The sequence below is a fragment of the Sebastes umbrosus genome, chromosome 6 (assembly GCF_015220745.1).
Source record: "Sebastes umbrosus isolate fSebUmb1 chromosome 6, fSebUmb1.pri, whole genome shotgun sequence".
NCBI lineage: Eukaryota > Metazoa > Chordata > Actinopteri > Perciformes > Sebastidae > Sebastes > Sebastes umbrosus.
In genome coordinates this window covers 2,771,345-2,915,523 of record NC_051274.1, presented here as the reverse complement: position 1 = coordinate 2,915,523, position 144,179 = coordinate 2,771,345, and the positions used below count along the sequence as shown (strand labels likewise).

Genomic DNA, 144,179 nt, shown 5'->3' with positions numbered 1-144,179 from the left:
GTGTACATTTCCTGTTCAGCTGAGCAAGAGTAGGCTAAAGAGGATGGCAAGAATGTGAAAGGATAGCTTACCTTAACTGTTTACCCAAGTGGGAAATTACGAATTCACAGCAGAAACAAAGAAATGAACAAAAAGCTATATACATGAACACATCATTTCAAGGCACGCGGAGGGGGTAGGGGGCATATGCATTGAAACAGTCATAGGTCTATATTACTGATGTATAAGTATTGAGTAGTTACAGAACACTGTTTTAGTCCCACCCAGGTCAAGCGAGGGGGTAAATTTTATATAAAATAAAATGAATTGATTTAACCTTGCAATAGCCTCAAAAGGCTAAATAACAACAGCATAAGGCTACTGTTTCAAAATTGTATAACAATTTTGATATGCAACCTGAAAGTTATGTTTGCATAATAAGCGATATAAAGTTTAGTAGAATTATTGTTCATCATGTGAACATAATGTGATTTATGGAAATCTTAATGAGAAGAGTTACGAGTGGGTTGCTGTACTTATTAAAAGTCCCATACTGTAAAAGGTGAGATTTTCATGTCTTTTATATTATAAAGCAGGTTTAAGTGCTATATAAGTACTGTTAAACTATCAAAATACTCAATATACAGAGAAATACACACAGCCCGTATTCAGAAATTGTGCGTTTGAAACAAGCCGTTAGGATTTCTGTCCATTTGTGATGTCACAAATATACAATATTTACATGGTTTTAAACATAAACATTCTAAATTGTATTTCCTGTTGCAGTGTATGTGAATAACATCAGCTGAAAGGAAGTAACATGGACCCAAAACTGTTGCCTAGCAACGCAATTCCGTTTGAAATACACTAAAATGGAGCGTTTCAGACAGAGGATGAATACAGGTATATTCAGGCAGACAGTATGAGGAAAATAAAGTTGTTTTTTTTAACATTACAGCATGTAAACATGTTCTAATAGAAACACAAAATACTAGTATGAACCTGAAAATGAGCACGATATGGGACCTTTAAGTGCTAAATGTTCAAATAACAGCAGAATGCACGGCACTGTGCTAAACAACCTGCTGTTTGTACAGTTTGTGCATGAGCTGCCTGACCCAGTAACGTTTACATATTTGTGTTTCTGATTCAGATAATAAAAGGATGAAAAGCCTCATCGTTCTCTAATTCTCGGTTGCTTGAACCAGCCAGTTATAGTGAAGTTTGACTGAGCATGGTTACACTGGACTTTTGGACTTTATGAGATGGTCTTTTTGAGTAATTCACATATAGTCGCATGTGTATTATAATTAATACATAAGTAATACGTAATTGATTATTATTTTACATTAAAAAGGTTAATCTGAACTAATGTTGTGCGCAGTAATTCTTGAATATTGAGTGGTTGTGCTGAGCCCTGATGAAGTGGTGTTTGCAAGACAGGTATTCACAATACATGTCAGGATATAGAAACTGAATCATTTTTTAATAGTTGAAGACTGCACATTGAGAAGACGTCTAAGTTGCGACCTGAAGTTGTGGAGACGTTGAAGACTGCACGTGAGAGGACGTTGACGCTGCGAACTGACGTCGGTTCAACTTTAATTTTTGGCAATATTTTAAACCCCCTGATGTTTAACTTTTTTTTCAACGTCAAAATGTTTGCTGGGAGCTGTTTCCAGCACGCAGAAACCGCTGTTCTGCGGCTTTCAGTGCTGTCTCCCTCTCTCTCTTAACAACCACAAAAAGCAAGCAGGCTAAGAAACCAAACTAAGAAACCGTGTTCTGTCTTCTGTTTCAGCACTACAGACAGGACCGCACCTACACCGGGCACCCTCTACATACAACAAACAGTGTTGTCCATGGTTCCGAAACAATGTTGTTCATAAACAATGCACGTGATAGGTAAGTCAAATTGCATGCAGCAGTCAGTGGGGACTGGGTGACGGTGACCAATATCGTTTGGCTCCTTTAAAGGGGACTGTTTGTAAGAATCGGAAATTGGTTGTAACAGCGACACCTGTGGCCGCTAAGTCAACGAAATTCAGCATCCTGTTGTTCGCGCTCGCCCTTGTGCACGTGATACTTGAATGTGAGTGAGCATCTGTCAAAACAGTGAGGCGACACACGTCAGCTAAAAGCACAATATCACTCAATATTTCAACTGCTTGGCAGTAATGTTAGCTGACCAGACGAAGGTCTCTCCATGAATCAATGCTGATTCAATGCTGGAGCCCCCGTCACTTCACAAGACACAGGAAACCTCTGTTGGTCTGGAGGAGCTGCAGCAGTTATTTCTGCACAAACGTCCACTGTACATTCACTAGATATTCTCAGAGCTAATCTAACTCTCCTGCAGTGTGTAGTGTGCGCGCATGCACGTGTAGAGGTGGAGCAAGCTGAGCGAGCGGAGAACGAGCGCGGTGTGTGAGTGAAGGCAAGCAGGCAGAGGAGCAGAGCACAGCAGAGACTCTGGTCCTGGAGACCAAAGCTACGGTCTCCCCCCGCGTCCTCCGACCGCGGCCAACACTGTTTAAACAGACGGGCTTCACTAGATACAACTTTGCGGTTTTTGGTGCTTCCGTGTAGCTTGTGTTGGGGTCTGAGTCTGAACAGCGTAGCCACACAGGAGCGCGCATGGGGACACCGACCCGCAATGATTTATACGTGTAAGAAGTTACAAACAGTTCCCTTTAAGGGTACAAGTTTTGAGATAAAACAGATACAATTCAAGCATTTGTTCATAAGACCTGTCATCCTTTGACAAAAGGCTCCTGTCTGTCCAAAGATCCAGGACAAAGTGCTCTGGCAATGTTTTTCTCAATAGCTACCTCAAAACTATGGAATTCCCTTCATCCTGTAGTTGCTGTTTTCCCATTACTGTTGAGGATTTTTAGAGTCAACTTAAAACTCACTTTTGCTCGTTTACTCCTTTAACTGTGCCTATCCTATCCATTTTCAGACGTCTGGGGGGGGGTTCTGTAGTTTTCCGAAACCCACAATATGACAATCACGCCCACTTCACACAGTGATTGGTCAGGTGATCAGAGGTGAGAAAGTAAACAGGGCTTGAACTTATTTTAAAATTTTCTGTCAAATTTATGTGTACAACCAAGGTCTTCACCAGTCTTCGTATGTGGCCGTTCGGAACAGCTATAAAGCTCATATAATATAATAATAATAATAATAATAATAATTATAATAATTATAATAATAATATAAGTTATACTTTTGCCTTAAGACGTGATCAGACATTAGCTGTCTTGAGTCTCAACAGTTCCATAAACTGTGACGTCTGTAGTAACACTGTGCACACCTACGATCAGAAATCAAGGTGTGTCCCGTTTTCAGGATGTTAGCTGTTAGCTGTTAGCTGGCTCCAGCTATCTCGTAGTGAATTTAACAAAGCTCTCAGTTGCTAATAAAACCTTATTAATCATATTGTGATTCCTCAGGAGTCAACAAACTGTTAATGCTAGCTAGCTTGGGTTAATCGTTTGACCATTCGATGCTTCGGCTGAAGCATATTGACGCCTTTAAAGCTGCACCTGCATTCTGTCTGAAGCCTCTGTTTGTGGTCTCTTATCTTCATTTGTGACAATGTGATTTATATTATTTCCTATTTTATTTGTCTTCATTGTGTTTTTTGGCTGGACCGCAGAGGGCCAGCCCTACAAACACAAAGGTCTGTCAGTGAGTGACTGAGTGACTGACTGACTGACTGACTGAGTGATGAAGTTACAGGATTGGTCGGCGACCTGTTGGAGTTTCCTCATTGGCCGTTACTCTTTCAAAATGAAAAGGCGGAGAACAGTTCTGTGTTTAGGTTTTCTGGGGAGCGTGTCAGTGGTTCAATGTATCATTATATAGTGCTGTTGTTTTGCATGTGCTATTGTTTATGTTTGTTTAAGTTACGGTATGTTGTGCTTCGTATTGTGTTACCGTGCATTCACACCAAGCGCAAAGCAAATTTTCCCCTCGCTTTCCTCTTGACTGTATCTCGTAAGCCACACGTTGCTACTGTGGGATGAACCCAAAATAATAATAATAATAATAATACAATAAACGGATCAAAATGATACCGGAATAACGACACTGTAATTTGTAAAAAGACCGAATTCATGTTTTGTCAAGTCTGTCCGCAACACAAGAAGCAAACAACTTTTAAAATGCTTGTTTTCTGAATGGAGTTCGGATCGATCAGTGCCAGGCTATGCTAACATTGTAGCTACTCCATCAACACTCAACGTCATTTAGGCATAAATACGGCAGCGACGTTGTTGTAAACGGATCAAAAGTGTGCCGAAATAATTACATAATGATGCTGATTAGTAAAGTCTGAATCCATGCTTTGTCAGGTCTGTCCGCAAGACGACAAGCAAACAACTTTTAAAATGCTTGTTTTCTGAATGGAGTTCGGATCGATCAGTGCCAGGCTATGCAGCTGCTCCATTAACACTCCATCTTGGAATAAATTCAGCAGCAACAACGTCAGTGATGACAGCGGGAGAATCTCAACGCTGATAAACTTTTGCGACATGTATATATTGTTACAAACCACTTATACTGTATGATGAATGCTTTTGATACACATTCTTTAATAAAAAACTGAAATACTTTTAACCTTGCATACTGTATGTCATGCTAATACCTTTTCACCTTGTATAAAATGTATAATATACTGACTAGTAAGTGTTACCATTTACTATTACTTAATGTCATTTGCTTCATTATAAGTTGTCTTTCAATCAAACATTAAGTGGAAAAAACTGTTCACAAAACATTATAGACATGACCACTGACTATTTGTGTAACAATTTAGCCACAAATTCACATCCTGACCAGATACAGTCCAGACAGATACTCGGTTTTGACCGAGTCTTGTTTTTCTCTTACCCTTTCTCCGGTCTTTTGGTTTGTTTACTCTCTCTATTGCTGTAAAACAAACTCAAGAGGAATATCTTTTAATAGTCAATTATATGCCAAAAAAGGGTCTTTCGAGAATGGGGGAATAATAAACTATAGTAATAAAACAATATGAGTTTTTTTCTGAATGTTTCTGTGTATGTGGTTCCAATTCACAGTATCAGCTGCTGCCGGTTTCTGTGTTGTAACCTGAACCAGTTGAAACAAATACAAAAGGCATTAATCATCAACCCTATTGCGTTAAGCGATATCGGATTCATGTGTGAGTCAAACTGCTTTTAAGTGGAAACATTTTTTTGGAAATACTATTACCAGTGAAGAGTTACACACACATACATATTGCAGACCTGCCCTGCAGGTTTAGAGACCTCAACTAGACTAACAGGTGGAGAAAATTAGAGGAAGAAATGCTGCCATAGGCAAGAGACAGAGTGTGTGTGCGTGTGCGTGCGTGTGTGTGTGTGTGTGTGTTTGTGGTGGTTCACACAATGGTAGTTAAACTGTCAAGTTGGGTAATGGCCGTCAGAAAGTCTTTGTACCCAAAATACGTACTTGCATGCACGCTGAGAACATAATAGACGTTCTTGGCATGCACGGCATAAATTATATGTCCTTGACTGACACGCTCTCAGTGTGTGTGAGTGAACTTTTCAGTAAACAGGACACACTTGGACGACTGCGTCTGAAGAGTCATTGCATTCAGCCAAAATGAATCTCATCACATACTGTATGTGCACCGTCTATAAGGGTAAAGGTAGTGTACATACTGTATGTGCACTGTCTATAAAGGTACACTCTAAGAAAAAAATCCGTAGAAAAACAGATAATGTTCCTGGCAGAAATTACCAGGACATTTTTCGTTAAGTTTACGGACATTTTTCGTCAACGCTAAAACGGATATTTCTGTTAATTTACAGGATGTCCTCCGTACCGAGCCAAATAGCAGGCCCAACCTTTACATTCTGGAGGGAAAACAGACGCTAACGCTAGCATCTGTACATTACCTATCGGTCTCTGTGGACGCCTGAGGCTAAAACCGGGGCTAACTCTACCTGACGTCCACTGAAGTCTAAATATAAACATTAGTAAAACGTAAATTACAATATCAAACTTGTGTTAGTCTCAAAATGAGTCAGCAAAATATTCCTGCGTATCTGGTAACGTTAACGGTCGACAACAGCTGAACTAAACAACAAAACAGCTTTCCAACTAAGACGACACTGAGCTAACGTTTAGTCCTTAACATAAATCATTTTGGTTAGATATTATATAATTGCTGATTTTTTACCACAGAAGTGAGAGAAAGGTTTCTTCGTGTGGCGTGTGTGATGGTCTCTGCCTCTTCCAACTTTCGCGCTAGCGGAGGTTCTGGTTCCCATAATGCAATGCATATTTAAAAATATCGGAAAAACTCCTGTCGATACAGAAAATTCCTTCATATTAATGCACTACATTGGCCTGTATTTTTACGGACTTTTCTTAGAGTGTAAAGGTAGTGTACATACTGTATGTACACTGTCTATAAAGGTAAAGGTGGTGTACATACTGTATGTACACTATAATGACTGAGTGTGTGGTTAATTAGTCAAAGAGGAGTTTTGTGTGACACACTAACATTCGAGTTTTGCTCGTGTTCACAACCTCACACTTTTCCTTTGTCTATTTTTGAACGTAAACACCTCTTGGCACTGCACGGTCCACACTGCAATAGTAGCCTATCCCAATCCTATTGCCAGAACATAAGAGAAGCATTTTGTCTGATTTTCAGTGTTTTCAGCAAAGGAGGCGGTGTTTGTCGATGTAGATATAAGGAAACGACAGTTTGATTGCACTGCTGTGACACAATACGCAACAAGAAGTTGTTTTCAATAAGAAATGCTGGGAGATGAGCTGTGACTATTTATAATCACATACAAAAAAAACTTTGCAAATAACCTTTCCTCTGTGAAAACACATCATCTTTTAGATGTTCCGAAAAGATGGACATGGTGTGGAACAGCAGTCCTGGACAAATGAGCCTTAAGATTTGATATTTCTTCCTAAACTTACTCTTGCTGAGAACAGTTTCTGTCTTCTAGGATAACAGTTCCAAACCTTTTCCACTTAGGACCCTTTAAATAAAGTTCATGTTTTCTATAGCGACATGGCCTGTTCAACCAAAAAGCTATTTTTTTCCTTCTCAGATAATTGAGATGAAATTGATGTTAAATCTTTTAAAATATTATGGGCTTTAAGACGTGTAATTATCCTGTAATTATCCTGCAAATCTGTTCACTCATGACACATCAGATTTATGTCGACCCCACTGGGGGCCCTAACCCACAGGTTTGGGAACCACTGAGAAACCACAAAGAATTCTCTCCCCCCTATAATTCACATAAACAAAGTTTTGAAACACATCTAAAACATGCATCGTCAGATTTAGGTTTACAACAGCATAATATGTATTATGATGTACTGTATACATTTTTTTTTATGTTTCTGGATACAATTTATATCCCAACTTGCCAAAACTGCTGGGTTAGACGGTGTTGAGATGTTGATGTCTAAGCAGAAGCACAGCTCCTCTGCTGTAGATGGCAGCCAAGAGAAACTATGGCAACAGATAAACAGCTCGAGGATAAAGCAGGATGTTTATCAGCAGGGCAAACCTCACCAGTGGTATATATCTCAGGTCAGCTGTAATGTTCTAGTAGTTTGATATAAATATCCTATTCATCTGGATTAGAAAACCCCGAAATTCAAACGGAGATGAAATGTAGCTGCAACAGAAGATGAGCCTGCTTATATGTCAACACAGTAACACAAAACATACACGCAAAGCAGAAGTTGTGTAAATAATAGGTTGGGTATCCGGTTTACCTGTCGTATACAGTCCAGACCGCAGTCCTGAGGAGTGATGGCAGCAGCTGTGACATCATCCTGAGCCCGGAGTGGCTGACCAAATACAAAGAGCTGGTACAAAACAAGAGCTGCCTTCCACATGCTGCTACAGCCAGCATGACATGGTCCAACTATGAGCAACGGACCTCAAACCCACCCACCTAAACACACACACACACACCCACCCACACACGGCTGTGAGAAACCACCAGTCGGTGTGAAAAGTGAAATCTAATGTCAGAGTGTCCTCGATGGTGCGTGAGAGTGAGTGACAGGAACCTGGGAGGAGGAGGGAGAAAGACGACGAGGGAGTGGTGTCTTTAGGCGATGGGTGGAGGTGCAGCCTGCTGTACATGTTTTAACAGTTACGCTGCCAGACTAGTTCATGTTGTGTTGTGGGACTAGGAGGCACGTAGCAGGTTTGGCTCTCAAACACATTTTACAGTTAGTAGCCAGAGCCAAGAAAACCACGCTCACATTCAGCATAAACACACGCAGGAATGATGCACATCTCTTCAACAAAGAGGCCAAAGAATCCAAGTGTTGTTCAGTCCAGAGTCATAGCCAGGTTCATTTTTATTAAGCATAGAAGCTACAACATGTTTATGAGCTATTCACATATGGATGTTGGGGTTGTTTTCACAGGAAACATTGCATTGGCAATTCAAATACATCGGGGAAAAAAATTGTATTTCAAATACCAAGTCAAATTATGAATCAATACTTTATCAAATCTTGATAAAGCATTGATGAATATGTTACAATAGAGTAAAATAGATGGAAATTAACAACAAATTTAGCTTCAAGGATTCCAGAGACTTGAGAAGGCCGCTGTTTCACCGGATCTGAAAAACAAAAAGACAATATGAAAGATATAACATATAATATCCAAACTAAATAATAAATTGATAAATATAGCTGCAAGCTTGATTCTGGGCTTCAAGCCACCACAGACCGTAAGACGTTGAAAGCTGCGAGGTGTCTAGACCTTTGACATTTTCCAACACCTTAAAGATAATTAACAGGTTTTATGACGATTGGACGGATGCTCATTCATCTACGGCCAAAAGCTGTTCCAGGAAACGCCCTTTTTTTTGCAATGCTGTCACTCCCCTACTGGTCAATTTCAAAACATTTTGGGGGCTTGTTTCAACAGCTCCAGCCCATCTCCTAAAAATGCATTCTCAATGATGTTTGAAGTGAAACATTTTGTCGTGGATTACGTTTGTCTTTGACGTATTACAAATTTGTTTGTAAAGTCCGCGGAAGGACGCAGTAAGTGACTCGGGACGCACAGAGCAGGTCACGTAGTATGTTGAGCGACCATTAATGAAAGTTACGTGGAATAATAATGTTAATGGCATAACGAGTATAACAAGCGAGAAAGTCCACTTCAGGGGTGTGGGAGCGGGGGCGGGAGCGGGTGGGTCGCAGTGGATGGGTCAAACACTGGACTTTCCCGCTGTTCGCATCCCATGTGAGACTATGTGTTGCGTTTTTGTTTGTTTTGTTTCAATGTCGTAGTAATTTTAAGCCAAACCATGATGCTTTTTTTACTAAACCTAACCAAGTAGTTTTGTTGCGGTTTTTGTTTTGTTTTGTTTCAATGTCGTAATAATTTTAAGCCAAACCATGATGCTTTTTTTACTAAACCTAACCAAGTAGTTTTGTTGCGGTTTTTGTTTTGTTTTGTTTCAATTTACAACATTAACCACATGTTTAAAAGTGTTTAAAACCAGGCCTATGCATGTGTTTGGAACTGATGGCGCATCCCTATTGGGTGATTTCAAAATAATTTTATACACATGGTTCAACAGTATTATGAAACATATCCTGTGCAATTTCTAATGATTGGATACATACATTTTCTATTTATAGTCGGATTTGCGTTATACCAAGGCCATTTTTTTTTGCATTTGTAGAGCCCCCTTGTGGTCAATTTGAATGGAACATTCAGGGTATGTTCAAAATTATTTATTTAAACTGTACATTTCTTGATGATTGGCCCAGCAGTTGTGGAGTTACAGCCCGGACACACCAGGAACGTCAGGCGCCCGTGGCGGCTGCGTTACCTGTTGTTTTTTATTTCGGCGTCCGTCTTAACAGGTTAAAGCAGCCACACTGCCCACGTGAGACGCGCGTCTCAGCTGCATCTCTTCTAGAGAATAGAGGTCTCGCCTATTTTTGACGCGTGCCGCGTGTGTTTCACAGCAGCAACAGACAGTGAAGGTGATCTATTGACTGTATATCAACATCATACCAGCAGGATTACTACAGTTTTGATGTCTATCTGTAGAATATGTTACGGAGACGAAAGAAAAGTGAAGACTTATTTTTAAATCAACACTTCCTGCTTTCACTTCAAAATAAAAGCCTTCGAGCATTTTTTCTGTGGACAGAATTCCTTCATTTGTTAACTCGAGGCTTTTATTCTGAAATAGGTGCTGGACAATGTTCTAGAACATGCAGTGACTTGAAGAGCTCCATGAATTTATATAGTACCGGGTTTTAATTGTGGATTACTACTATTATTTATAATTTACCACACGTTTCTTAACCTTTCTCGGTCTAAAATAAATATAATTTATATTTGCCATTAAAAGGCAAACTCTATGTAGAAAGAAAGGGCTGACAGCAGCAACTGCAGCAGCAGAAACGCAGCAGACACGCAGCAGACACGCAGCTGAAATGTAGCTGAAATGTAGCTGGTGTGAATGCCCGACGTGTGAATCATGCAACCACCACGCCACGCAGCCACCACGCCATGCAGCCGCCACGCGCTCCTGACATTCCTGGTGTGTCCGGGCTGTAATGTAATATTCAGTCATGACCGTGTCCTTAACATGTCCAGTACAGAAGCCCTGAGAGGCAAGTGAGAAAAAAACAGGTGGAAAAAAGTCTTGGCAGGTGAAATAATTTTTTTTGTCAGGATCATTTTGTGTTTTTAAGTGTTTGTTGTTGTAATACAATGAATGTAGAACTAAAAGCATTCATGTTTTCTTCCAGGTGAGTTTGAATTTATCCATGCACTCTAAACACAAGGTACATATACTGTATTGTGTGTTACCAAGTTATGTAACATTACTGTCATGTATTTGTCTTGGCTAGAAAGGTTTATTAATTGGCACGAAACTGCCGTTCATTTACAAATTACCACACGTTTCTTAACCCTGTCTAAAATAAATATAAATTATATTTATAATGAAATGAAATGGCCATTAAAAGGCAAACTCTATGTAGAAAGAAAGGGCTGACAGCAGCAGCTGCAGCAGCAGAAACGCAGCACGCACACAGCTGACACGCAGCTGAAATGCAACTCGTGTGAACGCCTGGCGCGTGAACCACGCAGCCGCCATGCGCTCCTGACGTTCCTGGTGTGTCCGGGCTGTTAGGTCTATTGATGTGGTAGGCCAGGCCCTATTAAAGTTCATTGGTCACTATCTTCAAAAATCAATGAGATATCAATAAGCTCCTTATAACTTTTGATAAGCTTGGTCCAATAATGATACACAGAAAATTTGGTACACATCGGACCTATGGTTTAGGAGATGTCAAAAAAAATTAAAAATGGCAGAAAGTCTAGTCAGACGGACTTTAGTGGTTTGTAGAGTGAGTATAGATGGATGACTGTAGCAAGTTTCCTGTAAATCGGTTTCATGGCAAAGAACTTGTGAGAACTATTGATAAGAAGTGCAAGCTAATTGGTTGTTCCATTGCAACATCAGTGCACAGCAGCAGCTACGCTTTCTCCACTTTGGACTGAAGGTGACTACAAGATGCCAGTAAAACATCCATCTACAGAGTGCTGTACTAAAGTCAAACAAATTATTTCTATTCTATTGTCATATTTAATGTCTCTACCAAAATAGCCTGTGTTGAAAAGTAAAAATATTATATATATATATATAGAAGAGGGTCCAATAGACCACAGACCATGGATGTAGAAGAGGGTCCAATAGACCACAGACCATGGATATAGAAGAGGGTCCAATAGACCACAAACCGTGGATATACAGACGTAGGCAAAATCGTTGGTACCCTTCCGTTAAAGAAAGAAAAACCAACAATGGTCACTGAAATAACTTGAAACTGACAAAAGTCATAATAAATAAAATTCACTGAAAATTAACTAATGAAAATCAGATATTGTTTTTGAATTATGGTTCAGCAGAATCATTTAAAAAAACAAACTAATGAAACTGGCCTAGACAAAAATGAAGGTACCCTTAACTTAATATTTTGTTGCACAACCTTTTGAGGCAATCACTGCAATCAAGTGATTTCTGTAACTCTCAATGAGACTTCTGCACCTGTCGACAGGTATGTTGGCCCACTCCTCGTGAGCAAACTGCTCCAGCTGTCTCAGGTTTGAAGGGTGCCTTCTCCAGACTGCATGTTTCAGCTCCTTCCACAGATGTTCAATAGGATTTAGATCAGGGCTCATAGAAGGCCACTTCAGAATAGTCCAATGTTTTGTTCTTAGCCATTCTTGGGTGTTTTTAGCTGTGTTTTGGGTCATTATCCTGTTTGAGGACCCATGACCTGCAACTGAGACCAAGCTTTCTGACACTGGGCAGCACATTTCGCTCCAGAATGCCTTGATAGTCTTGAGATTTCATTGCACCCTGCACAGATTCAAGACACCCTGTGCCAGATGCAGCAAAGCAGCCCCAGAACATAACCGAGCCTCCTCCATGTTTCACATTAGGTACAGTGTTCTTTTCTTTGGATGCTTCATTTTTGCGTCTGTGAACATAGAGCTGATGTGACTTGCCAAAAAGCTCCAGTTTTGTCTCATCTGTCCAAAGGACATTCTCCCAGAAGCTTTGTGGCTTGTCAATATGCATTTTGGAAAATTCCAGTCTCGCTTTTTTATGATTTGGTGTCCTCCTCGGTTGTCTTCCATTAAGTCCACTTTGGCTCAAACAGTGACGGATGGTGCTATCTGACACTGATGTACCTTGACCTTGGAGTTCACCTCTAATCTCTTTGGAAGTTGTTCTGGGCTCTTTGGTTACCATTCATATTATCCGTCTCTTCAATATGTCATCAATTTTCCTCTTGCGGCCACGTCCAGGGAGGTTGGCTACAGTCCCGTGGACCTTAAACTTCTGACTAATATGTGCAGCTGTAGTCACAGGAACATCAAGCTGCTTGGAGATGGTCTTATAGCCTTTACCTTTAACATGAAGGTCTATAATGTTCTTTCTGATCTCCTGAGACAACTCTCTCCTTAGCTTTCTGTGGTCCATGTTCAGTGTGGTACACACCATGATGCCAAACAGCACAGTGACTACTTTTCACCCTTTAAATAGGCAGACTGACTGATTACAAGTTTGAAGATACCTGTGATGCTATTTACAGGACACACCTTAGTTTAACATGTCCCTATGGTCACATTATTTTACATCTTTTCTAGGGGTACCATCATTTTTTGTCCAGGTCAGTTTCATTAGTTTGTTTTTTAAAATGATTCTGTTGAACCACAATTCAAAAACAATATCTGATTTTCATTAGTTCATTTTCAGTAAATTTTTATTTATTATTACTTTTGTCAGTTTCAAGTTATTTCAGTGACCATTGTGGGTTTTTCTCTCTTTAACGGAAGGGTACCAACAACTTAGCCTACGTCTGTATAAGAGGGTCCAATAGACCATAGACCGTGGATATAGAAGAGGTTCCAATAGAGCACAGACCATGGATGTAGAAGAGGGTCCAATAGAGCACAGACCATGGATGTAGAAGAGGGTCCAAAAGACCACAGACCATGGATGTAGAAGAGGGTCCAATAGACCATAGACCGTGGATATAGAAGAGGTTCCAATAGAGCACAGACCATGGATGTAGAAGAGGGTCCAATAGAGCACAGACCATGGATGTAGAAGAGGGTCCAAAAGACCACAGACCATGGATGTAGAAGGGGGTCCAGTAGACCACAGACCATGGATGTAGAACAGGGTCCAATAGACCACAGACCATGGATGTAGAAGAAGTTGTTTCATGGTCTTTTGTCATGCTACTAGCACTACTAGCCGATAGCCGGTTGTTTGGGAACAGAGATGTTAATCCATCCAGACGGTACAGGCTGACAGCATACAGCCCATGGGTGTATTAGAATATAATAAAAATGCATAATGGCTGGTGTACAAACAGCCGAATCACTGAGTCACTGTTCCCCTGATTTAGAGGCTCTGTCAGTGATGTGTCGACCCTTCTATCTGACGAGAGAGCCGACAGTAGTAATTATTACGGCTGTCGATATTCCACCTGTGGATCTGTTCCTTCAATGTTATGTAGCGAGAGTGCACTTTACTTGAGTGTTGTTGTTTACCTTTTGAAACCAATGTTCATTTTTGGATGGGATTTATGCAAAAGTCTAAACCAAGTCAAAATTCTTGATGAATGTTCATATTTATATTAAAATATGTTTGGCTAATGATCTGTTATTCTTTTTCCTTATGTTTTATTAGCTTATAGGGCTGGATTTTTTTTTTTTTTTTTTTAAATGGGGAAATTAGTTTGGTTGTAATGTTCAGTAACTTGCAAAATTGTCTTTAAAACCAGCATGAAAATATTGTGATAAGATCGTGGATCGTGATCCTGCCTGAAAAAAATCGTGATATGGTGTTTTTGCCACATCGCCCACCCCTACATCCTCTGTTTTGATAAAAAAATATTGATTATAGCTACCCGCTTTAACAAATGTTACAACAATAGTACATACAAAAGTATTTACTGTAGTGTTCAAAATCATGGGCTAAAAACTGCTTAACTAGAATCTTCTTTCATCCTTTTCTTTCAACAAATATATTCACTTTATTTTATTCAGTATGTTTATTATGACTATACTACATGGTGAGCTGAATGGGAGGGAATGCTGTGAGATTGTATCTCTTCATCTTCTCTAACAGAAACAACACGGAGTAGAATTTGGAAAAGAATACATGTTATGACAGGATTTTTCAGGACAGAAGAATCTGGTGTTCCTACACAGCCACTGGCTCTGTAAATGGTAAACAAAGTGGCTCGGACTGAGCCACACAACACTATTCCAGCCAGGACAGGAGGGAAGAACATGGATGCATAAAGAGAAAGGCTGTGGCAGCAGGAGGGGATGGTAAATCTGGCACATGCTATTGTTGTGAAGGAGCACTGATGGGAGGAGATATTTATTTTGAGTGTTTAGTTCAAATAACAATGTCTGTCTCCAGAATTGCAGACCACACCTTTAACTGCCGTCGTGACAAACACTTAATTTGGGTAGCCTCTTGTTCTCTAAGTTTCTCTGGCAGTTTAACCCGAACAGAGAAGCATGACGATGAGAGCACACTGAGGTCAGAAGAGATTAAATCCCAGAACACTATGAAGAACTGCTGAGGCCTGTTGGATGAGCAGGTACATACTACACATCACGCCCAGTGGCCTTGCTACTAAATATGCACACAAAATTGTCAATCTCTGAAAAAAACGGGTTATCAATTTACTGTTAAAATCTATTTTCTATGGAAAATACACATCGGCCTTTTTACGTGTTTGAAAGATCAAATTTAAGATTAGATGAAACTTGAATGATCGAGGAGGGCAAACTGTGTAAAGCATGCTGACAAAATCTCACCGTATATTTGTCCCATTTCTTCTCAGGATCGTACGGCTCCCAGCGACTAGCGGGGAAGATGTGCTTGTTCTTCTCATACCAGCTCCTCAGCACCACTTTACCTGCATGAGACTTCAGGCAAAATAACACAACTGGGTTAACTTTGACATGGCCTTTTAAAAGTTACGTGCACTGCCTGCCCAATAAAAAAAAAGGTACAGGATATTTGAATGAAGAACCAACTGAGCATCAATATAACCAAGTCCTGTACCATGAATATGGAGAGCAGAAATCGGTTTAGCAAGAAAAATAAATTGAAAGAAATATAAATGTTGCATCATGAAGAAACGGGCTGCAGCCGATCATGAAATATGAAAGAAACAGACAAATCTGTCGATTGATTCAAGAATTCCATCCAACAATAAATAAAACAGAAATATTGTTTAAGTAATGAACCAAGCCCAGTCTGTCTTCGTATTTCTTATGATTTTTTTTTATATTGTATTGACTGATTTAGAGACCATCTATTGGTCATCTCAGTTTCTTTTGGCATTAAGGTTGACACTGGTTCAGATCAACCAATTCTGTCCTCTAACAATCTCTTGTTTGTGCCGTAAAATAAAATCGTCACCTCATCTTTCTCAACGGTGGCGTCATTCACCAGTCGGATATCATCGTGGACGTCGAAGCTGAAAAGAGGACCTGTGAAAAAAAAAAAAAGATGAACTGAGTGAGAAGGCAGGAAACACTGAATTCAGTTCAATTCTATTTATTTTTATAGAGCGTCAAATCATAACAGAAGTTATCTCGAGACGCTTCTCATGTTCATGTTGTTCCATATATTGCACAGAAAAAAAATACTTATGGTTAAATGTTATTTCTATACGTAAAAACAAATGAAAGTACTGTATGTAAAAGAGCTGAGAGCTGTTAGTGTTCACTTACCAGATTTGCCTCTGGCTTTGGTAACGATGAAGTCGTAAAAGCTGTGGTGCTGAATGAGACAAACAGGTAAAGTATGATCAAATTCAAAAAAGTGAAAATGCCACAGCTGCTGGACAAATTAAAACCATTTTTTTAAACAATCTCTAGACTATAATATCCTCACATTTTTGTAGTAATAAACAACAAGTCTACACAGAGCTTTTAATGAGCTATGGAGGTATGGGACTCTCTCAGAAGCTGGTGCCGGCGACCATCAACAGATGCAGCAATCACACGCATTTTCTTCAGGAAATGCAAATATTCTTAGTTAGCATATGAATTCTTGATTTATGGCCCAAATCGTGTTTAGTGAGATCACGGTGATCTTTGACCTTTGACCACCAAAATCTAATCAGTTCGTCCTTGAGTCCAAGTGCAGACATAAAAACCACTCACAGCAGGTCAAGGACACAAAGGTAAAATGGTAAGTCTGGGAAATGTTACAACTCCAGTGGAATATAAAGTCTACCAGTGCAACCAGAGAGTGATTGTTGGAGTGTGAAGACAGACGCACATAAGAGGTGTTGAATTTGCTGTAGCATTTAAACGTTGAAAGTGAAGTGAAACAAACCAAATCGTTACAAAGTAAAGCAACTATTGAGCTGTGGACTTCATGGGGGGTGAGGGGGTGTCGGTACTTACATGTGGGATTATCAGATCCTCTTTGATGTACATCAGCTGCTCTACTCCAGCAGACCTGCACAGAGAAGAAATCCAGTTCCACTAGATTTAGCACCTCCACTAAACCTGTCAAGTAGCAGTTTACATCCATGTCTGTCCAAAAAGGACATCACTTTATTTATCCTTTATTCCATTTGTGTGGTATTGGCATAATTAGCATATGAATTCTTGAGTTACGATCACAATAACCTTTGACCACCAAAACCCAATCAATTCATCCTCGAGTCCATGTGGACCTTTGTGCCAAAGTTGAAGTAATTCCCTCCAAGCAGTCCTGAGATATCGTGTTCACAAGAAAGGGACGAACGGGACGGACAACCTGAAAACGCGATGTCCCCGGCCACGGCTGTCGCAGGTGCAGAGGCATAATAAACATTAGTTTTAACTAGGGATGCACCGATACCACTTTTTTTCAGACCGAATACGAGTACAAGTACTTACATTTGGGTACTCGCCGATACCGAGTACCGATACGAGTACTTCTCTGTGCCAAAAGACCCTCGTTAACAGCCAGCTGGAGGGTGTGAGCGACACACGGCAGGCTGGGGAGTCTCGAATACGAGGCGGTGCGCCGCGACCGGCTCTAGGTCGGCTTGGAAAGGCTCGGGCGAAGGTGGCTCGCTGCCGCAGCTTTACAGTGCTCTGTCCTCAGTGCACCCCAACCGTGTCGTGCCGCGGCCCATGTAAAAGGCCCCAGGGGTCTGTGGCAATGTCGGCATCCCACCCGACCCGTCTTGAGACACGGACCAAGGAGTCTAACGCAGGCGCGAATTCAGAGGGTGAAAGCAAAACCCCGTGGCGCAATGAAAGTGAGGGCCAGCGCGCCGGCTGAGGTGGGATCCCGGCCCAAAACATGGTGACGAGAGGTTAATGTTGCGCTGCCGTTAAGTGGTGTTGGTGCCGTTATATCTGAGCCGTTTTGCGAGTACGAGTACGAGTACATGAGCACAGTATCGGACCCGATACCTGATACTGGTATCGGTATCCGTGCATCCCTAGTTTTAACACGTAAGGAAAGTGTAAGAAGGAAAACTGATTACAGTTTTCATGTTTAAAGCCTCTGTGTGTGTGGGGGATTTAATTATTATCAGTCAGACACTGACAACAATGCTTAATGCTATCATTGCAGAGACATAAAGTGTGTGTGTGTATCTGAGCAACTTCTATTATGTGGTTCTTTCCATCTCTGTTGTATGTGGGGGTTTTTTCAAGTAAGATCAGAGATTCTGAGCTTTCAACCACGTCTCAGGGTCCAAACAAAAAGACTGTGAGATGTGATTGAAGATTTAGAAAAAAGACAGCAAGTGGACATTTTAGGTGAAATTATTTTGTCCCACTCACTGTTCCCAGAATAATGTTTCCTCTGTCTGTGCCTGGTGCAGCAGGTGATGTTTCTTCTCCTTTGTCGGACAGTTTGACAGAAAGAGGACACAGGGCAGAGACGGGGGGGGGTATGACAATGCAACAAAGGTCCCCGGCGGGAATCGAACTTCCGACGTTGCAGTTATGTGCATGCGCTGTAACCACTGAACTACCAAGGTGCTCAAAAACTTGTGTTGCTTTGACCGCAGGTGTGTTTTCAGTTCTTGATTGAAGTTCATTTTGCCATTTCAATAATTATCTGTCAGGTAATATTTTCTTCCTGCACTCTCAACCAACCTGAGGAAAGGTGGGACAGAAGAACTCATGTGAAGAGGATGATCGGTTGTTACTACGGATGTGACCGATGATGAGAGTTGTGTCTCACCTGAGCTCACTGAAGTCCTTTCTGAGGACCTCCAGGGCCCTCTGCAGAAAGTTCTGGATGGTATTTCCCTTCTTCATCTACAGGTGAAATACACACAAAGACATGATGAAAACATTGAAGAGAGGAACTAAACTAATTATCAGTACTCTTCAGACCTTCTGTGGCTTTTTAGAGTTAAGTGAAAACAGTGACTAAGCGTTGGAGCTCATTGTGCTTTACCTTGACAGTCTTACGATGTCCAGAGCCATCCCAGTAGCTGAATGTGATCTCAATCTCCTCACCTGAAGACAAAAGATACACACCGTTATTTTGGATTGACAGTGAGTGTTAGTGTATGTTTGTTCGTATAGCAGGGAAAAGACAAAAAAAAGGGAGGAATTCTCCAAAGCTGAGACATTTGTCCAAACTGGGACAGAATTTCCGCTTGTGGTTATAGTTAAAGTTACGTGGATATATATTACTGAATTCAAAGCTTCCGTAGGCAGAAATTTGTTGGCATCATTGGGCTAAAATCCCATAATAACCGTTCAGCATATTGTAATTCAAGTGTTCTGGGAGAAGACTAGACTTCTGCTCCTCCTCATGGCTCTGTTTTCAGGCTTTAGAAAATCTAGCCTGTGACAGGAGACTTTGACCAATCACAGGTCATTTCAGAGAGAGAGAGAGAGAGAGAGAGAGAGAGCGTTCCTATTGGCTGTGCTCCGGTCATGTGAGGTCATGTGAGGTCATGTGAGGTATTCCCCAAGAGATCTCAACATGGCTGCCGGGTCACAAACTTTCTCATTTTACAGCTAAACAGTACACTACAAGATGATTCTGAGAACATGTGAAGAGAGAAATAGGCATTAACGTAACAGAATATTGATTCATATTTCATCAGCGCTGCCTAGTTTGACCGTTTGGTGAGTGATTGACAGCTGCTCAGAGACGGCAGCTGGACAGCAGACTCGAGATCAGCTCTGACTGCTTGTTTTCCTCCGGTCTGTGAAATCCTGCAGATGCCGTTAGGAGCACCGGAGGACACAGAGGAGCATGATTTTTTTCAGATTACCTGTCTCATGCACTACTGTCAGGATATAGTGACTGTTTTATAAAAATAACTGTTTTTAATCACATTTACTCCGTTTCTACCCACCGCAGCTTTAAGAAGTAACGAGTCATTCTGACACTCACTCTTAATCTTCTCCTGTTTGAGCTCCCATTCCTGCCTGAGTTCCTCTCGGAGACGATTCTCCTCCTCCTGAACACAAGAGGCAGTTCAAATCAGGTTTTTTGAGGAGGGTCATATTGCATTAAAAGAACATTAGAAACTGGAATAACAAATGGGCATGTCACAGTATAAAAATGACAAATTTACCAGTGTATTAACTGGATGAACAGACTTTCTTACTGAGCCACCAGACACAAGTGTTCTGGCTTTGTCAATCTTGTGAAAAATGTGAAAGTATATCTGGTTAGCCTGGTATTTACCACTTACTTCTTGCCCTACTACTGCTTGGCTTGTGTGTTTTTTCTGCAGCTTGCCATGTAAAACTGACCTTTAAATCCTACCAGCGTTCACAGTTCAATCTGCAATGTGATGACTCGCTCATATGAATTCAAATATTCCCAGAATTGCAATCTTATGTCATCACACGGTAAAGAAATGAGAACCAATGACTCTGGCAAACAGAGTCATACCTTCACCTCACCTCTCTGTCTCGATCAGGAAGGAAACTCGTGTCCACGTCCGGATTTTTCCCCAGTTTCTTCTTCCTAACTGGAGAGTCTATGAGACAAAGTCAAACATCTGTTAGACTAACTCTCTAATTAACATGTTTTATCTTGTTTAATCCATACGAAAAAGGTGTAAAAAAAAAAAAAAAAGACCAGTTTTGTTTCCAGTCTTTATGCTATGCTAAGCTAAGCTATCTGCCTCCTGGCTGTAGCCTGACATTTAGCTTACAGACGTGAGAGTGGTATTGATGATGTCATCTAATCGAGCGTAATACCAAAAATGTCAAACTATTCCTTTAAGATATAAGTAGTGCCTTAAAATACTCATACGGAGCCACACCTGACGAGTCTCCCCTTTACAGACATGCCCACTTTATGATCATCACATGCAGTTTGGAACAAGTCATAGTCAAGTCAGCACACTGACACACTGACAGCTGTTGTTGCCTGTTGGGCTGCAGTTTGCCATGTTATGATTTGAGCATATTTATATACATATAATGTTTATACATAGTACAGTATAACAGGGTCCTTATCACTGCTTAGAACATCACACAATAAATAAGCAAAAAAAAAATGAAAACGCAAATTTTTACAAGGAAGAAGTCATCAAACCTTCTATACCTTCTATATTCATATAATAAATGCATTTATTACACAGCTGTGTTGAAGACTCGATTCCAATTGGTCAATCACGGTGTACTGCGTTCTGTAATTTCTCTATAACAGACCTCTGCTATGTATAACAGACCTTTGCATTGTATAACAGACCTCTGCTATGTATAACAGACCGTTGCTATGTATAGCAGACCGTTGCTATGTATAACAGATCGTTGATATATATAACAGACCGTTGCTATGTATAGCAGACCGTTGCTATGTATGTGTTTTTATGTCAAAATATTGATTTCTTCAATAAGTAGCCATGTAATAAGCGGGATAATGTACAGCTAGCGGGTCATTGTTGTGAAGGATTCTTTAACAACATTGACCCGCTAGCTGTACATTACCCCTTACTTGAGCGATGACTTTGATGCGGCAACAACTCATTGCCTGTGACGAACACCTGTGTTTAGTTTGACTGGACTCCTCATTTTAAACCCCTGCAAGAACCTGTTTGAATATTCATTTTTTTTATTCACTAATGAAGCTGTAGCTTGGACCAAATCAGACTGACAGATTTAGGAGAGAAATATCTTGTTAACGGGAAACTTTGCCATTTTCAACCCTTTTACCTCATGTTTTGGTGTCCTAGCAAGTGAAAACAATTTCTGAAACTGGTCCAGTTTTGAGGGAGTATGCTGCAGACGACATGCCGCTAAACGGACTGCAATGTAATCCTCCCTGGCAATTACGCACCGTCAACGTACGTTCATTGAAGTGCTTGTTGTTGCCACTGACAGGCTCAGATTGAAATTCTTAGTGTCTGACAACATGATGAAAATGACCCTAGAGAAATACAAAGTTTTTTTCTTACCATTCACTTGATGTGGTCTGTTTGTTATTATGTCTAACCAAGTCTCGCAGATAAATATTCAGCCTCATCTTCCCTTCCTATCCAACAAAGCGCTTTGAGGTGTCGGAAGACTAGAAAGGCACCATGTACCATTTTACCACTCCTCTCTACAACACTGACTCACATTTCCACCGTTGTCTTCTGGCAGCAAGTCTCTCGCGAGATTTCAGAAGGACACGTCTCCTTGATTGAGACTTGGTTGGACACAATAACAAACAGACAGAACGTTTCCCTTTAAGCCGCACAACACAGATGAAATGAAGAACGCTTGAGGAGGTACAGTATAGACTTGAAACTGATTCTCTGCATTGCGTTTCTTATTTACTTAGTGCTTTCACATGCTTACATACAATACTCACAATCCTGCTCTTCCTCTTCGTTTTCCTCCTCCTCCTCTCCTTCATCTTCCGGATTGAATGATAAACTGGCTATTTTCCTCTTCTGTTCCTCCTTTCTCTTCTTCTCTTTCTGCTTCTCAAGCTTGCTGCACACATAAAGCATAAATAATGATAAAAACATATGACAGAGAGGAATGATGGTCATACCATCATCATCACACACTGATTAATAGGTACTACATACCTATTTAGATGTGTCTTCAATATAGAGTGTGGAAAAACAAGATTTGGTTTTACTGCTGGCCTCTGGTGTATAAGCTGCCTCTGTCATATTGGCTATGTTATTATTAATGCTTGTTGTTTTCATTCCTATTTAGTGCCGATCTTCTAGAAAACAGTTCGAGAGCACGAACCCTGAAGATAAATCTGGTTTCCTTTCAGCTTGGATATGATTGTTTCCATGAGAATATTAAATAAATCGTGCAGTGGATGAAGTTTGTTTTAAGGCTCTCGCAACAGTTGAAACTTAAAACAGCTGGACATTCAACCATGTTGTGTCATGTGTTGTCAAACTAGAAGAATGGAGAGATATATTATATGTTTTTCTTTTTCATTTTGTTTTGTTTTTTTAATGTCGCTGCTAGTTCCACTCTTGGAAAAGCTTCTATCAGCATTAATATCCTTAAATGCAACTAAGGACAACTTGTATTCTGGGAAAGCACTTATTATAAATCAGGAATTGATAATACCATCTGGCTTGTGAGGTTACAGTTATGAAGTCTCTCGCAACTTTGAAACAGAAGAAGCTTTACTTACACCCACAAATCTAATTAATGGAAAGTTGTACTAATTGAATTGAACTGAATGATTTTAGAGGCCTGAAGTTGGGTGGTATTTTTTTTTTTTTCATAGTCTCAACTCTCTGGTGACCCCTCAGATATATCTCGGGACCTCATGGTGGGTGCCGACCCCTGGGTTTGGAACCACTGGTCTTAAATATCATCGTACGTTGTAGCATTAAGACGTCCCTTAAAGGGGGCCGAGCTCAAACCATGAAAAAAAGTCCCACACCAAAATTACACTAAAAGACAGCCCTGTCCACATAGTTTTGCCCAAATAATAATAATAATAATAATAATCTGTTTAAGAAATAATCTGCAAATTTTGTGTTATATATATGTTAGTTTTGGTGCTGATATATTTTGAATTGCTGGGAGCAGCAATCAATAGTTTGTCTCTGCATACATACATCAATTCATGTGCACCAAAGACTTTTTTATACAATCAGAACGGTGGGATCTGCATTTCTCACAGTCCCTGTAACATCGAACATCATAGCACTACGTGTTGTGTAATCTGAACCACTATTACATGTTAACTATTATTCAAAAACAGACAGTGTTTTTGAGAATCTGTTAGTTTGTGACACTTAAGCGTATCAATATCTAGTAATAACTCACAGCATGAGCTCCTTGGACTGCTCCTTCTTGGCCAGCTGTTTCTCTCTCTCCTTCACCAGCGCCTCCTGCTTGGCCTTCATATCATTCAGTGTCACCAGACCTAAAGACAAAAACACCAACCACATGCATATTTTCTCTGAATGATGTTGTTCTTATATTTCCATAATAAAAATAATAATGATGATAATAAATTGGACTTATATAGCGCCTTACAAGAAACCCAAGGACGCTTTGCAAAGAGGGCACACAAAATCATACTGATAAAGAAAACAGAGGGAACATTTTTAATTAAAAGAGTGATGTGTAGGAAGAGTTAGAGATCAGAGGCCTTGATGAACAGGTGGTGCTTGAGGTGTTTTTTGAAAATGCCCAGGGATGAAGCATTTCTGATCTCAGGAGGGAGAGAGTTCCAGAGGGCGGCGGCCGCGACGCTGAAGGCTCTGTCGCCGAATGTTCTCAGCCGGGTGTGGCGGGGGGAGTGGTTGAGTGTGGGGTGATGTGCTGCCAGGGCCTAGTGCGGGTGAGAACCCTGGCAGCTGAGTTCTGGACATACTGGAGCCAGTCCAGGGCTTTGCTGGGTACCCCGGACAGAACTCCATTACAGTAGTCCAGGCGGGAGGTGATGAAGTCGTGAATGAGGGTCTCTGCCACGGAGTGATGGCCGGAGTCGGGAAATATTTTTGAGGTGGTAGAAGGAAGATATTGTGACGGATTTGATGTGTGACTAAAATGAGAGGCTGGAGTCCTGGATGGACACCTTGGTTGCGGACCTCGGAGAATAGAGGCAGATGGAGCTGCCATCCACATCCAGGAGGAGATCTCCAAACTTCCTGAGCATTGCCTTACAGGGGCCACAACCATGAGCTCTGTTTTGCTGCTGTTGAGTTTGAGAAGGTTTGATGACATCCATGTTTTAATTTCATGCAGGCAGTTGAGCAGGGACTGTGGGGGGGGGGGGGGGGGGGGGGGGGGTAGTGCACCTTAATAATCCTCTGGTCCAGGCAGGTGACAGGTTGTGGTGTAAAGAGGAGGTTCATGTGCAACAACTGAACATACTCACCAACTGTGCTGGACTTGAGCTCTGCCTCCACAGCATCATAATGAGCTGAGAACTTCTTATCAATGTTGGACTTGACCATGTTGTCCTGTGAGGAGACAGAGCAGACACACAACAGCTGGATTATCTCTAGGTAAGAGACACAGGGTGCCTATAGGAGACTGTAGTGGAATAATAAACAGGCTTTAGTTAAAGATCTGTTATGATCCTCATCCTGGCTCAACATGTGACGTCCCCTTCACTGACCCGGCAGGTCGCTGGCCCTCACAGACCTCCATACTATAACGGCTGATTGTTTTTTGACAAAACACATGGGGCTAAATTATAATATATAATCAATAAACAGGTTATACTTCAGGGTGAAAGGTTACAAACCTCTGCGATCTTCTGCTTCAGCTGCTCCAGCTGCTCTCTCTCTTTCTCTCGTTTCTTCATCAGCTGCATGGCTCTCCCAGCCTCGCTGGCAGCTCCTTTGTACTGCGCCATGTTGAGTATTAATCGTAATATGAAGTTTAATCCACTAATAACACAATCACAAGTCTAATTCTCAAACTAAACCTGTTTCTGCAGAGCTGTGAGAGCAGACTCAGACCTCCCGGATCACCACAACAAGAAACATGGCGACCGCGCAGTGCATGTTGGGTAGTTAGGGGATGTATGATGCCTTCAGGTACGTCAGGAAACTGCAGAATTTTGGTACCACAAAGCAACGACCGAACGTCTTGATGTAAAATTGAGAAAGAAGAAAAATATTTGATTTATTCAAATCACCAATGCAATATGCAACGGAAAGAAAGCCATAGAATATATTAGTGTTTATGAGTACTTATCATTTCCATCATTTATTATTCGTTTTTCTCATTGGCGGCTGGTGACTCAAACACTGGGGAGGACAGGAGGGAAACCCACGGGGTCATATTATTTTACACTCGTTGGATACTTATCTCTGCTTTATCTATTTATTAAACATAAAAACATAATTCACATTCAGTATAACAATAACAAAAGAGCCAGGGGTATATCACACGAAACAAAAATATTAGAACCTATATATAGGCCTACTGAGGGTCTTAATAGTCTTTTTCTTAGTCAAATTAGGAAGTAGTTTCACATATTGCTCAACATCCATCAAGAGAAACAACAAAATAAAATATGTATTGTTACATTTATATTCATGGATAAAAGATGAAAAGAAACATATCAAATTAATTATAAGAAAATATTGTTTTTGATCTTTTGAAGAAACCAACCACATTTTCCCATAATAATATCTTTAAATATGATCAGTGACAAATCTGCAAAGTTCTTCCTGTCTTTATTAATTTCTGAATGTAGTGATTGACAGGTAATATCTGTTAAAGGGACTGTTTGTAACTTCTTACACATATAAATCATTGCGGGTCGGTGTCCCATGCACGCTCGCGTGTGGCTACGCTGTTCAGACTCAGACTCCAACACAAACTACACGGAAAAAACTAACTTTTGGCATAGTAAAATAAATTAGATTTACTGTTATAATTTGTATGGTAATATTAAGATTCAGTGAGAACTAGAATTTCTTAAGTAAAGATTTAAATATTTATACATTTTATTCATATAATAGATTGACTGTGTGAGAAGAGTACGTTTTATATAGATTTACTCTTACTATTTAAATGTTTTATAGTCACAGCACATGAACCTTTAAATACTAAGTCAATTTTAATCTAAAAGTATAGTGAGTTTGAATCCGCGCAAGACTCCCGCGATTTGGGTCAGAAGGACGGTTGGAGTTATTGCTGCATGGCTGGAAGATCTGGGAAGTTATTGCCTTTCTGGTTTTGAATTATGATAATATACTGTATGGGTCCGTGTGCATTTTGATAGTTTGCTTCTTGTTTGCTTGATGTAATACTGTTCATAATTTACGTCACGTTAATTTGAATCACAGTAACGTTAAGTTAGGGTGACTTCTCTACAGCAGAGGGTTCAGATCCAGTCCTGGAGGACCGGGGCCCTGCAGGCTTCTGTTCCTCCTGAGTAACGTTAACGTCAGCTTCAGCTACACCTGGTCCCAGGTAGATACTGAACAGGTGTGGCTCATCACTACCAGGGGGACAAAGAGCTGCAGGGCTCCGGCGCTGCGTCGAAGGCCGTTTCACCGTCGACGGGCCCTCCAGGACTGGGATTATAAACTCCTGCTATAACGTTACAGTAACGTTACAGTAACAAACTGTTAGCTAACGTTAGCTAACAGTTCCAGATTAGAAAAAAACAACCGCATCCAAACATAACCACGCAGGAAAGATCCGCTATTTTTTTTCACTTCTGTAAAACTAAAGGCATAAAAGTTTCCAAAGAGAGGGAGGTTAGTGAAAAGAGAGGGAGGTTAGTGGAAGAGAGGGAGGTTAGTGGAAGAGAGGGAGGTTAGTAGAAAGAGAGGGAGGTTAATAGAAAGCAGAGGAGAGGAAATGTAACTAGCTGGTGGTGATGAAGCTCAAGCTGCCTGTTTCAGTGGGTAAGTAACGTTATTTAGCTATAAATGTACCAACATGTATTTGAAACATACTGGCTGTGCTGCAGCAATTCATTTATCGAAGCTGCCATCGAGAAATTACAATTTATTTATTATAAAAACATTGGTTAATTTTTTGGAGAACTTTTTTGATTAGACTTCTGCCTGCCAGTAATTTAGCAGATGTGGTCAACTTCCTAACCTAAAGATGCGACCAGGAACTCAACCTTTCACAGTTTAAAGCTCTAGTCTATTTATTTATTTTTTTTTTTGCTGCTTTTTATCAGTATATTTCACTCATTTCTATCACTCAAACAAGTGTAAGTTCATCTGTAATTTGTTAGTTAAAAAAACAAAGCCTTATAAACATATTTTTATCAACAATATGCAGAACAGTACAGCAGTGAGTTGTGGTATCACATATCCAGCCCAGGATACGCTGCAGGATGAGTCAGTGGAATGTAAATTGAGGGCTAGGGAGTGATTGGTCTAAAGCTGCAAAATTAGTCTCATTAAGGTAAGTAGAAATCTATGTATGCATGATATGATATTGCTCTTGATATTTTTCCCTATTCTTCACTGCATAATATGACATAAAATTGTTGCTATATATTTTAGATTATTGTTTTAAGGGACTGTTTGTAACTTCTTACACGTATAAATCAATCCGGGTCGGTGTCCCATGCGCGCTCGCGTGTGGCTACACTGTTCAGACTCAGACTCCAACACAAACTACATGGAAGCACCAAAACCTCTTGGTTGTATCTAGTGAAGCCCGTCTGTTAAACAGTGTTGGCCGCGCTCGGAGGACGTTGAGGAGACCGTAGCTTTGGTCTCCAGGACTGGAGTCTCTGCTGTACTCTGCTCCTCTGCCTGCCTGCCTTCACTCACACACCGCGCTCGTTCTCACTCTCTCGCTCGCACACTCCACACTGCAGAAGAGTTAGTTTAGCTCTGAGAATATCTAGTGAATGTACAGTGGACGTTTGTGCAGAAATAACTGCTGCAGCTCCTCCAGACCAACAGAGGTTTCCCGTGTCTTGTGAAGTGACGGGGCTCCGGAGAGAGAAACGTTATCGTCTCCGACCAAAACTCCGGTGTCTCTGTTCCATCCGGCCGCGGTCGGGAGGCTGAGGCAGGAAAAGCCAACACTAGGATCAGCATTGATTCATAGAGAGACCTTCGTCTGGTCAGCTAACATTATTGCCAAGCAGCTGAAATATAGAGTGATATTGTGCTTTTAGCTGACGTGTGTCGCCTCACTGTATTGAGCGATGCTCGGTCATGTCTATGTAGAGTGACTGTATAACCTTCATGATGTCCATAGAGGAGGGATTTTCCATGTTTTTAGTGTTGGCGGTATTACCTGTCTCTGCGAGGCCTGCAACGCTTCCCTTTTCCAAGTCAGATCCCGACACGTTTTCTTCGTTACTAAATCCTCCAGTTGTCTTATGTTTGTCCTTATTTCCTTTTTTTGGCATATTTGCTTGTAATTCATCTATATTGTCAAGTTGTGACACTTTTTGATTCACTTGACTTCAAATATTTGGATTATTTAGATAGTATTAATTTCATGATTAGCAACAGAGCAGGGCTAACCAGGACTACTCAGCACGCCGCCATAACCGGAAGTCCTTGTCTATGTAGAGTGAGCACAAGCGCGAGCGCTAGCAAAAGGACACTGACTTTCGTTGACGTAACGTCCACAGGTGTCGCTGTTAACAAGCAATTTCTGATTCTTACAAACAGTCCGTTTAATAATTCTGAAGGACACTTCGTTAACCTCATTCACTATTATGTATTTATGAGGAAGAATCCAGACCTTCTTCCAATAGTCTATATATCATTTACAAACCGATTCCAATGTGCCATGACATCTGGAATAGAGATTATTATTAACTATTATTATTTTGGAGATGTGGTGAGAAACACATTCTTCCTTCTGGGGAGTCAGCTGGGTTGGACTTAACGCTACTCTCTTATGAAAGCTGAAGTAGGTGAGATTGGAGTAAATATGATTAAATAAAGTTATTTTTATAAAACTGTCGCTATATTGTGACAGTAGTACATGAAACAGGTAACCTGAGAAAAAAATCATGCTCCTCTGTGTCCTCCGGTGCTCCTAACGGCATCTGCAGGATTTCACAGACCGGAGGAAAACAAGCAGTAAGAGCTGATCTGAGGTCTGCTGTCCAGCTGCCGTTCTTGAGCAGCTGTCAATCACTCACCAACTCTGATCAAACGGTCAAACTAGGCAGCGCTGATCAGATATGAATCAATATTCCGTTACGTTAATACCTATTTCTCTCCTCACGTCCTCAGAAACATCTTGTAGTGAATGGTATAGCTGTAAAATGAGAACGTTTGTGACCTGGCAGCCATGTTGAGATCTCTTGGGGAATACCTCACATGACCTCACATGACCGGAGCACAGCCAATAGGAACGCTCTCTCTCTCTGAAATGACCTGTGATTGGTCAAAGTCTCCCGTCACAGGCTAGATGTTCTAAAGCCTGAAAACAGAGCCATGAGGAGGAGCAGAAGTCTAGTTATCTCTCAGAACACTTAAATTACAATATGCTGAAAGGTTATTATGGAACTTTTGCCCAATGATGCCAAAAATCTTCTGCCTACTGCAGCTTTAAGCAGTAACACAACGACCTACAAGATGTCTAATAAACAATCCCTGCAATCTCAACACGGGGATGAACCATCTTGTGTGTTTGTCTCACTAGAAGCCTGTCAGTCCAACGCGCGGTGACGCAGCGCCCAGTACGAGTGGGAACATCATCCATGCCGCGCAAGAGGCGGCATCCTGCTGCTGTCGCGCCCCACGCCTACTGCAAATCCATTCTCGCCGCTAGTTTACAGTCATTCAGGTCTGCTACAACAAGCTAACTGTTGCGTTAGCTAACATGCTACTGTATTCGTCTATCGCTTTACTGTTTGTCCGACTCACGTACATACAGCATGGATGTATACAGAGAACAGCGGTAGAGATTGAAGATGACATTTCGACATCATCATTGGACCAACGGGATGTCAATTAAATCTGGTATCCTGCTGGTTGTTGATTGGTAAGAAACCAAGGGAGGTTATCCTCCCTATATAAAAAATCATATATCATTTTTCAAAGGAACGTGGCAAATCATCACACTGGAGAAGCTGCAAACAGCAGTATGAGGTGTTTTGCTTGACAAATACTGAAAGAAAATCAGTGCAGATTAACCAGAATTGTACACTCCCGATTAATTTTCAACCGATTACCTAAAAAAAAAAATATTTCAAAATCAAAGCATTTATTGATTGATTGAGTCAACTTTGTTCTATTTATTCTAGACTCCTCTGTGCAAATATCTGTAAAATCCACTCACAGTCTATTCTGTAACCAAAACAAATATTCTCAAGGATTTTTTAAAATTGATTTTATTGATACTTTGATACAATTGAATCAGAATTAATTATTGCATGATAGCTAATAATCTATATGAATTGGCTTTACATAGAAAACATATCAAATAGCATTCACAGACCAGCTTACAGAACTATGCCAATTAAAAACATAGAAAAGACATTTAAATAAAATTATCTCACTCTATCACTCACCCACTCTCTCACTCACCACTCACTCACTCTTTCACCCACTCACTCACTCTCTCACCCACTCACTCACTCTCTCACTCACTCACTCTCTCACCCTCACTCACTCTCTCACCCACTCACTCACTCTCTCACTCACTCACTCACTCACTCTCTCACCCACTCTCTCACCCACTCTCTCACTCACTCTCTCACCCACTCACTCACTCTCTCACCCACTCACTCACTCACTCTCTCACCCACTCACTCACTCTCTCACTCACTCACTCTCTCACCCACTCTCTCACTCACTCTCTCACCCACTCACTCACTCTCTCACCCACTCACTCACTCTCTCACTCACTCTCTCACCCACTCACTCACTCACTCTCTCACTCACTGGATATGACTTGGTATGTCTCACATTCATACGGTCTCGTTGTCTCTCATTTGATGCCAGTCCTTGTTGGACAGTGAGACGGTGATTTGACTGCAGCAGAGAGCCAGAGACACACAGAAGGGAGAGATGAAAACATTCACAGTAAACATACACAGTGAGCGCAGACATGGGAGGAAGGTGTTGCTCAGCTGTAGGCAAGGGACCATGAACCTGGAGGGAGAGAGGGAGACAATTATTATTATTTTTTACTCTCTCTCTGTGTCAGGACAGACAGAGAAGACACTAACTGATACACCTTTAAAATGGTCTTGACAGGTTATTTTCCAGTTTGAATCACTGAAAGAAGCCATGGGCTAGGCTACATGTCACGATTAGCTTAGCTTAGCTTAGCTTAGCAGAAATACTTGGAAAAGGGCAACATGGCTGGCGTGACAACTAGCACCTCTAAAGCTCAATAATTAACACCATGTCTTGTTTGTTGTAGCTGTAAACCAGAGGCAAAGCAAGTTATTGTCCCCATAGAAATAAAATACTATTTCTTCTTCTTATTTTTTTTTTATTTAACCACTTAGTGCTTCATCCACACACTCTTGTCACAGCGGATGAGTGACAACTTTGTTCGATTCATTTTCTGTAACAGTATGCTATAGCATTAAAGCATGGTGGACTTGGTAAGCTCACTAGCTTGCTAATTCCGCTGTGCTTTAACGCTTTACTGGTTACAGAAAATGAGCCATACGGCAGGCTGGTGGCCAGCGGCAGCACCAGGTCTAACGGCCGGCTAACTAGCCAGCCATCCGTCTCTGGAGCTGTGTCCGCTCTCTTCCCAGCGAGCCTGACGTGTTGTCACCTTAACAACTAACAACAAACGGCATTTTCTTTTGTACTTGTCAGATGACCACAGAAAACAGTTCAATGTCCGTTCTACTCCTGTTCTATTGCTATGGTTGTGTCACCACTGGCGGGGCTCAGGGGCTTCCTGGGCCCCGCCAGTTTCTCTGCTCTAGTTGCCTGGCAACCTCAGGGTGATGACAGAACCCCAATTTCTCGAACTTTTTGTAGAGATTTAACAAACCAGATATATAACGTGTTAATATGTGAGGTGCCAGTAGGTGGATTTTGTTACCTTTGGACAGAGCCAGCGTAGCTGTTTCCCCCTGATTTGAGTCTTTGTGCTAAGCTAAGCTAATCACCTGTTGGCTGTAGCTTCATATTTAGGCTACTGTACATTTCGAGAGTGGAATCAATCTTCCCGTCTGATTCTCAGTAAAAAAATCACTAAGCATATTTCCCAAAATGCCTAACTGGTCTACAAGCTGGTACATTCAGCCACATTAAAGACACTGCTCTGATTTACACAGTTCTGAAAGAAAATGCTGCATTAGATTTGCCTGGGAACCAGACATCTGGTCCCCCTCTGCTCTGGACAGATTTCCAGTGGCCTGAGACATGCCGGGCCAATCATAACCATTTATCTAATATGTGCGTGTTTGAGACGAAGACTGCATACCAAGACTGATGCTTCAAGAACACTAATTAGTGATGTCACAGCAGGTGTTTGAGTCACATACCAGCTGTGACATCAGTGGGCCAGATGAGTGCAACATGCTTTAACGTTTCTACCCGAAGACTGTAACGTCTGATCCCAAAGCCCAAGAGTGAGTAAAAGGAAAGGTTTAGAACTGCTGCTCAAACAAAAATTGCATTTTGAAGATTGACAAGGATGGTTGGATGTGAATTTTCCTGGTTTTCTGATATTTTATTGACTAAACGATAACAAACTATTGGGCGTATTAATTAAATTAACATAATCATTGATTGCAGACTTACTCATAGCCTATAGCCATATGGAACTGCAAGTAGACATTGCTTAACTTTAGGGGTCGCAAGCAAAACACATTGGGAACCAATGGTTTAGAGCAGGGGTCAGCAACCTTTACAATCAAAAGAGCCATTTTAGGCAAAGAAAAAATCTGTCTGGAGCCGCAAAACATTTGAGCATCATGATGAAGGTAACATAGTTTATAGTCTAAGTATTAGGGCCACATTGAGGGAAAAAAACATCAGAGATTTCCAGAATAAAGTCAAAATATTACGAGAAAAAAGTCATAACTTTACAAAAATAACTTGATAACTTTACGAGAAAAAAAAGTCGTAATATTACGAAAATAAAGTCAGAACTTTACGAGAAAAAAAGTCGTAATATTACGAAAATAAAGTCAGAAGTTTACGAGAAAAAAAGTTGTAATATTACGAAAATAAAGTCATAATATAGTGAGAAAAAAAGTCGTAATATTACGGTAAAGTCAGAATATAACAAGAAAAAAAAGTCGTAATATTACGAGAATAAAGTCATAATATTATGCAAAAAAAAGTCAGAAGTTTACGAGAAAAATGTCGTAATATTACAAGAATAAAGTCATTACTTTACGAGAAAAAAAGTAAATAACACGAAAAAAATACTACTTTATAATATTATGCCTTTACTCTCATAATGCTACAACTTTTTTTCTCGTAAACCTATGACTTTATTCTCGTAATATTATGACTTTATTTTCGAAATCTCAGATTTATTTTTTTTCCTCAATGTGACCCTAATACTCCGTCGTACCGTCGTACCATAGACCTACAACAATTGTAAATAAAAATGAAAATGTAAACCAAAAAACAGTTATTCATTTCCACTAATTTTTTTAAAAATCCACAGGGAGCCACTGAAGAGGAGCTAAAGAGCCGCATGTAGCTCCGGAGCCGCAGGTTGCAGACCCCTGATTTAGAACAACCGTGCTAGTGAATCTTCTGCATTTACTGTATTTGATGAATGAGTGAGCATGACTGTCTCAGACACTAATGTGCATGACTACATGAGGGAGCATTTTTATTGCACCAGCATACCAGACATGTAGACAGGCGAGAATGGCCAGGAAAACACCACAAAGGAAAGCGAAGGGCACGGCAAGCAGCAAGGAGAGGCAGCGGTACGTCCAGATACGGGCCGTCTCGAAGCCGGCAACACTGTAAAGCCACACTTGGTCTATGCTACGAGGTGTGGCAGGCTCCGCTAGCACGTCACTGACCTCCACCTAACAGACAAGGAACAAGAGAGCGGTTGGTTCAAGTCAAGTCAAGTTAGTTCAGTGTTGACTGAAGTGCTTTAGCTTCAGATGAGACAAGGATGACTGACTGACTCCCACGCAAAGAAGGTTACAGAATAGATGTGAAGAGATAAACACATAATCAAATGATAGGAATTGACAAATTCTAAAGCAGAATAAAAATGTATGCCCATTTTTCTGACAAGTGTAGAGACATTTGAAGACAGAGGTCCAAGAAAATTCACTACACCACTAGTGAAATATCCGGGACTGGTAATAAGGAGCTCCGTCTTAAAATTTTGGCTATCCAGCATTTGACATCCTCAAGACAATTTAGAAGTGACTGAAGATCATGTGTTTTTGCTCAATTTTAAGAGGAAATACAGCTGACTGTCATGAACATAGAAATGTTAAGGGATGCTATATTTTCTAAAAAGAGACTCCAATGGAAGCACATATAATCAAAATAAAATAGGGCCAAAAATGGAACCCTGGGGTACATCAAACACGTCCTCATACCGAAACGAGAGAATAGGGCGTTTGCCAATGTCTCCCACAACAATATATATAAAAAAGGGGAAAAAAAGTTCGGAAACTTGTGTTTGGTGGATTTTCGTTGGAAAGCCTGTTTATTTACCTTCACAATGATGTCCAACTTGTAAGGATCATGCATTTGTGGGATGAGCAGCACAGCTGATTATTTGGGTATCGCCCAAGAAAAATTTGCCAAAATGCTCTGCCAATGGTAAACAGTGTATTGTCATAAGGCTACCAGAAAGCCTGCAATGACTGCCCTTCACCGTCAGGCCCGTTTGCGCTGGTGGCGACAACACAGACAATGGAACCTGAACATGTGGGGGAATGTCATGTTCAGTGATGAGTCCAGGTTCTGTCTGCCAAAGTTGGATGGCAGGGTCAAAGTATGGAGACGACGTGGAGAACGCTATGCTGATTGTTGCACCGATGGAGTAACAGCTTTTGGTGGGGGCAGTGTCATGGTGTGGGGGGGGCATCTCCCTCACTGGCAAAACAAGGCTTGTCATCATTGAAGGCCATCTCAATGCAGTGAGATATCGGGATGAGATTCTGCAGCCAGTGGCGATCCCATATCTCCACAATCTGAGACCTATCTTCATCCTTCAAGATGACAACGCTCGCCCCCACAGAGCCAGGGTTATCACAGACTACCTCCACAATGCGGGAGTAGAGAGAATGGAACGGCCTGCCAAGAGTCCACACCTCAACCCAATTCAACACTTGTGGGATCAGCTTGGGCGTGCTGTACGTGTTAGAGTGACCAACACAACCACGCTGGCTGACCTGCAACGACTCCTGGTTGAGGAATGGAACACCATCCCACAGCAACGTGTGACCAGGTTGGTGGCCAGCATGAGGAGGAGGTGCCAGGCTGTTGTGGCTGCGTATGGATCTTCCACCGCTACTGAGGCTCCTGACGGTGTATTAAATTAATAAAGTGTAAAATAGCCAGTATGTCTTATTTGTTCCTTGTTACTGATAGAGAGTTCAATCATCCAATCCACCAAACAACTCAAAACAAGAGTCAACACCAACAGGAGAATACACTGTTTACCATAGGCAGAGCATTTTGGCGAATTTTTCTTGGGTGCTACCCACATAATCAGCTGTGCTGCTCATCCCACAAATGCATGATCCTTACAAGTTGGACATCATTGTGAAGGTAAATAAACAGGCTTTCCAACGATGTAAAATACAATGACCATTAGCATTGTAACAACAGAGAAATAATCAACCAAACACAAGTTTCCAAACTTTTTTCCCCCAGTTTATATATATATATATATATATATACAGATTTTAACATTGTGAAACAGTCACAGCTTTAAACACGTGGTTAACGCTGTGAAACGGAACTACTTGGATAAAAGATCATGGTTTGGGTTAAAATAACTTTGTTTGTTACGTACATAAGTAGGGATGTAGTTATTACATTACGTAAGTGACGTAGTATATGATGTGGTTACATACTAATGTACATACTAACATAGTAACGTACCTTAAAAAAACTCTGTAACTTAAAATAATTACTACGGCCACTAGAGGTCGCTGCCTAATAACAATCGTGACTATGGGCTGTGATAAGCTGCTTGCCCTATAGATGCGTTTTTTAGGGTAAACCACATGAGATAGCAGCAGAAGAGGATGATAAATTCAGATTTTATATAGGCCTAATTATATATCGAATCAACTGCTAACACTGCTCTGGCAGAAAATGTAGATTCATGGAGAGCGGAAAAGGGAAAGCGAACCTTTAGGTGCTGGTTAATGCCATAAGGGTCCCTGTTGACAGGGCGGGGGGGGTGAGGGCGTAGTTGGGGCTGCGGGAGGGGTCGGAGGTTTGGGCGCCGGAGTAGGGTCTTTGGATGCAAACTCTGGAGGAGGAGGAGGCGTGTTTATCTGTTCTTCTCCTTCACCATCCTCATCACTGTCATCGTCAATCTTACACTCCACCAGACAGTCGTCGCTCACCATCATCATCCTCACTGAAGGTAGAGAGGCACATACTTGTTTTCAAATGCATAATGATAGATGGCCACATGGACAATCAAACACATGGGCTGTCGCCCTCTTCTGATCTTGTTTGACATTAACATACACACATTTATACTGTAAATCAGTGCACACACACACACACACACACACACACACATATATATACACTCAAGCAGGCTGCAGCACATTGCAGGCATGCAGCGTGTAACAGCGAGCTGAGCACTGGCACTACCACCTGTTCTTTAGCCCCCCCAAAAAGAAGTCATACCAAAATCTGTAAATAGCAGCTGGTCATTTTAAAATTACATTTTTAAAAAAGAAACACATTTGCTAAATTGTGTCATCTTTGTCTTCAGATATGATTGAAAGTCTTTTAACAGTTGATTAAAATACTTTTAATCAACTTGCATGTATCAGATATGATATACAATATACATGAAACAGGTGCTGCTGAGGGGAAAAACTGTAGTTGTAGTAACTCATATCCTTGTTGAGAAATCATTGCAGCAGATCCACAACGAGGACAGCAACAGCAGAAATGATGAATCATGCGTGACTTACCTTACTTGAAGTGCTATCTTAATCCTGTATCAGTGACAGAGACCCTCGCAGAGAGACAAGGCAGGGGAGCCCTGCAGAGAGTGCTAATCTGAAATGTCAATGAGATCAGTTCAACCGCTTAAACACAATGTCCCTTAGAGTTGAGTTGGCTTGTGAGAGCTCATACAGAGGCACACACACGCACACACATCAGAAGTGTGTGTGTGTGTGTGTGTTGGGTGGCTGTGGGAAGGGGTTATTTTCGGAGGAGGAGCGGATGGGCCTAAAAGATCACGTTACAGCACTTGGGTGCCATCGTAACACAGAAATTGAAACAATCAAATGCACACCAACAATACAGTAAACAGTGTGAACTCAGACTCTGAATGATTTTTACGTTTTACAGAGTGCTGAGTCAGAATACAGAAGTATCTAGAAACTTCTATACATGCTGGCACGGGAGGGTGGTGGTCGCCACATGAAAATACTGCTGGTAAATGAGCAGTAAAATAGCCAACAAAAACATGTACGTTATTTTACTGACAGATACGGTAGGTCAATGTACTGGACTTTATATCAACAGAGAGCAAACATACCATGAAGTCCTGCTGGACCGGTAATAATAGTAATAACCTGAACCCACCAGGTCATATTTAGAAGAACAGTATTGTTCTTTTAAGGCAGGGGTCAGCAACCTTTACTATCAAAAGAGCCATTTTAGGCAAAAAAAAAAAAAATCTGTCTGAAGCCACAAAACATTTGCGCATTGTGATGAAGGTAACACACTTTATAGTCTAAGTATATAGTATATAAGGGCCAAATTGCAAATGTACTACGGAGTATTAAGGCCACATTGAGGGAGAAAAATCTGAGATTTCGAGAATAAAGTCCTAATATTACGGGGGAAAAAAAGTTGTAATACTACAAGAATAAAGTCATAACTTTATGAGAAAAAAAAGTCGTAATATTATGAGAATAAAGTCATTACTTTATGAGAAAAAAAAGTCATAATATTACGAGAATAAAGTCATAACTTTACGAGAAAAAAGTTGTAATATTACGAAAATAAAGTCATAACTTAACGAGAAAAAAAGTCGTAATATTACAAGAATCAAGTCATAACTTTACGAGAAAAAAAGTCGTAATATTACGAGAATAAAGTCATAACTTTAAGAGAAAAAAGCTGTAATATTACGAGAATAAAGTCATAACGTTATGAGAAGAAAAGTTATAATAATACGAGAATAAAGTCATAACTTTGTGAAAAAAGAAAATAACACGTAAAATTATTACTTTATTATATTATGACTTTATTCTCACAATACTACGACTTTTTTTCTCGTAAACTTATGACTTAATTTTCACAATATTACGACTTTTTTCTCGTAGACTTATGACTTTATCCTCGTAATATTATGACTTTCTTTTCGAAATCTCAGATTTATTTATTTTTTCCTCAATGTGGCGCATGTGGCTCCGGAGCCACAGGTTGCAGACCCTTGTTCTAAGGTTTATTCTTCAACTTTTTGGACTTTAACTACTTCTGCATACTTTCAGCTACAGAAACCATTCAACTATCAAAATATTCAGCTCTTTAAGTACATTTGTGCTATATCTTTAATTGTTTCTACCATTTCAACTTTTTAAAATATTAAACTTTTTCCCATATTTTTTTCCAATGCAACTCAAATCCTCTTAAACCTACTCCACTTTGAAATGCTACTGCTTCCGCATACTTTCAGCTACAGACTTCATTTAAAGTTAAACGGGTTACAAGACTTTGAACTATTAAGCTATGATTCAGCTTTTTGATATCATTTACAGTTTTTGAATTATCACAGTTCAAGTTTTATGCTGTTTTCAGTCTTTTTCTGAGTTTATAATGGGTGTGTATTGCGCTGCTTTACAGTGATGAAATCACTCTGCGTTTTTCCTTTATTCAAAATTTTTTGTTCAAAAAAACCTTGTAGGTTCCACAACTTCCACTCCTCATACACAATTAATACATATGATGTGCCCATTTAAAGCTCGGCTGATGAATTTTCTAGGTCTGGTCTAAATTGTTTGATCTCCTGTGTTTACGACTTAAAATGATTTTGTTTTTCTAGTCTGTGAATCAAGTGGAAATTATTTTTTGTCAGGATCAGTCTCTGTTTGTTGTTACTCATTTTGGCCACAAGAGGCTGAAGTGCACCACTACCCCATGTTCAAAATAGGACTAAAAACATGAATGTTTTCCCGAACGGCAGTTTCGTGCCAATTAATAAACCTTTCTAGCCAAGACATGACAGTAATGTTACAAAACTTGGTAACACAATACAGTATATGTACTTTGTGTTTAGAGTGCATGGAGAAATTCAAACTCACCTGGAAGAAAACATGAATGCTTTTAGTCCTACATTCATTGTATTACAACAACAAACACTTAAAATTCACACGTCGGGCGTTCACACCAGCTACATTTCAGCTGCGTGTCTGCTGCGTTTCTGCTGCTGCAGTTGCTGCTGTCAGCCCTTTCTTTCTACATAGAGTTTGCCTTTTAATGGCAAATATAATTTATATTTATTTTAGACCGAGAAAGGTTAAGAAATGTGTGGTAAATTATAAATAATTGTAATAATACACAATTAAAACTCTGTACTATTCATTCATGGAGCTCTCCAAGTCACTGCATGTTCTAGAACACTCACACACAAGTCTTTACTTTTTTTTCATCTCCGTAAAATTTTCTACAGATAGACATCGAAACTGTAGTAATGTAGCCGATATGATGTTAATATACAGTCAATAGATCACTTTCACTGTCTGTTGCTGCCGTGAGACGTGCTGGGCACGCGTCAAAAATAGGCGAGACCTCTATTCTCTAGAAGAGAAGCAGCTAAGACGTGCGTCTCACGTAGGCAGTTTGGTTGCTCTAACCTGTTAACAAGGACGCCAAAATAAAAAACAACAGGTAACGCAGCCGCTACGCGCTCCTGACGTTCCCGGTGTGTCCGGGCTGTTAGTAGCTAGAAAGTTTTGGGGGCAAGACCCATAGTAGGTGTGGTAGCTGCCCTCACATGGCCCCCGGTAGATCCACTCCTGGAATACAGCTGTTTATGCAGTTTAAATACACTGACAACCCCTTCATCATTCATCACTTTATCGTCTTTATTGAATTCATTTTTATCACATATAATTGGACACAGTAAATTTTGTGACGTCATCAAACAGTGATCCAGAATAACGGGATGTTTCAATCATAGAGGCAGAATCAATTAAGGATTCTACTTCTATGTTTCCAATACTGAAACACAACAGAGGGGAGATGCCATATGTAAGAACATTTCAAATGCTTTTGGAGTCAAATAAATATACACCTCACTGCAAAAAATCCTGAAACGATGGGACCTGTGGATGGTGCTGAATATAGTCAGAGGGGGACCAAAATGTGAAGATGAATGAGACAAGAGTTTCCATCGTGGCTCCAAAATGTCACCGTTGTATTCACAGTTTAAACCAGAGGAGGTCACTGAATCCTCTCTGATAAGGGGGGGCATTTTGGCTCTGGAGGCTATAGGGCACAGTTTCCAGTTTTAGAGCAAGTCAACCAAAGCCCTGAGAGAGAAACTCTTACTTATTCCTTTTGAAGCCAAACCTGAGTTAGCCCGGCTCTAACTCTGCGAAAGCCCTGAGTTTGGGCCTGTGTATCAGGCCATGTGTCACATATGAAAGGGAATGTGTTCTCCGTATTTATGTGTTTGTGTGTGTGTGTGCTATATGCTGCTATAAAGTACTGACCCCACTGCTTGTCTTCCAAGCTAACATCTATGTGGCCCCAACATGTTCAATATTAAATAAATAAATATTCAATAAATATTCAATAAATTATGTAACATATAGAAATAAAAACGTAAAGAAATTATTACAACTCAGTTCATTTTGATGAAATGTTATTTCATCATAAGTGTTGAAATAACATCAGAGTGAGAGTGTTTTATACGACTCACATCACATATTTTTATTTAAAAAATGCCCTTTTTCAAAAGTCTATTTTTATTTCATAATGGCAGTGTCCTAATGACACTTTAATGTATTCTTTTAAAAGCTAGGGGTCGGTGACCTTGATGTCAGAGCGTTTGATTTATTGATTGCTGTCACAATGTCAAGAGAATTTCAACTAGTCTAACTAAAAAATGTCTCTAAAATCTTCACCAACCCCAATGTAAATTTTTTATTCATGACAGAGATGTCACTTTGATGATGAGTAACAGCCTAGTACAGGCTCACAAACCAGCCTAGCTAGTCAGCCTGCTAAGTAGGTAGCATGTTCAGCCTTGTTAAGCTAAGGCTTAAAAGCTACAGAAGTTGCTGTGTCTGGATACTGTGTCTGTTTAAATCAGCAGTCTCGAGTTGGTTGATTCAGAGTAACATTGGCATTGTTGTTGCTCTAGTTAACAGATGCTAACTGGCTAAATTTGGTAGCAGTTGTTGAGCTTGCTAGCTTAAAGGGACTGTTTGTAACTTCTTACACGTATAAATCAAAAGGGGTTGGTGTCCCATGAGCGCTCGCGTGTGGCTACGTTGTTCAGACCCAGACTCCAACACAAACTACACGGAAGCACCAAAACCGTAAAGTTCTATCTAGTGAAGCCCGTCTGTTAAACAGTGTTAACTCTTCCAACTTCAGCCTCCTGCCCGCGGTCAGAAGACACAGGGGAGGCTGTAGCTTTGGTCTCCAGGGCCGGAGTCTCTGCTGTACTCTGCTCCTCTGCCTGCCTTCACTCACACATCGCGCTCGTTCTCTCTCGCTCAGCTCCACCTCTCACGTGCATGCGCGCACACTACACACTACACACTGCAGAAGAGTTAGTTTAGCTCTGAGAATATCTAGTGAATGTTCAGTGGACGTTTGTGCAGAAATAAATGCTGCAGCTCCTCCAGACCAACAGAGGTTTCCCGTGTCTTGTGAAGTGAGGGGGCTCCGCAGAGAGAAACGTTATCGTCTCCGACCAAAACTCCGTAGTCTCCCCTGTTCCTTCTGACCGCGGTCGGGAGGCTGAAGCAGGAAAACACAGTGTCAGCATCGATTCATGAGAGACCTTCATCTGGTCAGCTAACATTACTGCCAAGCAGCTGAAATATAGAGTGATATTGTGCTTTTAGCTGACGTGTGTCGCCTCACTGTGTTGAGCGATGCTCGTTCATGTCTATGAAGAGCAAGCACAAGCGCGAGCAACAGGACGCTGACTTTCGTTGACTTACCGGCCACAGGTGTTGCTGTTAACAAGCAATTTCTGGTTCTTACAAAGAGTCGCTTTAAAGGTGCTCAATGCGAAATTCAGAGCATTTCCATTGCCTCCACACAGCTCTCGACATGGCGACAGCTGAGCTGGCGTTTTGCAGCTAACGGTGCTAACAGCGCTAACAGTGCAAACAACAGCAACAGAGCTAACAGTGTTAACCTGGGGAGGAACTGGAGGATGGGCGCTACGCTTCTGTGATGACGCTGTCGGTCGGGGCGGCGTTATCAGCGGGGCGCGCTCGCATAGGTCTTCACTTCACAACATGCACTAAAAACATGCATGGCAGGCCGGCTATGTCAACAAAGCACAGAGAAGCTCTGATTACTGCACACAAAGAGGGAGAGAGACTTCATTCTCTGCTCAGGTAGACATTACTCTTCTATATATTTACATAGACATTAAGATGGCTGTAGCTCAGTGGGTTGAGCAGGTCATCCTTGAATCACGAGGTCAGCTGTTTGATCCCTGGATAATCCTGTCTGCATGTCCAAGTGTCCCCAAGTGTCTCCCCTGGCAGCTCACTGCTCCTACAATGCTGGGTTGATGCAGAGGTCAAATTTCATGTGTCTATGTACCTTTATCTCTATATGACGAATGTAAGAAAGTTTTGTTTTTAGTTTGTTGTTATTGGCTGCTATATTAATACTCTGAATCAGGTATAGAGAACCTTTAAGAGACAGGGGGGCATGTGATTGGATGAAAGGTGACTACACATGAAAAGTGACATGAAATAAAAAATGTCATTATGAAATAAGGGCATTTTGATATAAGCATGTTTATAATGAATGATTTCCAATGAAATTATGTTATTATAAAAATAATGATGAAATAACATTTTTAACAATTTCCTCAATTATTTCTCAAAATGTTGGTTCAATTATATATTTTACACAGTTTATTCATATTTCATAATGTCTTATTTAGTATTGAACACTTTGGGGTTCCATAAACACCTTCCTAGATCTCGTTACTTTTTGAAACATAATATACAGAGTCAAACCTTTCTGATCTCTTCAAGTGAAATCAATGTGAAGAGTAAAAGACGTGAAGGCACTCAGGCCCCAGATCAGTTTTCTTTTCTAAAATGAAGCAAACATTATAAGGGTGAGCTGCTGATCTCTCAAATATGCCACTAGGGGGCAGCATAAGTATCTTATTGTTGTTGTAAGTGTCATGGCAACCACTTTAAAAAGTCAGTCTGGTGATGTCACATCCCTGATTCTCCAAAAAATTACAAAAGCCTGGAGAACAAAAACAGACCGGAACATAAAAAGACCAAAACCAGCTAGAAAACAGACACACTGGACGTACAGTAACACGGCACCAAGACTAGTGGCACTATGAGATGGCAGAGACGCAAATATTATACAAATGTCAAAAAAATAAATCAAGATCTTCCCCAAATGTATCAGCGTCATCAGCATAACCATTATTTTTTAAACAATAAATCAATAATTCCACTCATCCTCTCCTCTCTCTTAGTCCACCGGTCTGAAGAGGGTCCGTCCTCTGAGGCCAAATCCTACTTTTTTGGTAACGGGGGCAGCTTGAGGAAGAGAGGAAGAGGAGGAGGAGGAAGAGGGAGCAGGGGTGGCAGAGGCGGCAGGGGTGGGGAGGGCGGACGGCGGCGCGGTGGGCTGGCGAGACAGGAGCTCCTTGAACACCGAGTTCATCTGACGGCTGATTACATCCTGAGAGAGCGAGAGGAGGAGAAGCAAACAGCAAGGGAGAGACACACAGAGAATAATAGAATAGATAATGTAGCTTCAGTGACCCTGATAACACCTGATACACCTGTAAACAACGGACCTGTGTCCTGTCACCAGTGACCTGTGACCTGTGAGAGCTTCTCAACTGCACAAGACACTGCGTTTCAGTTCATCCAGAAGGTTAAGTATTTTACAACTGCTTTGGCTCAATTTTCACAACAGTTTTAATATGCAAATCCAAAGAGCCGCGCTGACTTTTGCTAGACTCTTACTTTTAAACACCAAATGCTGTCCTTGGATACAAAGTGCAATCACATGATGTGATCAGTCCTCAGAATACACTGACCTCATATTAGCACAAGTTTCAGTGCTTTTTACTATGCACACAGATCAACAACCTTAACCTCAACAACATGAAAGAAAGACAGTTTTGATTACTGTCAAAGTGTGTCTGTTACAGTAGTGTGACTTGTGGTTTGATGTTATATGCTTTCCAGCATCACAGTATAGTGTTACTGAGGCTTACTACATTTTGAATGATTCATCTAAAACAGAAGTATTAGTCCATGAGTTGGTCGTGCCAATTTGGAGGGACCAAGTCTCATAGTGATTTTCTTAAAGGTCTATGTCCCTAATGTTGGGAATGCATGATAGCATTGCAGCATTGCTAGCTTTCCATGTGCTATCGCTCCTTTTTTCATCCCTCCATCATTCAAATTTTTCCATCTTTTTTCGCCATTTCATGATATTGTGTTGGTTACCCTCTTTTATACTGGATCTATGAGTAAATGGCGAAAAAAGATGGAAAAATTTGAATGATGGATGGATGAAAAAAGGAGTGATAGCACATATAAAGTTTCCATTGCTGCAATGCTATCATGCATTTCCCAAAACTAGGGACATAGACCTTTAAAAAAAATCACTATGAGACATGGTCCCTCCAAAGTGGCACGACGGCCAAATTTTGGGGGGCTGGCTCATGGACTATATCTAAAAAAACTTGTGGTTGATACAGAACAGGAGTAGTAAACTGATGCCCCCCCCCCCGCCCCCCTCCCGTTTATCAACCAAACATTGTTTTCAGATGTCTTATTCCCTTGTTCTTTCACTGGGAAATTTCTGCACTGAAAAAAACCCAACAACTCTCTTGGCAATGCTCAAACCTACCCTCCTGGCAACCACAAGCATGCCTTTTCCAAAGTCTGTTAGTTCGCATTATAAGCCCAATTTTGATTATTTATTCAAATTCATATGAATTTCTTTTGCATGGAATATTTATGTAGCAACACATATACAAAGAAAGGGAAGAAGGGAGATTTTATGCAGAGGCGAGGTCTATATTTTTCTGATCACTATAACACATTAGAAATTTAGCGAAGCTGCTGTCAGTGGAAAACTAATGCCGTGCACAAATCATTCACAGAAAAAAAAGAGAAATTCAGAACAAGAAGTCTGATTAGATAGATTTCCTTTCAAATGGAGATGTATCCTAAGTGTCTTATCTATAGCCGTTGACATCAAAACACTGCAGGGTTCAGCAGGATGTGCAGCTTCACCAGTGTCAGCAAATTTAACCACAAACTGTTGATTTCTGGGACTCTGAGCTAGCTTCTCAGCAAGCAGATTAATTCAGCAAAGCAGCTTACTCTGTAAAAAAAAAGATGTACGTTTGCGAAATCTCGCAAAACTTTTTCATTTAGGTCAATGTAATAAAAAAAAAAAAAGGTTGGCACCATGGAAAACAACCACAACAATGGAGCGCTCACCCATGGGAGACAAGACAAATGAGACAAGAATTAGCTAGCCCCACCCCGCGGCCCCTCCGTCTCACTCCCCGCTAGGAGGACCCTCAGTTAGCGGCTGTAGTGACTTGAAACAGCAGCAACAGAAAGTTAGCTGATTCCAGATCGTTGGACTTGCTGCCGTTACAGACCCAGGCCGGTTTCCGCTGGCTGAATTGAAGTTGCTACAGCTGCTAACTGTACGTCTATCTCTGCCGGAGCTTTCGCCCACTCTCTTCCTGGCGAAGTAGTCTCCCAGCGGTGAGGAATGCGGCAGAGGGGTCGCGGGGGGTGCTAGCCAAACAGTAAATTCATCAAATCTAGTGCCCTATATCGCTAATTTCAAAGCTACTGTCATAAAGTAGCTATATTTAGCTAAATAAAATAGTTTTGCGAGATCTTGCATCCTTCGATTTTTTACCCCTCCATGCCCCTTCCGAGGCTCTATAGTATTCAGCAGAGTTATCTAGTAAATTATTAAATCAGCTTCTTTGAACGGAGCCTATGTGTGTTACTAGGGGCAGATGTGGCTCAGACGGTAGAGCAGGTCGTCCACCAATCGGTGGTTCGATCCCCAGCTCCTCCGGTCACATGTCGAAGTATCCAAGATACTGAAACCTAAATTGCTCCCGAAGGCTGAGCCGTCGGGGTGTGAATGTGTGTATGCTGACATGTAGTGTAAAGCGCTATGAGTGGTCAGAAGACTAGAAAAGTGCTATATAAATGCAAGTCCATTTACTATTTACTAGCTACCCTAACCCTAACCCATCAAAAACAGAATTTGATTGAGTCTACTGAATTCTGAGGAAGTGGGCCAACAGAATTTACATTGACTCAGGAGTTGAGGGTCTCACAGGTGTCTTAAATCAGCCTCCAGAGTCCAGGATGAACTACCAACCTTGTCGACTGGTTGTCTGTCAGCAGCTGGACCAAATGGAGGTCTGTCTGGGGGTCTGAAACCGGCCTGTCTCACAGTGTCCAAAGTGTGTCTTCGCTCCTGAGACCTAGGGCACAAAAGGTAACTCAGGTAAGACAAAACATAACTGGCTATAGATATAACTGAAATATATACAGTAGATAGATGCTGATTCCTGAATGCCAAATCTGATTTGAACCTTGTTTCTTGTTTTGGCAAAAAATTGGAATTGATTTTTTTTGGTCAGTTGGGGGCAGCAGAAACGACACACTGACATATTATTGACTCACAAAGTTGGTAGCATGAACTCACCAGCAAGCCATTGTCTGTTCACGTCTCCAGCAGCTAGAGAGCAACATTAGCATTTATTTGGAGTCGTGTTTCTGTCCATACAATGAATGTAATATTCTCTCCTTTAGCTCCGTTTTGGACTCCACCAACTCCTGAGATAAATATCTGTCTCTTTACCTGCTAAACGCTCCACCATGTTCACCAGCTGGTCTCTAGCTGTGCCGTTCTGCTGTTTGGTGCTGAGCAGGTAGTGATCCGTGGGTTTATTAGGGCTTTTTCACTGACAATGAGAGCTGTGAGAGTGAACCACAGCCGTAAAGTTGTGGGTCGTAAAAACCAACCCAATGAGCTGAAAGATACTAAACAGCTATGCAGAGCTGAGCAGAATTGCAGAGTCGTTAAAGGGTCTGTTTGTAACTTCCTACACATATAAATCAATCCGGGTCAGTGTCCCATGCGCGCTTGCGTGTGGCTACACTGTTCAGACTCAGACTCCAACACAAACTACACGGAAGCACCAAAACCTCAAAGTTCTATCTAGTGAAGCCCGTCTGTTAAACAGTGTTGGCCGCGGTCGGAGGACGCGGGGGAGACCGGAGCTTTGGTCTCCAGGACCGGAGTCTCTGCTGTACTCTGCTCCTCTGCCTGCTTGCCTTCACTCACACACCGCGCTCATTCTCACTTGTTCTTTCGCTCCGCTCTCTATTAACGTGCATGTGCACAAACTACATACTGCAGAAAAATGTGTAGCTCTGGACATTTGTGCAGAAATAACTGCTGCAGCTCCTCCAGACCAACAGAGGTTTCCCGTGTCTTGTGAAGTGACGGGGCTCCGCAGAGAGAAACGTTATCATCTCCGACCAAAACTCCGGTGTCTCCCCTGTTCCCTCCGGCCGCGGTCGGGAGGCTGAGGCAGGAAAAGCCAACACTAGGATCAGCATTGATTCATGGAGAGACCTTCGTCTGGTCAGCTAACATTACTGCCAAGCAGCTGAAATATAGAGTGATATTGTGGTTTTAGCTGACGTGTGTCGCCTCACTGTTTTGAGCGATGCTCGTTCATGTCTATGTAGAGCGAGCACAAGCATGAGCAACAGGACACTGACATTAGTTTACTTAACGGCCACAGGTGTCGCTGTTAACAAGCAATTTCTGATTCTTACAAACAGTCCCTTTAATAATAACTGTTCATTAATTCATTAATGATAATTGTCTGTGGGTTTGCCGATACGAGCGACCCCTTTCAATATATGTAGTCATATGATCTATTGTAAAAATACTGATTGTAGCAGCTGTAAAGTATGTTAATGGTAATGTTGTGTCATTTCTCTGTTATTTACCTTTATGCTGAATGTTTCTACATGAATAATATGGATCCCCTACATCTCTCTGTCTCTCTCTCTCTCTCTCTCTCTATATATATATCTATATATATATATAGATATATATATATCTATATATATATTGAGTGATGAGTCAAGCACAGAGTATTTTCCTACGTTATACAGCACATGCATTGTCTGGTGAGGTGAGTATCAGTCTTACACTGGCAGGTGTCGTGCGGCTGGAGAGGTTGGCGGCTTTCGATTGGGGCTCCCCTCATTTCCTCTCTGTCTCCCAGGCAACGAAGCGCTGTCGCTGTTCACCCGCATCCTGTTGAGACGTACACAGAAAAACGTTGTAACTTTGCGTCATGTGCCAGTTTGTCCGTGTGTGTAACCCTGTGCAATAATGTGAAAGTGAGTATTTCTGTCTGTGTGTGTATTTTGCTGTCTACATCTATTATGTTTGTTAATGTGAATGCATTCATATATTGCAGAGTGTAAGTACGAGTGTGTGTGTGTGCATGCGTGTCTGTGTGTGTGTGTGTGTGTGTGTGTGTGTGTGTGTGTGTGTGTGTGTGTTTGTGTGTGTGTGTATACCGAGTTGTGTTCTCAGTCTGTGGATCTTCTGCTGTCAGGTTTCCAGTGCTGCCGCCTCCTCCTCCGTCCTCTCGTTTCCCTCGCTCTGATCTGCGGGAGGAGAAGAAGAGAGAGTATATTAACAATATATTTCACTACTGACAGTACAACCAGTACAAGTTGAAATATGAGATTAAGGTTGAGTGACAAAATAATTGTAGGAGGGAGCAGAAGCATGAGTGATATTAAATATGAACAGATTTTTTTATATGGAACTTTTTGAAGATAAGGTAGAAATCTATTGTGAGTGGACAAAATAAACTCCTGACAATATAACACAATGTATATAATATATTATATTATATATATTATAATATAAAACAACAGCTCTATAAAACTAGGGATGTCACCAGAAATCTAGTAGTCGAAACCAATACCAGTGAATTTCCACGATTCTCGATACCCAATTCGATACCACGGTAAAAAAAATAAAATAATAAATCCCATGTTATTCAACACATACTCTTTTATCAAAAACATTTTAACATTACAAAAAATAATTTAAGTAATAAATAAAAAGAATTGACCCATTTTTTTTCTCGTTTCGGCGTATCAGCGGCATGTTATCAATCGATAGTCAGATGACGGACGCTACATACTGACCGTTAACGCATCTGGTCCGTCAGCTCAGAGTAGCAGGAGCAGGAGGCAGAGGATTTATTGTAGTAGCGAAAAGCAAACGCACCTATTTGGCAATATTTGGGTGGGTTAGGGTTAGGTGGAGGGTGGGTTAGGGTTAGGTGGAGGGTCGGTTAGGTTGAGGGTGGGTTAGTTGGAGAGTTAGGGTTAGGTGGAGGGTGGGTTAGGGTTAGGTGGAGGGTGGGTTAGTTGGAGGGTGGGTTAGTTGGAGAGTTAGGGTTAGGTGGAGGGTGGGTTAGGGTTAGGTGGAGGGTTAGGGTTAGGTGGAGGGACCGGACTGGAACTGGGATAGAGATCCACTTCTGTCATAAAGGAAGGCCATCTTGGCAGTGGCTCTAGATATGGCTGCAGCGGTTGCCTGAATTCTGGTTCTGGTTCTGGTTCTGGTTCTGGGTTCGGAAGTGGAAATGTCACTCACCCTTCCAGCACGCTGATGTACTTGTGGGGGATGAGACCTTTAACCCCTCCCACTTCGCCTCTCCACCAATCACAGGAGGCCTTGCTGTGAAGAATGAGAATCTCTCCTTGCTTGAAGGTCAGCTCGGCTGGAGATCTCGCCGCATAGTCAAACATAGCCACCGCCTCCCACTCTGGACACACATGCACGGTCACAATCAACTCAGGCACATTTATGTTTTATTAATCTTATCTAATTCATGTACGCTTATGAATCATAATCTAACATCTTTATTGAAAATGTCAATGTGGTTTTGTGGTCCACTCATGTGAAGTATAGTAAGGGATGCATAAACCTGTCTGGTGTGTTAGGGCTGTCACTATATCAGATTTTCACTGCACAGTTATAATGACCAATAACTACAGAAAATAATGCGATCAGTCAAATTAATCTTTAACTTTATTTATTGTGTTTTGTCTCCTTTTTGCAAACGAGATGCACTTATATATACTTATATATATTAAATACGAGTGTAGGGAGGTGGAGAGAGAATCCGTAAAATGATTTAATAGGCATTGGATTATTTACACAATATTATCATGTCTATTATTAACGTGACATCAATATTTCATTTTTAAATAACACCGTTATCGTCCAAACCGGTATATTGCGACACCTAGTGTGTGTGTGTGTGTGTGTGTGTGTGTGTGTACTGTATGTCCTCACCGTCCTCACTGGGCAAATGTTCAGTCTCTCCATCACCCTCCTCTGTGATTGGTTCACTGCAGAAAAAGGAAAATCGGTGGTCATGCACAGTTCCTCTTGTGTTTGACACACAGACCAACCGTCATACCGCAGGCTTTCTTGATACAACTCCTCACTTCTCTTATGCAATTTCACATAGTACTTCATACTGATGTGAGATTTCTCAAATGACCCTAAAACCTCCAAATCACTGATAATGCTCTGTCAAATGTCAAAAAGTACATTATATAAATGTTCATGAAGAAAAGAGACAGTTTTAGTGAGCTGATTTTGGTGTGTTAGAGGTTTCCATGGACGCTGTTGATAGGCTGGGGGCTTGTGTTCAATTTCAGTGAGCAAATCAGCTTAATAGTATTAATCAGTTTTTACACAAAGAATTAGGAGCTGCACAGAAATGCCTTTGGCGTGAACGTCTCTTTCAAAAGGATGAGCCATGAAAAAAGGGGCTAAAGGAGGACAGAGTGTTAAACTGTAACTTGACCAACTCTTTTGACCATTTAGAACAAGAAGACAGAAATAAGTGGAGATGACATTATGATTAAACATGAATAACGGAAGCCAGTTTAATCCTATATTCAAGTTAGTTAAATTCAATCATTCAACCACATTTAACCAAAATCATCAAGGCCTTTTTCGTACCGAATCACGAAACTGAGAAAATGTTGTAAAAGTGATCAAATAAGTCAAAAATATAACAAAAAAACATCTACAATTATTATTATTATTATTATTATTATTAATAATAATAATAATAATAATACCAATAATACTAACAATAATAATAATAACACTAACAACAATAATAATAATACTATCAATAATAATAACAATAATAATACTAACAACAATAATAATAATAATAACAATAATAATAATAAAAATAATACTGATAGTTAAATAAAGGAATAAAAAGCTTTATACTTTTCCGTTAACCTCCAATCACTTGATTAAAATGCAAAAGGCATTTATTTTTCTTGCCAGTATCAGTTGCTAAAATACAATAGAATGTTAAAAATAGCATTAGCTATCTAACATTGTTAGCTTTGTTGTTAGCTTGCCAACTAAAATGCTTAGTAGCTGTTGTAATTGATTTTATCAACTGGTTAGTAGTAAGGAAAAAATAAAGCGTTTGCTTCTGCATTGTAATTATTTAACAATACATTTTAATTATTGATGTATTGAATTATATTTTTGAATTGTCTGATAATTTTACTACATTTTGTCAGTTTCGGGGCTCCAATTATATATTGATGTTCACAGCATTTCGTCACAACTGAAACTACATTTATTGTATACCAATGACTGCTCATCTCTCACCAGTACTCCTGCTCCAGAGTCATGTGCTTCTCGTAGACGGGGCCCGGCAGTTCTGATTGGCCGGGGTAGATGATGTCATGTTGGAGGATCATGGTTTTGACAAGATCATTGACCTGTGGCTGCCTAGCAACAGCATCATCAGAATCCAACACCCTCAGCAGGCTCGGACCGAAGCAAACGGCCAGGTTGTAGGGCTGCATCATATTCTCATCGCTGTACTGAGACACACTGGAGAAAACACGTGGCATGAGTGTTTTTATAAGTTTATTAGGTGTTATGGCCATATAGCAGATATTACAAGTGATAGAATATCCCACATATGGGTTACGTTTGTAGCTTACTGATTGAGGAAAGCGAAAAGGTAGCGTATCACGATGAGGAGAGGCCGGGGGAAGGTGGAGATAACCGCTTTAATCTGGGCGGCTTTCTCTGTCACCCCCTCGATTTCTGATCATGACAGAAAGAAAAGGAGCAAGATGACAAGATGAGCAAAATTCAACTATTTTAACAACATTCATTTGTTGCAGTTACAGTTTCTCCATGCCTGCAGCAGTTAGTGTCAGATGCATACTGTAAATCACTCTAAAATTCTGACTTAAAGAAATGTTGTAAGTACTTAGAGGTGTGGTGGCTAGGTTGATTTAGTATGCCGCTGACGGGAAATCCAAGCATTTATGGGGAGTAAACAACCTGCAGGCAGGTTCACCACCTTGATTAGCTGTGCAAATTGTGACTCAGAGTTTCTGTTTTGGAAAACAGAATTGGGCCTGCGGAATAACTAGGAGAGTGAGAGAGAAGAAGCAGCACCACCTTGCACCAACAGTACAACTGTATTTGTAGGGGAGAATTCCCTAAACAAGTTACTTTGTGTGTGGAGCATCAGTAAAGTAACAACCGCTATATAAGGCTACTGCTGAAGCTGCAAAAAACTCAATCAAAATGAGCAGGATTATTTATATGCAAAAAAGGTTCTACTGGGTACGAGTGGGCAAATCTGCTAAATCGAGGTAGAATGAGCCTCTAGAAACCAAAGGAAACATAAAGTACCCAAAAGCAGACACAAATACCAGCACCATGTGGAAACAGAATCACACACAGACATAGAGATGCTATAAGGGGGACTCACGGCCACACTCCAGCAGCTGAGCGTAGCTGTCGTAAGGGAAGAGAGGAGGCTCCAGACCTCTGAAGTACAGCTTCAACACACCGGCCACAGAGTCCAGGTCACACTCGCTGTCTGACAGAGGATCCTCTCCTACATGGAGTGAAACACACAGGAGTGAATGCATCGAGGTAGCAACACAAGCTTATGGACACTTTTTCGTACAGAAACAAGACGTACAGTTGGTTGCAGAAAAAAGCATTAAGATGTAAAGATGTGTTCCTGAAAATCTCTAATTATTATAAGTGATATATTAGTTGATAACAGGAATTAGACAAATAGAATTTGCATTTTAAACATATGCATCATAACCATGATCATCCAAATTGGGACAAAGGAGGCAGGCCTAATTAAAACTACACATTATTTCTTACTTTTCTTTAAATTGTCTATAATCAATATCTTATATTAATAATGGATTAAATGATCATGTGTGATGTGAAAGCTCTACGGAGCTTTTAGCAGCTTTCAGCTCATTGTTTTAATTCACTCTCACCACTCTCATAACGTTGTTTTTGGCTGCAGTATGTAAGTATGTATGTTTATATGTACTTTATGTATGTATGTATATAATTTATGTATGTATGCTTGTATGTATGTATATATGTATATATGTATGTATGTATGTATTTATATATGTATGTACTGTATGTATGTATGCGCTGTATGTATGTTTGTATGTATGCGCTGTATGTATGTATGAATGTATATATATATATATGTATGTATGTACTATATGTATGTATGTATGTTTGTATGTATATATGTAATTATGTATGTATATATGTATGTACTATATGTATATATGTATGTATGTACTATATTTATGTATGTTTGTTTGTTTGTATGTATGTATGTATGTACTATATGTATGTATGTATCTATGTATGTATGTTTGTATGTATGTATGTTTGTATGTGTATATGTGTAATTATGTATGTATGTATGTACTATATGTATGTATATATGTATGTATGTATGTGTGTATGTATGTATCAACTATATGTACAATATGTATATATGCATGTATGTATGTATGTTGTATGTATGTATGTATGTATTTGTGTTTGTATGTATGTACTATATGTACAATATGTATATATGCATGTATGTATGTATGTATGTATGTTTGTATGTATGTATGTATGTAATCAAACATTTCAGTAGCTCATTTACCTCTCTCAAATGCATCTCGGATGTGGTTAACCTCCCTCTGTGACCCGGGAACTCTGAATATCCCTTCATGGTGGAGGCCTGATACACGCAAACACACACACACACACACACACACACACACACACACACACACACACACACACACACACACACACACACACACACACACACACACACACACACACATTATGTGACATGCTCATAGATGCCTGATGTTCCATACAGGATCGTGCACAGATACACAAACTAGTACTTCCACCTTCTCATTGTCAGTGTCCAAAGCTCTCTCAGCATGGCTCATTGCTATACAATAAAACGAGACTCACCATGAAGGTTTATGAAACGGATGCAGCTCTCAACCACCACAGGAATCTGCTGCCCAGAGCTCTGGAGAAGAAAGATGAGTAGAGAAGGAGAGATGAGAGTGCAAAGAAAGACGAGGACATGGTCGACGTGAGAAATTACAACCGTAACAGGAAGAAAGGAAGATGCAATGGAAGGCAAACAAACAGAGGAAGAGAGTTACAAGAGCTAAAGCTGAGTGAGTCATGTCACTTAATGTCACTACCAGGGCCATAACCAGGATTTTACTGACGTCATGAGTCAAAAACACCAAAATGGGTTTCTAAAATACTTAAATTATTTGGGGTTTCACATTTTATTTATTGAGCGATGTACTCAATTCCATTAATTGCAAGTTTTGTTGAAATTAAGGACTTCTTTGAAGGAAATTCTTCTGGAAATCAACTGCTTATAAACTCAATTTACTACCTAAAATAAGACCTTTGTCTCTATTTTCATTGTAATTAGTGCCCCATTTTAGGAAACTTTCATGTTGAATATTAAGTAATTAAAACAAATTCCAATATACTGAAATAGTTTCACTTTCTTGTCAAGAGTCAGATGAAAAGATCAATACCAGTCTTCAGATCGAGAGCGGTAGGCTGTCTTCTAATCCGACTCAAATCAAGAAAGCAAAGAATTCTATTTCCCAAAATCACAAACTATTTGTTAACTGTAGAATGTAACCCCCTCCCCAGGGTTGCTAAGCCCAACATCCCCAGAGAGAAATGCAGGGTCATGACCTCAGTGGTAGCTACAGCCCTGTCACAGCGGCCTGCATGCAGTATAGAAGCAGTCACAGATGACTTTGGTTACCTGTGTCCGAGACATTCTCCTTCTTCGTCTACACCAAGCCAAGCACAGCAGAGAGGACACAGAGAAAAAAAGCACAGATTAGGAAAAAGGCAGAGCAAGAAATACGGGGAATAAAGATTTCGAAGCAGTGGGAAGAGGCGCACAATAAAGCACACACACTCTCAAAAGAGGAGCCGAGAGAGGAGGCAACAAAGAGGCCAATGCATTTTAATCCCTTTCACAAGAGAGGAAGAGATAAAAGGAGGGGGGAATGGATTGAAAGGAGAGAAAGCCAGCAATAAACTATAAGCATCACCGTACACATGAGAGCACACTGGGGGGATGGACTGTTAGTGTGTGCATGCGCTGCGAGAAGCCCCCGCCAATTCTTCTGCTTCGGTGTGACAGGATTTTCTAAATCATTCCCCTTTGGAGGGTTGAACAGCAGCGCAGCGCAGCAGGCAAATAGAAACGAGGTAAAGAGAAGGGAGTATTTACAGGGATCTTCTTCACGTGTGTGTGTTTGTGTGTGTTACCTGTATGTAGGAGAGTATGTCTGTGGTGAAGAGTTTGTGGCAGAATTGGGAAACAGGTCTGGACTTCCGAACACGCACTGACCGAGCACATTGCATTCTGGGAAATATAATAATAAAATGCATGACGCCATTTTAAAAGTGGGTAGTGATACTCAAGATCCAATAATATTTGCTAATTGATATTATCAGTTACACTACACTCCATATTTCCCCCTTTAAAAAATCAGCTTTTTACAGAAAATAGGCCATTTTTGGTTGAAATTTGGTTAATCTCTGTCCTCTTGTCCTTGTCCTCTCTGCTCTCTCCATGTCTCCATGTCTCTGTCAGTCACACTCTCTTTATTCTTAGCTGTGTAAATACGCTGTTTACCTGGAAGGGTCACTGTCGACGGCCTCAGCTGGAAGACAGAGAGAGAAAACAAGTGAAAGTGAATAAGGTTTGGTTTAGGGTTCCTGGTGCAAACAACGTGCAGGATTATTAAAGGGGAACTCCATGATTTTAAACATCAAAGTCTGTCTACAGGTGTTAGGGAGTACCACTGCAGATGTGAAAAAAAAGTCGTATGAAGCCTTTTGTGGCTCCAGAGGGAGCCATGGGAAGTCTGACCACTTAAGTCAGCGCCTGTTGGGTGTAAAGACTACATGTTTGAAAGTGAAAGAAATTTGGGGAATGGTTACATTTGAAGCTGCTAGCATAAAAAAAATGAAATCTCTGATTAAACTGTTGGCTGCCGAGTTGCATTGTGGGTAATGTAGGCACCAGGTTTTGACAAGGAAAAAGAGTGAGTGGAATAATAAAAGAGACTGGGCCCTATTTAAACAATCTGTAGCGCATGGCCTAAAGTGCATGGCACAAATATATTTAGGGCGTGTCCTACTTCACTTTTGCTGGTTAAACAGCGCGTAATCTGGGCGCAAAATAATGGCGGGTTCACATAGGCCGAGGAAGCGCTGCGATTTTTAGGAGAAGCGCTGCCAGCGTGCTTCCGGTGCCCATGTAAATCAATTGGGCTGTTCACACAGGATGCTGTCCAGCCGTCCTTGTGTAACAGCCAGTCTCCTGGTATCTCCTCCGTGCTCTTGAGACCGTGCTGGGAGACGCAGCAAACCTTCTTGCGACCGCACGTATGGATGTGCCATCCTGGGGGAGCTGGACTACCTGTGCAACCTGATTGGGCTGCAGGTACCGCCTCATGCTGCAAGTAGTGACAAGGACACTATCAGAACATGGACCTAGAGAAGAATCAGTCAGGAAGGATGAGGAGAGAGCAGCTCCCTGTGGCCACCACATGCAGAACCATTCCCTGTCTGGGGGTTGTCTTGCTGTTGCCTCTCCATCGCACCTGTTGTCACTTTCATTTGCACCAAAGCAGGTGAAAGTGATTCACAATCACTTGAGCTTCCTAAATGGACAGATTGATATCCCTGAAGTTTAACTGATGACAGTGTTATACTGTGATGATTAAGTGTTCCCTTCATTTTTTTGAGCAGTGTATATATATAAACTGGAAAAAGAAAGTTCTGAAACTTGTGTTTGGCCGTTTATTTCTTGTCACAATGCTAATTGGCATTGTATTTTACATCGTTGGAAAGCCTGTTTATTTACCTTCACAATGATGTCCAACTTGTAAGGATCATTCATTTGCAGCACAGATGATTATGTGGGGAGCGCCCAAGAAAAATTTGCCAAAATGCTCTGCCAATGGTAAACAGTGTATTCTCATAAGGCTACCAGGAAGCCTGCAATGACTGCCCTTCACCGTCAGGCCCGTTTGCGCTGGTGTCAACAACACAGACAATGGAACCCGAACATGTGGGGGAATGTCATGTTCAGTGATGAGTCCAGGTTCTGTCTGCCAAAGTTGGATGGCAGGGTCAAAATATGGAGACAACGCGGAGAACGCTATGCTGATTGTTGCACCGATGGAGTAACAGCTTTTGGTGGGGGCAGTGTCGTGGTGTGGGGCGGCATCTCCCTCACTGGCAAAACAAGGCTTGTCATCATTGAAGGCCATCTCAATGCAGTGAGATATCAGGATGAGATTCTGCAGCCAGTGGCGATCCCATATCTCCACAATCTGGGACCTAACTTCATCCTCCAAGATGACAACGCTCGCCCCCACAGAGCCAGGGTTATCACAGACTACCTCCACAATGTGGGAGTAGAGAGAATGGAACGGCCTGCCAAGAGTCCAGACCTCAACCCAATTCAACACTTGTGGGATCAGCTTGGGCGTGCTGTACGTGTTAGAGTGACCAACACAACCACGCTGGTTGACGTTAAAGGTTAAAGTGTAAAATAGCCAATATGTCTTGTTTGTTCCTTGTTACTGATAGAGAGTTCAATCATCCAATCCACCAAACAACTCAAAACAATAGTCAATACCAACAGGAGAATACACTGTTTACCATTGGCAGAGCATTTTGGCAAATTTTTCTTGGGCGCTACCCACATAATCAGCTGTGCTGCTCATCCCACAAATGCATGATCCTTACAAGTTGGACATCATTGTGAAGGTAAATAAACAGGCTTTCCAATGATGTAAAATACAATGACCATTAGCATTGTAACAACAGAGAAATAATCCACCAAACACAAGTTTCCGAACTTTCTTTTCCCAGTATATATACTGTATACATATACATATATGTATACAGTATATATATTTATTTCTAGTCTTCCGACCACTCAAAGAGCTTTACACTACATGTCAGCATTCACCCATTCACACACACATTCATACACTGATGGCAGAGGCTGCCATACAAGGTGCCAACCTGTCCATTAGGATCTGATCTAAATACTCATTCACACATCGATGGATCAGCCTTCAGGAGCAGTTTTGGGTTCAGTATCTTGCTCAAGGACACTTGGACATGACTGGAGGAGCCGGCCCATGGAGTACTCTGGCATAATTTGTAAAGACTGATCATTCCAACGGAAACAGCGGCAACATGAGAAGAAATTGCCCGACCCGACATCTATCACTGTAGGATAAGAGTACCTTTCTGTATGGCATCTTGTAGAAGGTCATGTTTGGCTTGAAGTTTGAAGGTCATCGAACTGCTGATGAGGAAGTCCTTCACTTTCTGAAACAAAAAAAAAAAAAAAACACATTACAGTTTTTCCTCAACTGCTTAAACTTAAACTTCCAGCGGGGTGGCCTCCTAGCTAACCTATGCTAACCTAGGGAGGATGAGACATACTGTATATAGATATAGATCTTTAAAGATATGCTAACAGCAATATGTCCACCTCTAGCCAACTGTAATAACTCACTGTAAAGTAGTAGATCTCTGTCTCCTGTTGATTGGCTCGACGCTTGGCGAGGGCAAGTTTTGGGGCGGTGCTTCCTCCAGGTGGCTCATTTGATAGGCTGGTGGGCACGTCGGGGGAGGGGTTACAGTCGCTCTCACACATGTTGTCCAGCAGCGCTGTCAGCGTGGCTTTAAGTGTTTTACTGACCTGAGAAAGACAAACACACGTTTCATTCATTTACAAGATATTATATCAAAGCAGGTTTTCATTCACGGCTCATAGTGTCAAGTTACACATTGTCAAAGTGAGTGAGTGAGTGAGGGACTGAGTGAGTGTGTGAGTGAGGGACTGAGTGAGTGAGTGAGTGAGTGAGTGAGGGACTGAGTGAGTGAGTGTGTGAGTGAGTGAGTGAGTGAGTGTGTGTGTGAGTGAGTGCCTGAGTGAGTGAGTGAGTGAGTGAGAGAGTAAGAGAGTGAGTGAGTGTGTGACTGAGTGACTGAGAGAGTAAGAGAGTGAGTGAGTGTGTGACTGAGTGACTGAGTGAGTGAGTGAGTGAGTGTGTGAGTGAGTGAGTGAGTGAGTGAGTGAGTGAGGGACTGAGTGAGTGAGTATGTGAGTGAGTGAGTGAGTGAGGGACTGAGTGAGTGAGTATGTGAGTGAGTGAGTGAGTGAGTGAGTGAGTGAGTGAGTGAGTGAGTGAGTGAGTGTGTGAGTGAGTGCCTGAGTGAGTGAGTGAGTGAGTGAGTGAGTGTGTGAGTGAGGGACTGAGTGAGTGAGTGAGTGAGTGAGTGAGTGAGTGAGTGAGTGAGTGAGGGACTGAGTGAGTGAGTATGTGAGTGAGTGAGTGAGTGAGGGACTGAGTGAGTGAGTATGTGAGTGAGTGAGTGAGTGAGTGAGTGAGTGAGTGAGTGAGTGAGTGAGTGAGTGAGTGAGTGTGTGAGTGAGTGCCTGAGTGAGTGAGTGAGTAAGAGAGTGAGTGGAGTGTGTGACTGAGTGACTGAGTGAGTAAGAGAGTGAGTGAGTGTGTGAGTGAGGGACTGAGTGAGTGACTGAGTGACTGAGAGAGTAAGAGAGTGAGTGAGTGTGTGAGTGAGGGACTGAGTGAGTGACTGAGTGACTGAGTGAGTAAGAGAGTGAGTGAGTAAGAGAGTGAGTGAGTGTGTGAGTGAGGGACTGAGTGAGTGACTGAGTGACTGAGTGAGTAAGAGAGTGAGTGAGTAAGAGAGTGAGTGTGTGTGAGTGAGGGACTGAGTGAGTGACTGAGTGAGTGAGTGAAGAATTAAATTAATTAAAGAAACAGGCAGTGAGAATAATTTGCTGACCTCCTCTGTTTCCAAGGTAACGGCAGCGAGTCGAGACTGAAGCTGCTGGAACCTGGTCTCCAGCTCGTATCTCACCTGGCTCTCCGCACTCACCTCACACACCTGAAATAAACCAAATATGATATAACACTCAGAGAAATTCTCAAGTTGAAACCAGTGAGTAATTGTTTAGAGAGAGACAGGAGGGGCAGAAGGTGGGATTCTTCAAAAAATCTGTGATTATTTCATTTCAGGTTGACTTTAAAAACACAAATGAGTTAACCCTCTGAGACCCGCGGGCCCGGGGGGACCCCGACTGACTTTACTGTCTTTCAGAGGCTAGAAGGTTCAGTTTTAGAGCTACAGTGAAGCTGCAGATATCATATGAAACTAGAAAACCATCAAGGAATTCATTAGTACCAACCATGTCATGCTAACATGTTGGGAAGGAGAAACTCATTAAACACATTAAGTTGATGGAGTTTGGAGAAACAGACAGGACTACCAACGTGTGAGCAAAGCATTGTGCTGCTGTGGATGGGGGGCAGCAGCTAAACACATACAAAAATCAATATCAGTTCAAGTGGACGCTATATTTAGAATATATTCACAGCTTTACCTCACCGTCAGACAGCCCTTTCTGATGGGGAACTGAAGCCGTTATATCCATCTATGCTCTCTTCAAAGCCGCTTCACCTCTCAGAACACGGAAGAGTTGCTGGTCTACCGCTGCCTCGATGGGTTAGTTTGTTTGTGTTATTTTGTGACTTTCATGTTTTAAAGGTTAGTTCAGATTCTCTGAGGTAAAATGATTGTTTTTGTTAAAGGAGTTTAGTGGCTGACTATGCAGCAATTTGTGAGCACTATAATAAACAAGTCAAATAAGCAACAGGGTGTCATGGGAGACTGTCACAGTGTCAAATGTAAATTTAATAGGATTAGCAGTTGCATTTTGATACTAAAACTAAACTAAAAACAGAGGTGCACTTAAGCCAATGTTTCCCCACCGATCCAGCCTGTGATTGCTGTACAGTAATTCTTATTCTTCACCTGGTCTCCCTCATGTGGATGGTAGCTGAATCTGAATGGAAGGCAGAAAGCGGCATCATGTTGCTGTAGCAACGCATCTCTGTCTCCACCGTGGTCCAGGGACGTAACAGCAGCCTCCAGCTGCTTAAGACCTGACTCTTCTGTCTTCTGGATGCGCCACCTACTGGCCATGTAGCACTTCATCACCCTCTCCACAGACAGATGGAAACCCAGGTCGCAGCACTGCCGGGGGGGGATTGATGGAAGGGGAGCAGAGAGGAAGGAGAAAAGGGAGAAGGAAATGGCGACAGAGGGGACGACAGAGAGAAAGACGGGAAATGATATAGTGGGAAGGCAATGATGGAGCAGGGGAGGTCAAAAGGATAGGGTTGGAGGGAGGAAGAATAAAAAACATGAGGTGATTGTGGTGTGGGAGAAAAGATAGCGAGTTATTTAGATATCAAAATCTCCCCATATCTCAACTTTTCTTCAGATGACAACAAAGAGTGGCACAAAAAGGTAACTCAAAACCACTGAATGGTCCCAGTCTCAGAAGCACACACACAGACAATCACACAAATTGCATGTTTCTTACGTCGATGAGAGTGCTGATGTCCTGCAGGTAGTACTTGTTCATGGCTGCATTGGCTGCTGCTAGATTCAGCAGGTAGTCATTACGAGCCTTGGTACACTTCAGCTGGTTCTCCTGCACTCTGCCATGCCTCTGTGCACACGCACACACACACACACACACACAAATCAAGTAAGAGAAGATCAGAACACACACCCACGTGTTGATAAAAAGACAACACTAGTGATATCACGTGACCATGACCATGGCCCCATCTCACTCATAAAATACACATATAATGCAGTTATTTGAAGTGTATACACTTAAGCACACTCAGACAAAACAACAGGAACAGGAAACGGTTTGTTCTGTGGAAAAAAACAGCGCAAGACTTCCTGTGAGTCTCTCACACACACCGCCGACACACACTCACTTTCTCCATTAATCTCTCCATCTTCTTGACGGAGCTCCGCCTCTGCCCTCCCGATTGGCCGGGGCCGAGCTCAGCCGACTTGCCGGTGTGTCTCTCCTCCAACCGCTCAGCTTCCTTGAGTTTCCCTTCAGCTATCAGACAGTCTGTGTGGTACTGGTTATACGTCTTCAGAGCCTTCATTACACACATGTCACATAAATGGAAACTCCACATCAGCATTGTCAGAGTCTGTGCATTATTAACATTATTTTGCATTATTACATACAAAGACAACGATATAAAATGCTCACCGTCTGCATTTCAGTGGTGACCTTCAGCAACTCATCCTGCATCTGGATGCCAACTTCTTTGCTCTGCAATTTACAAAAGCAGATTGATTTGACACTTGCCAGACGCCTATATTAGAAATTCCTTTAAAGCACAGTTGCTAAAAGTGCGGCCCGCGGGCCAATGGCGGCCGTAACATGAAATGCATGCATTATATTTAATCATCCGCGGCCCATTTCAACACTTTCAATAGCCAATAATGGAGCGGATAGTGGAAAAATCATGCAAATAGTGATACAAGCACCAAATTTGGCAAGATGATTCCAGAGGGGACGCTTAACAAATATAAACGGTTGGCTGATAATGGTTTCTCTCATAGATAGTTTTAATAATTTTGATCTGCAATATGGCGGCCAGGGAATCAAGCATCAAGACCAAGCTGTTTCATTTTCCCGCCGAAAAAGAGTCATTGCGACACAAAGAGACAAAGCCATCAGCTGCAATAGGAAGTCCCTGGATGCTGTGACCCCATGCTCTCATGAGGAAGCAGACACTAAACAGACATAAAATAGCCGCCATATTGCAGTTAAAATAGTTAAAACTATCAAAATTAGATCCAGCATGCTAGAAAACATTTAATTTGACACCAAGATCACTCAAATCGATCAAGTAGATGAATTTCTATGAGAGAAACCATTATCGGCAGTTCAATTTGGTGGCCATCTTGGATTTTCAAGTGGCCAATCGTTTATATTTGCTTAGTGACGCCTTGCCAATCATCATGCCAAATTTGGTGCTTGTATCACTATTGGCACGATTTGACTGAAAAATTGATGTTATCCAATCCACTAAACATGTAATACACTACTCGGCCACTGCATCAAACCACCCAACGGAAACGGTCTCGTCGTGGGCTTTAGAAAATTCCTGAACTTAAGTGAAATCACCTCTGCTTGATTTAAAAACACAAGACTTGAATATGACAGTAAATGATTCATTAAAGAAAAATCCTTTACTTAAACCCTTATTTTAATGGTTTTAGCCGTTGTTTCTATTAGTAATCATATTTTGTTTTGCAGAGAAACACAGCAATTCACAGCTGTACTACTACGCATGTCTACAAAGTTTATCATTGACGTCCTATTTTTGGCTGGACTGCAGAGGCGGAAGCAAATTTTCGCCCCGCTTTCCTCCATTTCCTCCATCAACCATGGAAGAAATAACCACTGTTGCTGCTTTGTACATGTTGTGGAAGTCACGGATATGTCAGAAAACCAAACGCCGTCGTGTCTGGGTTCATAACATCATCCGGGGGCAAGCTGTATTCACATACAGCGCCATTGAACTGACTGTATCTAGCAAGCCACACGTCGTCACTGCGTTATGAACCCAAAATAATAATAATAATAATAATAATACAATAAACAGATCAGAAGTGTGCCGAAATAACTACATAATGATACTGATTAGTAAAAAGTCTGAATTCATGTTTTGTCAGGTCTGTCCACAAGACGACAAGCAAACAACTTTTAAGATGCTTGTTTTCTGAATGGAGTTCGGATCGATCACTGCCAGGCTATGCTAACATTGTAGCTAATCCATTAACACTCCATCTAGGAATAAATACCGCAGCAACAACATCAGTGATCACAGCGGGAATATCTAAACGCTGATAAACTTTCGCTGTATATCATGCTAATACCTTTTCACCTTGTATAAAATGTGTAATATAATGACTAGTTAATGGTACCATTTACTGTTACTGAATGTTTGCTTCATTATAAGTTGTCTTTCAATCAAACATAAGTGGGAAAAAACTGTTCACAAAACATTATAGACATGACCATTGACTATTTGTGTAACAATTTAGCCACAAATTCACATACTGACCATATGTGGTCCAGCAATATACTCGGTTTTGACCGAGTCTTGTTCAACTACATTCACCTTGTTTCCACTCTCAGGCTCAGATAGTATGCTGTTTAAAACTGCATCCAGCGGTTTTACCACATCTCCACATCTCAGCATTGAATATGATCGATAAAATGTTTCTAGCTGAGAGGAGCAATAGAAGGATGACCTCCAAGGAGGTGTGTCTGTGTCCTAACACCAAAGATCCACTGACCCGTTTGTGCAGACGGTGTGTGTCTTCCGTACTGTGTGCCAACCGCTGTGTGAGTGTGTTGCAGCAGGTGTCACCCAGAGCTGCATGTTCCCGGCTCTCCAGACGAGTCTGAGTCAGCAAAACGGACCAGACCTGACACACTGACTGACCCCACTGCTCCTTCCTGGAGAAAAAAAACAGACATCCTCACTGAATTACAGCCTCATGAAACACTTAAAGGTCCCATATTGTAAAAAGTGAGATTTTCAGGTCTTTTATATTATGAAACAGGTTTAAATGCTATATAAATACTGTTAAACTATCAAAACGTTCAATATACAGAGAAATACACACAGCCGTATTCAGAAATTGTGCGTTTCAAACAAGCCGTTAGGATTTCTGTCCATTTGTGATGTCACAAATATACAATATTTAGACCATTACACGGTTTTAAACATAAACATTCTAAATGTGTCCCAGTTTATTTCCTGCTGCAGTGTATGTAAATAACATCAGTTGACGGGAAGTACACATGGACAAGCTGTTGCCTAGCAATGCAATTCCGTTGCAATCCGTTGAAATGCACTAAAACAGAGCGTTTCAGACAGAGGCTAAATACAGGTATATTCAGGCAGACAGTATGAGGAAAATAAAGTTTTTTTTTAACATTACAGCATGTAAACATGTTCTAGTGGAAACACAAAATACAAGTATGAACCTGAAAATGAGCACAATATGAGACCATTAAGAAAAGACACACGTCCACTCACTCACATACTGTATACACACTTACTTCTTAGTCTTGTGGGTGTATCGCTCGGTGAGTTTGTCGAGGGCACGCGCATATTCAGCCTCAATGTCGCCTCTGCGCCGGAGAAACTCAGAGAGGTCAGAGAGCTGCTGCTGTTTCACCTCCACCTGAGAGTCTAAAATCTTTATCTGGTCCGTGAGCTGGGCCCGCAGGTCTGACACACACACACACACACACACACACACACACACACACACACACACACACACACACACACACACACACACACACACACACACAAAGACAGACAGAGAGTGAGACAGAAGCACAGTCATTTCACCCCAGCCAACATTTGTATGTGGGACCCATGTGGGTAGTAAATGGGCTGAAAAAGCCCTATATGGGATTGTCTGCGGATTCCATAATGGCCCAATGTCAATTGCGCACATGGATTCCATGCAGGTTTACAATGGGTGTTATATGGGCCCCAACTGGGCAACATATTCAAGACCCATCTTAGTCCCAGCTTTGCGTTCTATGTGGGTACTACATGGGGACTACATGGGCTGAAATATGGGTTGTAAGTGGGTTTGTCAACAGTTTCCATGTTGGCCCCATGCCAATTACCCTTGTGGGTTTCATGCAGGAGTACACTGGGTGTTATATGAGCCCAATCTGGGCAACATAAACCAAAACCCATCTCTAATTTCCCATTAGTGACCCACCTAGGACCCACATGGGTAGCCCACTTGGGGGAGCCCATGTGGGACCTATTTAGTTGACTCAACTGGGCAACATTTGTGTTGCCCATTCTGAGCCCATACACTAATTTCCCATTAGTGACCCACCTAGAACCCACATTAGTTGACCCAAGTGGGCCCCAGATAAGATGCCCATTTTGGGCCCATACCCACATGGTACCCGGGTACCCCCAGCATAACCCATGTGGGGCCCACATAACCATGTTGGCTGGGACATGTTTATAACCCTGGACACATACTGACACATGCAAACACAGAGTGACATGAGAACACACACATACTGTACATGGATGAACACAGTGATCAGTCTTTGTTTTTTTTGGTGAACGCTGTACATCACAAAAAAAGCTTTGATTTAGAATTACCCATCCAATACATAGTACAAAATATTTACTCACTCTCAACTAAGTCAACGAAATCACTTCACAACTAACACACATGATAATCCTTTAAAATGCAATGTATTGTTTGAGATTAAACCAACTGTGTTCCTGTCACATTTCAGATGTTTATGAGGAGTTATAAATCAACCAAAGAGGGATTTCCCCTCACCACTGGACTAAACAACCCATGTGTATATAAAGTAGCTCCGCCTCAACCAGCTGCAACAGTGATATTGCACAATATTGAAAATTGAATATTGCATGTCATATACCATAAAATACTTCACAGGGGCAGTTCTGCTGCATAATGAGTACTTTTTATTTTGATACTTTTAAAACCATTTTGCTGATAATACTTTTTTTTACTTTTACTTCAAATTTGGAGCAGTGTGTATTTAGTGGCATTGAGATTGCAACCAACTGATTACGCTCACCCCTCCCTTTCCAAGCATGTCGGAATACATTTTCACTCCCAACTCAATCAAATACCAACGCTTGGTCAGTGGCCCTGCGCTTCAATGACGCTCCCCTCTAGTGTCAGTTTTGGACGTGTCAGGGACGGCGTGTCATTATACGCTTGTTACATGCGTAGTGTCTTTTCAAAATAAACTTCCACAACCACTTAGGTAGGGTTAGGAAAATATAGTGGTTGATGTTAACTTGACTGACTAACGACTCACGTGACTACCGTTACTAACGTGACTACTGATTGACGTGACAAAAAGCTAACGTTGATGTTTAGTATCACACGGGAAATGAACAGATGTCTCCTGGGTGAAAGTCTACTTTATTTACACAGCACATGACTAAAAACTCACCCATGACTAAAAACTTAAACCTTTATTACATTCGTCATATACACACAGGTACATGCATGGAATTTGACATTTGCATTTAACCCATCCCAAGCATTGCAGGACATTACTGTTTGTCTATTTCGTGTCTTTACATCTCTAGGGGAGGGACCAGACCAAGAGCGAATCACATACCCCTATGAATCGGAGAGAACGGACTTGCAGAACCTCGCCCGGATTAAGGAGACCGGGGCCCCCTCCTGGAGCCAGTACCGGGGGAGGGGGGGGGGGGGGGCTGGGGGAGCATGTGGTGGCCTCCACGCATAGCTCTGGTTCCGGAACCATACCCCTGGGAAGGGGCTGGACTCTCTCCTTTTCCGGAGTTGCCCAGGGTGAGAGGCGCCGGGCGGGTGTGGGGATACTCACGAGCCCCCGGCTGAGCGGCACTGTGTTGGAGTTCTCCCCAGAGAATGAGAGGGTCGCCACTCTGCGGCTGCGAGTTGCGGGGAGGAAATCTCTGACTGTTGTGTGTGCGTATGCACCAAACAGCAGTTTGGAGTATCCGGCCTTCTTGGAGTCTCTGGCTGGCGTCTTGGAAAGGGTGCCGACTGGGGACTCTATAGATCTGCTGGGGCACTTCAACGCTCACGTGGGCAATGATGGAGAAACCTGGAGGGGGGTGATTGGGAAGAACGACCTGCCTGATCTGAACCCGAGTGGTGTTTTGTTATTGGACTTCTGTGCTAGTCATGGATTGGCCATAACAAACACTAAGTTCGAGCATATGTGGTTCATATGTGTACTTGGTACCAGAACACCCTAGGCCAACGATCAATGATCGACTTTGTGGTCGTATCATCAGATCTGCGGCTGTATGTCTTGGACACTCGGGTGTCCCCCCACCTCCTGGTGGTGAGTTGGATCAGGTGGCGGGGGAGGCTGCTGGACAGACCTGGTAAAGCCAAACGTGTAGTGAGGGTGAAATGGGAACGTCTGGCTGAGGCCCCTGTCGTGCATCCCGTGGGAGGCTGGGGACATAGAATCAGAGTGGGCCAGGCTCAAAGCCTCCATTGTGAAAGCGGTTGCTGGAATCTGTGGTCGGAAGGTCGTCGGGGCCTGTCGTGGCGGCAACCTAAGAACCCGCTGGCTGAAGAAGGAGGCCTTCTGGGTTTGGTTGGCCTCAGGGGTCCCCGGAAACAGCTGACAGTTACCGGTTGGCTAGAAGGGCTGCAGCTGTAGCGGTCGCAGAAGCAAAAACCCGGCTGTGGAAGGACTTTCGATTGGCATCAAGGAAGTTCTGGAAAACCGTTAGACGACTCAGAAAGGGAAAGCAGGGCTTAACTTAGGCTGTGTTCAGCAGGAGAACTGCGGACCCGGACTGGGTATCATTGAGCGGTGGAAAGAGCACTTTGAGGAACTCCTGAACCCGTCTAACATGTCCTCCGTAGAGGAGGCAGAGTTTGAAGACTCGGGGGAAGGCTTGTCCATATCCTTGGCAGAGGTCGCTGAGGTAGTCAAAAAGCTCCTCAGCGGCGAGGTGCCGGGGGTAGATGAGATTTGCCCTGAGATGCTGAAGGCTCTGGACATTGTTGGGATGTCTTGGCTGACACGCCTCTTCAGTGTCGCATAGAGGACGGGGTCATTGCCTGTGGAGTGGCAGACAGCGGGGGTCGTTCCCATTTTTAAAAAGGGGGACCAAAGGGTGTGCTCCATTTATCGGGGTATCACACTGCTTAGCCTCCCCAGAAAACTTTATTCTAGGGTGCTGTAAAGGAGGCTCCGACCGATAGTCAAACCTCAGATCCAGGAGGAGCAATGCGGATTCCGTCCTGGCCGTGGAACAGTGGACCAGCTCTTTACCCTCGTGGGGCTGTTGGAGGGTTCATGGGAGTTTGCCCATCCAGTCTACATGTGTTTTGTAGACTTGGAGAAGGCTTACGACCGTGTCCCCCGGGGAGTCCTGTGGGGGGTACTGCAGGAATATGGGTAACCGGGGTCGTTGTTACGAGCCATCTGGTCCTTGTATAACCAAAGTGAGAGCTGTGTCCGTATACTGCCCCCACGACCCGACCCCAGATAAGCGGAAGAAAATGGATGGATGGAAGGATGGATGGATATCTCGCCTTGCTTGTTAATAAATATGAAAAAAGCATTGCATGCATATCACACCTGCTTCTGCTTGCAGAGAATGAATAAAATGCTGTCCGTGCTGTCATTTGGAGGTGTGATTCAGTTCACATAACCTTGTATTACACACAAGCTTGTATGCAAACACAGCGAAGCCAGCAATGATGTGGCCTGGCGCTGCACTTTGGTTTGAAAAGGCTAATACAAACACCGTTCTCTTCAGATAACCCCGCCTTCACTTTGCTCTCTCACCTACCTCTCTCTCTTCTTTCTTCTACTCTTACCTGTTCTCAGCTCTCTCTGTCTTTTCTTCCTCCCCCACCACCCCGCTCACTCTTTCCCCTCTTTACTCTTTTGCTCTGTCTCTGTGTGAGTACACAGCCCGGGGCTGACTGGATGTGAGGAGACAGCATCACTAATACTGGCTATAAATACACCCTTAGTAGTACAGTACAGAAAGCCCCACAAAGCCATGGCATGCACCCTCCAAAACACAGCACGCACACACACACACACACACACAGCAGTTGTCATATGAAAATCTCTCTAAATAACGCCAACATTGTCATGCTCATGTTTTTACTCTGATTAAGGGCTTCTGTGCTCTCCTGTTGGCTTTAAGAGACTCTGTATGGATTGTCATCAAGCTCCAAACAAGAGTGATGTCATCAGTCTGTGACAACGTGTTTTGGAGCACATACATGTAAACATTGGCACAGATAGGTTCAGTGAGAGTCTGCGGCTGGGTAACTGTGCAGAGCAACTGCACACATTCATGCATGAATGCACATGTGCTATCTTATATGCATTCATGCATGCAGATAAGCGCAGTACGGGACACAGACGTACACAGAGACAAGCACAAGACACACACATGCACATCCAGAGCGACTTACCTTTCATCTGCGATTCGTACTCGGCCAGACTCCCCTTCTCCCTCCTCAGCTTTACATGCGATGTCATCATCTTTGACCTCTTGACTGTCGTCTGTCACTGAGACCTTCTGTCCTGAACCCTGGTTCTTCGATCTCCCCTCCTGAAACCTTTCGACCTCAGTGCCTTGCTCCGGCTCTGTCGTCTGTGACCTTTCACCCCTGACCCCTTTGGCCTTGCCGCTCTACAGCTGCGTGCAGCGCATCGGCATCAGTGTTGATCGGCTGCGCTCTGCGGGGATGTCGTTCTGGTCGATTTGTTCGTGGAATCCCTTAGGTTTCTGATGTGAAAGCTGATCCATAGGTGAACTGGCCTGAGCAGCAGACAGAGAGGAAGATAGAGGATAGAGGAAGAGAGGATATGGATGACAAGAGGACAACAGGGGGCAAGAAAGGGAGATTTATTAAGACCGGAATGGGAAAATGAGAGAGCCAGAGGACAAATAAGGCCAGAGCGACAAGACAGAAAGGGACAGTGACACCAGAGAAGGGAGATTTAATAGGAGGGACAGCGAATGGGGGTGGGGAGCAGAGCGCCGAATGGACAGTAAGAGGTCAAAGTGATGGGGATGTGAGGGAGGAAGGATGAAGAATGGGGGAAGGGAAGATGAGAGGTGATGAGTAACAGCAGTAATGAAGGACATTCAAGGCCTTGAGGTCGGGGGTTGTCCATAAAGGTGATCTGTCTCCAATGATTCTTGTTACACATACGGCACCAAGCTTAGATTCAAGATGATAATCTAGAGTCACAGTGGGATGTAGTAAATACTCACTGGAGATGAACCTGAAACTGGCCCGTGACTTTGGGTCTCGACTCGCAGGTTTATTCATATATTAACAATTTCTCAGAGTTGCTTCATAATCGTTGCTTTTAAAGGGAAATCCCACCAATTTCACACATGAAAGTCTGTTAACTCTTCATGAGAAGTACCACTCAGGAAAACAGTTGTATAATGTCTTTTGCGGCTCTGGAGGAGCTTCCACAAGTTTGAAAAACTAATCCGAATGATGACATGAGTACATCTATGATCAGGCCCGACCTTACATGAACCCAAATACTGTCCAAGCCCGACCTGAGCACGAACAACAGCACCAATTTCATTATTATAAACTTGGAAAAAAAAGTTCAGAAACTTATGTTTGGTCGATTATTTCTCTGTTGTTACAATGCTAATTGGCATTGTATTTTACATCGTTGGAAAGCCTGTTTATGTAATTTCACAATGATGTCCAACTTGTAGGGATCATGTATTTGTGGGATGAGCAGCAAAAAATTTGCCAAAATGCTCTGCCGATGCTAAACAGTGTATTCTCCTGTTGGTGTTGACTCTTGTTTTGAGTTGTTTGGTGGATTGGATGATTGAACTCTCTATCAGTAACAGGAAACAAACTAGACATATTGGCTATTTTACACTTTATTAATTTAATACACCGTCAGGAGCCTCAGTAGCGGTGGAAGATCCATACGCAACCACAACAGCCTGGCACCTCCTCCTCATGCTGGTCAACAACCTGGTCACACGTTGCTGTGGGATGGCGTTCCATTCCTCAACCAGGATTCATTGCAGGTCAGCCAGCGTGGAGTTCAATCATCCAATCCACCAAACAACTCAAAACAAGAGTCAGTACCAACAGGAGAATACTCTGTTTAGCATTGGCAGAGAATTTGGCAAATCTTTCTTGGGCGCTACCCACATAATCAGCTGTGCTGCTCATCCCACAAATGCATGATCCTTACAAGTTGGACATCATTGTGAAGGTGAATAAACAGGCTTTCCAACGATGTAAAATACAATGCCAATTAGCATTGTAACAACAGAGAAATAATCCACCAAACACAAATTTCCAAACACAAAGTTTATATATAGTATACTGTATACATATATATTTTTAAAAAATGTATTACAAGCTACAGTATTCCAAAGTCCTTTCAGTGCGGTAACAGATATTTGTGACACAATCTCCGACATGCGCCTTCTCCTGCCGAATGTTCAGCATCAGCCAAAAAAAAAAAAAGAATAAACACAGGGAAATTGGTGCGAACCCGACAAGATTCAAGCCCGGGGTAATCTTGAGAAATTACAGCCCAATCAGGTTCACAGAATGAAAGCTGTAGTCATGAGGGTTATCTCAATCGATGCCCAGTGGCAGGAGCCACTGGTTTCAGAACTATTATATATGAATTCCTATTTCAAAGTTTTATTTGAATGATCTCCTCAATGTTACTCAACATAGAAACACGCGAGTCCATCAGATAATGTAATAAGCCTATAGCTTTACTATATGTTATGGCCAGCAGTTTTCCACTTTGTTTCATGGCGGATGGGCCTAAATACTACAATACCCCTTGAGGCTCAGCCACACCATGGACCCTTGAACTGCTCCCCAAGCGCTGCAGAGTAGCTGCCCACTGCTCCTAATTCTAGGATGGCTTAAAGGCAGAAGCTACATTTCACTGTGTGCTGTGCTGTGTACAATGTGTGACAATAAAAAAACGGCAGCAGCGAGTAATACTATGAACTCCGGCTCGAGCAGGAAAAGTTGACAGAGTTTGTTTTGTCCGTTCTGGGCTACTGTAGAAACATGGCGGCGCAACATGGCGGAGTCCTTGGAGAGAGGAACCGCTCCCTCTGTAGATATAAACGGCTCATTCTAAGGTAACGTAAACACAACCATTCTTAGTTTCAGAGGGTTATACACCAATGAAAACATACTTATTAAGTAGCCCGAAGCCGGATCATGATCCGGATCGTCACCAAAATCAAATGTATTGTTCATTGTGCCACACCCTACCCCTCCAAAAAATGTCATTCAAATCCATCGCAGACTTTTGGAGTTATCCTGCTAACGAACAAACAAACAAACAAACAAACAAACCGACGCCGGTGAAAACATTACCGTGGGAGTTGTAGCTTTTATCTACACATTCTTGTACCTTAGACTTTTTATCAAAGTACCAGATATTTTGTATAGAATCATTTTGTATATTTGTATACAAAAACAATGGAAATATGTAATTAGACAATAATTCATCGGGAGTGGCGCATATTGACATGGAGACGCCTCCATGCAAATCCCTGGGCTTCATATGTAAACGTACAGAGACCGAAGGGAAACAACAGAAGGAACCAGAGTCTCTGGTGAGTTCTGGGTTCAGTCACAAGCTGAGCTGAACACAAACTCCCACAGACACGGCCCATGCCTCTGCTCGCTAGCTTACAGCTAGCATCTGAACAGTTGGTATGTTGGTATGGAACAAGAAAATGAATATGAATAGTTCCTCCTACCTTGCAACAGTATTGGGCTTTTAAATGGAAAACATGAGTACCAAACTTTGGGAATCAATTTAAAAGACATGGTTGTTTACCAGGCAGGGAGAGAGTGTAATGAAAAGCATTGAAATGCATTATGGGAAATGTAGGATCAAGCCTAAATCACTGGAGTATAGCTCTTAAAGGCAGAGTGTGCCTTGTTTTAAATGACTAGAATCACTGGATGCTGTTGAATGAGAAAGACAACTTTAGAAGTCAATGAAAATCAACTTCTGAACTGCTTGTAGAGTAAATATTAAAAGCAGGGTCTGAAATTAACCTTTTTCCTCCCCTGCCACTGGCAGGTCACTGAACATTTCTACCGGCCACTAAATTTTTTTGTCTGCCACTTCTGAAATCTAAGTAGAACACTTTAAAATTGTAAACACTGAGTCAGTGGTACCAGACTGTAGAATTATGGAATATATTATGTAACCTTAATCCATGACTATATTTGGTAACACTTCATTTTACAGGTCTGCACATTTCATGGTAATTACCTGATAATTAGCAAGTAACCTTTTTGAAATTTCTTTGGAATTACTGCCAAATTACCCCAATATTTACCTCAAAATGTATCGAAAATTACTTTATTATAAACATTATTTAATAATTCTATACTAAAATAGCATATAATGGTTAAAATAGGGCCCTGAGGCTTGAGAAGCGGCCGCTCTTCATCGGAGGTGGAAAACCAAAACTAATAGAAGACACTTCTGATCAGGCACAAATCTCACCATTGTGACTTATTGTCTACATAAATGTAACCTGGTAGCTGATGTCATTAATGTCATGATTCAGGGAGTTTATTAAGACATTTTAAAGAAGTTATTTGCTAATTATTATCTATTTACCAGCAGACATGGAAATAAAGTAGATCAACTAACTTTGTTTTCTTTTCCTGGAAATGTGTTAAATTAATTACCAGCTATTGAGAAATAGTGGAATATAATTATTAAATAATGTTTATAACAAAGTAATTTTCAATAAATTCTGAGGTAAAAATTGGGGTAATTTGGCAGTAATTAAAAATGAATTTCAAATAGGTTACTTGCTAATTATCACCTAATTACCATGAAATTTGCAGACCTGAAAAATCAAGTGTTATCATATATTTAATTTAGGCTTTATAATTGCTTTTTAAAAATAATATTTCTTAATATAAGGAAAACCTGTCTGCCATGGTGGCAGGTGACCTGAAATTTTCACTTGCCACAGCCAACATTTACCCTGTATTTGACAGGTGCTAATTTCATTCCCTGATTAAAAGACATACATTCAAAAGGTTTGCCAAATTAGTCCTACATTCACACGACTAAAAGCTCACACTGCATCAGACACAGGGGTTTGCATGGTTGTTTGTTATTAGTCAGCGAGCATAAACTGTACTAAGAAGACGAGTTCACACACCTTGTGTGTTGCTTTGTAGTTTCACTCAGGGAGGCAAGTACACACACACACACACACACACACACACACAGACAGACAGAGGCAACTTCACTTCCCACATCCTGTGTCAGTTTCTCAACAGGTTTCAGCACTCCGCAATGAGCACCACACTGCTTTCACTGGAAACATTGTTCCTCAATCAGCCGCGAGCAATCAAAACAGTAACTGAAGTCATACACACTCACTCCAACACTAACCAGATTTAATGTGGCCTAACAATGACCTGCTCTAGTGTGGTCCCCTGTTACCCACAGTACTGTGGGGAGACTCAATATCGTGGATGTGGATTTATAGCGTCAGAAAGTGGAAAAATAAAAGTAGACTTGTTGTAAGATGTTGCACATACAGTATATGCTTTATCATAATTAAAGCTGTCAATCACTCAAAGTGCTGTCAGACTCTCATTTCCTCTTCTAAACCTGTGTGGTGGATGTGATGCAGACACACTGCAGTGACGGTTTCAGACAGAACTGGAGAGTAAATGGAGAAGTGCAGCAGAGAGATTTCTGAAAATGAGACCGCGAGGGCCCGGAGACCTCGGAGGCTCCGGAGGGCTTCGTCAGCGTGCGACCTTAATCCGCACAGAACAAAGCAAATGTAAATGATCTGAGGAAGAGAGAGGAGGGGTTGTGAGGGATTCAGCAAAAACACTGTTGGGGGCGGGGGGTGGGCAAAAAGGCCAGCAAGGGCAGCGAGATGGAGGTTTCAGTGTTTCATACTTAAAGTCAAGGTTGTTGAAGAAGAAGGTCATGCGGTACACATAGTGAATTTCAAGTAGATTGAAGACAAGAGAGGATACATGTGGTACAGTGTGATAGATCCGTTCTCCTACTAAGGGGATTTTCTGCTAATTTCTTCTGGAGGAAAAAAAAGAAGCACTAAGCAGAAGTAATACAAGCGGGAGATTGTGTTAGACGTTATGACCGATACTGTATGGGGATTTCCTGACATCGCTGAGAGCCAACCACACGGTGCTACGTTGACCCTGTTACAGAATGTTATCTTGTGTCGTGTTTCTTGCAGAAATGTATCCCCATTTGTTTTTTTTTATTCTTGCAGCTGCACTGTTTCTCAACAGCTGAGTAAAAAACTGATCCCTGTGAACGGCATAAAACTTCCAAAAAGACAACACATGGGTGTGAGCGGGACACTCGGCCAGATGATCTCACTTCCTGAAAAAGTTGACTTTCGGGAAATATATGCGCTTGTCATCTCAGTATGATCAGCGCTGAGATGTTAAAAGGGTGCCTGAGAGTGTCGAACATGATCTGATGCTAATCTGTGCTGTCAGACGTGCTACAGCTGTATGTTCACTGCTCAGGCAGAGTTAGGTGTGACACTCGTCAGTCTGAAGGACTGATTGGAGAAGCTCATAGAGACTCAAACGTGATTGCGAGAAGATACAAGTTGCAATTTATGCTGCAGGAGGAAGCAAGCAACAGTTGAAAGAATAGAATAGAATAGAATAGATCTTATTGGAAAACTACTGAGCACAAAATGGCTTTAAAGGTCCCATATTGTGCTCATTTTCAGGTTCATACTTGTATTTTGTGTTTCTACTAGAACATGTTTACATGCTGTAATGTTAAAAAAAAAACGTTATTTCCCTCATAGTGTCTGCTTGAATATACCTGTATTCACCCTCTGTCTGAAACGCTCCGTTTTAGTGCATTTCAATGGAATTGCAATGGAATTGCGTTGCAAGGCAACAGCTTGGGTCCATGTGTACTTCCTGTCAGCTGATGACATTCACATACATTGCAACCAGAAATAAACTGGGACACATTTAGAATGTTTCCGTTTAAAACTGTGTAAAGGGTCTAAATATTTTATATTTGTGACATCACAAATGGACAGAAATCCTGACAGCTTGTTTCAAATGCAGAGTTCCTGAATACGGGCTGTGTGTATTTCCCTGTGGATTGAGTGTTTCGATACTTTCACAGTATTTATATAGGACTTAAGCCTGCTTTATAATAAAAAAACGTGAAAATCATATGTCTCAACATGCGTCTGGCAATAATATTGCAGGTCCCTGCAGTGAAAGATATCTTAAAGGGGCACTCCACCTATTTTATAAATAAAGTTCAGTTTACTTGTCTTGAGAAAACACTACTCTGATTGTGAAAATAGTTGTACAATGTCCTCTTTAGCTCTGGAGGGAGAATGACCCTGATGTTTAGCAGAAAAAGGGGGTAATGAAAAAGGCCATCAAGTTGCATTATAGTGAACATAGGATCCACTGTTCTTTAAGCTTGACTGATACTCCAGACTAAAAGTCATGATATGGTTACTTGGCCTCCGCTTCATCGATGTTGACCATTCTTAATCTGTCTCTTGTGAGTACTCCAACATTATAAAAGACCAAGACGAAATCGCTACAGTAAAATGAGCCTTTGTAACTTTTGCTGAACAGCAGCCACTGTGGCACAACAATTACAGGATAATGCTAAAACTCAGGTAGATATTACTCCTCTATATCTCTATATAGACAATAGTTGATGATGATATATTAATACTATGATATCATAGACTCAGGTAGGCATTACTCCTCTATATCTTTACATAGACAACAGTTGATGATGATTTATTATAGGTCACTCGTGAACTCTGATCAAACGGTCAAACTAGGCAGCGCCGATCAAATATGAATCAATATTCTGATATGTAATGCCTATATCTCTCCTCACATGTTCTCAGAATCATCTTGAAGTGTACTGTTTAGCTGTAAAATGAGAAAGTTTGTGACCCGGCATTCATGTTGAGATCAGTTGAGGAAATACCAAGCACCGCCCACTAGCCTAAGCACAGCCAATAGGAAAGCTCTCTATCAATTAAATGACCTGTGATTGGTCAAAGTCTCCCGTCACAGGCTAGATTTCCTAAAGTCTGAAAACAGAGCCATGAGGAGGTGCAGAAGTCTAGTTATCTCTCAGAACATTTGAATTACAAAATGCTTAAAAGGTTATTATGGAATTTTTTTGCCCAATGATGCCAAAAATATTCTGCCTACTGCAGGTTTAAAGTCAAGATAAAGTGAAAAATGTCATGACATCATATTGTGCACCTATTTATCAATGTATGGAATTTTCTTTTACAAAAAATAAAAAACATTTATTCCTGCAAAACAAGATATGACATGTGCTTATGTAGACTAGTACCAGCCAATTTCAACCACTAACATCATGACATCCATCCATCAATCAATCTGCAACTTTTTCGTGGCGAGGGAGGAGTGTGTGAAGCCACAGTTCTTCGTAGCTCCATATCACGCTACGTTAGCCACCATAAGCTACTGATCAAACAGACCATTAAGGCTGTAGCAGCAACAGCCTTGATTGAGTGAGAGTGCATTTTATTGCTGATGAATTTAACTTTTCAAAGCAAATCTGAAAGCAGCTCCTACAGCCAACCTGATTGCACTAGAACAGGTATAAAGAACCCTCATACCGGCTCTGGCCCTGCAGGTCTCATTTAGAACGTGTCATGAGATTTAGGCCGATGCAAGATTAACTATGCAAAGTAGCAAAATCTAAATTCATCACATCACTGACAAAGTTTGCTTCTTGCCAGAGTCTCTCTACGCTCTACTATATCCTTCTCAACTGCTGCTTGTGCAACAGCTGCCATAGCAAACAGGAAACCATATCATAGTATGCCACCACAGGCTTTTACTCTCGCACCGTGTGTAGAGAATTACTCTGTGCCTGCAAATCTCACCTAAAGTTTTCAGCAGCAGCTTAATCCTGGTTCTCATCCCTCCCAGAACACACACCACAGGGATGGTTTCAAGGTGGAAGTGGGAAAACTGCACATAATGCATCACATAACAGAAAGTGTGTCCACCAATGATGTGACATTTATAATAAGAGGGTGGAAATTAATAGTCTTTGGCAACGTAGCTTGATAAGTATATTTTACACACAGTATAAGGTGCCTTTCAGATTCTGGCATGGTACCTAATTGCAACTGCACCGAGGGCAGTTTTGTAGACAGACAGGACTGCAAAACAAACCCAAAAGAACACAGAAACATTCCCACTGCCACCTGCATTTCTCTGGTCCTCCCATGGTCGAGTTTTATGTACAGAGTCATTTACAGGTCATGTTTGTGGAATGCGTAGCTGTGCGCTCTGGCAGAGAGCATGAATGGAAAAAGAAAATGAATAAAAAAGTGAAGTTTCGGACAGTCGGGCACTGTGAGGGTCGAGAGGCTGTCAGGTCGGCCACGTCGGCTCCTCCAAGCCCTGCTGAGACCTCGACTTCCCTGGAGCTCATTAGCGGCATTAGAGGTCACTAAAACCCACCTGCCTGTTGGCAGGTTAGGGTCTAGGGCAGGGGTCAGCAACCTTTACTATCAAAAGAGCCATTTTAGGCAAAAAAAAAAAAAAAAAATCTGTCTGGAGCCGCAAAACATTTGAGCATTGAGATGAAGGTAACACAGCCTAGTCTATGTATATAATCGTAAAATATCTAATGCAGGGAGGGATCAACTGCAAATGTACGACGGAGTATTAGGGCCACATTGAGGGAAAAAACATCTGAGATTTCGAGAATAAAGTCATAATATTACGAGAAAAAAGTAGTAACATTAGGAGATTAAAGTCATAACTTTACGAGAGAAAAAGTCGTAATATAATGAGAATAAAGTCATAACTTTACGAGAAAAAAGTTATAACTTTACGAGAATAAAGTCATAACTTTACGAGAAAAAAAGTCGTAATATTTCGAGAATAAAGTCATAACTTTACAAGAAAAAAATAAATTAACACGTAAAATTACTACTTTATAATATTATGACTTTATTCTCGACATCTCAGATTTTTAGTTTTTTCTCCTCAAAGTGGCCCTAATACTCCGTCGTACCGTCATACAATAGACCTACAACAATGATAAATAAAAATGAAAATGTAAACAAAAAGCAGTTATTCATTTCCATTTTTAAAACTCCACAGGGAGCCACTGGAGAGGAGCTAAAGAGCGGCTCCGGAGCCGCAGGTTGCTGACCCCTGGTTTAGGGTTACAGGCTCACATAATCAACAATGTTCTGAATGATGGTTAAAGGTTTTATGGTCACCTAATGCAGTATGTGCCAAACGGTTTTACTCACCTGTCTGACACTGGAAAACATATTGAAGCATTTTGATGACTATATAACCTTTTACCATCATTTAAAACATTGTTGATCATCATGTAACCCGCCAGAGGGTAGGTGGGTGCATCTTGTCTAAATCTAGTCTGAGCTCTCATGAACAAGTAGTGCACCTGTGCAAGTGGGAGATGCGGAAGTGTTTTTAAAAAGGAACGTTTTAGCGAAAATGTGTGTGTTTGTGAAGTGGTGAGCATCCAACCGGATCAATGAGACCTGCGGCGTGTACTACGAAGCAGGATTTGGCGTTAGCGGGGTAACTTCAGGGTTAACCCTTCAGTGTTTTCCGTCCTACAGTGGATCACTTCTTACTGGGGTAGTTCACCATGATGTTGAACAGCTAACCTGCTCCGGTTATGTTCCAGATAAGAGATCAACTCGTATAAAAGCACCTCCTACTGACCAATCAGAGCTCGGTGCTCTGATCGTATGATAATATTACAAAAAGACGAAGAAGTTTAAGTCATAAAACGAGCTAAAAACAGCACAGTTTAAACTGACACATGCAGGAAGGACAGCTGGCTGTATGCTGTGGGTGTTTACCACTTTGAATTATGTTTTTATATATTTTTTTACTTGTTCTCAAGTCCTTTTCACACCGCTGGAGTCGGGGACGCAGCTGAAAGAAAGCTGAAATAGTCAAACATTGTTGCTAAGAGCATAACGAAGTATAATCTATTCATCCAATATATTCTGAAAGCTATTTATTGATCTCTGCCCCATCTATAGACGACTACATCTGACTTTTGATTGTTCCTTTGAAGCTGCAGTAGGCAACAATTTTTTTGGCATCATTGGGCAAAACTCCCATAAAAACCTTTCAGCATATTGTAATTCAAGTGTTCTGAGAGAAAACTAGACTGCTGCTCCTCCTCATGGCTCTGTTTTCAGGCTTTACGAGATCTAGCCCGTGACGGGAGACTTTGACCAATCACAGGTCATTTCAGAGAGAGAGAGCATTCCTACTGGCTGTGCTCCGGCTGGTGGGCGGTGCTTGGTATTTCCTCAACTGATCTCAACATGGCTGTCGGGTCACAAACTTTCTCATTTTACAGTTAAACAGTAAACTACAAGATGATTCTGAGATCTTCTGAGGAGAGAAATAGGCATTACAGTAACAGAATATTGATTCATATTTGATCAGCGCTGCCTAGTTTGACTGTCTGGTCGGAGTTGGTGAGTGATTGACAGCTGCTGAGAGACGGCAGACTCCAGATCAGCTCTTTCAGATTATCTGTCTCATGCAGTCCTGTCAGGATATAGTGACCGTTTTATAAAAATAACTTTTTTGAATCATATTTGCTCCATTTCTACCGACTGTAGCTTTAAATTAAGAAGTCTTTTAAGTTACAAATTCACACATAGTCCATTATTTATTTTTTCTGCCAGCTGTCCTTCCTGCATTTAGCAACTTCAACTGTGTTAATTTTAGTCTGATTACGTGTTGAACTTCCTCATATTTGTCTAATTTTATAGTTTGCTCTTCCTTTGTAGAACATGCCGCTCTGCTGTCAGTAGACTTGTCCATGTCTGTGATTGGTCAGATGCTGCAAACCCCGCCCCTTTTATGTGAACGCGCTCGCAGCCAGACTGAGAAACCCTGGGTTGATTTACCGAGTTGATAACCAGCGTCGTAGGACCGCTTAGTGGGATCTCTGTTGTTAGGGTTAGTGAAGCCAGATAACCAGAAGATACGCTGGGTATGTTGAACCGGGTATGTTGAACTGGGTATGTTGAACTGGCTTCGTATTACAGGCCTCAGGACTATTGTGCACATTTTGTGTGAGAGTTTGTAAACAGATGTTTTGATATAGTTTTGCTGCCCCCCATTTACTTCAATTCATCAAGACTTTTCTCTGTTTTTGGATTCTTCATTCAGAAAAATTAAGTTTTCTTTAAAGGGACTGTTTGTAACTTCTTACAAGTATAAATCAATCCTCACGTGTGGCTACGCTGTTCAGACCCAGACTCCAACATAAACTACACGGAAGCACCAAAACCTCTTGGTTGTATCTAGTGAAGCCCGTCTGTTAAACAGTGTTGGCCGTGGTCGGAGGACGCGGGGGAGACCGTAGCTCTCCAGGGCCGGAGTCTCTGCTGTACTCTGCTCCTCTGCCTGCTTGCTTTCACTCACACACCGCGCTCGTTCTCGCTCTTTCGCTCCACTCTCACGTGCATGCGCGCACACTACACACTGCAGAAGAGTTAGTTTAGCTCTGAGAATATCTAGTGAATGTACAGTGGACGTTTGTGCAGAAATAACTGCTGCAGCTCCTCCAGACCAACAGAGGATTCCCGTGTCTTGTGAAGTGACGGGGCTCCGCAGAGAGAAACGTTATCGTCTCCGACCAAAACTCCCATGTCTCCCCTGTCCCCTCCGGCCGCGGTCGGGAGGCTGAGACAGGAAAAGCCAACACTAGGATCAGCATTGTTTCATGGAGAGACCTTCGTCTGGTCAGCTAACATTACTGCCAAGCAGCTGAATATAGAGTGATATTGTGGTTTTAGCTGACGTGTGTCGCCTCACTGTTTTAAGCGATGCTCCTTCATGTCTATGTAGAGCGAGCATAAGCCTGAGCAACAGGACGCTTACTTTCGTTGACTTAACGGCCACAGGTGTCACTGTTAACAAGACATTTCTGATTCTTACAAACAGTCCCTTTAAGAATTCAAGGTCACAGGTGGTGAGTAATTGATATACAAATGGTCATTTTGTGGGTAAAGTATTCCATAATGATACATGTTTCTCAAGTGATGTCGCCCACCACAGCTCACAGGTTGAACCACTACTTTAGGAAGTGAAGTAGATCCGAATCAGCATCACTTAATGCACCTTATTATACATGTGCAACTACAGAAAATGCACAAGAAATACACACTTTGTCACGTTCCTCACCGGCACCAAAAGTATTCTTCATGTGTGTTTGTTTCGAAGTCTGTAAAACTGGTTTCTTAGTTGTTTTGATGCAGTGAAGGCGAGATGGTCAACCACGCATCTTAGACTGGACTTGTTTTCTGAGAGCAATTTTTAAAAAGTACACTCTAATCAACCTGTGAGCTGCATTTACATGATTAAAATCAACTACATTCACAATAGCACGTTAAGGAAACTGCACCTGACCTCAGGTTATAGGTAAACTTCAGCTCATCAAATTAAAAACCTACGAGTGCTTTACCATTTCTTAGGAATGGCTGCTCTGTTACATTACCATCACAATTGTTGCTCTGTAAAGCAACAGCACAAAGGAAAGGCTACTTTATAGAGGCCTCTGAGAAGGCTGTTTGAGGCCATCTTCATTATATAATAACACAGCGGGAATTAGCTGTCAGCAGAATCAAGGTTCTACAGAGTGTTGACTTCTATTTACGATGGCCGTAAATCACCCCATATGGTCGAGGCACTGGCAGTGCTGCACACAATGGCCACATAAACACCTCAGCATAATTACACAAGCATGTAAACACACAACAGAGCATGCACACTGAAAATGGTGCACACATATTACATAATTGATACCCCTAACAGTCAGTAGGCTACATCCATTTGTCCACTCAGAAACCCCCCTCCAGTGAATGCAGTACACTAAACTACATATAAACACACAGACGTGTTCACTTTAGACATGCATGTACGCAAGCATGCACACACTTTTACACACACACACACACACACACACATATAGGCTCTATAAACACACAGGTTGTTATTGGGTTGATGAGCAGCGTGACAGCCGTACATACCTCACTTTGTGGTCCTCTGCTGTCTCTTTCTATCTGTTCCTCAGCTCTCCTCCTCTCTTCTCATCCCTCGTTCTCTCTATCTCACACACACACAGAGCAGTGTGTTTGAATCTGACAGATTTCTCTCAGCTCAGTACCCTCCTCCTCCCTCCTCCCTCCCTCCCTCTCATTTCTCAGCCACACACACACACTCAAAAACAGCCCTCCCTCCCTCCTTTCTTTCTTCCCTCTCCTGCCAAATATGCCAAATAGCCTCCCCCCCCCTCTCTCTCTCTCTCTCTCACCAGAGCTGCCTCTCTCCTCCCCCTTCCCTCCCTCTCTCCCTCTCTGCCTTGTGAAGCAGTGCTAAAGCCACAACCCAAGCCACGCCCCCTGCTCTCTCCTCTCCTCCGGGCGGCTATAAATACCGCTGCTGCTATGAATATACCGCCTTTCTCCCTCAGCATCCCTCGCTCTCGCTCTCTCCACCCTCCATCCATCCCTCCCTCCCTCCATCCCTTTCTCTCTGGAAATGTTTTTCTGATGACCTTGTATTACTCGCCCTTACAACGCCATCACATGACAGCATCCTTTCCCTTTCACACACTCTCGTGCAAGATGCAACCATGCACATGCAGACACACGCTTCAAGAAGGCATGTCCTCAAGCAGCTGCACTAACGCACTAAAAGACACACAGATTTCTTAAACACAACCACAGATAACAACGTTTGGTACTACCCCCCCGTCTCCTGTGCTTCCTGTCTGCTGTGCCGGATATGGTGCATTTTTCCTTTTTTTTTTTTACAGCTGAGAAAAACACACTCTGATCGAGAGACACGCATCAACAGCAGATCACGCTGTACTTCACTCACTCCTTCACAAATAAATCCTACTTGCTCCACTAATTCTATCAACACCTGCCGCGTAAAGACGAGTCGACGATGGACGCACCTGTCCTTGCAAAATGCAACGAGTCTACAACAAAGCTGTTGTATTATAAAGCCGAATTAAAGAGGAGTGAATGTTTCTCTCAGCATCGTGCATCTCCTAGGAACATTCTGATTTATCAAACATCGAGGTTGATTCATCACACTGAATGCATCAAAGATATAACCTCAGTGTTTTGTTGTATTGTCTTGGCATAATTTCTGCATGAAATATATCCAACATGTCGGGTCGATTCACCTGCGAATACAACAACAGTGGTTGAAGATTCCCATTGTACACTAACAGTAGGTATCATGAACATTAGGCAGCATCATGTCTCTGCTTTTGCTCACTGCCAGCAATACTGTCTGGGAACGAGGTTACTAACATCTGGTGCAGGCGTGTTATGGGCACCGAGGGTACACTTAAACAGAATCAAATCTTCGCCTGTAGGCTATAAGGTATGTCACGGACGTAATTAATCCTGGGATTGCACGGGCGCCGCTGCAATAATTTCATAAATGAAACCACCAAAACTGTGAGCAGCACAAAGACACACAAAAGATTGTAGAGCGCATTGAAGAGCGGGTATTTTTCTGCTATAGGGAGTTATAGACTATACCACAGGGTGCCTATATGCATTACCATATAAGGTAGCACAGCCCTGTGTGATGTCTTCTATGAGTCTGTTCACTTTTTATTGTCATGTGGTGCCTTTATAGCACTAGCTTACAACATTCTGATCTGTGTCTCAATTCCTGATAGAATCATTCAAATTCATCATAACATTAAGATAGAAAAAGTAGTATTGATTACCATGACAACTGCTTTCCCGTCATATAATTCGTTCATCAATGTTTTTGTGTTTGAAATCACAGGAGTGGCCTACAGTGACAGAGAGAGAGCTGGAATATCACGGACAGTTAAATCATTTTATTTGCATTAATGGTGGAGCAGTTAATCATGTTTTCTACAAACTGTTTGATGCATTTATGAGTCACCAGCTCAGAATCAGTATAGCAGAGTGTGTCTGTGTGTGTGTGTGTGTGTGTGTGTGTTTGTGTGCGTGTATTTGTGTGTGTGTGTGTGTTCAGGATTAACAGTGTGAGCGAGCGTTGCTGATGACCAAACTGTATCTGCGTGGACAGGATGTGCTGGTGCGGGTGTGTCTCAAAATCCTTTCCTCTTCACCTCGGTCAGCTCTAGAGCCGCCTGCAGGTCGTTGGCGGTGTGTGTGTGTTCCTCTTCACCTCCGTCAGCTCTAGAGCCGCCTGCAGGTCGTTGGCGGTGTGTGTGTGTGTTCCTCTTCATCTCCGTCAGCTCTAGAGCCGCCTGCAGGTCGTTGGCGGTGTGTGTGGGTGTTCCTCTTCATCTCCGTCAGCTCTAGAGCCGCCTGCAGGTCGTCGGCGGTGTGTGTGTGTTCATCTTCAGAGAGTGTGTGTGTTCCTCTTCACCTCGGTCAGCTCTAGAGCCGCCTGCAGGTCGTCGGCGGTGTGTGTGTGTTCATCTTCACCTCGGTCAGCTCTAGAGCCGCCTGCAGGTCGTCGGTGGTGTGTGTGTGTTCCTCTTCACCTCCGTCAGCTCTAGAGCCGCCTGCAGGTCGTCGGCGGTGTGTGTGTGTGTTTATCTTCAGAGAGTGTGTGTGTTCCTCTTCACCTCGGTCAGCTCTAGAGCCGCCTGCAGGTCGTCGGCGGTGTGTGTGTGTTCATCTTCACCTCGGTCAGCTCTAGAGCCGCCTGCAGGTCGTCGGTGGTGTGTGTGTGTTCCTCTTCACCTCCGTCAGCTCTAGAGCCGCCTGCAGGTCGTCGGCGGTGTGTGTGTGTGTTTATCTTCAGAGAGTGTGTGTGTTCATCTTCACCTCGGTCAGCTCTAGAGCCGTCTGCAGGTCGTCGGCGGTGTGTGTGTGTTCATCTTCACCTCGGTCAGCTCTAGAGCCGCCTGCAGGTCGTCGGCGGTGTGTGTGTTCATCTTCAGAGAGTGTGTGAGGACTTTGTTGAGCTCCTCAGGAGCGACCAGGTTGAAACGCAGCAGGGAGTCAGCCAACTGGGAGCGAGCACTGCCCACGAACGAGTGAGACAGGAAAGACGCCAGGCCACCCCCGCCTTTCATGGTGTAGAGAGGGACTCTGACCATCCCTAGAACCTGGGGAAAGAGAGAGAGAGAGAGAGAGAAAGAGAAAGAGAGAGATGGAACAGGGAGAGAGAGACAGGACAGGGAGAGACAGAGAGAGAGAGACGGGTGGAGAGAAAGATGGGACAGGGAGAGACAGAGAGAGAGAGACGGGTGGAGAGAGAGACGGGACAGGGAGAGACAGAGAGAGAGAGACAGAGAGAGAGAGACGGGTGGAGAGAGAGATGGGACAGGGAGAGAGAGAGAGAGAGAGAGAGAGAGAGAGAGAGACAGAGACAGAGAGAGACAGAGACAGAGAGAGAGACAGGTGATGAGGAACAGAGCATACGATCAGGAAATTGGTTGCAATCAGTCACTGTAGAAGGAAGAGGACACACAGGTTACCTCCTGTCCATGATCTGCTGCAGTGGATGCAGCCGCTCTCTCCACCTCCCTAATCTGTTCCTCCTCCATCTTCTTCACGTAGAAGTGAGTTATAAGACGGGAGGAGGAGGAGGAGGAAGCAGGGGCGTAGTAGGAGTCTACATGATCTTCTACCAGAATAGGAAGAGTCACGCCCAGCTCCTCCAACAGCTCCCTGCTGAGCCCCGCCTCCAGGGTCTCCTTCGATGGGTTGACGAACCTGAAGTGTGGGAGGTGGGGTCAAAGGTCAGGATCAGATATAAAAGTAGATAAACAATGTCAGCTGTATTGCTCTCCTGAGACTCCTCCATGCAGAAGTAAATAAATCAAGCTGATTTAAAAGCTCATTCAATTTTAGAACCCACGTTTGTGGAGGTGGTGGAGTTAGTCATGAGACATCTTTTTTCTCTCAAGATTTTTTATTCAGAATTTTAAAGAGACAATAGTTTTTAGTTCCAGTGTGTAACATTTAGGGGGATCTATTGGCAGAAATGGAATATAATATGAATAAGTACTGTAGGGACCCTGCAGGACTAACATGAGAGAGACACATGGGGAGTTCATGGGGGGAAGATGTTGCCCTAGTTAAGCTGGATAGGTCAGGTTCAAGGCCTATGGAAAGGAGGCTGGGTCACGGGCAGACATGGGTCTTGGGGTATGGGGTATGACACACATATTTACATCGATTTCAGAAGTGGCAGACAAAAAAATGATGTGGTTAGTAGAAATGTTCCTCACGTGCAACAGTGGCACGTGAGGAAAAAACGTAATCTCAGACCCTGATCGCAGGTATAATGTTAACTATGCTCACCATCTTAGTTTAGCGTGTTAGCATGCTAATATTTACCCTCATCAGCACAGCTGAGAGTGGTAGGAGTTCTTAGTAACCCTAACCCTGCGTATTGGACAAATTAAAGCTGTCGATGGTGTTAGATGTAAATCAGGGGGATCATCAGAGTGATTAACCGTACTCCATGATAATCCATCCAGTAAACACGTTGCTGTCTATTTGTGAACTGGAAGCCAAAGTCGCAGTTGGATTAACATGCATTGGCACGTGTATTGAATATTTCCTGTTAATATTAAACGGTTATAAACAAGTATTAATAATACACTGTATACAATAAGTAGTATCAGTGCTGCTTCTGACCATTCATTTACATATAGCCTATGTCATGATTTTTTCAGACTTTTCTTCTCACCATGTTACATAACTTCACTGTGTTAGCAGATGTTGCCCCAGAATGCTGGCAGTGACTAGGCCTACTGTAAATCACAGACACAAAGACACTAGTGATTCATATTAAGCAGAATACTAATTAAGCAGTATGTGTCTGACAGTTACAGCTTCTTGATTTCTGTTTTACGGCGAGATAAAGGCACCTCACAAAACAACTGTCATGTGTGTTTTCTTCTGTTTTACTGTTCATCCTTCAGTATTCCAGTGACAGTGTGTGAATGTTTGTTCTGTGCCTACAGGTTTATACTGTATCTTTTGATCTGTGAAGAAAGAGACTTACAGACTAACTAAGCTGAACATAGCCTACCTGTGCACATTAAAGGATAAAGGACAGACTCACCCACCAGGGAAACCCAGCAGACCGTCAAAACGCATCTGCATCTGTGGGAAGTGACAGAGGCCGTTATACCGTTATACACTCACACACATATACCCCCCCCCCCCCCCAACACACACACACACACACACACACACACACACATGTTTATAGACAATATCAGGACTTTTGAAAAAAACGTGACAAATGGGGATTTTCAAAGTATTTCCGAGCTATGCTTCTACGAATACATCCATCTGTTGCGATTTTGTCTAAGGCTATATTTTGGTCGGACCTGATTTTGATGCTACGGAGGCTCTAGATATACTGTGGTGAACTCGGAAAAATGAGGACGCCAAAAATGTCTTCATTTTTCCGAGCGTCCTGATATTGAAGGTGTGTTATCATAGAATTGTCCTCATTTGTCATGAAAACTAGTACACCACACACACACACACACACACATACACACACACACACACACTGATACACCCACCCACAAACACACACACACACACACACGCACGCACGCACACATACACACGGACACACACAAGGCTTTTCCCATTTTTGATTTTATACGGCTCGACTCCTCGACTCCTCCCCTCGACTCCTCTCCTTGCGTCTTAGTCCCGCCCACGGGAGATGCGAGCGGAGGAGGCAAGGAACAGAAACGAGGAGAGAGGAAGAGAGGAAATATGTTTTTAGAGACATGAGACGTCCTTCACTCTGAAGCCTCACGTGAAGCGACGTCTGTGTCTGATGACAGCAGCAGCTGATCACAGCTGGATCAGCGTCAGTCGGTTTTAACAGCTGTTTGTGTCTGAACTGTTCTAATAATACTAATAAAGACACTCAGTTATTCTCAGTGGCAGAGCAGCAGTGTTTTCTCTCTGTAGCCTGTTACCTGTTTAATAACCACCTGAACATGAATAACAGCTGCAGTCTGTATTTCTACTGTGGACTGAGTCCTGCTTAGAGGACCAGGAACCATCTCTACTGGCACAATGCCTTTATATTATTTATTCATTATTAGCGTCTGTAGTTATTGATATTCTGACACTAGACATTATGTATTAAGCTAAATGTTTGAGGGAAAATGAAAAAGATGTAACTCATATCAAACCCGACGCTCAGGAATTATCAGCCTCATGTGACTGAATGGGAATGAGGATAAATGATTTTTGTCTCCCCTGTTCCCTCCGGCCGCGGTCGGGAGGCTGAAGCAGGAAAAGCCAACACTAGGATCAGCATTGATTCATGGAGAGACCTTCGTCTGGTCAGCTAACATTACTGCCAAGCAGCTGAAATATAGAATGATATTGTGCTTTTAGCTGACGTGTGTCGTCTCACTGTTTTGAGCGATGCTCGTTCATGTCTATATAGAGCGAGCACAAGCGCGAGCCCGACGCTGACTTTAGTTGACTTAACGGCCACAGGTGTCGCTGTTAATAAGACATTTCTGATTCTTACAAACAGTCCCTTTAATAAAAGTTAACGGGGGAAATAACAGATCATGAAAAGAAAACTCTTTCTAATAAATGAAGAAAGTTGTTTGAGGTCCGTTCGTTGTCAGCTCTTATAAAGCTCTTTCAGTGTCAGACTCCTTCATCTGTGGTGTTTGAAGCAGAGATACTGCAGGTCCTTCTGCTGCTGGAACACTTCACCATCAACATTGTCCGTTTGAATCAGAAGACAACTAAACTATAAAACTTTGAATCTGTGATCTGTCTTCACTCCGGTATGAAACTCCAGTGATGTTGACATGTATCAGATCAAACCGATCGGCGCAGCGTCCTATCAATGAATGATATCCAATAAGGGGGCGTGTCGGTCGGTAAAAAACTTCTGTGGACACTGGAGGATACACTGGTGCATCCTCGCTCATGGCTCCTCCGGCAAGCCTCCTCGATCCTCAATCCTCGATCCTCAATCCTCGAGACGCATTTTAGGAATTGGGATGTCCTGCAAGATGGAGCACTGAGATCGATTTCCGGGTCACAGCCGGAGGAACGAGGAGACGAAAAAATCGGGGTGATGAGATGCACCTACAGAGGCAGAGATGCTACAACCATGCAAACAGGCTGAAACACTGAGAGCAAAACACATCACTTGTACAAGGACTCAAACAAACACAAACACAAACACACACACACACACACACACACACACACACACACACACACACACACACACACACACACACAGTGCACCTCCTCACCAGTATGATATGCCTGATGGGAAGTCTCCCAAACAGCTGAGATTTCGTGTCACAGTAGAGCATCACGTGGCATGCATGCCTGCAGCCCAAGCACGCCAACGCCTCTGCCCTCGACAGCTGTCCACTCGCCATCTAAGTAAACACACAAACAAGAGTGACGATTACACAATTACACAGTCACAGTTCAGAGCTCACTGATCACTCTGCATGGCTGCCTCATGGTCATGTGCTGCCATGTACTGTGGCATCAAACAAATACACATGATCTCTTTGTTCAACCCCCCCTCTCTCTCTGACTGAAACCTACTGATTAGCTTGAAGGCCCGTGGGCTTGAATGCAGAAATATGGAAGGCTCTGTTGAACCAGGAAGCTTTAAAGGAAGATCTTTGTGACTTGTATTAAAAAAGGTTTCAGCTCCCTCTGCTGGTGAGGAGTAGACTGACAGCTGAGGGAATCCCTGCCCTGGACTGGACTTTTCATTCAATTTATATGGCATATTGCATGATAATTCACTTATTTCATACTTTTTGTTTTAGAGTATTATATATACACTATTATATAGTGTATATATATACATATATATATATATATATATAAAATAAAAAAATAAAATACTCTAACTCTATATATATTCATCTCATTCAAATAATGAATATTGCCCTAACTCTACATTAAAGGTCCCATATCCTGCTCATTTTCAGGTTCATACTTGTATTTTGTGTTTCTATTAGAACATGTTTACATGCTGTAATGTTGAAAAAAAACTTTATTTTCCTGATACCGTCTCTCTGAATATACCTGTATTCACCCTCTGTCTGAAACGCTATGTTTAGTGCATTTCAATGGAATTTCAACGTAATTGCGTTGCTAGGCAACAGTTTGGGTCCATGTTTACTTCCTGTCAGCTGATGTTATTTACATACACTGCAACAGGAAATAAAGTGGGACACATTTAGAATGTTTATCTTTAAAACCGTGTAATGGTCTAAATATTGTATATTTGTGACATCACAAATGGACAGAAATCCTAACGGCTTGTTTCAAATGCACAATTTCTGAATACGGGCTGTGTGTATTTCTCAGTATATTGAGTGTTTTGATAGTTTAACTGTATTCATAAAGCACTTAAACCTGCTTTATAATATAAAAGACATGAAAATCTCACTTTTTACAATATGGGACCTTTAATAATCCTGTGATTAGTCAGTATCTCATTTGGAATAATGGTGACATCCCTGTCACCCCTTAAATAATGGATATTATAATGAATGCTATCCCTGAGAGTGTGATGGAGCTATCTAAGGTCACACTGAACCAACCTCTTCTTCATTGTTCCTTGACTTTAAATTACACTATTCCACATGTTATGTCATCCGTTGTGTTAGGATCAGAAACAAATCTCTTTCTGAGGACTTGATGGTGAAACTCTTGTTTGGAGCTGTCCTTATGACAGATATTCATTGTGATATATTCCTCTTCATTTGTTCACGATGTCTGCGGCTCAGAACAAAACCACTGTTATGTTATGAATGTTATAATGTATTGGGATTGCATGGTAATACTCTGCATTACTTTCCTGCCACCTGTTGGGTGTGTGCAGGAACTACAGTGACTGCTGTCTGTTTATTGATCCCACACAGAGATATTATAGATGTGTTTATCAGAACCAACACCTCCTCCCAGGTAGCGGGGTGGGTCTGACCTCTGACCTCTGACCTCTGACTCCACAAAGTGCTGAGTCATTAAGCCCAGCCCAGGGTTGCATTCGAATAGTCCTTTTTGCTTAGGAAGGTTCCTAATGGAGTGAAATGACCCTCTCAGTATCTCAGTAGCAGCCATGATAAGAGCTGTTCGAATCCGCTAAATGCTGAGGAAAGAAGCTTCAATGCTTCCTTTATTATCTCCTTTAGCAGAGGATGCACTGGACCATCCTTTAACAAAGGAAAGGAGAGAATAACCTCCCACAATTCCTTGCGGCCGCAGTCTTTAAAGTGATGCACCATTCGGCCGTTCATAATAACAAACGATATGCTTATCTTGCATATTATTTTCATACGCTCACACACTAATTGGGATTAATGTTTAATATGAGTGGACAGTGACAACCATTTCGTTTCACTTTATTTTTAATTAATTATTCATTTGGAACATGCTACAAATACCTCAGTAAAAAACAAAACAAGAATAACTAATAAAATGAACAGTAAACAAATAATCAGCATAAATAAATATTACAAGTCCGAATAGAAGTTTGAAGAAGTCCTACACCTTCTCCATAACTCCAACAATTAACTCAATATTTATCATATATTCCTTTGTTTATTTCAGTTCCAGCCTTGGTAATGAAGTGATATTTGTCACCGGTTGTCCACGTCTGGTCAGATAATCTTTATTATATGTTGATAGAGTGTCCCAGCAGCAGGAGGACTTGTGGTATCTGTCTTTAACACACCGCGGGTGAAGCAGTCTGTCATTGAAAGACCTATTTAACAACGCACGGGGGGAGCAGCGCCTTTTGTAGTCCATCTTCAGAACATTGTAGTTTCACCACGGCATAATGACGTCACTAACATCCGCCACCGTCGCATCATAATGACGGAGTCTAGTTAAAGAGCAGTGGGATTCTCTGAACACCACGGTTGTCTTTTCCTAACTCCTTCTGAAGTCTCCTTCTCATCTTTCCTTGACCTCATGACGTTTTCCATCGAGTTCATGGAAAAGTGGTTAAGAAAAGACGTTAGGATGTCAGTTTTTGACTTTTCGAACGCAGCCCTGCTGGACCCGGAACTCAAATTCTCTCACGACTGGTGACGTTCTGAGCACTGATTGGCTGAACCGGTGAAGTGAGTGGCTCTGTCTAGCTAATAGTCTTTGGACATTTCTACATCCAGGCGGCTGTGTAGAGCTACATGGTGTAGAGCAGCTCAGAGGAGCAGTTAGTGAAATTGTAGATAATCTAATCTGTCCGGTTAACGAGCAGCAGTCAACCCGGAATCACCGACTGGAGGAAGCTGCCAGCCTGAAGGTACGTCACGTTAGTTAACGTTAACGGTAACGTGTTAAAGCTTCATGTTAAAGCTTCCTGGTTATAGCTTCATGTTAAAGCTTCATGTTAAAGTTTCATGATAAAGCTTCATGTTAAAGCTTCATGTTAAAGTTTCATGATAAAGCTTCATGTTATAGCTTCATGTTAAAGCTTCATGTTAAAGCTTCATGATAAAGCTTCATGATAAAGCTTCATGTTAAAGCTTCATGTTAAAGCTTCATGTTAAAGCTTCATGATAAAGCTTCATGATAAAGCTTCATGTTATAGCTTCATGTTAAAGCTTCATGTTAAAGTTTCATGATAAAGCTTCATGTTATAGCTTCATGTTAAAGCTTCATGATAAAGCTTCATGTTAAAGCTTCATGTTAAAGCTTCATGTTAAAGCTTCATGATAAAGCTTCATGATAAAGCTTCATGTTATAGCTTCATGTTATAGCTTCATGTTAAAGTTTCATGATAAAGCTTCATGTTAAAGCTTCATGTTAAAGCTTCATGTTAAAGTTTCATGATAAAGCTTCATGTTATAGCTTCATGTTAAAGCTTCATGTTACAGCTTCATGTTAAAGCTTCATGTTATAGCTTCATGTTAAAGTTTCATGATAAAGCTTCATGTTAAAGCTTCATGATAAAGCTTCATGTTAAAGCTTCATGATAAAGCTTCATGATAAAGCTTCATGATAAAGCTTCATGTTATAGCTTCATGTTAAAGCTTCATGATAAAGCTTCATGTTAAAGCTTCATGCTAAAGCTTCATGTTAAAGTTTCATGATAAAGCTTCATGTTATAGCTTCATGTTAAAGCTTCATGTTACAGCTTCATGTTAAAGCTTCATGTTAAAGTTTCATGATAAAGCTTCATGTTATAGCTTCATGTTAAAGCTTCATGTTACAGCTTCATGTTAAAGCTTCATGTTATAGCTTCATGTTATAGCTTCATGTTAAAGCTTCATGTTATAGCTTCATGTTACAGCTTCATGTTAAAGCTTCATGTTATAGCTTCATGTTAAAGCTTCATGTTACAGCTTCATGTTAAAGCTTCATGTTAAAGCTTCATGTTAAAGTTTCATGTTATAGCTTCATGTTATAGCTTCATGTTAAAGCTTCATGTTATAGCTTCATGTTATAGCTTCATGTTAAAGCTTCATGTTAAAGCTTCATGTTAAAGCTTCATGTTATAGCTTCATGTTAAAGCTTCATGTTATAGCTTCATGTTATAGCTTCATGTTATAGCTTCATGTTAAAGCTTCATGTTAAAGCTTCATGTTATAGCTTCATGTTAAAGCTTCATGTTAAAGCTTCATGTTAAAGCTTCATGTTAAAGCTTCATGTTATAGCTTCATGTTACAGCTTCATGTTACAGTTTCATGATATAGCTTCATGTTAAAGCTTCGTGTTATAGCTTCATGTTAAAGCTTCATGTTAAAGCTTCATGTTAAAGTTTCATGATATAGCTTCATGTTATAGCTTCATGTTATAGCTTCATGTTAAAGCTTCATGTTATAGCTTCATGTTAAAGCTTCATGTTAAAGCTTCATGTTATAGCTTCATGTTAAAGCTTCATGTTATAGCTTCATGTTAAAGCTTCATGTTATAGCTTCATGTTATAGCTTCATGTTAAAGCTTCATGTTAAAGTTTCATGATATAGCTTCATGTTAAAGCTTCATGTTATAGCTTCATGTTATAGCTTCATGTTAAAGCTTCATGTTATAGCTTCATGTTAAAGCTTCATGTTAAAGCTTCATGTTATAGCTTCATGTTAAAGCTTCATGTTATAGCTTCATGTTATAGCTTAATGTTATAGTTTCATGATATAGCTTCATGTTAAAGCTTCATGATATAGCTTCATGTTATAGTTTCATGATACAGCTTCATGTTAAAGCTTCATGTTATAGCTTCATGTTAAAGCTTCATGATATAGCTTCATGTTAAAGCTTCATGTTAAAGCTTCATGTTAAAGCTTCATGTTATAGCTTAATGTTAAAGCCTCATGTTAGTTTCATGATATAACTTCATGTTAAAGTTTCATGATATAGCTTCATGTTAAAGCTTCATGTTATAGCTTCATGTTAAAGCTTCATGTTATAGCTTCATGTTATAGCTTCATGTTAAAGCTTCATGTTATAGCTTCATGTTAAAGCTTCATGTTATAGTTTCATGATATAGCTTCATGTTAAAGCTTCATGTTGTAGCTTCATGTTATAGTTTCATGATATACAGTAGCTTCATGTTAAAGCTTCATGTTATAGCTTCATGTTAAAGCTTCATGTTATAGCTTCATGTTATAGCTTCATGTTAAAGCTTCATGTTATAGCTTCATGTTATAGCTTCATGTTATAGCTTCATGTTATAGCTTCATGTTAAAGCTTCATGTTATAGCTTCATGTTAAAGCTTCATGTTACAGCTTCATGTTATAGCTTCATGTTATAGTTTCATGATATAGCTTCATGTTATAGCTTCATGTTATAGCTTCATGATATAGCTTCATGTTATAGCTTCATGATATAGCTTCATGTTATAGCTTCATGTTATAGTTTCATGATATAGCTTCATGTTATAGCTTCATGTTATAGCTTCATGATATAGCTTCATGTTTAGCTTCATGTTATAGCTTCATGTTATAGCTTCATGCACTGTTTAATGCTGTTTTGTTAACTTTGTGTAATTCTGTCCAATTTAATTCTTATTTATCCATTTTTAATATTCTCATAATTAATTTATTGCTGTGTACAGCATGTTGGTGAACTCCTGTGATGAATATGTGCTGCAGGCTGCTACACAGTAGTAGTAGTAGTAATAGTAATAGTAATATATATTCTATATGTAATGTTTCTCATCACTCAGAATGGCTCAGGGGACAGCAGACACGTTGATGATGAACACCACTCTGATAAAAGACTTGGCAGATGTGGCAAAAGATGTAGCACTTCAGCAGGGTGTCCTGATGAGGGTCGAGGAGAGCTCCAACTCATCAGAGGTAGGAGGTGAAGACAGAGACAGCTTTAGTTTATCATTATTTCACTCACTCACTCACTCACTCACTCACTCACTCACTCACTCACTCACTCACTCCCTCACTCACTGTGTTAGTTACTGTGTAACTATGAAACATTAGTTTATCATTATTTCACTCTGGATTACTCATTGGAGACTGCTTTTTACAATGTTCAGGAATGTGAATGTGTTTAAGATGACCAGTAACATGAGCTGAGGGCATGGACATTACATGGACACTCCATGGACACTATATAGACACTACATGGACACTACATGGACACCACATGGACACTCCATGGACACTACATAGACAATACATAGACTCTACATGGACAACATCTATCTATCTATCTATCTATTAGGGCTGTCAGTCAATTAAAATATTTAGTTGCGATTAATCGCACATTTTTTATCTGTTCTAAATATACCTTAAAGGGAGATTTGTCAAGTATTTAATACTCTTATCAACACGGGAGTGGACAAATATGCTGCTTTATGCAAATGGATGTATATATTTATTATTGGAAATCAATTAACAACACAAAACAATGACAGATATTGTCCAGAAACCCTCACAGGTATTGCATTTAGCATAAAACAATATGCTCAAATCATAACATGGCAAACTGCAGCCCAACAGGCAACAACAGCTGTCAGTGTGTCAGTGTGCTGACTTGACTATGACTTGCCTCAAACTGCATGTGATTATCATAAATGGGCATGTCTGTAAAGGGGAGACTCGTGGGTACCCATAGAACCCATTCACATATCTGGAGGTCAGAGGTCAAGGGACCCCTTTGGAAATGGACATGACAGTTTTTTCCTCGCCAAAAGTTAGCCTAACTTCAGAGTGTTATTTAACCTCCTTCACTACAAGCTAGCGTGACATGGTTGGTACCGATGGATTCATCAGGTTTTCTAGTTTCAAGATATAGATATAGATATGTAAATATTTGTAAATTACAATCTTTATACTTTAATCCCTACAATGTATTGTGCATTATTTCATGGCTCCAGAATATCTTTATTTACAGTTTCCACAACAATGTGGGGTAGTTTTTGAGCTTGTTCTAGGGTGCATTTGCAAATACTTTGATTTAAGATATCATTTGTTAACACTTTATTAAATTAGACAATAGACCATTGTGGATGAGCTGATTTCTACCGGACTGTAATTCCGTAACCATGTCACTGTCACTGTGACTGGTAGCAATAATCGCCACATAACTAATAAACCCGTCCAATTTCTTTGCCGTATTTGCTGTCAGCTTAACGTAAAGGCTGCAGGAACACAAGGTTGAACACACAGAGAGAGAGATTAAGAATGTGTGTCACTCGCACATCGGGAGAAGAAAGAAACTTGTACAGCCACAATAGTTATTAACTTCTAGAGCAAATAAACTGGGAAAAAAAAGTTTGGAAATTGTGTTTGGTGGATTATTTCTCTGTTGTTACAATGCTAATTGGCATTGTATTTTACATGGTTGGAAAGCCTGTTTATTTACCTTCGCAATGATGTCCAACTTGTAAGGATCATGCATTTGTGGGATGAGCAGCACAGCTGATTATGTGGGTAGCGCTCAAGAAAAATTTGCCAAAATGCTCTGCCAATGGTAAACAGTGTATTCTCATGAGGCTACCAGGAAGCCTGCAATGACTGCCCTTCACCGTCAGGCCCGTTTGCGCTGGTGTCGACAACACAGACAATGGAACCTGAACATGTGGGGGAATGTTATGTTCAGTGATGAGTCCAGGTTCTGTCTGCCAAAGTTGGATGGCAGGGTCAAAGTATGGAGACGACGTGGAGAACGCTATGCTGATTGTTGCACCGATGGAGTAACAGCTTTTGGTGGGGGCAGTGTCATGGTGTGGGGGGGGCGGGGAGGGGGGCGGCATCTCCCTCACTGGCAAAACAAGGCTTGTCATCATTGAAGGCCATCTCAATGCAGTGAGATATCGGGATGAGATTCTGCAGCCAGTGGCGATCCCATATCTCCACAATCTGGGGCCTAACTTCATCCTCCAAGATGACAACGCTCGCCCCCACAGAGCCAGGGTTATCACAGACCACCTCCACAATGTGGGAGTAGAGAGAATGGAACGGCCTGCCAAGAGTCCACACCTCAACCCAATTCAACACTTGTGGGATCAGCTTGGGCGTGCTGTACGTGTTAGAGTAACCAACACAACCTCGTTGGCTGACCTGCAACGAATCCTGGTTGAGGAATGGAACGCCATCCCACAGCAACGTGTGACCAGGTTGGTGACCAGCATGAGGAGGAGGTGCCAGGCTGTTGTGGCTGCGTATGGATCTTCCAACCGCTACTGAGGCTAATGATGGTGTATTAAATGAATAAAGTGTCAAATAGCCAATATGTCTTGTTTGTTCCTTGTTACTGATAGAGAGTTCAATCATCCAATCCACCAAACAAGTCAAAACAAGAGTCAACACCAACAGGAGAATACACTGTTTACCATTGGCAGAGCATTTTGGCACATTTTTCTTGGGTGCTACCCACATAATCAGCTGTGCTGCTCATCCCACAAATGCATGATCCTTACAAGTTGGACATCATTGTGAAGGTAAATAAACAGGCTTTCCAATGATGTAAAATACAATGACCATTAGCATTGTAACAACAGAGAAATAATCCACCAAACACAAGTTTCCGAACTTTTTTTTCCCAGTTTACATATGAACATATATTTGTGTGATGTGGCAAAGTGAGCCACAGCCAGAAAGAGAGGACATGATTCCATACCGGTGGATGTTAAATTAGGCGTGTTCAATGTGAAGTCATGTTAGGAATTTTGTACAGCTTTAGGGCTTTAGGATTTAGCACAGATCTTTATTAAGCCTGGGCTTGCAGTTATAGGGATCTTTAGCCCCAGTGCTTGTTTTCATTCCTCACATGCCATGCGTGTCCAGTGATGAATGGTCTGTTGATGTCAGCATTCTTTTCTCCATTAACTTGTTTTTCAGCTGGTGACCTACGCCCCGTTCACACTCTTCCCCACACCTGTCCCTAAGGCTGTGTTCCTCCAGGCTCTGGCAGTGCAAACACACTACAACACACTGGTGGACAAGATCAGCCGGGACCCAGACTTTCTGGAAGAGGCTCTAGCTAGGTAGCGTATGAGCCAACAGTAACCATGGCATAGATAATACGTCTCCTACTGATCACAGTAGAGCTCCATTCTCTGGGTGAATCTGTGAAGACTAATGTCACATTGCGATGAAGCAGTTTTCAGGATTTTAACAGGGTCACATTCTTTGTTTTTAGCACCATTGAAGTGGATGATTTCACTGCCAGGTTGTTCAGGATCCACCAACAGATCCTGAAAGAAGGAAGGTCTCAGGTATGTCCTGTGTGGGATCTATTTGCAGAAACGGAATCTAATATTAATACGTCCGTTTTCTTTAGTGATAATAAGAATGGTTGTGTTCTCGTTAGCTTAGAATGAGTCCTTCATATCTACATGGGGAGCGGGTCCTCTTCACCATGTTGCTCCTCCATGTTGCCCCTCCATGTTGCTCCTCCATGTTGCCCCTCCATGTTGCCCCTCCATGTTGCCCCTCCATGTTGCTCCTCCATGTTGCCCCTCCATGTTGCTCCTCCATGTTGCCCCTCCATGTTGCCCCTCCATGTTGCTCCTCCATGTTGCTCCTCCATGTTGCTCCTCCATGTTGCCCCTCCATGTTGCTCCTCCATGTTTCTACAGTAGCCCCGAACGGACAGACCAAACTCCGGCTCTAGAGAGAGACTTCAGCGTTTTTATGTTACCTGAAGGCCACCGTAGTTCTCCCACACGCTTGGAAAGGGATCATTTGGTAGTTGTCTAAATCAGAATTTAGATCCGAACATGCTAACTTGGATTATTGGATATCATTTTATAGAGTTTTTTCCATCCAAATGAATCTTCCGGATTTAACTATCATTGCAAGTGAGAGTTGTTCGATGTGCCTTCTCTTCTTTTCTATTGTGGCGTGACCACACCCCCAAAGTTATAAATTGACTATCACTTACGACAAAGAAAGCCAGCGAATGCTTACAACTGAGAAGCTCGAAAGAGGGAAAGTTTGTTGAAAAGTAATAAGCGGTTAATCGATAATTAAAACAATATGATGGGCCGAGTGGCTCCAGATGTCAGTCTGTGTGCCTTGATCATCATCCTTTTAGTGGTCTCAGTGTCTGACTGGGATTCTCTGTCTTCTGTCCAGTCTGTTGCGTTGGGTCTCAATCGGTCCGACTACATGCTGGACCAGGGAGAGGACGGCTCCTCGTCTCTGAAGCAGATAGAAATCAACACCATTGCTGCCAGTTTCGGAGGTCTCTCCTCACACACGCCTGATGTACACCGGTAAGCCAGTCATATATCACCCATAGACAGCAGCGGTGGTGGGCGGGGCAAGGCCAGATCCAGAATCTCTCAATGAGGGAGGAAGAGTAGATGTGCTGTGTGTGAATATTAATCCCAGCAGAGTTTTTTTAACATCCTTTAAAACATGTGTGGAGGGGAACTTTAACCTTTTCATACTGGGGGTGGCTGCTTTAGGCAGCTACTTTTCCAGTGTTAAAGAAACATGCATCTCTTGAAATGGTTTGCTTAGGCAAACTAGAGTGAGTTGTTGCTTTAGTTAAGATGAAGAACTAAGCAGTAAGAAAGTAGTAGTTGTGATTAACAGAAGTATTCTTCATCCTGCTCGATAGACACATCCTTAAAGTGGCTGGGAAACTGGAGGAGAGCCAGCGGATCCTAGACAACAACCCTGCAGCTGGTCTGGCCAGGGCTGTTGCCAAAGCCTGGGAGCTCTATGGATCAGAGAGGTAGGAACGAGTACATCCGCTCTACTTCGGACGGACAGACAGAGGCCGAGCGAGCTATAGAGTGACTGAAGAGAGAGTTAGTGAGAACAAAGCAGCGAATCAGAGAAATAAAACATTATTTTCACATTGTTTTCCGGCGGTTACGTTCTAAAACACAAATAAACACACAACTAACTGCACACCTCTGCATAAGCCTGCAGGAAGGAACCGCGTTGCTGGATTTTGCATGAATGCAGGCTTCCTGTTTGCTGGCTGTGTTTCAGCGCTGATCTCAGTCTAACTACAGACACACACTGATCATAGCTGCACTCACAGTACAGAGAGGAGCAGGATCACTTGGAACACATGAACACAACACAACCCGTTCTCATCCGTCAAATACGGACGCTTTGTACATGGAGACTATGCCTCGGTATCAGACGCCGAGGGGTATTGACCACCTGAACGAGCTGCTGTTATTGGCTGCTGGGGGTTACACCCCCACGTGGGATCCACAGGCAGTTTGCTGACGCCCAGCAGCGTCCTGAGTAAAGCAGAAGAAGAGAGAGAATCCAGGCAGAGGGCTGCACAGTCTCTGTAGATACAAACACCACCACACACTGCTAGTGATGACAGAGGGATTCTTTTAGTATCAGCCTATACATTGTTTTTCAGATAATTCTTGCATATTATACCTTTAAGTACCAGCAGCATCATACCAATACCATAAACAGATAGTGGGTCGAGTGGGTCCAGTAGAATAAGATCTATTCCCCTTACTGCTGCACTGATATGCTTGGCATTATGTAGGTACTATATACAGCAGGTACCATACAGTGTGTCACTGATGATCACAGATAATACCAGACGGATTTCTGAGTCCATTAAGAAAGCCATGTATGAAGAAATTCAGCATGATTTACTATTGGTAGAAGTAGTAGTAGTAGTAGTAGTAGTAGTTGATCAGAACATTTGCCAGTGAGATCTGTGGACTATTCAGAGTAACCAAATGTTCAGGATAATGTTAGGTAGGTAGCACTGAGAGTGTTTTACAGGAGCAACTGTTCCATCATTACAGAGCAGTCATCATGTTCTTGGTGGAAGAGAGCCAAAGAAACATCTTTGATCAGCGATACATTGAGAGCGAACTGTGGAAGAGGTATGTGTGAATACCCAGGGGCTCTTTTTGAAGCCTCCTTTTGCATTTTTAATCAAGTGAAAAGTGAATCTGTCATCCACATTCAGGCAGTTGGCCTATGTTTGAGTGCACACTATTGTCTATGTGTTTCAGAAACATTCCCACAATAAGAAAGCGGTTTGAAGATGTTAATAAAACTGGGTCCCTGGATCAGGACAAGAGGCTGTTTGTGTAAGTCTGTTTCCATCAGTTCAATCTAAATCAATAAATGGTATACAATGTATTATGTAAGGGATAATGTACAGTGAGCCGGCCACTGTTCTGAAATAAAACCCAGACAGGGCGACACAAAGCGGAGGGGGTGCAGCATCACCTTGAAGGGGTTTATTTCACAATAATCACCCGCTAGCTCTACATTATCCCGCTCATTACACGGCTACTTACTGAAGAAATCAATAATTTGACACAAAAACGGTCCTCCAGAGTCTGACATCAGAACTGCACCCATAGCAACGGTCTGTTATACATAGCAACGGTTTGTTATACATAGCAACGGTCTGTTATACATAACAACGGTCTGTTATACATAGCAAACATAGCAACGGTCTGCTATACATAGCAACGATCTGCTATACATAGCAATAGTCTGTTATACATAGCAACAGTCTGTTATACATAGCAACGTTCTGTTATACATAGCAAACATAGCAACGGTCTGCTATACATAGCAACGGTCTGTTATACATAGCAAACATAGCAACGGTCTGCTATACATAGCAACGGTCTGCTATACATATCAACAGTCTGTTATACATAGCAACAGTCTGTTATACATAGCAACGGTCATAGCAACGCTCTGTTATACAGTACATAGCAAACACAGCAACGGTCTGCTATACATATCAACGGTCTATTATACATAGCAAACATAGCAACGGTCTGCTATATATAGCAACGGTCTGCTATACATAGCAACAGTCTGTTATACATAGCAACAGTCTGTTATACATAGCAACGGTCATAGCAACGCTGTGTTATACATAGCAAACACAGCAACGGTCTGCTATACATAGCAACGGTCTGCTATATATAGCAACGGTCTGCTATACATAGCAACAGTCTGTTATACATAGCAACAGTCTGTTATACATAACAACGGTCATAGCAACGCTCTGCTATACATAGCAAACACAGCAACGATCTGATATACATAACAACGGTCTGTTATACATAGCAACGCTCTGCTATACATAGCAACGGTCTGCTATACATAACAACGGCCTGTTATACATAGCAACGGTATGCTATACATAGCAACGGTCTGCTATAAAGAAATAACAGACTGTAGAACGCCGTTATTAACCAATCAGAATCGAGTATTCAACACAGCTGTGTAATAATCATACATTAAAGCTATATGTTATACATAGGTATAATATACGATATCATTATGATCAGTTGTACTTCCTGTGTATTTATATTACTCTCTTTTCAGTGATGGCCAAGAGGTTGCAGTGGTGTACTTCAGGAATGGCTACATGCCTCAGAACTACATTTCTGAACAGGTCTTCACTTCAAATCTTTCTTCCTCTTTCTAGTAGTTTTAGTTACTGACTATGTGAAGTGCAGTCAAGATGGAATAGTATGTTTCATGCAGACATTACCACCTTTAAGAGTTTAGTTGGGAGTGGCCATTGAGGAGTAAAAACCAAAGAGACGGACACAACTTTGTTTTTCTTCTTTGCTGCCACACATTGATTATTCTGACAATGTATATCCAATGTGGCACAACAATCAATTCTCTCATTAGGCCATACGGGATTTAAAGAATAACGGCATTATTAATTCCCTGTTTATGTGGGGACATCCCGAGTTAAAACAGCTGACATCAAGTTAAAGCAGGGAGTAAATCCCCACAGAATGAAAGGTATAGTTAGTGTGATTTTGTTCCGACTCTGATTGCCCAGTTAACTACTGCTGAACACACCTTAAAATCATGTTTTTTTTCATTGTTCCTTGTGTTTTTAGCAGCTTTCAAAATCCATGTTGTGAATGCTCCCTGATAGTGTGACTGTGGCACAGGGTCACATGTTCCCAGCCCCCTAGTTAAAGAAACACAAAACTGCACACCGTGCCCTCTGTATAGTCAGGAAATGTTGACATCAAATACACCGAGTGGGCATTCAGTCTGAAAACAGCCCCGTCCAAGTCAAGTCAATTTTATTTATGTAGCCCAATATCACTAATCTCAAAATTGCCTCCAGGGGGCTTTATAATAAATCTGTACAGAATACAACACCTCTGTCCTCACCCCTGAGCCTGAAGGCTTTCTGTATCACATGCCCAAACACAGCGGCACATTTGATTCCAAAAAGAATGTTGTTGATAGTCACTAAATTCATTTTTGTAACGCAGAAACTAAATGCATAGCATTGTATCATACGGCATCCTATTGGCAATGCATTGTAATGTATCGGGGCAGGTCTGAATCCGGTTGTATTTAGTAATCGGCTCGTTAAAATGTACCGGCTGCGTTAGAATTCTTGCCAGAAGGAGAGAAAAACATTTGTGTCTTCTTGAATTGTAGGCTTGGGATGCTCGTCTCCTGATGGAGCGCTCTCTGGCTGTGAAATGTCCAGATATCAGCACTCACCTGGCCGGAACCAAGAAGGTCCAGCAGGTGCTCTCCAGACCTGGAGTTCTGGAGAGGTTCTTCCCAGACCAGCCCCAAGTAGTGGAGCAGATCAGAGCAACATTCGCTGGCCTCTACACTCTAGACATGGTGAGAAAATAACACATGACTACATCACAATAAGTATTAAACCTGCAGTAGGCAGAAAAATCCCATAATAACCTTTCAGCATATTGTAATTCAAGTGTTCTGATGGAAAACTAGACTTCTGCTCCTCCTCATGGCTCTGTTTTCAGGCTTTAGAAAATCTAGCCTGTGACGGGAGACTTTGACCAATCACAGGTCATTTCAGAGAGAGAGAGAGAGAGAGAGAGTGAGAGTGTTCCTATTGGCTGTGCTCCGGCTGGTGGGCGGTGCTTGGTATTTCCTCAACTGATCTCAGCATGGCTGCTGGGTCACAAACGTTCTTATTTTACAGCTAAACAGTACAAAACTAGATGATTCTGAGAACATGTGGGGAGAGAAATAGGCATTAACGTAACAGAATATTGATTCATATTTGATCAGCGTTGCCTAGTTTGGCCGTTTGATCGGAGTTCATGAGTGATTGACAGCTGCTCAGAGACGGCAAGGCTCCATCTCGGCTCTGATTGGTTGTTTTCCTCCGGTCTGTGAAATCTTGAAGATGTCTGTAGGAGCACCGAAGGACACAGCGGCACATGATTATTTTCAGATTACCTGTCTCATGTACTACGGTCAGGATATAGTGACCGTTTTATAAAAATAACTTTTTTTAAATCACATTTGCTCCGTTTCTACCCACCGCAGCTTTAACGTGAAGTTAAAAAAAGGTTGTAAAAGTTGAAAGTGTGCGCTGCTGGTACTTCAACTTCCTCCTGTTCAGGGAGCGGGGAAGTACTTTTGGAAATTCATCAGCTATAATTACTCCATTCTTTCACAAGACTGTCCCAACTGATGGCGTCTGGGCGCCACTTTGTGATGATCCCGTTTAACCTAAAACATTTCCCGGCCTGTTTTCTGTTCCTCATTTATTTCTTTGTTGTTGTTGTTGTTGTGTTCAGGGACCAGAGGGGGACAAAACGGTAGCTATGGCTTTGGCAGCACCAGACCGGTTTGTCCTGAAGCCTCAGCGAGAAGGAGGAGGTACGATGCCGGAAACACCTTAGGAGATGAATTTAACCCCATGTAGCAAATCCTAAAACCACCGACACATTGGTCACCGTCTCTTAAACCAGGAGAGTTTGAAATGTCAATAACTCCATGGTAGTGCATGCCACAGTAATGAAAACGGCATGAACAGATTTGTTTGAAAGGTACACGTTAGAGGAAGTGTTGTTGAATGCTGGCCAATAACATGACACGGCTGTATCTGCTGTATCTGCAGTATATGAACAGTTTCATGTTTCCAGGTAACAACATCTATGGATCAGAGATCTGCCGGGTCCTGCAGGGAAAAGAGAGGATGGCCTATATTCTGATGGATAAAATCCGTCCCACCCCCACACAGAACTACCTGCTGAGACGAGACGGCCCTCTCACCATCAGTAACTGTCTCAGTGAACTGGGAGTGTTTGGAGCATATGTCAGGTGTGTAATCACTATTTCGTTGTCATTGGAAGATGGGATCTTTTAAATAAAAGGTTTCAGAACGAGTTCATTCAGTATCAATATCTCAGAACTGCACTGCTAGCAGATAGAGCTGTATGATTCACCGTTCACTAAAGGATACACGTAGAACAAGACGTTAACCTTGATTTTATATTATTGTTGTTGATCTCGGTGATTCTTCATCCTCTCTACAGCGTCCTCAGCCCAGTGTAAGAAGTGAGAGACAAAATCACAAACATCCCAAAATTCAGCCAAGTCTAATGTGATGTGTTTGGCTGTCTGGCCCACAACTTTACTGTTTTGATTCACTCTCACCGCTCTCATCAGCGCCATTTCCAGCAGCAGCAGCAATAATATTAATAATATTGAATTTAATTTATATAGCACACTTTAAATATACAGTGAAATCTCAAGGTGCTTCACAACAAGGGCAAAACAATCACAATACAACATTAAGACCTGAGAAACCTACGATTAAAAGAGTCAAAATAGGATGAATAAAATTATAGACAAATTACTTCCTGACAATCATAGTAATTATAAAACCCTAGGGGAAAGCTAAAAGGAACAGGTGAGTTTTAAGATGAGATTTAAAAACAGCTAGTGAGTCTGAGGCCCTGATTGTTCCTGGGAGCTGGTTCCACAGACGTGGCCCCAGCAACGATCCCCCCACGATCCCCCATGGTTGTCAGCTTTGTCAGGCAGCTGTTTGCAGCAAACAAGCTCTATAAACCCACCGTCCACTAGCTGCTCATCAGCAGACAAGCTCTATAAACCCACCGTCCACTAGCTGCTCATCAGCAAACAAGCTCTATAAATCCACCGTCCACTAGCTGCTCATCAGCAGACAAGCTCTATAAACCCACCGTCCACTAGCTGCTCATCAGCAGACAAGCTCTATAAACCCACCGTCCACTAGCTGCTCATCAGCAGACAAGCTCTATAAACCCACCGTCCACTAGCTGCTCATCAGCAGACAAGCTCTATAAACCCACCGTCCACTAGCTGCTCAGACTCAGTTAGAGATTAGCTGTTGAACTTGGTGGAGCATTTAGCAGCTACAGAGACAGATAAAAAAAAAACTGAGCTAACAGAGAGAAAATATTGGACTTATATTCACCAGGTGACTCCAGATGAATGATACTGTTGCTCTGTAACTTCTAGATGTGTACATAAACAACTGTTTACTAATAGATTCACCATATCAACCCATAAACTGATGATATGTCAATGTTGTTTTCACAACTCATTTTTGCTGTCCCCAAGTGGCCAAAAAAAAACAGTTATTGCAGGTTTAACTAATGAGTTCAACTTAAGTTTACAATTAAGACATAATATTATCAGTCAGGAGAGTGAACACTTTTAATCCTGTTGAGTTAACGTGAAATATTTATTTCTTTGTCTCCTTACAGACAAGGAGAAGACATGGTGATGAACGAGTGTGTGGGTCATCTGCTGAGGACTAAGAGTTCAGAGCACTCAGACGGAGGCGTAGCAGCAGGAGTGGCAGTGCTGGACAATCCCCTCCTCGTCTGACAATTTACTCTCTCAACAACACAAATACACAAATGGACAACGATAAAATGAGGGATGCACTCTTGAGTCACACTGTTACTGTGACTGCTAGTGCATGTAGATGATGCTGAGCAAATGTATGTCCCACAGGCAACCTACTGAAGACAGACCAGACAGAAAAACTATCAGTGTTGACTCAAGAAGAAGCCTCCGTTCCTCCATGATTCCTCCTGACCTCTCTTCTAGAGAATAGAAGTCTAATTTTGAAATCAACACTTTCTACTTTCATTTCAAAATAAAAGCCTTCAAGCGTTTTTTGTGTGGACAGAACTCTTTCATTTGTTAACACAAGGCTTTTATTCTGAAATATGGGCCGGACATTGTTTTAGAACATGCAGTGACTTGGAGAGCTCCATGAATGAATATAGCACGGAGTTTTAATTGTGGATTATTACTATTATTTACAAATTACCACACGTTTCTTAACCTTTTTCTGTCTAAAATAAATATAAATTATATTTATAATGAAATGAAATGGCCATTAAAAGGCAAACTATGTAGAAAGAAAGGGTTCCTGGTGTGTCCGGGCTCGTAGGCAATGCTTCAGCAAGTTTAAACACTTAAACCCAGTAAGTGATTGAAATGCATACATTTAACATAACAACATGCTCAGTTCAATTATAAGTAAATGATGGAGCCTTACACTTACCAGTTCATTAGATGCAAACTGTGAAGCCATTATCTCTAATTTGTCAATTTGGTAAATCTTTTAATATTTGATAAAAAAGCCTCATTTGTCACTCTTTTGGGGACATAATCGCTTTTCTTTACTGGAACATTTTTATATGCTTGAAGAGAGAGATAACTGGTTGCTCTGTGTACTTCACAATCTTAGAACAAGTAGCAATACGGAAGGAAATATTAAAAAGCCTTTATTACAGTGGCTAAATCTTCAAAAAAGCCACTGTAGGTCTTCGTCGGGGCATCTAACAGATTTTTGATGTACTGTTTTTTTAGAGTTTGCAGCCCAACATTAGAGACATGGTAAACTGGGGCTGAACCACCATCTTGTGTACTCTTATATTAGCTATGGATCCCATCGTGCCTGTCAGGTGTTTAAAATTGAAGAATGTTAGGAACATCTCACAACAACATATTGAAGTATAATTCAACACCACTGCAGCATTCAAGCAGTCCTCCGACTGAAGAAGATCGCTGTTTTAGAACCTGGCAACACAGTGTACTGTAATGTCACGTTTCTGACTATATGGGATGGGAAGGTTGGATCTTATCATGTGTTTTTTAAACTACATGGTTTATGGTTGCTTCACTTTGATTGTAGACTGACAAAAAATCAATGATGGCAAAAAGTAGAAAGGTAAAGCCAGACAGGAATGACTGGTATAATCTGGTGTCCATAAAAGTGTCCTTAGACAGCTGTTTTCTGCTGTTCACCATCACTTTGATATTCTTATCACTTGATCTATGCTGAGTGCTGCTTGGTTTTATGATTGAACATTTATTTTATACATACAGATACGGTGACATGTTGCCGTGATTTCTTCTTTCTTGTTTTCAGTAACTTTCTTACAGCTTCAGTAGGCAACATTTTTTTTGGCATCATTCCATAATAAATAAATAAATAAATAAAAATCCCATAATAACCTTTCAGCATATTTTAATTAAAGTGTTCAGAGAGAAAACTAGACGTCTGGGGCCTGTTTCACTAAACCTAGTTAACAGATTAATCTGGGTTTTCCTGGCTCAGTTTAGTCTTGACTCGGTTTCATGAAAACAGTGGCACATCAGTTACCATGGAGATGTATTGTGTGCAGCTAGCCTGCTCCAAACCAGCTAACAGCCCAGGCTAAAAGCCCAGGCTAACAGACCAGCTAACAGACCAGCTAACAGACCAGGCTAACACACCAGCTAACAGACCAGGCTAACACACCAGCTAACAGACCAGGCTAACACACCAGCTAACAGCCCAGCTAACAGACCAGGCTAACAGACCAGCTAACAGACCAGGCTAACATACGGTGAACAGACGTCCCGGTTTCAAGCTGATGTGTCACGAGTCCCGACACATATCTGTAAAACACTCAAATGTCCCAGTTTTCAACAGTCACCAATAAATTGTCCCAGTTTTCACTACAATTAAAATAACAATATTATACTGTTATAGACATTTATCATGTTCCACTCAATAATTAATTTGTGCGCACGAGATAAGTATACAGAGGGCCAGCACAGCGCACCCCGCTGCTGTTAAGGAACAATTACGCACGAACACCAACAGATCCGCTGGTTACATTTAGTGTAGTTTTGAACCACAGAATCCTCCGTGCTCATACAATATGTGCACATCAAATGTGTCGTTTTGATTCATTATTCTACACAGTTCCTTCTGCGCATCAACAAGCATTTGGCTCCTCTTATAACTCCCTCAGGACCGTCCGTCCTGTCAGTCATTCACCCGGACGGTTTATCCATCCTGACCAAAATGTGGTCTGAGCTCGACATTTATTATTATAATAGGCTGGCTGTGGCTGTGGCAAGCAAGATGATGTGACAGAGATGGTTTGGGTTCAAAACTAAAGTTGAAAATTAATGTACGTAGGCCCAGACAACAATAAGTTTCCTCTGAGGAAAACTCTCTACAGGACTCCCAGACTGTCAGTGTGTCATGAGGGGGACAGCCCTGTGATTAAAGCCTTGTTATTTAGCTAATGTTTCATGTGCTTTCAAGGTATATTTCGTTTGATTTGTATGTTAATTCAATAATTTATTTGCATGCAAATTAATATTATGCTAGATTTATAGTGGACTGGAGCTTCTTATGATTAAGGTTATTAACAGACTAACGTTAGTAAGTTAGCTACACTGTGATAATACCCTAACTAAATTAACTCTGAGACCGTTAGCTAACATTATGTAAAGTAATCAGTTTTTGATATGGTGACCAGGCGTTAGGTAGATTAGTCACAGCACCAGACAGATAGGATTACAGCCCAGGTGTTGATTGCTTCATTCATAATTACGATGCATTATTTTCTGATGATCAAGTTCGTTGTTAAAAGTTTTTCTAAAAGTTTCTGAAATGTATGCCTTTGTTGTTTTATAGCTAAGGGATAGTTTATAGCCTACCAATGCACAATTAATAATCAGAGGAGGTTTGTTAATGTTTCATTTCAATACGTGATATCCCCATAACATTTGCTGTTATTATTATTATTATCATTATTATTATTATTATTACTATTAAAGCAGCTTCCGGATAGAAATAAAAGGAAGAGAGAAGGAATGAAGCATACAGATTTTGTTAACAATATTTTTTTATCCTTAACTCAATATTTTCAAGGGAGCATTTTAATTTGACTCACCATGAGCCCTGTAAAGTATATTCATATTGATATCATCAGTATTGTTAAAAGAAGAGCAGTTATTTTTGTCCCTTTGTAGTTTTTCCATACAATAACTGTGTAATAAAATGCAAAATCCATTGAACTTACACACATCTTTTTATTTTAACCATAACAACAGTTTGACAGCAATAACGCATAAACTAACATTTGTAACTCACACTACCCTGTGATAACCAGTCATGCTGTAGAATCTCAATTATTGTTTGTTTTACAAATAATAGCTGAACATTAATGTAAGCCAATCCATTGAAATGCCTGTTAAATGGCAGTAGACTTCACAATTAGCCACATCCAACACATCCATTTTCTTTGGGACTAACAGTATTGCATCTGCCAATATTAGTATTGATCCAATCTATGTATTCACAGACGTCCATGAATCCAGATGCTGAAACACAGGCATGGGTATGATTACCGGTGAATGTGTGGACACCGTAAATCATGTCATTGAACTCCACTCCTCCACCGGAGTCACGCTGTGAGAGAGATGTACAGTATATATTGTTTGTTGCAAACTTTAGTATAATTTATTGAAATACTCATTAATACAAAAAATTGTAATGAAAGTTTGTAAATAGTTAGAACTCACTGAACATGTATCCACTTCACAACGTTGGCCACAGAAAATGTGTTGATAGCGTCTGGCCGAGTACGCCGTTGGGTAGTTCTTCTGCAAACAGTTTCTGAGCCCCTGACAGTCCACAACATCAAGGTCGACACATTGGAGGGTATATGATCTACCAGATACTAGATGAGAAAAGAAACAGCCCTGACCCGTGGAGGCATGGACTCCACTAGACCTCTGAAGGTCTGCTGAGGTATCTGGCACCGAGCCGTCAGTAACAGATCCTTTAAGTCCTGTATAAGTTGCGAGGTGGGGCCTCGGTGGATCGGATTTGTTTGTCCAGCACATCCCATAGATGCTCCATTAAATTGAGCTCTGGAGAATTTGGAGGCCGAGTCAACACCTCCAACTCATTGCCATCCACATGGTAATGTGTAAAAGAAACGTGATTCATCAGACCGGGCCACCTTCTTCCATTGTTCCGTGGTCCAGTTCTGATGCTCACGTGCCCATTGTAGGCGCTTTTGGCGGTGGACACGGGTCAGTACGGGCACCCTGACCGGTCTGCGGCTACGCAGCCCAATACGCAAAAAACTGCTCCTCACTGTGTGTTCTGATACCTTTCTATCAAAACCAGCATTAACTTTTTCAGCAGTTTGAGCTCCAGCAGCTCTTCTATTGGATCAGACAACACGGGCCAGCCTTCGCTCCCCACGTGCATCAATGAGCCTCGGGTCTGACCCTGTCGCCGGTTCACCGGTCTTCCTTCCTCGGACCACTTTTGGTAGGTCCTGACCACTGCAGACCGGGAACATCCCACAAGAGCTGCAGTTCTGGAGATGCTCTGACCCAGTCGTCTAGCCAGCACTATTTGGCCCTCGTTGTCGAAGTCGCTCACATCCTTACGCTGGCCCATTTTTTCTGCTTCCAACTCAAAGTTCAAAGTTCAAAATGTTCACTTGCTGTCTAATATTTTTGGTGTCGTCCCACTACCCTAATTGTCTGCCTCACCCTGACTTGTTCAACCTGTGTTCAGTCATCCTGATGTACAGTATGTAGTCTGTTATAGTATATAGTATAGTATATAGTCTCCTGTCGGTTCATCTTCGCTCCTCGTGAGTTGTGTTTCCTTGTCGTCAGTTTTTTTCCCAGTATTTGAGTTTCTAGTTTACTCCTTGCGATATTACTTCGTGGATTAGCTTTCTGCCATCTTCCTGGTGGACCAGCTGTATTTTTTATATAGTAAGTTGTTTTTTTTGTTATTAAATCATTGAATTCAGCCTTACCTGCAAAGTGTTACTACCATGTAATGTATAGATTAATGTCTCAAGCAAGGCAAAGAAAAAGAGGGAGAAGCCTGGAGAGTGTAAAAACTGATCTTAATGGCCCAACAAAGGCAAGGAGACCTCAGTAGCGTCCCAACAGGTCCAAGCTGAACAAGAATCCAGTTAACCACCAGCTCCAGGGATCCGCACACCTCCAACAGTGTCTTGTTGTCCAAGCCAGTTCATTGAATTTCAGCCGGTTCTTGGCTCCTTTGCTGCTCAGTTTAACTTCATATATGTCACTGTTTTGCTTAAGTTACAAAGATCTCCAGAAACTGAATTCAACTGAGATTAGTTCCTCCTTTAGCCCCTCTCACTCCTCTCTCTGTTCTCCTCCATGCTGCTTTAGTTGATTGAACTGATTTCCCCTTCACCCCCAGCTCACAGGTGTGTCTCATTTATCTCCTCAGTTTCTCCTTCTTCTTTTCCTGTCAGGGTGGAAAAGGGCTATTCTGTGTAGAGTGTAGAGACCTCAGAACTGGACTTAACCTATAGGTCTTGTTCTCAGAACTGTGGCTGTTCTGTCTATGGGTTTGTAATATCAGCTGACATCTGCGGACTCACTCAGTTACCTATGAAATGATAAGTAATAAACAGCTGGCTTCTTTAGCAGTCTGGTTGCCACTATGCAGTGTGACAGTCACAAGCTTAGCCACGGGGCTTCTCTCTGTGTTTCCTTTAGTTCGACTCATTTAGACTGCTTTGCCCTGATATACAGTACAGTAAGTGACGTTTCCGACTTGAAACATCGTTGTGTTTCCTGTTCTGTTCATTTCTTTTTTGTGAAATTTGTTCTGTGTTTTTACTCCTCAGGCTAGTTGTCATGGAAACAGAAGTAGTTCTCCAGCAGCTGATCTTAAATCCTGACAGACTAAACTATTTAGTGGAAGAAGCAAAAGAGTTTGCTTTTCAACATGGGCTTCTTTCACGCACACTTGAGACCCCAAATTCATCTGAGGTAGGGGCAACCACACGGATTTGTGTTCATTGTTTATATATATTTTTAATCCATTTTTCCCTCACTGGTTTCCATTAGAGGCAGACAAAAACATTGAGAATTCCATAGGACCCATGCTGGGTCCAGAAATTGGGAGGAATTTACGCACTAAAAATTACACAAGTAATTGACCGGATGTGGAGATAACAAGATAACACAGATGCAATAATGGGTTAGAAAACCATCCAGGACAAGGGCTTGTTTTAATCCAGTAATCCAACAATATAATAAAAATAACACCAAGACCCACTATAGGTATATTTAACCCCAGGATTTTGACAGTTTAGATATATGCTATGTTATCATCTGTGGTTTTATGCGGCAGCTACAGCCTGATATTGGCAATGACAAAATCCCCCCCATGTCACTGTTTCCAGTCTATATACTGGAATTTTGGTGTTTTTATTAAAGGGACTGTTTGTAAGAATCAGAAATATCTTGTTAACAGCGACACACTGTGGCCGCTAAGTCAACAAAAGTCAGCGTACTGTTGCTCAGGCTCGCGCTTGTGCTCGCTCTCCATAGACATGAATGAGCATCGCTCAAAACAGTGATGTGACACACGTCAGCTAAAACCACAATATCACTCTATATTTCAGCTGCTTGGCAGTAATGTTAGCTGACCAGACGAAGGTCTCTCCATGAATCACTGCTGATCCAAGTGTTGGCTTTTCCTGCCTCAGCCTTTACAATTAAAAAGTCGTAATATTACGAAAATAAAGTCATAACTTTACAAGAAAAAAAATTGTAATATTACGTGAATAAAGTCATAACTTTACGAGAAATAAAGTCGTAATATTACGTAAATAAAGTCATAACTTTACGAGAAATAAAGTTGTAATATTACGTGAATAAAGTCATAACTTTACAGGAAAAAAAAAAACACGTAAAATTTTATTTTTATTTAATTTCATTCTCATAATATTATGACTTTATTCTCGAAATCTCAGATTTATTTTTTTTTCCTCAATGTGGCCCTAATATTCCGTTGTACCGTCGTACCATAGACCTACAACAATGATAAATAAAAATGAAAATATAAACAAAGACAGCTTTTCATTTCCATTTTTAAAACTCCACAGGGAGCCACTCGAGAGGGGCTAAAGAGTGTGGCTCCGGAGCCGCAGGTCGCTGACCCCTGTGCTAAGCCAACATAATCTTGTTTAGAGTGCAGAGTGGTATCGATCTTCTCGTCTAACTCTCGGCAAGAAGGCAAATTTAAAGTGTATTTCCAAACATGTCTAACTATTCTTAAAAGCAAGAAATAAAGCAGTAGGCTAAACAGTGAGGCGACGCACGTCAGCTAAACACAATATCAATTTCATCTCCATGAATCAATGCTGATCCTAATGTTGGCTTTTCCTGCTTCAGCATCCCGACCGCGGCCGGAGGGAACAGGGGAGACGCCGGAGTTTTGGTCGGAGACGATAACGTTTCTCTCTGCGGAGCCCCGTCGCCTCAAAGACACGGGAAACCTCTGTTGGTCTGGAGGAGCTGCAGCAGTTATTTCTGCACAAACGTCCACTGTACATTCACTAGATATTCTCAGAGCTAAACTAACTCTTCTGCAGTGTGTAGTGTGCGCGCATGCACGTGAGAGGTGGAGCGAGAGAGCGAGAACGAGCGCGTTGTGTGAGTGAAGGCAAGCAGGCAGAGGAGCAGAGTACAACAGAGACTCCGGTCCTGGAAACCAAAGCTACGATCTCCCCCGCGTCCTCCGACCGCGGCCAACACTGTTTAACAGACGGGCTTCACTAGATAGAACTTTGCGGTTTTGGTGCTTCCATGTAGTTTATGTTGGAGTCTTGTCTGAATAGCGTAGCAACGCACGAGCGCGCATGGGACACCGACCCGGATTGATTTATATGTGTAAGAAGTTACAAACAGTCCCTTTCATGCACAGGCATGAGATTGATGTTCATTCTTTTGCATTTAGCGTATTTCCCAAAATATTGGAACTCTTCTTTTACCTGTGAGTTGTTATGGACAGTTTAAACAGGAAGTGGGACTGGTCAGACAGCAGTTCTCATGTTTTCCTGTTATTCTGACATAATAATAATAATATGTCAGGTCTTTGAATGTTGTTGAAGACATTTCTGAAGACATGTCTTCACGCTTTCTAACTGTTACTCTGCAGAGATGGGCTGGAGGTAGCTGTAGTGTACTACCACTATGGCTACATGCCGGATAACTACACTGACCAGGTAAGATATGAAGAGTTACTATAAAACTGCATTAACAGCGGATTCAAGCTGTAAACACAATATTGACACATTATCACCCTGACAGTCTTTATCACTGAAGTTCATCATTTACACATCCAGCAGATATGGAGCAATGGAGCAATGTTTTGGTCTCCTTTTTTTAAAAATCTATTTCTAATTTACAAGAACAATAAGGTCGACAAACAAACACAAACTGAACAACTACAATGCAGGGCATTGCATTCCATCACTCCATCCATCATTTTGTACGTTATTGTTATAAATCCAAAATTTTCCAAAACTTAAACTCATAAACTAATCAAGTTTGTTTTTTTGTGAAATAGTTTATCTTCTCAAGAGCAAATGAAAAGCAATTCCTTACAGCCTCTGGGGAATTCCACAGATCATCATCATAACCTTTATTTAACTAGGAAGTCACATTGAGATTAAAACCTCTTCTACAGATGGACTGTTTGTTCCACGAGCAGGCGATGCATCGTTTAGCCCCCAGAAACTAAAGTTGAGCAGGGATCTTACATTGTTCAAAGTTACGAAATCATGGGGGGTAAATATTCCGAATACATAATTTAGGATTATGAGGCACCTGTTTACCAATAATCTGACTACTAGGACCCAAAACCTTTTCTCAAAGGCAGATTATCTGCGGGCACTCCCACATACAATGAAACAGAGACTCTTTCTGGTGATTTAAATATGAATATAGAATAGAATATTCAGATTAAAGTGATGCAACCCAACTGGAGTGATGTAACATCTGCTTACAGCCCGGACACATCAGGAACATTAGGAGCGCGTGGCGGCTGCGTTACCTGTTGTTTTTTATTTCGGCGTCCCTGTTAAGAGGTTCGAGCAGCCACACTGCCCGCGTGTGCGTCTCAGCTGCGTCTCTTCTACAGAATAGAGGTCTCGCCTATTTTTGACGCGTGCCGCGCGCGTCTAACAGCAGCAACAGACAGTGAAAGTGATCTATTGACTGTATATTAACATCATATCAGCTACATTACTACAGTTTCAATGTCTAGACATCTGTATAATATGGTACGGACAGTGAAGGTGATCTATTGCCTGTATATTGACATCATATCAGCTACATTACTACAGTTTCAATGTCTAGACATCTATAGAATATGGTACGGACAGTGAAGGTGATCTATTGCCTGTATATTAACATCATATCAGCAAAATTACTTCAGTTTCGATGTCTATCTGTAGAATATGTTACGGAGATGAAAAAAAAGTAAAGACTTATTTTTAAAGCAACACTTCCTGCTTTCATTTCAATATAAAAGCCCTCAAGCGTTTTTTCTGTGGACAGAATTCTTTCATTTGTTAACACAAGGCTTTTATTCTGAAATTTGAGCAGTCAGTGCTGTGGAACATGCAGTGACTTGGAGAGCTCCATGAATGAATATAGTACGGAGTTTTAATTGTGGATTATTACTATTATTTACAAATTACCACACGTTTCTTAACCTTTCTCGGTCTAAAATAAATATAAATGATATTTATATTGAAATGAAATGGCCGTTAAAAGGCAAACTATATGTAGAAAGAAAGGGCTGACAGCAGCAGCAGCTGCAGCAGACACACAGCAGACACGCAGCTGAAATGCAGCTGGTGTGAACGCCCGACGCGTGAATCACGCAGCCACCACGCCACACATCCACAAATGCCACAAATGCCACGCGCTCCTAACGTTCCTGTTGTGTCCGCGGCTTTAGCCATTTATACTGTTGAGGGGGTACTTATTCATCAGATTTCAGCTGATCGGGGGGAAGGTTATGTTAAATTATCGTTAGAGGCAAGCACAAACTTTCACAAAGGTCTGCCCTGATGCAGGTAATCTAGAGGAAGTTGTTCTTTAGTATTCACTCCAGGTAGGTTTCAGAATGCCCCAAATCACCCTCAATCAGAAAAGGTAAGACAGCAAAGAAGTGTCAAAGGGGCCCAAAGAACAGAGTTTCTGTCTGAATCTGCATTAAGGCCAGGAAGGATCAGAATGACCTGGGTGTGATGTGATTCCCCACATCTCTTTAGCCCTAAAGAAAGGGCGTCGTCACACCCTGATTGGCGAGGAAAAAGGGGAAATGTACCAAGCTGCTCTCAATACTTTATTCAGAGCGAGTCTTCACACCCTGCACAACAGGTGATCTGAATAATCTGCCAATCAACTCAGGGAACTGTGACATTCAGCTAAACAATACCCCAGAACGAGGAACTGCTCCACAGTAGTAGCTCAGACTGTGTGGTTACTGTTTGGGTCTAAGCTGAGTAGCAAGCCTGTGACCATTCCTTCTTGTTCATTCTCCTTATAATAAATATCTGGCTCTTTAGCTTAGCTGCCAGATGCTCCACTATGTTCACCAGCTAGTTGCTACTATGACTGACTGCTGTTTGGTGCTGGTCAGGTGGCGTACGGTGGGTTTATTAGAGCTTAGAAACACTGATGAGAGTAGTGAGAGTAAACCAAAATACTCAAGTTAACAGTGATAATTAAATATATGTAGGCTTTCACTATAAGTGACATCTTTCACATAACGCAGCAATTGTTGAAGCAAAAATATGAATTAGAACAACTTGACACAGTGCTAGCTGCTTCTCAAGTTAATCTTCAGGTTCCCAGCGTTCAGATGATGTTGGCCTGTTGACCTGCTATCTCCCCCTAAAGACCCCCTTTACCCCCCTAAAAAAAAGACTAAAATGGGTCTATTGTGGGTCTCAGAAGGTTAAAATAGTGTATGTATTTATTGATTATCAGTACTTTCTTCTTAACATTTGAATTGTTGGAAGTTTTCATCATTTCTAACACAGAATTCATGTATGGTGTAGTCTTGGGATGCTCGTCTCCTGATGGACGCTCTCTGGCTGTGAAATGTCCAGATATCAGCACTCACCCGGCCGGAACCAAGAAGGTCCGGCAGGTGCTCTCCAGACCTGGAGTTTTGGAGAGGTTCTTCCCAGACCAGCCCCAAGTAGTGGAGCAGATCAGAGCAACATTCGCTGGCTTCTACACTCTAGACATGGTGAGAAAAAAACACATACTAGACAGTTGTCAGAGACAAAATAAAATGAGAATAAATAGCGAATACTTTTTAAACTCTTGTGGGCTCCAGGGTCCAGAGGGTGACCGGTCAGTGGCCATGGCTTTGGCCAACCCAGCTGAGTTTGTCCTGAAGCCTCAGAGAGAAGGAGGAGGTAAGATCACATCTGCATATGACATGTATTGTCTTCTCTTTACAAGTCACTGAATGGAGCATTGTGCCACCTATCATTGTCAAAGTTAAGACTACACATGGCCTCACATGTCTCTGCTTCACCACTTCAGGGAACAATTATTTTGGAGAGGACATTGTTGGAGTACTACAGGAGGTTAAAAGTGACCAAAGGAGAGCTGCGTATATTCAGATGGACCGGATCCATCCCAGAATCAACCCAAACATTTTAGTGAAGAGAGGACTTCCACTCACACTCACCTCTGTTTGTAGTGAATTAGGTGTATACGGAGCCTATGTGAGGTATAGTTACAGCATGCATGTGGTATAAACGATGAGATAATGCTTGATAACAATGAGAATCTGTCTTCATTGGATTTAATCACAATGCATCTGTATCTCCATACAGGCATGGAGGAGAAATGGTCCTCAATGAGGCTGTCGGTCGCATTTTGAGGACAAAGAACGTCGAACACAATGATGCGGGAGGATATACAGGAAATTGTGTGTTCGACAGTCCCCTCGTCATCTGAACACTCCTGCTGGTATCCATCTATCTATGGAGTTGCAGGTTTTCTATATTGAATTGCAGCAGATTGCAGTTCCACTGGCTGAACACTGGGTGGCAGTAAAACCAAAGGCATGTTTTCCACATACAGTAAACAACAGCGGTAGATCAGCAGAGTTCATACCAGGTAAACAAGGCTGCAGACTTTATAGGAGTTTGTGTATGTCAACAGTATACACACATACTGTTTTTTTTTTTTTTTACTTTGACTTAATTGTTGTGAAGATTTTACACCTATAATGTCAAACATTCACTTAAAATAGGAGCTGTATACAGTGGTGAAGGACGTACTCAGGTCTTTTATGGGCTGGAAAATGAGGTTAGGTTAGGGAAAAGATCCTGGTGTGGGTTAAAATAAGTACAGGTGCAATACTTGGGTAGGGTTAGGGAAAAGATCATGGTGTGGGTTAAAGTAAGTACAGGTGCAATACTTGGGTAGGGTTAGGGAAAAAAGGTGATTTGGGTTAAAATAACTACGGAGGTGGCGTAACTTAAGTACGGGGGTCACGTAACACATGAGTCAACATTGACTTCTGGTTTCACACGGGACAGGAGGTCTCCTGGTGAAAGTCTGGTGATACTTTTCACATGTATAGCTACAGACAGTGTATGAGAACAGCCTGAATAGCAGCTACAATAAAACTCTTTTACTGAACGCCTCAGGGTTGTTGCCATGGTTACCTACAGTTTAATACGAGTGTATTCACATAGAACGCAAAACAAATACCTGTTATCTCTTACATAGTATCCAATACAGCACAATTCAGCCTCAAACACTACCAGGGATTTAACGATTAGAAATGTTTCGGTGCTGACTTGCAAGTGTGACAGGTTCCAGTAAGTGACCCGGGTCATCAAACAGAGACAGGGGTCATCAAACAGAGACAGGGGTCATCGTCCTTGACGGCCGTCAGCACCAGAGAATCTCCCACAGGAAACACTCCAGCAGAACAGCTGAAGGAAAATACCTCTGTGTTTTGTTCCCTGAAGCTGTCGTCCCGGGGAGAGGGTGAATGCCAGGTTACGGATATCAATTTTGGCAATTAGCCTAATTTACATTTGTCAAATTTGATGGTGTCAATCCTTTTTCTATGTGCAGTGTCCCATGGTTATTATGGGAAGTTCAAACCATTACCCACTTGAGTGTCTATCATCACATTTTCCTTTAAAGAGGAACACCACCTAAATTAAGAATTCCAATATGTTATTTCCATGGCCTAGTAAAGTTCAATCAAGATTAGTGAACAGAAACCAGAGAAGTAAGTCTCAAACTGATGATGTCACAGGGTATACAGTGTGGAGCTGCTCCATAGACAATGGATGGGAGACTGATTGTGTTCTCTTTTTTATAACCAGATGAGCTTAATTCTACAACTGGTGTTGTCAGTTGTGAAACAGAAATTGTCCCCATATACTCCGAACGTTCCCCTGGGTGCTCTCAGTGGCATCTGTAACATCTGTCCCCACACTTTATACCCTATGACTTCACCAGTTTGAGTTTTAGCGCTCTAGTTTTTGGATTTCGGTGAGAGTTCATGTTTACTCGTATTTTTTGGACTGTCTCAGACGGATTTTGAAAATACATGTAGTTATCCTTTAACTTTCAGGCAATATGTCTGTTCCTGTATGATTGTTCTCATTATGACTGTAAGAGTGTGCATATACAACTCATCAGCCAGTCACAAACAAGGAAAACGGTGGTGAAAACTAACAGTCTGCAGACGGTAGATTAAGTTATGTTTATTAGATTTGTATGGGTGAGATAGGGCAGAATCCCCGTAATATTTTTTCTTAAAATCCCAACTCTAACTGCTCACTATCCCGCTCCAGACCAAACATTTGCAGTGTAATAAGCCAGTTACGCAAGCGCTGGCCCACTTAGCCGGTGACCTCTCTCTCTTAAGTGTGAGTAGAGAGTGTGTGGATTAGAGTGTGTGTGCGTTGCTCGGGCAGAGGACAGCGGAAGAGAATCAGGAAGTGGGTCACGGCAGGATGGAATGGGTTAGAGTCACCCTGCACTCCTCTGCTCCAGCTCCGCAGAGACGAAAGTTGGGGAGCAATGATGTCAGCAAAGATTTGGATATGTGTGTGTTGATGTTGTTAATCAAAAACAGCGTCTTGTACAATGCATGTGTCCTCTGGAGACACAGAGAAGACACCACATAGGCAACACTGCATCCTATTCACAAGAATAGCTGGAAGTAAGAGCAACAACAACATGTCCCCCCCTGCCTCTCATTGTACCTTTGCTTTTTACATCCTCTAAGACCACAACTCTCAATGTCCTGTTGTGGAATCAGGGCTGGTTTTCCTCTCTGAATGCTAGACAACGTAGATGAACTGAGCAGCAGGATACGTAGTCATCAGGATCAAATTGACTGACAAAGCCGGGAAAAAAATGGAATGATAGAATAAAGCAGCTGTGATAGATGACAGGAAGTAGACCTCTGGGGTCGGGTAGGATGACGGTTAATACACTCATCAAGTAAAAGATGACGATTTAATGTATCATTTATGGTTCATGTTTCAGAAAGTAAAATTCCATTAAAACATTAAAAAACCCTAAGCAGCATGTTATTGGTTCATTTTTTCGTGTTTCACATTTGACCCTGATGTGTAGCAAGTATTTGCAAATAATTACACAAGTGTTTGCTTCACTTTAAAACAAGCACTTTTCCTATGTAATCTGCATTTTTGCCGTTCTTGTGCTCTGCCAGATGAGACTGTCGTGTTCATGAGCTAAGAGCTAAGAGCCAGCGCTACAGAGTGCTGATAATACTGTCGAGCTCAACCTTCTATCAGGATAAAGGTCTGAGTTTTTCCACTTTTATATACGTCTCATTATAGCTGTCTGCATGCACTGCTACTAGTGTCTGACACTGTGTCTGACAGTGCAGTGTGCGTTTGTGCACATACATTCACATTTGTAGAGTTCATATCATCACTCGGCCTGTTTGCATGGTTCCTTCTGATATACTCTCAGTCTACTGTTGTGAAAGGAGCCAGTAACAGCCAAGACAGTGACAGATAATTTCAACACATGGAACTCCCATGTACATTCCAACGACAACACACACACACACACACGCGCACACACACGCACACACGCACACACACGCACACACACACACACACACACACACACACACACACACACACACACACACACACACACACACACACCTGAGTTGGCTCAGAGGAAGGCATACAGCCTCACACACACACACAACCAGTCAGCAGGAAGAGTCGAGGTCAGTTCCTGTTTTTGTACCTTTTTGAGCTCTTCATTACTATAAACTGCAGAGCGTATAATCCCCCGTTTCCTCAGTTTCCACTGCTATTACTGGCTGATTAACAAACAGCCCCATGGAAAGTTCAGGCAGTACAGTCAGGGCAGCTTTATGTAATTGATGGTCAGCTGCTACTGACAGGCTCTCCCTACTCAGCAGTTACTATCAGCCTGGCTGGAGCCAGAGAGACTGCATGAGAGCGGGAAATTCATGACATTATTTTATTCACTGCTGGAAAATGAGCCATTTAAAGAGGGAACAAAGGGTGTTTAAATGTGCTTGCTCATACAGCATGATCACCGGGAATGCTCATGAGTGCATCCAATCAGAATGTGTGTCAGTGTATAAAATGGGAAGCAGGTAAAACCATGACACCATCAGGGGTTATAAATGCATTAATTATGGTACCATTCCATTTAGTGTGTCAGGTATACCAGGGCCCTGGCCCACCTAAATGGAACTGGGCAATAATTCATGTTATTAATTACACTAGTAAAGACACTAGTTACCACATTTCTATTTATTTTATTCCATCTAGCCGGAGTTGTAGTATAGTTGTAGTCTAGTTGTAGTAGAGTTGTGGTAGAGTTGTAGTAGAGTTGTAGTCTAGTTGTAGTAGAGTTGTAGTAGAGTTGTAGTCTAGTTGTAGTCTAGTTGTAGTAGAGTTGTAGTAGAATTGTAGTCTAGTTGTAGTACAGTTGTAGTCTAGTTGTAGTAGAGTTGTAGTATAGTTGTAGTAGAGTTGTAGTAGAGTTGTAGTCTAGTTGTAGTAGAGTTGTAATAGAGTTGTAGTATAGTTGTAGTAGAGTTGTAGTCTAGTTGTAGTACAGTTGTAGTCTAGTTGTAGTAGAGTTGTAATAGAGTTGTAGTAGAGTTGTAGTCTAGTTGTACTAGAGTTGTAGTAGAGTTGTAGTAGAGTTGTAGTCTAGTTGTAGTAGAGTTGTACTCTAGTTGTAGTAGAGTTTTACTCTAGTTGTAGTAGAGTTGTAGTCTAGTTGTAGTAGAGTTGTACTCTAGTTGTAGTAGAGTTGTAGTAAAGTTGTAATAGAGTTGTACTAGATTTGTAGTAGAGTTGTAGTAGAGTTGTAGTCTAGTTGTAGTAGAGTCGTACTCTAGTTGTAGTAGAGTTATAGTCTAGTTGTGGTAGAGTTGTAGTCTAGTTGTAGTAGAGTTGTAGTCTAGGTTTAGTAGAGTTGTAGTCTAGTTATAGTAGAGTTGTAGTCTAGTTGTAGTAGAGTTGTAGTCTAGGTGTAGTAGAGTTGTAGTCTAGTTGTAGTAAAGTTGTAATAGAGTTGTACTAGATTTGTAGTAGAGTTGTAGTAGAGTTGTAGTAGACTTGTAGTAGACTTGTAGTCTAGTTATAGTAGAGTTGTAGTAGAATTGTAGTACAGTTGTAGTCTAGTTGTAGTAGAGTTGTAGTATAGTTGTAGTAGAGTTGTAGTAGAGTTGTAGTCTAGTTGTAGTAGAGTTGTAATAGAGTTGTAGTATAGTTGTAGTCTAGTTGTAGTCTAGTTGTAGTACAGTTGTAGTCTAGTTGTAGTAGAGTTGTAGTATAGTTGTAGTAGAGTTGTAGTAGAGTTGTAGTCTAGTTGTAGTAGAGTTGTAATAGAGTTGTAGTAGAGTTGTAGTCTAGTTGTAGTAGAGTTGTACTAGAGTTGTAGTAGAGTTGTAGTAGAGTTGTAGTCTAGTTGTACTCTAGTTGTAGTAGAGTTGTACTCTAGTTGTAGTAGAGTTGTAGTAGAGTTGTAGTCTAGTTGTAGTAGAGTCGTACTCTAGTTGTAGTAGAGTTGTAGTCTAGTTGTAGTAAAGTTGTAATAGAGTTGTACTAGATTTGTAGTAGAGTTGTAGTAGAGTTGTAGTCTAGTTGTAGTCTAGTTGTAGTAGAGTCGTACTCTAGTTGTAGTAGAGTTATAGTCTAGTTGTGGTAGAGTTGTAGTCTAGTTGTAGTAGAGTTGTAGTCTAGGTTTAGTAGAGTTGTAGTCTAGTTATAGTAGAGTTGTAGTCTAGTTGCAGTAGAGTTGTAGTCTAGTTGTAGTCTAGTTGTAGTAGAGTTGTAGTCTAGGTGTAGTAGAGTTGTAGTCTAGGTGTAGTAGAGTTGTAGTCTAGTTATAGTAGAGTTGTAGTAGAGTTGTAGTCTAGTGGTGGTAGAGTTGTAGTCTAGTTGTAGTAGAGTTGTAGTAGAGTTGTGGTAGAGTTGTAGTCTAGTTGTAGTAGAGTTGTAGTCTAGTTGTAGTAGAGTTGTAGTCTAGTTGTAGTAGAGTTGTAGTCTAGTTGTAATAGAGTTGTACTAGATTTGTAGTAGAGTTGTAGTAGAGTTGTAGTCTAGTTGTAGTAGAGTTGTAGTTTAGTTATAGTAGAGTTGTAGTCTAGTTGTAGTAGAGTTGTAGTCTAGTTGTAGTGGAGTTGTAGTCTAGTTATAGTAGAGTTGTAGTAGAGTTGTAGTCTAGTTGCACTGTGTTGTTTTTGTGGTGAAAAGAGAAAACTCAACCCCACAGCGGCTGAAGGTTATGTTCCTGCCTCCTTGTGTCCTTTTCTCCACCTCTTGGCCAACAGGAATCATACAGAATAAATAAGATCTGTTCACTGCACCTGAATATCTTTCATGCAGCGTTATTAATCATTAATCATCACATGCCAGTGACAATCCGCAACAACACGGTGAAGAAATGCAGTGTATCATCATCATGCCCTCCCTGAGGGGTCACAGCCCCCAGAGCCAGTAGTAGCAAGCAGAAGTTGGAGCGTTGCCACATCCGTGTTCTTTATTGGTTTTTCAGGAATGAGGAAGTGTGTGAGGCGGCATCTTTTACGGGAAGGCAGTGTGTGGGAGGGGCTAATGGGAATGCATGTGGGCGGGGAGGTTATGACAAATATTTGTTAAGACAGACAGGAAGGGATGAGAAGAGAGGCAAAGAGCAAAGGTGGGGAAACTTTAATTACATCTGAGGCTGGCTAATCACATCTCTCATGCTGCAGTCTCCAGCCTTTGAATTACCTCTGTTAACTCTGTTACTACCTGCAACCTCTTGGCAAACCTGATCGTTTCATAACAGAGTCTAACCTGGACGATTACTCAAAGAGGGAATTATTGTAGCTTGGGGCAATAATACACTGTGTTCTCGTTCACAATGTCATGAAAAGTAGGTGAAATATGTTCCAGGAGAAGGGAACGGCCAGTAGACAGATGCAGCACACTAACACACACACACACACACACACAGTGTAGAAACATATACAGATACAGAGCTTGATTTACGGGTCATTGACATGCATGTGGTCACATTGATCTGTGCACCAACGTTGATGTGTGCATGTGTGAGTTTCCTGCAATTTCATGTAAAGAACTGCACAGAGAGGGAGAGCAGGCTGACCTTTTCCCCCGAAAGGACGTGGCAGCAGCCGGCACCATGTGGAAGCCGGTGAGTCAGCCAATAGGAATGCGCCGCGGCACTCCCCCCAGGTCATCTCCTAGAAACCTCGCGCAGGTTCTCACAGACAGATGGAGACAGACAGGGACTCTCCAACTGTTGCTGCTATTTTTCTTCTTAATCTCATCCTCGGACATCTTCCTTAGAAAAGGCCAGAGAAGCATTTTCCTTTTGCTCTATATTCTTGTGGAAAAATCCTCCTTTTAGAGGATTAGCAATCACCCAATACACCATACACACTCTGTGTACTCTCCCTGTCGAACTAACATAGTCTATTCCCCGTATGTTCATTAGGCACTTAACATAATCATTGTTTTAGGTGAAACTCATTAGCTCCATTGAGATTCTCTTGACTGGATGAGAAATTGAAACCTGACCGACCGACCTGGTCGACCTGGTCGACCTGGACCTGCTTGTTTAGCCCTTCAGCTATTGCCACTCACTTAAGGACAGGTCTAACCTCATTCTGCAAGTCACGAACCAAATACCAACAGCCACTTTGACTTCTGTCCAAGCAAATACGTTTTGATGATGCCGCTGAAACTCAGTGGAGCTCAAATGAGGAGTTCCTGTCGTGATTATGAAGGCATCAATGCAGCCAATGTGCAAGTGATCGGCCTACTGCTGAGCTGTAGCCTACTGCTTTATTTCTTGCTTTTGAGAATAGTTAGACATTTTTGGAAATACACTTTAAATTTGCCTTCTTGCCGAGAGTTAGACGAGAAGATTGATACCACTCTGCACTCTAAACAAGATTATGTTGGCTTAGCACAGGGGTCAGCGACCTGCAGCTCCGGAGCCACACTCTTTAGCTCCTCTCCAGTGGCTCCCTGTGGAGTTTTAAAAATGGAAATGAATAACTGTTCTTTGTTTATATTTTCATTTTTATTTATCATTGTTGTAGGTCTATGGTACGACGGTATGATGGAGTATTAGGGCCACATTGAGGGAAAAAAATAAATCTGAAATTTTGAGAATGAAGTCATAATATTATAAAGTAGTCATTTTACATGTTATTTTCTTTTTTTCTCGTAAAGTTCTGACTCTATTCTCGTAATATTACGACTTTTTATTCTCATTAAGTTATGACTTTATTCTCGTAATATTACGACTTTATTTCTCGTAAAGTTATGACTCTATTTTCGTAATATCACAACTTTGTTTTCTCGTAAAGTTATGAGTTTATTCACGTAATATTACGACTTTTTTTCTCGTAAAGTTATGACTTTATTTTTGTAATATTACAACTTTTGTCTCGTAAACTTCTGACTTTTTTTCTCATTATATTATGACTTTATTTTCGTAATATTACGACTTTTTTCTCGTAAACTTCTGACTTTATTCTCGTAATATTAAGACTTTTATTTCTCGCAAAGTTATGACTTTATTCTCGTAATATTACAACTTTTTTTCTCGTAAAGTTATGAAATTATTCCGGTAAAGTTATGACTTTATTCTCGTAATATTATGACTTTATTCTGTAAATCTCAGATGTTTTTTCCCTCAATGTGGCCCTAATACTCCGTAGTACATTTGCTCTTTGGCCCTCACTGCATTAGACTTATATACTATATACTTAAACTATAAACTGTGTTACTGTCATCACAATGATCAAATGTTTTGCGGCTCCAGACAGATTTTCTTTTTTTCTTTTTATTCCTAAAATGGCTCTTTTGATTGTAAAGGTTGCTGACCCCTGGCTTAGCATGAAGACTCACCTGTAAAGCTTCTTAATATGTAATATCTGGTTTGTTTAATCTGTACGAGCAGAAATGTATATAGATAATATAAAGATAACACGTCTAGCAGCTGGGCGCAGTGACTTCCTGAGTCTCTGCTGGTTGGATGAAACGAACCAGATATACCATTCTAACAGTGAGTTCATTCAGAAGACTTTGGACAGGCCAGGCTAGCTGTACCCCCCTGCATCCAGTCTTTGTGCTAAGCTAAGCTAACTGTCTTCTTGATCTAGCTCCATACTTAACTCACAGAGGGTGTTTTATAATGTACAAAATGTAAAGCTCTCTTTGGAATATATAAATTAAAGAGCCTTGACTTGATTCAACATTCTCTGTGTTTCCCCAAGGTATCCATCAGTATTTCTTTATGGTAATACATGGTATATACCGTGTGCAGTAAGTGGACATTTATAGGGACAAGAAGAGGATTACACAGCGCAGGTCATGACATAAACTCAAACACACCATTATGAATGTAGAGCAGAACCTTTTTTTAGGTCTTTTTTGTCTATATCCATTCTTCCGTGCCTCCTCAACCTCCCCTTCCCATAACCTTTCAGATTGAAGGATCTGCTGCCTCCCCCTCCCACAGCCTATCAGCTGCTCAGGGAACCAGCCAGAGAGAAAGTCAGGGTCACCTCTGGCTCAGACTCCCACTACCCTGGAAACCTAACAGGCATCCCGGAGACAAACACAGAGCCACTGAGCTGCCACAGTGAGTCCCTTCACTCCCACTATTCCCAGTCAGCCCTGGGAAAAATACTCAGTGAAAATGTTTTTTAACGAAGGCAAATAAAAGAGAACAGGCTGTTCAAGTGTGTTCGGTGAGAAGCTTCAGCTGGCCTGTGCCAGCTCAGGACTCCTGAATGCTGCTTTCTGCTGGTTCCTTCTGGTGGATCTGGAGGGAAGTTTAGCTCATCTCTTCATGCTTCAATACACTTATTTGTCCTTCTGGCTCCAGTCCAAATGAGTTTCCTCCTGAACTCTCTGTCACTATGTTAAAGTTACGACCTACCAAGAGCTCAGTTTTGTTGTCATTGGTGGCACCTATGGTGATGGTGTGTTTCTGGATCCCACTTCCTGGAGAACGTTGCCGTTTTTCCCAGGAATGTCGCCACAGACACCCAGTTCATAATACTGCAAATGCAACAGGGCTTTCATCAGAGGGCACCATTGTGTTACCTCATTCAGCGATAGTTAGTGACTCAGCATTCATTTAACTCAATATTCATTAACATGAAAATCTTCAAGATTACTACTTTAAAGCTGCTGTAATCTGTATTTTTCCATGAATGGTGGCGTATAATGTGAAAGGTGTTGCTTGTAGTGATAAACCAACAGAGAATTATCAGCTGAGGTTGCTTTCACAGTCATACTGGTTAAAACAAACTCAGGTCCGTTGGCCTGGTTAGTACGGTTCCTTTGGGCTGGTGTGGACCAAACAACCGAACCTAGATCACCTGAAAAGCTGAGTATCGGTCCGCTTCCAAGCGGACTCTGGTTCGGTTTGTTTCTGGTGTGGAAACATTAAAGGGACTGTTTGTAAGAATCAGAAATTGCTTGTTAAAAGCGACACCTGTGGCCGTTAAGTCAACGAAAGTCAGCGTCCTGTTGCTCTCGCTTGTGCTCGCTCTACATAGACATGAACGAGCATGTGAATTTAGCACGACTTCAAAAGCTAAACTACTAATAAATCCATCTGCTGATGGTGAAATCTGTTCAGGAAGCCATCTCATTGATCCGTTCTTATGAGGTACATAAGCCCGTCAGCGCAGCTATTTTACCAGATCAACAGGTCAAAAGCTGTTAAAACTGCTGTGCTTGTATCCAACTCTGTGTATTCAGTCAGCTCATTAAGTCCATTAAGAAGTGTAGTAATACGCCCTGAAACATTACTGCTGTGCAGATCTAGAGCTAAGCAATTAGTTTAGGGAGCATAATGTTTCCATAACTGAGAGAAATGATGGCCAAAACTACTTAAGTATGACTGAGGTTGTAATCAACCAGACGTGTGCTGCTTTGTCCGTCTACAGTTTTGTATAGTTTTCCATATAAATGTCAAAATGTCAATTCATGCTCTCTTGTTCCCCATCTCCTTCTCTTATCAGCAGTTCTGCTATTTTTCCTTTCTTTTTCTTTTTCCCTATAATTCGGGTGGGAAGAAGGTTGCGACAGGATTTAACTGTATGATGGTAAGATGGTGTTTATGTAGCCTACCCGGGCCAAACCTCCTCATACCTTCATCCTAAACCTCCTCGCTCGCTCCGTGTCCAGGCTTGTTAGTCATGGAGGTGTAACACAGCCGTGGGATCCAGCGGAGGGAGTGCTGAGGTGGGGCAAAGAGCTGTCCGCCCTCTCTCTCTCTCTCTGTCTTTCTCTATCTCTCTCTCTCTCTCTCTGTCCCTCTCTTATTATGAAGTCTGAGTCATTCATAAATATGTGAAAACAAAGTCAGCAGCATAACCGCCTTCATGTGACTACAAGTTGAGAGAGAAGAATGACTGCCGGCTGTCGTCTCATGCAGATTAAATTGAACAGGAGGAATTTACGCAGAGACAGAGAAAAACATTCTTACCTAATGAGGCAGTAAATACCAGCACCATGGGAACATCAGTTAATGAACAAACGCTTTCATTCATTTCACACTCTGCTGTTTCCTGTCTGCAATGAATCTGCAGATGTATCGTCAGCGGAGCTCTGAGAGTATACTTTATTGCTCTGTGCTGGAGCTGTTATACTCGGGATAGATAGTTAGGATGAACATCGTAAATGAAGACCTCAGGGATAATGCAATATTCATTAAAAAAATAAATAATAAAGTATGACAGGGTAGACGCTTCCTTCTATAAATAATATGGACACCAGTTGATCCATCTCTTAGTTTGTACCGACTACAAAGCGGTTTCTTTTTGTGTGTGTTTGTTTTATCCTGCTTGTAGTAGCAGGTGGGTGGGGCTAACTGACACTGTAGGGATGCTCATTTTGAAACATTTTCTTAACCGACCCTCGTTAACTGATTATTAACCGTTAGCTGACAAGATTTGTGCCTCGTACCAGCTGCAGGAGCACAACAGATATTGGTTGACGGGAGTCCCCAGTTCACCGTCTGGGAGCGTTAACTTAGCAGCTACGATGCTGCGTGTAGTGGCGTGAGCGGTCCCCCGTGACCCGACTCCGGATAAGTGGTTGAAGATGAGATGATGATGAGATGAGACCCTACATCCTGACATCTATATTCATACCCAAAATCTAGTTAATGTGTCAGTCAGTTGGCCAACGCCACCAATGTCATGTCATGGTGCGAGCCGTACCGGTCAACATGGTCACATGTTTTTTCACCACGACAGTCAACCCTGAAATGTTCCTGATATACTAATCTGTGTTTGGTTCTGACTGCTGACTGGACTGTACAAGCATGTCAGTTCTGTCTAGCTCAACACTGAATGTTGGAGCAGGTCAAAGTTTACTGGGAAAAGTCAATACTGCAGGCTACAATACTGTAGTACACAGGAACAGGATATGTACACGTGTGTTTATACAGTAAATGTATCTGTGTTACATGTATTAGAAACAGAAAATGGACCTTTGATCTTTCATGTAAAGTCATAAACAGCGAACACAACATCTGCCACAAAATGACATCATCATCGGCAGAAACAAACAAAACAGCAACAATGAAAAAAAGCTGCTGTAGTTCAGTAAAAAACAACTAACTGTATCTCCTCACAGAACGTAACACCACGTCAGAGATATTTATGGGATATACATGTATGTCTGACGGACTGAATGGATCATTTTTCATGTGACGGCTCAAACAATGAAAGAATGTTTAGAAGTAGTGAAGAGGACGACAGTTTCTCTGAGAATCAACTCATCGGTTCTGATCAGCAGACAGTCAAAGTGCTTATTCTACTGACTCTTTTGCACGCGTACAGTTTGCTTGAATGAAAGATAAAATCTGATCTGCTGTGAACAACAAACCGATTGTTCAGAGATTTGGGACGTTTTCCCACCTGTAGTTGGTTTGCTCAGGTCTGAATCAGGGACCAAATTGTTACCATGCTGCATATTGCCTCGAGTTTAACAAGTGGCCCAAAAGTTTGGCGCGCAAAGAAACTGCTCGTTAATTGGTCAGAAATTCCATGCTGGAAAACTCCCGGAAGTAAACAAAGAAGAGCAGACTTCTAGAACGCAACAATGGAGGGACAACTACGTGGCTTGATCTTGGCCCTGGTCGTCTTTTTTTTTTTATCTCGTAGCAATTTTTCACTCAAGGTAAACGACACAGTTCGTAATGGCTGCGACCAGAGAACAATGTATTGATGCTCTGGAGTCGCCGAAGGAGCATATCAAGACGTACGGAGGATGGAGGAGAAGGCGTGCATTAACCCTCCTAAACTGTGACATGCTCATTGGCCGAAAATATTTCCGAAGATCCATCAGGTATGCCCGTGGTCTTCAACACAGCCTGACGTTACACCTGTTTAGTACTGATGTGAATAGGGAGGACAAGCGTAGGCTCTACTGTAGTAATGTTGTCTGGTGTTGACATGCACAGCGCAGCTTGCTACCGGAGCTGGTTTAATCCAAAAAGGTGCAATGATTTCTCCAGTTGGGCCGGATCGAGGTCGGATCATGTTCTCACCACAAACGAAGCGTACCAAACCGTACCGCAGTTCGTTTGGAAGCGAACCGAGACCACCCCTTCAAGGAGGTCTCGGTTCGCTTGTTTTGGTTCTGCCCCCGAGTGCAATTGCTGTGTTCACACCTGTCCAAACGAACCGCAACGAGAGGGTGAACGCTCCAGGGTGAACGCTCCAGGGTTCCATTCAACTCAACTAAACAAGGCAGGTGTGAATACGCCCTTGAACTCATTGGTTTGAAAACAATAATTGAGCCAAAGTGAAGGAGAGAAGCTGTGTTAGTATCTACAGTAATACTTGTACAGTAATACAAGAACAGACTGTATACATGATAACAGATAAAGGAGTTTCTCTATGATGATCAGCAGCTGGTGGCCATAGTTTGACCAACCTTCACCACGACGTCACTGTGTGACTCATTCCACCATGAAGAGATGGAAACTGGGAGCTCTTTTCTTCCAATCTGGCAACAGCCAAATACTCCTTAGAGGCTAAATGTGATGGAGTATTGCAGCCAGTCTGGCCCCCCCCCCCCCACCCCAGTCTGGATCAACTGTTAGATCAGCATTGAAGGAGAGCAGGTCGGAGCCCCACATCTGGAACACTGTGATGAGACAGTTCAGCTCGACCTCTACTGGAGCATCACACCCTCCCTTCTGATGGAACAAGTGACACACGCACTGGCTGGCCACCAGCCATTACTCACTTACTGTGTGTGTGTGTGTGTGTGTTCATGTACTTCTGCCTTTATGAGGTTGTAGTGACCTCAAGACAGAAAGATTAAGATTAAACCTGAACTGCTCCTCACTTTACTGCGGAGTAGTTCAGGTTTAACGTTAGTGTGTGACGTTAGTGAAGTTAAAGGGGCAGTCCATCAGTTTTCTACACAAGAAGGAACATGGTGGTTCCTGGTAAACAGGTTATAATCTACCCCAACAACAAACCATGTGTTGAGTCCAGCAAGCAGAAACAGAAACTTGTTTTCAAACAGGGAGTAGCCTCTGATCTGCATACAGTAGCTACCAAGGGGCTGAAATAGAAACTAGGGATGCTAATTTTGAAAAAAATTGTTAACCGATTACCGACCCTTGTTAACCGATTATTAACCGTTAACCGACACGATTAGTGCCTCGCATGCAGCGGTGCGCCAGCTGCAGTGAATAAGCACAACAGACATCTGAGAACCCAATTCACCATCAGGAGAGCTTCTGTTGCAGCTACGATGCTGCGTGTAGTGTCGCGGGCATGCAGCCACTTTCCCAGTAAAAGTCTCCACCGCAAATTTAGTTTAGTTTAGCAGGTTGTCAGCTGTGTGTCTGTCCGGCGTAACAACACTCTGTCTGCCCGGAATAACGATAGCGATTGTCCGACAAACAGAGCGTGTTTTTGTGCTACGTTAGCATCTGTAGTTCTGCTGGTAGCTTTGTGCTCGCCACCGCTCTGTTATTGCGCCGTAACTTTTGCGAGTGTACGACAGACCGTGTGTGTGTGGCGGCGGAAAGTGTGGGTTTGTTGGTGGCGTTCTGGCTGTGAACGTGGCTGTAGCAGACAGTGTGAGTGTGTTCCAATCCAGGGTACTTCCTGAAGTACACTTCAATCTAGTGCACATTGTGCACTCTGTACTTACTTCAGTAGTGCGTAAATTTCAACGGGGTAGGGTCGTCTCAAATCGAATACTCTGCGGCGCGCTGACCGGAAATGACGATCGCAACATTTCACCGTGGCTCGCTACCCGCCAAAATATCTGACTGCTTTGTTGAAGAAAAAAATGAAAGCAGAGTGGAAATTACGTTTCCAACGTCGTCGCCTACATCTACGATGTGTTCTCCTGTTGGCTGAAAATGCACCGGTATGTTTACGTATTGTATTGTTTTATTCTGTTATCTACGTATGTTTGAATAGTGGTCGTGCTCCCGCCCCTTCCGCTACGTAGCCAAGATGGCGACAGTTGAGTGTGGAAAGTGTCCAGCGTTCCACACTCAACGATCTGACCGTTTTGAGTACAACATCCGGGTACTTTGAGTGCACTGCATTTTGCCGTACTTCCCAGTGTGAACGGACTTATGCACTCAAAATAGTGAGTGTAAGTACAGAAGTACGCGGATTGGAACACACCCTGTGTGTACAGTTTATTTGTCGGTGAATAAATGCTACGAGGCTACAACTCCTCCTCTCAAGCGAGCCAGAGACCGGAGCCGACTTCCTGTATCCTGTAACTCCGGCTCCGCATCTTAAGGTGGGCTGTTAAGGTGGACCAGCTTTTCTCCTTAAAGTGACGAGCCGCTCCTCTGAGTTTTTCTCAGCTTTTTAATTAATTATTAATATTTATTTTAACCGTTTTAACCGATAGCGGATATCGGTTAAAGTTCTTAATGTCGGTTAACGGTTAAACAGTTAATTGTTAACATCCCTAATAGAAACCCAGCTATGGATCTGAGTTGGAACAAGATGGCTGCGAACATCCTTGGTTCAGCCTGGTCGAGTATGAAAACTAAAACAGGCCTCCAGGATCCAACAGCAGCTGTGTCACTTTAGACAGCTTCAATTGAGATGTTGAGTTTGCTCATGCCCTTCATCTGTTTTAAATTCGTTTTAATGCTAGTTCAGTAATGAAATTCAGGAACTAAGACACAAACCTGAAGACAATCAGCACTTTAACATAGACCAAAAGGATGTGGAAAAGGCCTTCCTGTATCCCACTGAGTGTTTACAGGCACAGCATGTACCTAAGGTCTGGAACACTTGACTTGTATATACTAGGGGTGGAACGGTTCACAAAATTCACGGTTCACATGCTTTTCATTTATTAGACAAAAAATAAGTTAACAAATGTTTGCCTTAACAAAAGTATGGCTTCCATAAGGAACATAAACTCTTCTTCATTGTCAAATCTTAACTGAAAGAATAGGTCTTCTACAGTCATTAGTGCAAACAAAAAATGCAGCTTTGTTATTTTCATATAAATATGATGTAATTATAGACTAAGGCCATCAACATAAATTGAAGCATAAGCTCAACCAGAACTATACTAACAAACTAGAAAATTTCGCAAGAAATTTTGACCAGTGTGCCTGGTGCTGGGGGGGGGTCTGAGGACCACAGTGAGGTTATAAGAAGGGGGATGATAGGCCCAAAGAAATCATGCTTTTGCGCGATTTTTTCGGAGACCGCTACGCGAATCTCTTAGACAGGTCATAGCACACCATTCCCGGTCATTACGCACATTTTGATGTACTTTTTTTACAGGTGATTTCAAAGTATTAAACCTTGCAAAGAAAATGCTCATTAGCTTCACTTGAGGCCAGGTAAGATATTATATTGAATATATTAATTATTCCATATCCTATATAAATATATATATCCTGGATCAAGGCTCACTAAGTAGATAACATAGTGTCCAAAACTTCATGGCTAAAAGTCTCACATTCTTCACAAATGCAAACATTTAAATTAAAGTTAATCTCAAAAACACACATTCAAAAATGATCAATTTATCAAAGGCTGCATCAGAGTTAAATCACATAAAACAATCTGTTGTTGCAGCTGTCAGCCCTTTCTTTCTACATAGAGTTTGCCTTTCATAATGGCATTTTATTTCATTATAAATGTCATTTATGAATATTTTAGACAGAAAAAAGTTAAGAAACGTGTGGTAATTTTTAAATAATAGTAATAATCCACCATTAAAACCCTGTATTTTATTCATTCACTGAGTCACTCTATGTTCTGCAACACTGTCCTGCACATATTTCAGAATAAAAGCCTTATGGTAGCAAATGAAGGAATTCTGTCAACAGAAAAAAAAAAAAGTGATGGCTTTTATTTTGAAATGAAAGCAGAAAGTGTTGATTTAAAGATAAATCTTTACATTTTTCATGTCCGTGACATATTCTACAGATATAAACATTTAAACTGTATTTATGTTGCTGATATGATGTCTATATACAGTCAAAAGAGCAAAGTCCCTGTCTGTTGCTGCTGTGAACAACGCGGCTCACGGTAAAAATGACAAGACCTCAAATCTCTAGAAGAGACGCAAACACACACACGCAGCTCTCCCTCCCTCACAGCGTAAAATAATATGAAACTGTTCTAGCCTAGATATTTATGTTCACAGCAACAGTAACAGGACATTTACATGTTTTCATAAAGTTCAGCCTTAAAATGCTAATCGGCTGAATTGTACAGCTAGCTAGTTAGCTAAATACACAGTTAACGTGAGACTACCTCAAACAGAAGAGAGGCAGAAGGAGACGTGAAGACGGTATTTAAATGAAGGCCACAAAACAAAGAGAGCCAATGAGAGTTCTTTAATTTGAGAGGTGTCATCAGATTCGTCAGGTTGGTTGCTGGGGCCCCCCTGACCCATAGCAACAGGTTACACATTGGTTCATAATCTGCCCAATGAAAGTGAGTTTACATTTGAAATCAAAACAACGTACATTTACATTAACACTGCTCTATGACTAAAGGAGACATCCCACGTGGTTAGCCACCTACTGGCGGGAAACATCGTCAGGTTGGTTGCTGGGGCCCCCCTGACCCCTAGCAACAGCTGACACATTCGTTCATAGTCTGCCCAATAAAAGTGAGTTTACATTTGAAATCAAAACAAAAAAAAAGTCGTAATATTACGAGAATAAAGTCATAACTTTACGGAAAAAAAAGAAAATAACACGTAAATTACTACTCTATAATATTATGACTTTATTCTCATAATATTATGATTTTTTTTTCTCGTAAACTTCTTACTTTATTATCCTAATGTTATGACTTTTTAATCTCATAATATTATGATATTATTCTCGAAATCTCAGATTTATTTTTTTTCCCTCAATGTGGCCCTAATACTCCGTAATAGGCCCTAATAATCTAAGTGTAGCCTATGAACTGGCAATTGAGTTTATAGAGCAAATATTAAACTCTCTTCCTGCAAATAAATGTTGGTTATTTAGTCTAGGAGTGAGAATAAAATGGCAACGATGCAAACAAAGTTTCTTGTTTTGTTTTAAACGCACAGCTGCCTGATATTGTCAGAATAACTATTTTAATGGAGAAATGGTCAAAAGAAGTACCAAGTAAAATACAAATTTTGCATTTAGGCTTATTGTGTTATGATCAGTTTGTATTGTGACACCCTGCCTATGGTTGTGGAAACTGGTAAGAGGATGACAGGAAGTGTGATTTGGATGAGGCAGAGAATGAACTGCATTTTATATTCTATTATACCATTCATGAGCTTTTAATGAAAATCTCATCCCAGTCTGTTTGACATGACAGATGAATGTAGATTACAGTACATGTTTACATTTTTTGGAAAATTCTTTTTTATTCCTTTTTTCCAAACATATCATAACAAACATAACAAAACATAACGCCGGTGCCATAATACAAAAAAAAATTATATCTTACATTTAACATTTAATATGTACACACACACATACACATCGCCTCCCACTCCCACACAGAGACAGGTCCAGCCTTGTTCCCATCCCTAGAGGTAAAGTTACAGAAAAAATATCATACAAATAATATTTAAAATAATTTAATTAGTTAGTTAGAATTAAAAGTAATAAGTACTACAGTAGTATAATTCGTGATGGTAAGATAGAAACCTTGAATAAATTAATTAAATAAATAAATAAATAAATGTAGAGAAAAAAAGAAAACAGCACATAGAAAATAATAATTAATAACTGACCTACATCATGGCTCAGGCCTTGAGATGGACAGCTCATTTTGAAGGGTTGATATCCAATATTTTCTATTTGTTCAGTTGTAATGAATATTATGTGTGTTTCTGCAACTATGTTCACTTTTTATTAAAAATAAATAAATACAAAAATCAACTTTTATGAATTTTAACCATCAGAGTATGTTTTTATTTAATTTATTTATTAGTTTATTTGACAGGGACAATACATAGGCATTGTTACACTTAATTAAAGTGCAACCGATGCAACGTATATATAGGACTTCTAGCCATAGCTAATTTGCAGACCTTGTCCCTGGTTAGGCTTTTAAGAAAAAGAAAATAAATTAAAAAAAATAAGGAATAGCACATCATACATAAAATCGCATAATACAACATCGTACATTACAAACAATTTACATATGTATGTTCCCAATCAATAATCAGTGATCACAGGTTTGGTTTAGTTTCAGCCAGTATTTCACATATATTTCATTTATATGTAATACATATAAACAGATACACAAAATGACATATAGTCGTTATGATTTTAATCCGTAACAGGTTTGTTTTTGTATGTGTTTCATCACTAAATGTCGTTGCTGAAACATTTCAATAACCTTTGCACTTGAAGAAGTTCACCTTCAGAGAAAAAAGGCTTCGGGCCTGGATGTAGGATCTCCTACTTGTTTTATGTCTTTTCTCCAATCATCGTCTATATTTCTATATTTATCCTTTGAGAAAGGAAATATCAATGTGCCACCACATTTTGTCATAATAGTTATCATTCCTTAAGGAAAATATTTTTGCACAAGAAATGGTTGGATGATTTTTAATTGTGTGTTATCGATTTCTAATCCATGTGAGTTTTTTGAGTCTGTGTGATCTTACATTTTAGTTTTTATCCATTTTTATTTGACATTTTTTTTATTGTTTAACAGATTGTTTTTCCTCCTATTGTTATTCACAAATCTTCTGAATCTCATGGCAGATTGCGAGCAATATTTCACTTTGACGGAACATGTCCGCGTACCGGCCCAGACCAAAATCAGTGTACATATCTGTGCTAAGTCACGACTGAATGGAAAAAATGCTACCCAACACCGCGGTACTTCAGCTGTCATGAAAATCAATCTGTAAATGACCATGTAAACTTTGACTTCATACAAGAAAACAAAACAAAAAAAAACTTATTAATAATGGAAATGAAGTTGTTGGGTCCAGCTGTTCACCTATTCCAGAAATATTAACATCTGCAGTGCATGCTTCTGCATCAGAGTGCAAGAACTCAGTGTCATATTTTCTTTTCCAAGGTGATATAATTTATGTAAAAATGTTGCTCTATCTGCTATGGCAGCGATAATTGTTTTATGAATCGTTTCATGTTATGGATTGTTTTATCCGTGGCCATACTGGATCGTGCGACAGATCCCTAACGATGTATGCAAGAAAAGCACTACCATGTTTAAAATAAAGGCCTACTGCACTGTTTTTAAGACAAACGTGAACCAGATTTTTGTTTCTCTTGTCGAACTAATCATAAATATAATCTATAAAATGTTATATGAAATATTACACTCTTCTAGCTCCTTCACAGCTTTCCGCAGGTTTGACCGCGTCATCCCGTCAGCACCACAGAACAGTTGGACTACTGCTTTGCTGACAAATCCCCGGCATCCGACCTCCACGGGATAAACCTTTGCTTTCCAGCCAGCCTCTTGGTGTTCCGCCGCCAGCTTTGAGTACTTTAGATGTTTCCTTTCGTGGGCTGCTGTTATGCCCTCTTCTATTACAGTATATTGAAAACCAGTCCTTCATTTGTTATTTATTCTACTGTACCAACTCTTGTTAACAAGCTTTTTATCATTCTTTGTGGCTTCAGGCCTCTCAATAATTTTCCAGCAGTTATTTTTTGTAAAGACGTGATTGTAAAATAGTCTTTCTGGGTCCCATTTATCACATGACCTGTAGTTCAAACATCAAAGTCAGTGCACATCCATCCAAATACTGAATGTTGTGAGCTGGTCTCGCTGATCTTAATTGCAATTTATCATGAACACATGGACAATCTCATGCAATCCAGTACAGCAACCCTTTCTTCAAAAACATTAAGATGTAATAGTACAAATAAATCATTGTGTCAAGAAGTTGTTATGAGGAATGAGGCATTATTTATTTATCAAGCCTTCTTTCTGTGAGGTGACAGTGATCACTGTAACAATAGGATTGTTGGTTCCTAGTTGTTGTTGTTCCGGGGAACTGTTAGAGTGTGACACAGACAAAGTAACGCTAGCTGGAGCTGAATTAACATGTGGACTGTCGTACTGAATAAAGTCACAAGTAAGCAACTGTAATGCTTTAACCGTCCAGTCTGTATGGTTAGTGAAGAACGGAACAGATTGAAACATGGTGGCAGCGGTGCTAAAGTTTAGTAGCCGTTAAATGAGGATAAGTGCTGCTGGCTAGCTCATTAGCATTAAAGAGACTAATCGAACACGGCAATGGTGAGCGGAGAAAAATAGCTGACGTCGAGATGGAAGGACTGAAACCTCCGTCAATACTGATTTTGGACTCCAACAACCTTGCAAAGATATGGAAGAGTTGGAAGGAGGAGTTTTCACTGTACATGGACCTTACCATGCCCGATGCTGAGGAAAGTACAAAAGTCAAGCTGTTTTATTACCTCATCGGAGAGAGTGGAAGAGAGCTCCTGGACACGCTGGCGAGCGATAACACGTCGGCGAGGAGAACAGTGAGTTCAATGATGGCGCTATTTGACGGACACTGTAATCCAAAAGTTAACGAGACTGTTGAGAGATACAGATTCTTCGTGCGGAACCAAGGATTAGCAGAAAACATCGACAAATATGTCACGGACTTGAGAGTGTTGGCCAGTAGTTGTAACTTTGGAGACATTAAAGACACACTAATAAGAGATCGAATTGTGTGTGGCACAAGTAGCTCTGCGATGAGGGAGAGATTACTCAGAGAGGAGAATCTGACACTGGACAAATGCCTGAAAATTTGCAGAGCTGCTGAGCTATCAAGGGAGAACAGCAAAACACTGCAAGGACTGACAGTGGAGGAAGTTCATGCACTGAAATACGCCGGAGAGAAAAGCAAAGACAATGAAATC

At 41.6% G+C, this 144,179-nt stretch overlaps 7 protein-coding genes across 16 annotated transcripts in view; 2 read left to right on the top strand and 5 right to left on the bottom strand.

Moving 5' to 3' along the window:
- Positions 1–8,082, bottom strand: part of si:ch211-207e14.4 (interleukin-17 receptor D) — a 23,753-nt gene extending 15,671 nt beyond the window's left edge. Inside the window, 1 exon segment of the mRNA XM_037771383.1 lies at positions 7,768–8,082. Coding sequence (XP_037627311.1) covers positions 7,768–7,890 — 123 coding nt within the window. The 5' untranslated portion in view covers positions 7,891–8,082.
- A 247-nt stretch (positions 8,083–8,329) lies between these two features.
- Positions 8,330–25,516, bottom strand: fam50a (family with sequence similarity 50 member A). Its single transcript, XM_037773500.1, has 13 exons — positions 25,257–25,516; positions 24,885–24,969; positions 23,825–23,924; positions 22,386–22,510; positions 20,486–20,562; positions 19,968–20,034; positions 19,014–19,075; positions 18,795–18,871; positions 17,009–17,063; positions 16,328–16,376; positions 16,014–16,084; positions 15,404–15,514; positions 8,330–8,633 (listed from the first exon to the last, which is right to left on the bottom strand). The coding sequence occupies exons 1-13, from the start codon at positions 25,365–25,367 to the stop codon at positions 8,625–8,627; spliced, it is 999 nt and encodes a 332-aa protein (XP_037629428.1). The 5' UTR covers positions 25,368–25,516; the 3' UTR covers positions 8,330–8,624.
- Positions 25,517–31,232: 5,716 nt separating this feature from the next.
- Positions 31,233–37,745, bottom strand: zgc:158296 (uncharacterized protein LOC791212 homolog). Its single transcript, XM_037771560.1, is given in 5 exon segments — positions 31,233–31,563; positions 34,249–34,436; positions 36,737–36,779; positions 36,781–36,970; positions 37,542–37,745. Coding segments are annotated over 4 exon segments (600 nt in total). The 5' UTR covers positions 36,966–36,970; positions 37,542–37,745; the 3' UTR covers positions 31,233–31,379.
- Positions 37,746–42,501: 4,756 nt separating this feature from the next.
- arhgap4b (Rho GTPase activating protein 4b) lies at positions 42,502–85,168 on the bottom strand. Of its 5 annotated transcripts, none has more exons than XR_005207278.1 (25): positions 84,954–85,167; positions 71,269–71,618; positions 66,350–66,521; positions 65,578–65,740; positions 63,476–63,538; positions 63,186–63,359; positions 62,777–62,905; positions 62,203–62,424; positions 61,174–61,275; positions 59,873–60,058; positions 59,598–59,682; positions 56,963–56,990; positions 56,593–56,689; positions 55,246–55,306; positions 54,920–54,997; positions 53,708–53,836; positions 52,923–53,028; positions 52,582–52,809; positions 51,226–51,281; positions 50,521–50,692; positions 49,425–49,514; positions 49,048–49,155; positions 47,194–47,299; positions 43,197–44,496; positions 42,502–42,558 (listed from the first exon to the last, which is right to left on the bottom strand). XR_005207278.1 is itself a non-coding variant. In XM_037772888.1 (24 exons), the coding sequence occupies exons 2-24, from the start codon at positions 71,336–71,338 to the stop codon at positions 44,284–44,286; spliced, it is 2,769 nt and encodes a 922-aa protein (XP_037628816.1). In that variant the 5' UTR covers positions 71,339–71,618; positions 84,954–85,168; the 3' UTR covers positions 42,860–44,283. The 5 variants fall into 5 exon arrangements, 2 of the variants coding, with proteins under 2 accessions (XP_037628816.1, XP_037628815.1); XR_005207277.1 differs by lacking the exon at positions 42,502–42,558 and adding an exon at positions 42,860–43,096; XR_005207279.1 differs by lacking the exon at positions 42,502–42,558 and having other exon boundaries at positions 42,860–43,340; positions 43,806–44,496.
- A 1,611-nt stretch (positions 85,169–86,779) lies between these two features.
- zgc:103759 (U8 snoRNA-decapping enzyme) lies at positions 86,780–92,615 on the bottom strand. Of its 6 annotated transcripts, none has more exons than XR_005207408.1 (6): positions 92,478–92,615; positions 92,171–92,302; positions 89,974–90,014; positions 88,376–88,613; positions 87,316–88,003; positions 86,780–87,052 (listed from the first exon to the last, which is right to left on the bottom strand). XR_005207408.1 is itself a non-coding variant. In XM_037773820.1 (6 exons), exons 2-6 carry the CDS (start codon positions 92,300–92,302, stop codon positions 87,693–87,695), a joined length of 663 nt encoding a protein of 220 aa, XP_037629748.1. In that variant the 5' UTR covers positions 92,478–92,615; the 3' UTR covers positions 86,780–87,692. The 6 variants fall into 6 exon arrangements, 5 of the variants coding, with proteins under 5 accessions (XP_037629748.1, XP_037629749.1, XP_037629746.1 ...); XM_037773820.1 differs by having other exon boundaries at positions 86,780–87,719; positions 87,779–88,003; XM_037773821.1 differs by having other exon boundaries at positions 87,779–88,003.
- Positions 92,616–94,783: 2,168 nt separating this feature from the next.
- LOC119490241 (glutathione synthetase-like) lies at positions 94,784–110,248 on the top strand. Its single transcript, XM_037773507.1, has 13 exons — positions 94,784–95,196; positions 98,060–98,192; positions 101,196–101,341; positions 101,497–101,572; positions 102,435–102,574; positions 102,925–103,041; positions 104,099–104,179; positions 104,312–104,389; positions 105,654–105,723; positions 106,746–106,940; positions 107,873–107,954; positions 108,221–108,398; positions 109,832–110,248. Exons 2-13 carry the CDS (start codon positions 98,061–98,063, stop codon positions 109,953–109,955), a joined length of 1,419 nt encoding a protein of 472 aa, XP_037629435.1. The 5' UTR covers positions 94,784–95,196; position 98,060; the 3' UTR covers positions 109,956–110,248.
- An 11,034-nt stretch (positions 110,249–121,282) lies between these two features.
- Positions 121,283–122,805, top strand: LOC119490149 (glutathione synthetase-like). The gene is made up of 4 exons (XM_037773367.1): positions 121,283–121,494; positions 121,585–121,666; positions 121,797–121,986; positions 122,093–122,805. Exons 1-4 carry the CDS (start codon positions 121,288–121,290, stop codon positions 122,214–122,216), a joined length of 603 nt encoding a protein of 200 aa, XP_037629295.1. The 5' UTR covers positions 121,283–121,287; the 3' UTR covers positions 122,217–122,805.
- The last annotated feature ends 21,374 nt before the right edge of the window (positions 122,806–144,179 follow it).

Excerpts from the sequence above, each read along its gene's own strand:
- fam50a (XM_037773500.1), bottom strand. The coding sequence starts at position 25,367 with ATGGCGCAGTACAAAGGAGCTGCCAGCGAGGCTGGGAGAGCCATGCAG. Across the intron at positions 24,970-25,256 it reads TGAAGCAGAAGATCGCAGAG|GACAACATGGTCAAGTCCAA; the intron begins GTTTGTAACCTT and ends GTCTCCTCACAG. Across the intron at positions 16,085-16,327 it reads CAAAGCCAGAGGCAAATCTG|GTCCTCTTTTCAGCTTCGAC; the intron begins GTAAGTGAACAC and ends TTTTTTTCACAG.
- arhgap4b (XM_037772887.1), bottom strand. The coding sequence starts at position 71,338 with ATGATGACATCGCATGTAAAGCTGAGGAGGGAGAAGGGGAGTCTGGCC. Across the intron at positions 63,360-63,475 it reads TCACCACTGAAATGCAGACG|GCTCTGAAGACGTATAACCA; the intron begins GTGAGCATTTTA and ends TGTGTAATGAAG. Across the intron at positions 44,497-47,193 it reads ACAGACAACCAGTCGACAAG|GATGTAATCAGCCGTCAGAT; the intron begins GTTGGTAGTTCA and ends TCGCTCTCTCAG.
- zgc:103759 (XM_037773818.1), bottom strand. The coding sequence starts at position 92,302 with ATGGCGAGTGGACAGCTGTCGAGGGCAGAGGCGTTGGCGTGCTTGGGC. Across the intron at positions 90,015-92,170 it reads CCATCAGGCATATCATACTG|ATGCAGATGCGTTTTGACGG; the intron begins GTGAGGAGGTGC and ends CACTTCCCACAG. Across the intron at positions 88,614-89,973 it reads CTGCTGGGTTTCCCTGGTGG|GTTCGTCAACCCATCGAAGG; the intron begins GTGAGTCTGTCC and ends CCCACACTTCAG.
- LOC119490241 (XM_037773507.1), top strand. The coding sequence starts at position 98,061 with ATGGCTCAGGGGACAGCAGACACGTTGATGATGAACACCACTCTGATA. Across the intron at positions 102,575-102,924 it reads CACACGCCTGATGTACACCG|ACACATCCTTAAAGTGGCTG; the intron begins GTAAGCCAGTCA and ends CCTGCTCGATAG. Across the intron at positions 106,941-107,872 it reads GCCTCTACACTCTAGACATG|GGACCAGAGGGGGACAAAAC; the intron begins GTGAGAAAATAA and ends TGTTGTGTTCAG.
- LOC119490149 (XM_037773367.1), top strand. The coding sequence starts at position 121,288 with ATGTATGGTGTAGTCTTGGGATGCTCGTCTCCTGATGGACGCTCTCTG. Across the intron at positions 121,495-121,584 it reads GCTTCTACACTCTAGACATG|GGTCCAGAGGGTGACCGGTC; the intron begins GTGAGAAAAAAA and ends TGTGGGCTCCAG. Across the intron at positions 121,987-122,092 it reads GTATACGGAGCCTATGTGAG|GCATGGAGGAGAAATGGTCC; the intron begins GTATAGTTACAG and ends ATCTCCATACAG.